The 121,896-nt window shown below is 36.5% G+C and overlaps 2 protein-coding genes across 11 annotated transcripts; both read right to left on the reverse strand.

The window, feature by feature from the left end:
- Positions 1-10,063: 10,063 nt before the first annotated feature.
- On the reverse strand, positions 10,064-84,478 carry ADAM23 (ADAM metallopeptidase domain 23; the record flags this gene model as incomplete). 4 transcript variants are annotated; one of them, XM_084289166.1, is made up of 27 exons in its annotated part: positions 10,064-13,246; positions 17,635-17,689; positions 20,754-20,844; positions 28,483-28,594; positions 30,371-30,539; positions 31,371-31,490; positions 32,986-33,091; positions 34,540-34,603; positions 35,069-35,119; positions 36,666-36,746; positions 37,236-37,322; positions 38,127-38,198; positions 40,968-41,067; positions 43,243-43,291; positions 44,870-44,960; positions 45,740-45,824; positions 47,460-47,626; positions 50,392-50,463; positions 54,264-54,329; positions 55,217-55,290; positions 55,803-55,875; positions 58,117-58,180; positions 58,885-58,967; positions 63,440-63,503; positions 75,403-75,479; positions 82,960-83,186; positions 84,313-84,478. In XM_084289166.1, the coding sequence occupies 27 exons, from the start codon at positions 84,476-84,478 to the stop codon at positions 13,118-13,120; spliced, it is 2,595 nt and encodes an 864-aa protein (XP_084145292.1). In that variant the 3' UTR covers positions 10,064-13,117. The 4 variants fall into 4 exon arrangements, with proteins under 4 accessions (XP_084145292.1, XP_084145289.1, XP_084145290.1 ...); XM_084289163.1 differs by lacking the exon at positions 17,635-17,689; XM_084289164.1 differs by lacking the exons at positions 17,635-17,689; positions 20,754-20,844.
- Positions 84,479-86,575: 2,097 nt separating this feature from the next.
- Positions 86,576-121,200, reverse strand: ZDBF2 (zinc finger DBF-type containing 2). 7 transcript variants are annotated; one of them, XR_014618545.1, is made up of 9 exons: positions 121,174-121,200; positions 118,743-118,854; positions 118,091-118,142; positions 117,545-117,596; positions 116,920-117,025; positions 115,970-116,097; positions 108,320-110,924; positions 107,952-108,049; positions 105,456-106,125 (listed from the first exon to the last, which is right to left on the reverse strand). XR_014618545.1 is itself a non-coding variant. In XM_084288752.1 (9 exons), the coding sequence occupies exons 3-9, from the start codon at positions 118,140-118,142 to the stop codon at positions 106,120-106,122; spliced, it is 3,180 nt and encodes a 1,059-aa protein (XP_084144878.1). In that variant the 5' UTR covers positions 118,743-118,854; positions 121,174-121,200; the 3' UTR covers positions 105,456-106,119. The 7 variants fall into 7 exon arrangements, 5 of the variants coding, with proteins under 5 accessions (XP_084144878.1, XP_084144879.1, XP_084144877.1 ...); XM_084288752.1 differs by having other exon boundaries at positions 108,187-110,924; XM_084288755.1 differs by lacking the exon at positions 105,456-106,125 and having other exon boundaries at positions 107,945-108,049; positions 108,320-108,389; positions 108,847-110,924.
- Between the last annotated feature and the right edge of the window lie 696 nt (positions 121,201-121,896).

The following is a 121,896-nucleotide window of genomic DNA, read 5'->3' on the forward strand; positions in this document are numbered from 1 at the left end:
TGTAGAGCAAAAGGCTGCAACTGGAAAGGAAAAGGCAAAATGTTTCTTGTGAGTTGATACATGTCTGCCAAGCTGGAACATTTCTGGATTCATTGTTAAGAAGTGAGTTTATTTAATTGAGTCCCCTTCTGGGGAGCACTTTATCTGGTTTTGGATCAAGAACAACATCAGTTTCATTCCACTCAGGATCCTTCGGGTAGACCCAAGGGTGCTGGACGAGGGGTTCTCAGAGAAATGAGAGTCACTGCTCAAGGGAAATACTGCTACAGATAAAATACTCAGCTCCACAAATACTTCCTGAGCCTCTGTTCCCTCTGAACCAGAGCACTCACATTCTATTTCTGGGAAAGACGCTTTTGTTAATTGGATTCATCACCTCAGCCTTCTAGAGGAGAAGAAACATAGAAGGGTGGGCCCTCTCATTCAATTCCACGAGCTCAGTAAAGCTCTCTGTGTCCTTTTTAGGCTATGAATAATCTTTACTTCACTGTACTGCATGATGTATTCCCCTGACATCTGATGTTCGTGTCTTCAGTGGGTCTCCGTATCTTATGAATGGATTTAATTCAGATGGGCTGTAGAACAGATCAATGGACATTTGCAAAAGCAGACTTTTATCAAGGAAAACTTATTCTTGAACTCATAGCTGCGAAAGATATTTCAAATAAAAAATAGTTGTGGGTTTTTTTGTTTGTTTGTTTTACCAGAAAAAAATACCGACAAAATATAAGCAAATGCTGAGATTGTCAGGCTATAGGAATAGGGAGTAAGAAGAGAGAAAAGTTGAATGGTATCTCGTGGGTATCTCTATTTTGAATAAAGGCATAAACATCTGTGCAGAGTTGCTTGCTTGTATTTGCTTCCTCAAACTCTCCAAAGTGGTTTACCTGGTTTACATTAACAGTTAATAGGCACTGGCTTATAGTTGCTCAGCAATGCAAGCGTTTTTACGGATAAAAATTAAGTTCAGCATTGAGACTGAGAGGCAGCAAGGTATGATGGTACTTGCTGCATATTGCTTGCCTGTAGATTCCATGGGCACATGAATGCAACATTAAACTTGCTAAAATTATCTGCATGATAAAGGAGCTAAAAAAAAAAAAAGCTTTTAAGGAATACTCTTAGCTGAAAGTTTGTTTTGCTGAATTGGGTTCTAAATTATCCCAGCTTTGTATGAAATCAAGCCAAGTGACAGCAAAAGCAAAACTTAGGATCCTTGAGGGGGAGGGTGGGAATCCCAAAGGTCGGTTAGTTTGTAAGTCTGCTTTACATGGGAGAGACTTGATTTATTTATTTTTAATTATTTTTTTTCTCCTTCAAAATCCACAAAGGTAAAATGAGGATCTAACTCCCACTTATACCTTTGCAAATTCTCTTTTAAGCAGGAGATTAAACTGCTTAAAATTGGCTCCCTGACAAATATACCTAAGAGCTTCTTGGAAATGAAATACTTACGCTCAATCCAAAGCCTGTTTGTGGATATTTTTTATTAATTTTTAAAATGGTAGTTAGAGGGCTTTGAGTCAGAACTCTGAATTTCACTACTGCCTAGTAAAGGACAGTGAAAGCCTCTGAATACAGAACGTGTATGAAGAGTACACTGACTATTTCAAAAAATTAATTTCAGCTAGCAAGTCATATGGGCTAGTGAGCAGTCTGTATCCCATCAGTAGGAACTTGATATTCTGTAAGTAGAAAGAGGGGCAAAAGTGTGGGGGGGAAAATCTTCACCAAATGCTTTGCTCGCACCTATACCTCCACCCAGGCTGGCGTGTGTAACTTGATAAATAGTCTGTGACAAAGTGCTAGTGTTGTAACAAAGCGTGGTTCTTACACTTTCAACGTCAAATGTATTTTGTTTTTTCCTCTCTCCTGTGTCTGCTTTCAAAATGTGGGCAAACATGCATGACATATGCAAACGTGGACAGCCTTTAGAGAGGACTGTGCTTGTCCTGCTTGGCTGATTACCTCTGTGTGCAGCAAGATCTCTTGTTTTTGGAGGATGCAGGTATCACAAAGATGCCTTGCCTTCCAGCCCTTTTAGCTGAGGGATGGAGTACATACTGCAGTGTCCTCCTGAGCAATGTAGGTGTTTGTCCCACTATACCTATGGCATTGGATGCAGCAAGAAACCCAAAGATGAGGTGTAATAAAGTTGCGAAGACCACGTGTCTGTACTTGCTAGCAGAGTAATGAGAGCTCTAACTCTATTTCCACAGAGCAAACCTCCAAGCAGCCTGTGTTTCTCCTTTGCTACAGGTCAGTCTCCTGCACAGAGCAGTGCTTTGTTTTCCTGCTCTCAGCTTCCACTTACTGCGTCCTGGTTTCTGAGCAGTTTTTCCTGAGCCCACAGCTGTAGCATGAGTGCTCTGCCTTCCTTGCTGAGGGGTTCTTGCAAGCTGCTCACAATAAATAGTTTATGTGGCTACTGAGGATAGATAGATAGATGTTCATATTGGCAAGTTGTGGAGGGCATTGTTGTGACTTTGTCTGGGAACCTGCCCTAGCTAAAGTCAGCAGCCAAATTCCCAGGATGGATTTTACCCCCTGTGCTGGGATTTTTATTGGAATGACTTGAAGCTGATGGCTGAATACTGGTGGGTGTACTGAAGCACTGGTTGGGTGGTTGTGTTTTGTTTGTTTTGTTTTGTTTGTTGTTGTTGTTTCCAGCTCAGTTTGCTTAGAGTTGCATCCCATCTTTGACTTCATAGTGCCATTCTTGCTGCTCAGGTGGGTCATCTGAAGGCAGCAACTCTTTCCTAGTATTGTACAGCTTTGGCAGATCACACCAGGGGCTTAGTGCCTACTCAGTGCCCTGTTTCACAAGATCATTATTTAAGCCCATTAGCGATGCTAGCCAGAGGAACACTGGAGGCACAGCCTTGAGGTTGTCCCTGTCAGCAGATGACATGGGCTAGGATCCCCCACATCTACTTAAGCTCTCCTGTTAATGTCACACTCCTAATCAACTTCTTAGTTTCTCCTGTGACACAAGCTGGTGGGTTGAATCTGCAAAAAGTATTTGACCCTGCACTGGTCTTCATGATCCTCTGGACTTTTTACTCTGATTAAATGGCCAGCAGGAAATGTGGTGGACAATAGTTTGTGGTGGGTGGAAACTTAACCAGTTCTAACTAGTGGAGATGTATTTGCTTAAATGGAGATGTCTTCAGTGTTATACGCTATTGGTGATGACCTGGAATGTCTTCGTAGAGCTAGCAGACACAATATGGGACCGGCAGGAAACCTGCGTACTTGTAGGCCAGGAACTGGAGCCCTCTGGGACTCTCTGGGATGGCCCTGGCCTTGCTTGAGAAGTGGACTCAAGCCCCTGATGGCTTATGCAAGGTTTGTGGTGCTCTGCTTCTGGTGTTTTCCTCTACCAGCACATGGTTCTGTGCTCTGCTGGATTTGATGAAGTCTGAGAACTGTTGGTGAAAGCAGTCCTCTGGAGGTCTGTAGTTCAGACTTTGACTTCAGGCACATCTATTACCAGCACTAGATCAAGTCAGCTGTGCCTTTTTCTAGCCAACTCTTGAAGGCCTCCAGGGATGATATTTCAACAGTCTCATTGGCTACCTGTTCCAGTGCCATACCATGCTGCTGGTGGAAATTTGTTTTCCTACTATCTAGATTGAGTTTTCCAATTTGTGACTGTTGTCCCTGTATAGCAAGAAGAATTTGGCTGTTATCTTTGCAGTTAAATGAACAGATGTTACAGACATCTATTAAATCATTCTTCAGTGTCCTCTTTGCTAGACCCAACCAGCTAAGCTACCTCAAACTGTCTTCACATGCTTTAGGCTCCTGTGTGAACATTTAATAGTGCAGTCAACAAAGGGCTTCAGTATCTCGCCTGACAGCTTGTCACCTTCTTTGGCTGCACCTTAGCCAGTTACAAGCTGCAACGCTCAGGTATTTCTTTCCTGGTGCACCCTGTATCTCTCCTTGCCTACAACTTTAGAAGGCAACATTTTCATTCCTGCTAAATCCTGTCTTTAAAACTGCCTAGAATATGAAATCTTGTAAAGGATGATTTGAATGCATGGACTTGTGGCTGTTCTGGAGTTTAGAACACAGGGGCTTGTGGTATTTGTCTGGAATACCTCTGTGTTTTGCCTGTTGCTACTAATTGGTACTTGCTTTTGAATATTCAGACAAACACGCATGCAGATCTGTGAGCCGGTGTGCAGGTAGTACTGCACGTAAGCAAATTGGGTCAAAGTCAATCTAATGTTTTATATTTCTTGATCTGCATCAATCTCATGGTAGGTGACTAGTGGAGTAGCATGCAAGCAATTCAGTCTGTTTTGTTTGTTTTCCCCATTTGTCATCAAATCGGTTTAACTCCTGTTCTGCTTTTTCCACTGTGGCAGATATATAGATCTTAGCCCTTAGAGGTTTAATTCTTATTGCTAGATCTTCTCGTCCTGTTCCAGGAGTGTGAAGGGACTCTGGGTATTAAGGTCTTTTGAATCACTGGTAAATTTTGGACTTACTGTAAATGGGTTGAGTGTGCATTCTTCTCCGTGGGCTTCTGCTTCCACTAGAAGGAGTGAGGAACTGCCGAGGAGCTGCAGGTCACTTTATTAAAAGTGATCTTTAATAAAGAGGTTGTCTTATCTCTTCTTGTCTACCAGCTGCTAAATGTGAGCAGCTCTGTCACCAGTAGCATGTTTGGGGCCTTTTCCCAAAATTAAATTAGTCATGTTTGAAGTGGCTTCATCAGTGACACTGATCTAAAATAATCTGTGAAAAAGGTAATATTTCTTGCATCAAATGTAGTTAACACAAATTTTGAAAATACATCCAGAAGAGGTATTTTTAAAGTGCAAACTCAGGTATGTTGATTAGAAAATTAGTGTATATTTTTTTGAAAATATAGTTTGGTGACATGACACTAAATGCAAATGACCTTTGTAAAGAATATGACTATAAATATCCCATATTTTATCTAGATATGCTAAAACATTCCAGGAAAATAAAAATAAACCCCTTTGGTTAAGGAACACGTTAAAAGCTCACTATTCTTGTCTTATGGGCAGGTTGTCTCCCTTTAACCATTCAGTGTAGTTTTTAGAGAAACATTCTTTAATTTTAATGACATTCAAAATAGTTATATTCATACAGCTATTAGCTTCTGAATGAAGAGATGTCCCTGTCATTGAGTGCTGCTCTGATACCTCCATGGTCAAGAATAAAGGCATTAGTTCTCCCTGATTTTCCTCTCTCCTTCCTCAAGTATTCTCAGGCACTAAAAAAACCCACAACTCCAGGAGTTGTAGTACAAGCTCTGTTAGTCAGAGTAGTTAGACCAGACAAAAAAAAAAAAAAAAAAAAAAAAAAAAATTTCAGTAAGGAGCAGTATGATAGAGGCAGATGAAGCGTTGTTTTTTATTTGTTATTACTTAGTAGCTCAGTTCACTCTGAGAAGGCCTTTGAAACCCCTCTTTCTTTCACAAACATCCTTTGAAATGTATTCTCAAAGAGATGTTACAAAGGTGATACTAGAGTGGAAATTCTATGTAGCGAGTTTATCTTTAAATCAGCTCTTGAGCATCTGGAGAGATTCTACTTTTATTTAACAAGGTCTTCTTCATTAAGCATGCCTAAAGAGCAGCATACTCTGTGAAAAGGTATTATTTTGAATGCCTCTGTGCAGGGTTGTGAAAACCGTATTAGGCAACTGGCTCTGCCTAAAATCAGAGCTCTCTGGTCTAGGTGCTAAAGATCACGTTTGAGTAATGTGGTTCGTGTCAAAGAGATCTTGTGGTTGAAGTGGGGAACACCCAGCCAAATCAGGAAGGAAAACTGAAGCAAAATAAAATGGGACCTGAATCTTTTGCCTACCTGTCAAGCCCTCTGATCCAACAGCTTGTAGTCAGGATCCTGCTATGTAAGGGAATTGTTCCCTACTTCCCGTGAATGAGGCAGTTTTGAGTCTTTGAGTTCAGGGCCCCCTCATTAAACAACGGCGAATTTAAAGTCTTTAATTTCCTGAAGCTTTTCAGTGAATGCTGTAGGGTACTATAATAGTTCCAGTTTCTTGGAACTGCTTTCTCGTTACACAGAAATCCTAGTCAAGCATGTATTGTCTGTAAACTATGCCATTGTTAACAGTAACTTCATAATGGAGCAAGTCTTGCAATAGCAATATAGGGTTCAGATGTACCTGAAAAGAAATAGGGGAGAAATGAATGATTTCCAAACAAACAGGCTTGCTTGTGCACTATGTCTGCATCCATCTGATTTCATTGTTGTGCCACCCTTACTTTTAGAGCGGGGCACATTGACAAGGGAATAGGTCTGGGGAGGAAACAGATGGTCAGAATATGTCAAATGCCTACATAAATGTCTAAGTGGAGTACTGAGGCTTAGACTGTTGTCCTTGTATTATGAAAGTAACTTGAGCTTTCTCTTTGAAAGTGCTGATCGATACTGCTTAACACTACTGCAGGCACTGCTGTAGCAAGTTCTCTAGAGTCATTCTCTATATAGTTGTTGGTGTGTTTGGGAGGAAACTAGACTGCTCTAAACAATGATTTGGGAAGAGATTCTTGTTAGGAAGACAAACACGTCTCTGTTTACATAAGCTGCAGAGATGGCTGGAAGCATACTTTGTGTGGCTGCGCTAAGGCTGCTGTTCAGGCCTTGCCAAACATAAGTGCTGCAGACAGATGGAACTCAGTGTCCCTAATGCTGCTGCCGTGCAGCTTGGCACAAGCACCGGTGGAAAGTAAGGTGGGTGTTGTGCCAGCACAGCCCGGGCTCTTCCTTCGGCTTGATAGCAAAAGGTGTCATTCAGCACAGGCCCCGTTTCCATTGTGCAAGGGTTCTTAGGACGCTGTCCAAGGTGGGTCAAAGCTGCAGTGTCAGAAAATCAGCTGCTGCTTCTAGTGCCATTTTCTTCTGCAACCCCCTGGGCACCCCTGCAGCACTTCTGCTGGAGCAGGCCTGTAGCTCAGGTAGCCCCGAGGCTGGGGAGGAGTGTGCTCATTGCCCCAGGGAGTGTCACGTCTCCTGTCTGAGCTCCTCTGTGTCAGCTGGGTGACAAGGAGGGTTCTGGCAGTGAGCAGGGGGTCCTGCCCTCCCTCCTGCCTGGGTGAGGCCCTGGCGCTTTGCCAGCAGCACAGGAAGGTGGTCTCGCACGGGGCTGTGCCCAGCAGCCTTCTGGTGCACAGGGCTTCTTCGTCTGGGCACTCGTTGCAGGTCTGTAGCAACTGGGAGTGCCTCCGGGAGCTCTGCCCCCTGTGAGCTCACACAGTTAGCTGGGGGTAAAAGTTCTCTCTCAGTGAAGAAAATGCCTGTGCTGTTACAAGTCCTGTCACTTAGCTGTGCTGCAGCTCCACGAGGCGTCCTGCTGCTGTTGTTTGCATTGGACACCGGTGGCTGATCTGTTCTGGAATACTGGATGTATGTCTCTGGGAATACTGGAGCTTTCATGTAGTAGTTAAGAACGTTTCAATGTTCCGGAGCATCCTAATGTGTATTGAAGAGTCTCTTCTAAAGAGTGGATACATGGTGGATATTTAAAACCTCAGCCTCGATGGTCCAGAGACCAAATCAATGGGAAACAATCTTGAATTATTAAGGTCAGTGCATATTCTGTTTCATGGAAATTCTCAAAATTATACCTCGGATCTAATGTGTGAGGGCAAAATGCTTGAGGGTATGTGGAAACAAGTTTAGCACAGCTGCCATGAAGTCCTTGTTTTTCAAATTCTCCTGTATTCTCTGAAACTTAAGCAATGCAAACAGCACTAGGTTTGAGTTAGCCAGGTGCTTTTAATTCCTGAGAAGGAAGTGGTCATCATTTAAGCTGGAAATGGGAAACCAGTCAAAAATGCTGTTCGCTTGTGTCATTACTTAGCTGGACGCTGTCCAGGTTAGACTGCGGAGACTCCTCCCTGCAGGAGAGGGGAAACTGATGTTAGGGACCCACAGCACACAACCAGCCTGCAAAGTGAGGTGTGTGCCATGTGCTCATTCCTTGGTCCTCAGTTAAAAGCATGGCTTTAATAAACTGCCTTTCTCTCTGGACTTTTCTGTGTTCAGGAAGTTCTGTGCAGGACTGCAAGCAATAGACAAAACCTGCAGATTAAAACTTAATACTTCTCGGTCCCAAAAGCAGATTCAAAGTTCATAAACTTTGGTCTGATGGCTGAGGAAATCAGTAAATGTATGATATGTGAACAGTTTGGGGAATTTTTTCAAGTGGTGCAGTGTTGTGCTTGTGAAGCCTGAGAACTGGACTTGGACCAGGAGAGTTGTTCTGGTTTCTGCCTCTCCCCAGTTAAGTGTCACGTAAAGGGGACCGATTTCCCTGGGTCAGTGCATCTGGCTAAACCTGGCCTCTGGGGTTGCAGGAGACTACTGGGGGATGGGGACACCTCCCCAGGCTGTGCGATGGGAGCTGGGTACGGCTGTGCTTGTGAAATGGAGGTAAAAACCACAGAGTTGTTTCATGCTTTGAGTTACCAGGCTGGACAAGGCACGTACTACAGCACAGCTTGACATGCTACTAGTGGTAAAGTTGGGGGGCATCCTGCAACTTATGAAAAAAAAACAAGCTATTTTAAAAGACAGTTGTAACAGGGATTTTAAGCAGACTGGTACGTGATTACTGTGTTTCTGCAATCAGAGTATTCGGAACGATGTTGCCTTCAGCAGTGCGCAGTTGCTCAGAAGTAACACATGAAGGGGATGCCTGCACTAGCCTGATAGAGTCCTTGTACTTACCCAGAAGCCATGTTATCTTCTTGCATTACATGCTTCCACTGAATAACTTTTTCCAAAAACCAAACATCTGCAGATGCGCTGCTTTGCTTGCTGAGATCTGAACATAACTGTAGTATGTGCAGCTTTAAGATAATCTCATTGTGTGACCTTTTGCTTTCAATAGTGTTGGTTTTAGCATTATTAGTTACTAAAATTTCTGGTTATTTCATTTTTTTTCTTGAAGCTTTCTGGAGGCACTTAAACAGTCTCTATTGTATTCCTGATGAATCATGTTTAATTATTTTTTCAGCTCTTGTGGGTAGGAATCTATAATAAATGAATCTGGAATAAAAGAGGGTTTTTCTGCTTTGTACAACATGACTTGCTGCTGCGTTTTGTTGGTTTGTTCTTAACAGTAAGATCACTCTTCAATATTTCTTGGTGTATTAGTGAAAGGTTTCTAAATTTTAAAGAACAATTCATGTTTCTTGCAAAATCAAAAGCATTTATCAATCTCTGTTATTGCTTTTGTGTTTGTATGCTGCAAAGGGCTTAACTCCTATCTTAGGACTGACTGTCTACTGTAATTATAGCAAGAATGTCTGCATGGTAATATTGTTCATAGACAAATCCTTCTATGTTCAAATGACAGGAAATAAAAGTGGATGATAGATCCATTAATGATAGTTTTCCCTTGCTCTGCACTTCTAAATGAGCGTGCTTCCGTATGTAACTGTGGCAGGACTAAGACAAGAGACTAATTTGTTTCCCTGTCTGGAGCTGGAGAAAGCAGAATTAGTCAGGGGAGGGGAGATGGATGGATGGACGGAGTTTCTTTCAATAATCCATTAAAATTATGACCATAGTATCTACTGAGGCCTTTAAAACATTTTTTTTTAAATTGCTTCATTTAGACTTCAATTATTCAGATTTTTTGAAATGTGAAAGGCTCTCCTCAACTAACTAATGCATACAGCTTTCCTTCAACTCACTGAAGGGGGGCCTGAAGCAGGCACAAAAACCCCCCTTCCCTGCCTGCTCAACACTGTGCTCTGAGGCTTGAGCCCCACCTGTGTCAGAAAGTGTGTGCACAACATCTTCTTGCAGAGGGACCCTTGCTGTGAGATGTGACAAAGTTTGAGAGATCTTCAAGTCAAAGTAAATTCCTGTCAGTTTCCACTGCTGTAACTGTAATGTTATAAAATTAAACAAAAACTGAGAGAATAAATAAGGAAAAAGTGATTGAAAATTAAAAACTCCTCCATTCCATGTTCATGATGTTTTTAATACTCATCTTGCTAAGATGCAGAACAAAGACTATTGAATTTCCATTCGTTAGCAGCCAACAAGATATGAATGAGTATTAACCGCAAACAAAAAATGATTTATAACATCAAGTTGTGCACTAAAAAAAATAATTACAAATCACTTTTAAAAAAAGAATAACCGTGGAAGCAATAATGAATATAAAACACGATTAAGTAGGCTTAAAACATAACTTCAAGTATTCTATGGCATTTCCTCAGACATTTGTCTTGAATTTGTTTGTGCAATACCCATCTTTGCATAGTAAAGAAAAATTAGTTAAATTCCAGCCTTAAGTAATCTGTTTCTTTTAACATGCACCTATACGTCTGTTAATTTGCCTAGCAGACTTCTCTTTTAGGAGGGTCAGATCAATTCAGTGAGATCATGCAGCAAACTGGAATGAGCTATAGTTACCAGTTTTTCTGTTCATCTGGACAAGAAATAATGAAGCAAATGTACAGTGGGCAAAATGCAAACATTGCTGACCATGTCTTCTTTTGATGGCACTGTGATGAACAAATTAAATGTGTATATACTTTCCAAAGCACAGCAAAGACATGATGTAGAAAATCAACACCTAGCTAAAACAGCTTTTATTGTCTAATACCGCAGAAAGCACTTCAACCTGGACCCACTCTGTGCCGTGTTATCACTTACATTCTGTACACACGGGGCAGAAAGCGAATGTGTTCTTCCACATACAGGCAACGGCTGGTGAGTGGAGCATAAACTAGGTCAAGAAATCATAATTCCTATGAAACTGCTGGTGTAAATTAAAAGTTACTCCAGCACTGAATATATGTACATAATATTTGGGGACCACTGTGGTCTGATTTAAAACATCACATCGCACATTTACAATGTTGTTTGTGAAATGCTCCTCAAAGGTTTATTACACAGGTAGCTTACATATATATTCAGTTGATTTATTTCATTTTTGGTAACAATTGATATTTCAATTGCGGTTACACCTACTCTGGGAGCAGAACTCTTAAAGTTGGGGATTATGTTCCCAACAAAACTAAGTTTAGAGGCCGTTAATATATTTGCAAGTATTTTTGGTTTGCCATAGAATTATTGTTACTAACTTAATTCTGCTTGAAGTCAGGCAGGAATTTTTCAGAATATGATTTATATTATATGTCAATATTGACTACCTGTGTGCAGCACCTTTAATCCATAATGTAGTAAGTGTTTAATGTGATTATGTTAAAGCTGTTTAGAAACATTTAATATTAACTGTCAACCAAAACAATACATTGTAGTTCTCTTGTGAGACTGTTGGATCCAACATCATAATAAGAAATATAACTGAAATGAGAAAGGTTTTCTTTATTTTTTTTAGTAAGTCACAAGAAATCTGCAGCATTATTTCTGACTGTTAAAGCTTACTCAAGAGAGATTTTCACTGAACAAAGATGGAATATGTTGTAAAAGTGGACTTCCATAGTTACTAATATTCAACGTTTAAATAAAAAAAATACAGAAGAATCTTTAATTCTGATTATCTGTTATAGCAATTAAATTTTCAGGCCACTTCACTTACATAATTTAAATCAAGATAAAAAGGGTGAGCCAGACCTTACAGATCTGTGCTTTAAGGGAGTCCTAAACTAGCTCTCTTCATACCTTTCTCATGTCAGATATACCCAGGGTAGCCTGGTTACTACAGGAGCAGTACTGCTGCTCTGCAAAAATCTGTTTGTACACAAGGTATACCAAAAAAAAAAAATAACAATAATTACAACACAACCTCCCCCTACAATTATATGGGGTTTTTACACATTTTGTTACTAAGTATCAGTAGCAAAGTGTCAAAATGCTAATTTTGCATTATACCTGGAAAAACGGAATGCATCAAGGAGATACAGGGAGTGAGTCAGAAGCGTCAGTCATCTTTGCAAGTTGGTTTTGGTGGGCAAAGGGGAAGAGAAGAATAACTTGTTCCAAGCTGTTCATATTTTTAGTGTTTTAAGGCTTATTTAAGTTTTTATTTCATAGAATCTAGACAAAAACACACAAAGCTATAGTTTAAGAAAAAAAAAAAAGCTTGGCACTTCTGTGATTAATTTGAGGGTGTCACTTTCTGACATGGTATTACGGAAGATCTGTCAAAAAACAGCCAAAATAAGAAGTAATCCAGACTTATAGTCAATACATAGATATGCATTTACACACTTTCATTGTTTTTGGTTTCAAGCATTCAAACATTAGACCATGTATGTTTGGTGTCACAACTCCCTGCATCTGCATGCTATTCTCTGCCTTTTTTGAGCAAGCCCAGAACACTTGCTGTACAACATGCTACAGAAAAAAGGGGGAGCAAAGAAAACAAAAACAAACCCAACATCAAAAATAGATTTACGTAAAGAATAGAACCTTTTTATACGGAAATCCTTTTTCTCTCTGTATATATATAATCTGTGAAAATGATACATCAAAATCTTATTTCCATATTTACACTTTTTCCTTCTTGGAAGAACTACATCCACCACTCAATAGCTTCTGTACCCAACAGGCTCCTGGCCCAGGAGACCAAACAAAGCAGACAGCGAGCTCATAGAGCAGGGAGCTCTGAAGTCCAGTGACAGAGCACACCGTATGGCTGTGAGGTTTGCCAGAGCCTGGTACCATCTTTCCAGTGTTTGGTATTTATCGGGCTGCAGATTCTGCTTGGGGTCAGCTTGTTATGTCAGTTGTTTGTAATGTGAGCCATGCAGGTTACCCTTTTGTAATTAGCTCCTCATGCCACTGGAGTTTGTTAAGAAAAAGGAAGTCATGCGAACTCAGGTGAAGTTAGAGTGCCAGCAGGCTGGGAAAAAAATCTTTCGCTATTTCATTATTTTGGAATAGTTCTCTTATTGTACTTGGTCTGTGTGTCTCCTCCTTTGTTTGAGAAAAGGAAAAAAAAAAACAAACTGATTGTGAAACTGCTTGTAATGCTTATCACTTAATGTTAACAAGAGAAAGGTGAATGGAGGAATTATTTTGAACTTATCTCCAAAAAGGACAGTTTTTATCTTCTCATTTCCTAACATCCCAACATTGTGGTTGTAGCTGTTGTTTTTTTTTTATGTTCTTCCATGTTGATTTAGTTCCTGCACAGCCACAGCAAAGATACCATACCCAAAATCCGGTAGTGCAAGAAGCAGCTTTTTGAATTACATTTCTTCAGATAGGGCCTTGTTGACTTGGATCGAACCTTCGTTTTTTGACATTTCTTCCAGGTTGCATCAAAAGGAGTAGAAAAGAGGGGTAGGAAAAAAAAAGCAAAACATTAGTTAGATATTACATGAACAAAGCCAACGCTAAGGTCATAGTAAAGTAAAAAGCTCACACTGTGTCAGCTTAACAAGTCACCTTTCCAAGAGGTAACAATTCAAGGAATTTGGTTGCAGGCTTCCTGTAGCACAGTATCAACTATTAATTTCCTTGTGAAGCTTGAAGATCACACTGGCATATGGAATTCAATTTTTTTTTCTGTAGCACTTCAATGCTCTAAATTTGTAGAAATGTTCAGACCATAGTAATGTTTGTCTACTAGGCCAAGAAAGCATGCATATACCTAAGTGGAATCAAGTCAATAGTAAATATGTAAGCACACAAAGACTTTAGTTCTCATAGCAGGTGCCCATCTTTGGTTATTCCAGAATTTAGTTTGCATGTTCTCATGCAAGGAAAACGTGAGAACCTCTGTGAGCATTTACCACACTATTGACCACAACTGCTGAGAATCTCAGTAAGGTGCAAAATATAGCAGACATTGCACTCGAAGGAGACTGGACAGCTTTACACATTGCACGGTCAGAATTTAATGTTAATAGTGGATAGCAGCCTGGTAGGTGATATCCAGTCTCCTACGATACTTGATATCCTATGTCAAACAGCAAGACACCACAAAGCAACAATAAAAGTTAGGTGCAACCTCCCCAGTATCTGGCTTTATGTGGGGCATCAAGCAAGGGGCTCATGCATTTAGTTCTCACATTGGGCATATGCACCACTACCGCCACCAAACTGACATGCAAAAAATATGAAACAGGAATTCATTAATTCCCTAAAAGCTACATATCATCCCCAGGATTTTCTAGTTTCTTCAGCCCGCTAGAAAGGCAATTTCAGCATCACTGCTGTCACATTAAATATACAATGCACAAAATTTTCCTAGTGGATTAAGACACTAATGCATGCTTGCAAAGGCAACTTCTTTTTGAGAAGACTGTCAAAGACTAGTAGGCATCCTTTGTTTTGTATTTTCTTTGGGTACCAGTGCCTGCATTTTTGTAAGGTGCATGCTTTGTAAGAATTGTTGGCTTTTGAGATATCACAATATTCATTTTTATTTTTTTCAATCATTTCCCCTCTAGGAGTACTGTACTAACACTTCATTTGATTGAAGTTGACTTTACTTCAATACCTCAATCCATCCTCCTCTGTACTACAGTTAAATCTAAGGTAAGTTTTTGTTTTTATTTTTTTCAGGCCATCTTCTAGAAGCTGCATGGTAAGTAGTATGAATACAGTAACTTGGTTAAACGTGACTTAAAATGTGTTTTGCATATGCTTATCCTGCCTGTTTCAATGTGAGAAGGGTATCTGCTTCTTTTTCCCCGTCCCCCCTTTAAACACTGTCTAGGATACCCAAATTCAAACACTAGTGATGACCAACTAATTAGTCAATCCCTTAAAGCAAATAATCAATGCATGTAAAAAATCTGGATGACATAATTTGTCCTCTTACTCTAGGGAAAGTGTCATGTTCCGGTTAGTTTTAAGTGCACAAGTCATTAAAACCTTGTACCAAATTACATTCTGTTATCTGAACTTATTTTAATTAAACCAAGTAAATTTTTTTTAAATTCTTAGAGCAAGCTACAGAGGCCAGATCTGTATTTCATCCATCTGAAATACACATTTCAAGGAATAAGATACTAATCAAATTATTGCCTTTCTTCACTTTGGATATTCTGCTATGAATGTTGTAAGAGGGGGAAGAAGAAAAACAACACCCGATGAACCAAAAGAACACTGAAGACATTAGCCTGAAACAGCCTCTGAAACACTGAGCATCACTTACAGTGCCTATATGGCAGCATAGTACATGTGCAAAGCATTAAGAACTTGCCACAGATCTCTGCTGCAGTCTTAGTACTTCACAGAAGTAAGCAGTCAGGTGCTTCCCTGACCTGCCTTAAAATGGCTGATGATTCAGGATGATTTTAATGCTACAATGAAGGCAGCAGTGTTTCTTAAATCAGCAAATAGAACCAGTTGCTATCTTCCCTAAGAAAATTAGAACGAGCAGAAATGGAACTAGGTGATTTTCAAATCCTGGATATTTGCAGCCCACACCATTTTATAGCTATGTATTATAGTAGCAAAAGTTCTCACACAGTATTAAGCTAAACTTCAAGTAAGCTTCAGCAAAATCCTTTTGACTCTGATTCAATCACATTATCTAACTAGACACATCTCCAGGGCCTGTTTCATACACGTTGTTTTCTTGGGCCCGTGTCCATGCCCAGTCAGACAACAGGCAACTGTAGAATTTGTAGAACAGAGACTGTGAGTACTTGGCCCAGGACACAAGTGGCGCTGCTCTGCACTAGTGCGTGCTGAAAGCTGTTTCAAACACAGTACTGATAGAGCCCAAGACACAAGTAAAAGGATGTCTCCCTTAAAAAAAATCAGTGGGGTATTTCAATGTATGACAGCAACTATCTGTGATACACGACTCCAACTGATTACTAAACTAAACTCCTTTTAAAATTCTTCCCTCTATCTGAAAATAAAACAAGTTTGCTGTCTTTAAACAGTGTATTCCGAGCAAACTGGGGCCATCTGTGGGGAAACCAAATAGCAGGGCAAGCAGAAGAGACCTGTAGGGAAGGCCACATAAGAGAATGATGCTGTTTCCTAGTTTGTTGTTTCATGTGGAAAATCTTTAAGCGTATTAACTACTTTTTGCATTTAACATTTTAATGCCTAGTTAAATAATGATAGTCAGACTTCCAGTCTGTAATCTGACCAGAAAAAAATCTCTAACAAAAACAAAATCATAGATGATTCTGAACCAAAAAAACATACTACACTGTAATATGATAAAGCATTACACTGCATAATATGGTTATTGTTACAAAGGAAAAAATATTTCAGAGAAGAAAAATGATTTTAAAAAAGGCTGGATATATGCAATAAATATCTTTCTGTAATCCTCTGCATTTCTTTTCCCCACTAATTAGGCATGTGGTTACACAGTCTATTACTTGCAAATCCTCTACTGAAGTATTTAAAGATTTGTCCAAAGCCAGTATTTTAATCATTTAAAATAGCCAATGCTTTCATAAGCATTCTTAAAGCATGGTTCAAATGCTGGTCAAGAAATTAAATAAATGACCCTTTTGCTATTAAAAAAAATAAAATTGAAATTAACAAAATGAGAGGCTAATATAAGTAGCTTAGAATAAAATGCTGACCTGCTGTTTATTGTACTAGTTTGGAAAAAAAAAGTGAGAAAATACATAATTTGATTCTGATGCTGATGTTTATGTAGGTAGTGGCTGTATCTAGGTCATGATACATGCTTTAAGGCAGTGCTGCATGAAACCTACTTCCTCACAAGGTCTCCAATAGCATTCTTAGCACTTTACCTTGCATAAGCTTTTGGGGTCTACATGCATCTGCATGGACCAGACAAAAATATGGCATCTCTAAGGGCTAAGCAAGTTTTTAATTCAACCGTTAATGCTCCATTTAAAAAACAGAAAAACTTGGAGCTGTTTAGCTACGAAACAATTGCTGGAACTACACAGAATTGTACTTACTATCAATTCTTCTCTATCAGCCACTTACGCCTTGTGATATAACAAGAATCAGTTTTTCCAAGCACATTTACATCACTTTTACTAGCATTGATTCTTAGCACCATTACTTTATTACTAAAAACCGTCTTATTGTTAAAGTTGATAACAAAAGCATTTAATTGGCTTATATTACTGCAGTAGCTTTGCAAATGTACATGAATATATGCAATAAGCATATGTTCCTGAAACTGACATTGCAGCCAATGCAGAAGGCCCACATAAAAAATACTCTCATCATAAAATTGCCCTGTGTCAGTCCTGTATAAGATGCCATATACTGAAATCTTGCACAGACTTGCTACATCAAAATCAATGTCATGTTTCATTAATGCCTTATTTCTGTATACTGCCTAGCAGAGTTCCGACAGAAATATATAGGACTTCCTTTAATGCAGTCTAAACCCCAGCAGCTTTAAAAGTACTATGCAAAGCTCAACTGAAATAAAATCTATTTCCTAACAAGGTTTCCACTCACAGCTCTGCTTGGAGTTGCCTTTAACTCCAAACAACCAGAAAGGTTCAGTAAGGCTCTATGCACCCAAAGATGGTCAGACTTTTTTTTCCTTCCCTATTGCATCCACATGTCGACTTCATTAGAAAAACTAATCTAGAATTCATTCTTATAAATTGACTGTCAATTTTTACCTAATTTCTCTAAACTTGAATCAAGCCTATTTTTATGCTTCCCTTGCAATCCTCCCCCCCGGCCCAGTTCATGAACAAAATTTGCTTAGTTGCAGCTTACGTTTGATTTGGACTTGACACCACAGTACCGTATGTTCATATGAAAATCTGATAACCTGTGAAACAGAAATCACATCTCCCAGTTTGTAAAGCATTAGCTACCTTCTCTCATATTTGCATATCACTTGCTTAAAAAGGAAAAGTTAAAGTCCTTTATTATCCTCATCTGTCCCTCCAGATATATTTAAAGCAAAGTATCAGAGGGTCTGCATATGCAAGACCTCTTTCATATACAAGTTGAAAAGCCTCCAACCCCCAGAAGAAACATGCACTTCAAGCTGTGAGCTAGGCCAGGCCAGTGTTTTTGAGGTTCTGCTACAGAATGAATGCTTGTATTTGGTCTTTTGAGTATAGCAACTTTGAGACTTTTCCAATACAGATCCTCTATAGGTATAATGAGCTTTATATTTGGGTAAAAGATTGACAGCAGAATGCAAAGAAGAACAGGTGCTACAGTGCTGATGAAAAAGAGCTTCAGTCCAGGCCAAAGGCTGGTAAGGCACAAGACGGATAAAAAAAAAAGTTTAGAGTTTACCTAAAATTCAGAATCACCTAAAGCTTTTATGTTTTAATAGCTTGTACTGTGTTTTAAACAAATAATACATTTGTAATGCAATAAGTAATTTAGGGATAAATACTCTGTCTAGAAACTATATGACTTCTTGTTAAGCAGACATATGTCTGACGGCATAATACTAACCCAAAAATACTTCTCAACAAACTATAGTTTGGTTAATTCCCATGGGAAGTTGCAATAGTGGTGATTCTGAGATTATCACGTTAGAAGTGCATACATTGTTGTTCTCAATTTAAAAAAAAATATATTTTTACACAAGCCTTGCAGAAAATTTGGCTGTATTTAGTTAAAAAGGTAACTGCAGTAAAATGTAAAAATAAAAAACAATCAGTTCTTCATCTAACCTGAAAACTTTCTGCACTGCTTATATGACTTATTTAGGTAAAAGGACAACTCTATCCTATAGTTCTGCATTTTATAGGTTATGGTTGAAAAAAAAAATATATCTGTTAATACTACAGAGTATACTTGATATGTACAAAAAGTTTGTAAAAAGCTTAAGGTACAGACTGGACCTTTAGACATGAAATCTTTCGATCCACCAAATGGGAAGAATCCAAATTCCTTAATTTGCTAACACCGAAAAAGAATCCAAATCTGTCACTGCATGTTCTAAAATACATACCTCATTTGCATCTCTCCTTTTGAACACAAATTTGATGTAGAAACACAATAAAAATGCATAAATACTAAAAACAATTATTTAACTATTTATAAATATGGAAAATATTTATCTGTCATAATATGAGACACAATGGTAAAGGTATGGGACTATATTAAAGCTACATTGTTCTGAGATGTCCTGTGGTAGCTTACAAATAGTGGAGACTGAACCAGGAGTATTTATTGTACACGAAAGTGGATTTAATTTATTTAACTGAGAAACTGTAAAAACAAAAAAAATAAAGCAGCTCAAGGTAAGTCTATCAGCAGGTATTAAAAAGGCTTATAAAGATCATATATATACACCCAGGGCTAAAAATTGACTGATGTTTTTATACATTTTTGTATTTAATCTTTTCTTACTGAAGTAAATGAGGAGCACCGAACACCAGCGCTCTGAGTCCTGCTAGGGACACACAGAGTTCTGCAGCTTGTGCCAGTGCCACGGGAAGCACAGGGAGCGCCGATTCCACCTGCTCCAGGCCAGCTCTGGGTGCGAGGCATGAAGCCCTGAGCAAGTGTTTAGAGAAATACTAGAATGAACGCAGCAGAGGCTGGGTCTTTCTGCAAACCCTGATACTGACAGGCAGTGCAACAGGAATGAATAATTGTCTTTTCCAGCAGTGTGTGCAAACTCTGTTTTCAACTGGGCTGAAAGGTATTTATTTTGCTTCTATATACAGGTGTAATTAAGGTCACCAGACTCCATGCAAATGTAACAGTCAAACAGAAATAAACATTTTCAGGTGACCTCTGAAAGTGAACGAAGAGAGAAAATAATGATCAGGTCATCTTTATGGTTTTTATATCTTTCTTCATCAACTAGAATTTTTTTTTCCTGAAGTCATACATGGAATATGAATATAGATAATATATAACATTATTTCAATTATTATAAAAAAAATGATTATTGAGGAATTATGGTTTATTGTCCTATCATGACTTATTCTTAATTCATGTTACTGAAAAGCAATAGCAACTTGAATAGCATGGAAATTTACTTTTTTTTTTTTTGTGTGTGCTTCCCTGAATTGTAAGGTTAAAGCACTAGTTCTAAACTTAGATCTTTTTACCAAATATGGACCATGAATGCATATAGACCTGAGACTATAAAAAAAATCAGTAATTCAGTATCTTTGCACATGACTCTCTTTAATGGTCACAAGTAGAATGACTATGTTACTCTTGATAGCTATACGACACACTGAACTAGAAACAGGTGAGAACAGTTCTTACCTTTCAGGAGAGACTTTGAGGTTTCAAAGTGTTCTCTCTAAAGCTAAGCTGAAATATTATTAAAATTGTGATTCAGTAATAAAAAGCAAGCAGCCAGAAACGAAAGTTAGCTCTGGTATTTCTGAGACAACTGTTTCAGTAATGCATTTTTGTTACTCTAAACTATTTATGTACTGCCACCACTTACCGTTTTTCACTTAAAATAATATGTTATATGTTATATGTAAAAAAAAAATAAATAAATAAAAATCAGTTTTAAAGTACTATTGCATTCAAAAATAAAAACTTCCCAAGAAATTTATCTTTTGGGAATTTTAACTACTGTATTCAATTGAAAGAGAACAACACTACTAACTGGAAATTTAAAAAAGAGCTTACTTGCTAATTGCTAGGATGAATTCATGAATGTTAAATTTTCTTTTATTGTTCTTCAACTTTGCACCCTGATGACATTGGCTGGTTTTGAATCCATTTCTTCCTCTTGTTCAGCACATGCCTAATTCTCTCTCTCTGTAAAACAGTTTGTTATTGTTTGTGGGAGGGAGTTACTTAAAAATCTTGTAGCAGGAACTCAAAATTTAGTGATATAAGCAAGAAATAGAAATGCCATAGCCACTGAAGAGAAGACATGCGGCATTGCTTACTTAAAGCCCCATCCTGTCCCCCCAAGGACAATAGCTGCTACCAGGATGGCACCAGCGATGGAGCCTATTATAAGATTGGTGGCACTAGGACCTGTGATAAAGGATTACGGTAAGAAAGACATAAGAACCAACCACTGTATTCACATTAAGTGAAGCAACTGAAGGGTAGTCAACAATTCAAGAAGTACAGACACCACACAAGGTGGTATCTGTAGACAATTTCAGCAGGCCCAACTTACTTTTAATAGCAAGAATGAACAAAGCTGTTGGTTTCTGCCCTGTGTGCTATGCTGACTTCTACCACAGATAGTATCTAGTATTAGACAGTAAATTCCATTGTGACTTATTCCATTATCTAGTAATAGAACTTTAACTGAGGACACTAAGAAATCTGTAAATTACCTTAACTGAAAGGTAACATTATAAATGCTATATGTTTTATGACTACAGCAAATGAAAAAAAAGTCACCACCCTCCCCCATATTTTTTTTTTTAAGTAGACCCTGAAAGGTGGTAGACATTTTAATTTGAGCTGAGAGCATCTAGCACTACTTGCTAATCAGAGTCCAGACTCCCTACCGTTAACGTCAATGCTAAATTTACAAACAATTGTTTGACAAAGGAAAGGATTATATAATAAGGAACAGAAGTTGACATAAAAGCTGTATTCCCATTAAGCTTTCCAAACATCAAAGCATCTCTTCATCATCCTCAAGAAGCTACTTAACAACAAAGTGGGGAAGGGTGGAGCAGGAAAAAAAGCAACAAAAAGCAGCAGCACAACATATATTTGTGCACTTTTCTGAAGAGGCAAGAGAACACCTAAATAAGAAATTCATAATTGACCTGTAAGTGCTCTATTTACACAGGGTGGAAGAAAACAGACAGTAGATTTGAATATTTTACCGTTCTAATTGCTGTGCACAAAAATTACCTATTGAGTACTCTTTGATGTAAAGCTAATTGCATCTGAGCTCAAGACAAAACCAACACAACAGTTCTTTTGCAGCATATTGCACACTGTGTTTAAAAATTTAAATATCCAGGAATAGCCTTCAAAAACAGTTCTTACCTCCTATCCCAGTCTCTCAAAATCAACACTTCAACACAGCAATAAAAAAATTACTATTTTAAATGTTCTGAAGCTGAGTTTTGAAAGCTATTAGACAGCTAAAAGAAAAAAAGAAAAAGTAGCAGCCAGAGATCAGCAAAGGAAAGAGAAAGGGCAACTGCAATAGCTCAAAGTTTTAAGCTGTTAGGTCAGTATCCCAAAACCTTTTGTCCAGTTCCAGACACTGCAATAGGAAAATACCCTAAGTTTTAAAATGTAGCGGGGTCACCTAACTTCGTATCAGTGCATTTGAATGTAAGATTAGCTAAAAGAAAACCATTTTTTTTTCCTCAGATTGTGTTTGTAACATTCAGTGGTATGTAAGAATTACTCTGCAAACATGACACGAACTGATTCATGTCACTATACAATTCAGGAATTGAAGAGTATACAAATACTGCTGAAAGTAAGTATGATATAGCACTCTGAATTAGTATACACAAAAATCAGGTATACAAAAAAAAAACCTTCCACTCAACTTTCATGGAAAACAAACAAACCAGATTTTGCCATGAACTTAAACTGAATAATTTCTTTTTTGAGCACTGTACATTTACTTCCAGAAGACTGTTTGCTACAATGAAGTGTAGCAAAATGGGGTTTAAACATTCTCCCAAATCTTTTCAAACATTTGCTTTAAAAATCATTTCCAGCAATTCATACACAGAGTATCCAGGAATATTAATAAAAGACTTACTTAGACTGAAAAGAAATAAGGTGAGCTTTACAGGTATGAGCAGTACACAGATTGGACAACAGTAATTAAAAAGGTAATTTTTCACAGTTTGGAAGAAAATATCTTATTTGGACTTACTTACCTTTAAAGTCACACCTGGCTCTAAATCAACAGGAATAAGCATGGTGGAGGGTAAATGAATGCCATGTGACAGGCATTATACTCCAACTAAGACTTGCTATGAACAGTTCACAACTTAACGAGCTACTGTATTTCACTTGGATGTGCATCTTGCTTTGGATTTTAATCAGATTGCACACAACAAAAAGACTGAAAACACAGTAAGTAATTTACCTGTAAGAAATTTCAGAAGCCTTGATGCACTCTAATGCTGATTTATTTCTAGCTATAAAATGCTATCTTCCCACAAAAGAGATGCAACAATTAACTGTAATGCATTCATAACTTAGATACAGAAGTACCAAAGGGCTACTTTATAACATCTCTCTTCCTCCTGTGTTCCCCGGTTGTTAAATGTTTGGAAAAAAAAAAAAAAAGTCTATTTTGTAGTGGACACTCATTCAACAACAAACAAACTTCTATTCTTTCAATACAGGAAGCCAATACTGGTTTTATTCACTTTAAATATGGAATAATTCAATGAAAATTCAAACATAAGACAACATATGAGACAATCAGGCTAAGTTAATGGAAAATTTACCAAATTGTGTTACATAATAAAGTGGGACCTAAACAGCTATTTTTCATAGAATGTTTTGGGTTGGATAGGACCTTTAAGGTCATCTTGTCCAACATCTCCCTGCCATGGGCAGAGACACCTCCCACTAGATCAGATTGCTCAAAGGAACGTCCAACCTGACTTTGAACACTTCCAATAATGAAACACCCGCAACTTCTCTGGGCAACCTGTTCCACCGTCTCACCACCCACTGTAAAATATTTCTTCCTTAAAGCTGATCTCAATCTTCTTTCAGTTTTAAAACCATTGCTCTATGCCACTTGACTACGGGTGCCTTCAGGTAACAGAATCTTAGCAACAGGATATTTGGAAGCTTTACTGTAAAACTAGCTATATACACTATTATCAGCTTTCATTTTTCTAGCTAGATTGTGTGAACTATTATTAGACTGAAAGCCCCAAAGAGTGTAATAAACAATTTGCTTTTTATCAAGTAGTCCAGGTTACCCTGATTCTATTTTGCAAAATAGTAGCAAACTCATTTTTTCCATTACTTTTGTAATTTGGCATAATGTGAACATTCAGACATTTAATTTTACTTTGACAATGCAAAAATTCACAAACTTTTTGTTTTATGCCCCACATTATCCCAGACGGGAGAAGGTTCAACACTGCATGAGCAAATCACACGACACAGACACAGTCAAATCACACGACAAATACGGTCACCACACGACAAAGCTAAAGGGATAATACACAGAGGGCTCAGGTGCATACGGTTACCTCACACACTAGGCACCAGACATAAAACTCAAACTAAGAAAAATGCTTACTCTATTCCCCACCCTGTGCCTCCAAAAATCACCCCCAAGGCCAGAATGGTCCCTGCAACTGCACCTATTAGCCTGTTAGTGGCCATGCTCACTGTGTGGAGGGAAAAGTGAAGATTTTTTAAGGAAATGATCACATCATATATGTCTGAAATGAAAACAAAATAATTCCTCAAAGGAATATTTTACTTTATAATCCATCATCTGATAAGCAATCCAAACCTCCAACTAAACTTTTATTTACCAAATACTGTAGCTTTAAAAATTCTGAAGTAAGCTTTATGTGATTTTATTTGAACTCCTGCAAACATTTCAGTGAAAAGATTCCCTGTAAACATAAGACTATTCCTTTTAGCTTGTGATTTTATTATTTACTTAAAAAAGGAACATCTTCAGCCTGCTGCTTAGGTAATTTTAGAACAGCCAAAATGTAAATAAATCACCAATAAGAAAACTTCCTGTTGATCACCAGATAGATACTGTACCCAGAGTATAACTAAGCAAATAAAAACTGTTTATTTGGAAACAGTTCAATTGCAGGGAAAAGAAAACAAAACAACTTTTAATTAAGCCCTTTACAAGTGTGTAATGTTTTCATTTTTTACTGCATTTATCAAACAGGACCCTATTTATCTATATCACCTAAAGACAGTAACACCTTTTAAAAGGAAAAACCTACCCTAGTAATGTACTTCAGGTAACGGCTCGGAACTTCAGTATGTTCAGAGACACTCTTAAATACACTGAGGCCTTATTTTTTATTTTTGAAAGAAGCTTTTTTTTTGAGGAAAGAAAAAAACAACTGCACTTCCTACATGTTATAGAAGATTAAAAGTTGGATAGATCCATTGTGTCGTAACAGACCATAAACAAGCATCTGAATTCTCTAATGGGAACTTTTTCAGGGCACAAAAACTTGATAATCTTCATCAAGAAGTCTCTTTTGAAACCTTCTCTTTTTTAAAAAAATTCATAAATATACACAAACACGCACACACACTTGAGACATAAGTTTTATATTAAAAACAAACACAATTCCGCTAGTCAAAACAGAGGCCCAATTCTGCAGTGAAATTGCAAAGAAATAATGTAACGTGCATATGGAGCCCCACAGCCTTCAAAACTATTAGCCAGCATTGTAAAATAATTCAGTTTCTGCAGTAACCAAAAACTAACAGCAAGAACTCCTTGTCTTCTCCAGTTACCATCATGAATTGCTCTCCTGTGGGTCTGCTAGTACAGGTTGCTGAGTTTAGACTAATTCAAGAGTTATGCATTAATATAAACATAATTAACATAATTAAGGATGACCAATTTTTAAATCCTGAAGTACACTATGGAGGCAAAGGCAATTGACAGATGATGCAAAGGTCTGAAAAGTACAGTAGGAGCAGTAATCAATTATCAATTATAACAATGTAAAAACAAATAGCAATACTTTTTTGCTATACTTAATCTAATTGTAGTAAGAAAAATCTTAAACCTATTATGTGAAATTTCACATCTCTGTATAAAAGATATATACTTGTGTAAGTATAGAAACTCTCCCTAAATAATTATCTGCTGTCATGCTATTTAAGTACTAGGTTTCAGCACTAAACACTACGGTAAGTAGTTGAAATAGGACGAAATTAGACCCTGAATCATGTAACATACAGGTGATACTGACTTAAGCAAATCTTTCTGTATCAAAGCTTCTCACAATACATGAACATGATTCTAGTTTATTTACAAAATATTTTCCTTTCCCCTTATATCAAAGTATAAGAATTCAGTTTAATGCAAAGAATTAACTCATCGTCAAGGGATTGTTCTTGTCAGAAAGAGCTGGTGTCCCTGTCTAAACATGACATAAGGTGTGAAGTAGATGGAAGTGATGGGGATTTATTTTAAATGACAGATTTGTAAATTAATTGTGTAAGCAATACAAAAACTTCCAACAGATTCTTGTAAAAATGTTACTACTACAATATAAAATCTTTTTTTTTTTTTTTTTTTTTTTTTTATCTTCAGTCTGAATCTGTCAAATATCTGATCTCTTGACACTCAAAACAAGAAGTGTATCTGCTAGTTTGGATCTACTCTTAATGATATATATGCTTATGTAAAGAAGAAAAATCCAGTGTTTTCTAATTTGTAAAAAAAATCAAAATAAAATACATTCTCAATGTGATACTGAAACATTTTCCAATTTTCTTTACATCTGGATATGGCCACATTTAAAGAACAAATAAAACAAAAATTGCTGTATTCCAATCATGTGAACATAACTAACCACTTAAAAACTTTCATGTATAAAGTGCAGTACTCATGATCAAAACTGTAAAAATCGAAGGTTTGATATCAGTACCATGGGTATGGCTACTCACTCTGTCTAGGCTTGATTTCATGGATTTTCTCTGCCCTGGTTTTGAGAGTCAGATTATATTCATTCTAGCTTGTTCCTTAGATTTCTGGTCATATCAGATGTCACTTTGTGATGCTGGATTTAGTTTAGATGCGATGTTCTCGCAGCTGAATCTGCTACACTTTTCTCAAAAACAAAACAACAACAACAAAAAAAAACGAATATTCTGTTTCTGAATGTTTACAGAAGTACAGAAGGTTACTTCTGTATTCTTTTGACATCTCCCAGAGGAATCCTCTATTAGCACACCAAAAGAGATTATAGTGGCTGTCAGTGTACAGGCTCCTAAATTCACTTCCAGGTGATTCAACATCAATAAATTACTGCAACAACATACACAAAAATAACTCATCTTTTGAGATTCTTTAAGCCACCTTGTAACAAAAACATACTCTTCCTTTTTTCAGTGGAATCCACTGAAAACTGGAGTGTAAGCTATACAACTGTACCTAGCAGAAATACATACAGATACTCTTCATTTAAGATTTTCTTCCCAGAATATTTCAGCACTGATACATGAATTTTCATAAAGGTATTTCCATTCTGAAGTCATTCAAGTTAGTTTGAATTACAAGAATCTAACTAAGATAAATACACTTTCTGCGCTGCCTTTCATATAGACGTTTTTACAGATGAGGGAATTAATTCTTACCTATAGGATTTGGAAGTAAGCAATTAAAAATTTGTAAGCAGTGTTCCGAAGTTTGGAAAGTTTTATGGGAAATGAAATGACAAGTATCTTACATAGACAGCTAAATAATTAACTATGGTGGGGGTTATAAATCCAGGAAGTACCTGCAAAGATTCCCTATAATATAAATCTGGGCTGTTCTAGAGAACTTCCTTCACAGCAGGAACCTGTTGCAAGATGATCTCTTTGACACTTCTTGGGAAACAACTACTGGAACCATTCTGCTAAGGGGCAAAGGAATATGGCACACGTGACAGAAGTGGAGCCATTCTGGAGGGACACACCAAAATCCTGTCTTCCTTTCACAGAATATCCTGGGCTAGAATGGACCCACAAGGATCATTGAGTCCAACTCCCTTGAAGCCCTGGTACTTTAAAGTGTAATGAGTTGCACTGTGACCTCTAAGGACTACATTTTAAAGCTTCTTTCCATCAGCTTTATAGAATGGACAGAATGCTCTAGAACTGGGATTTAGCTGAAGTCTTCTCCCTCCCCCCTCCCCACCCCCCACCCCCCCCAGTTTCTCATTCGTTTATTGGCAACTTTATCTGTAAATGCATACATGATTCTGGATAAATACAGTCTGATGTTGGATAATGTCCTGGTAACAGGGAAGACTTAAAAACCTTAGACAGCACAATCCAAAGATGTTGTTTGGAAGAGAAGTCAGTGAGAATCTCAAGTGCTTTTCTTCCTCTCTGAAAAATTTTGACAAATTTTTGACAGTAACTCATCTTCGTATTTTTACTTCATATACATATGAAGTAGGTTGAAATACCTACTATACAGGTAAGCAATAATGGTCATAAAAATAATGTAAATCCATATGAATCTTATTTTTCTTCCCATTAAAATCTGATGCTAAGGAACCAAAGCTATTTTCAACCACGGATATTTTAACTTTTCCCTTTTTTATGTGACAACTCTCTGAATTACCTGAGAATAGCTATGGGAACTGGAAATCTCTAGTAAAACATAAATGCTCAAATAAATAAAAAGTAAGAGTTACATTTAGTCAGCTTCCAATCATAACTATTGAAAAAACTGAGAGTAGATGACAATGGAAAAATCAGAAAATATGTACTATTACCTATTGAAATCTTCCCAAAATTTAAAATTAGAAAATTAAAAGTTTAATCAATTCTCAAAGCAGAAAAACCTACATCATCTACATGAAGCAGAATTTTACTGTCTGTCTCTAAATAGGACTGCACAGTATTTTTCTCTTACTATATGCTAATTCTACTAGCACATATCGACTGAAAAAATATCATAAATATTTGAAAGAACATTACAACTGAAATCACACAAACCCTTGGGTCCTTCATCCTTCTTGTTACCAGTATCCCTGACAGGATCGTCAATACTGCAGTCTGTCCCAGCCCAAGAGAAATTACAAATGCAAGTGGCTTCATTACTACATACCTGGAAAAGAAAATAAATAGAAACAGCTGCTTTAAACCTGTATTTTCTTAAATTTATTCAAAGTAAATAGGTAGGTAGTTCACACAGTAAAAATTCATCCACTTATAGCAACAGCACTGAATGTTCAGAAAGAGTACAAAATATCAGTAGCCTGGAAGTTTGCTGTAGCCCTCTAAATACACTCAGATGCTAGGAAAAGCAGAAAAGTTCCTAGTGGTTCCATCATCACTTGCACTACACAGCTGCATAGGATGTGAGAGAGAACAGAAATTCTCGTCCACCAAGAAACTATCCAGGCTCATTATCTCTTCACCAACAAACTGTGTAGACTTTTGGCCTGGATGTTCAGAAGGAATATAAACATTTCCATTTAAAAATGTAAGAGCCAGTCATGCTTTACAATCTTTCACTTACAGTTTGTTCTCATGGAGAAAAAACTGTAAGATTTTCAGTGCTTTTGTCCTCGTTTTTCTCTAAGCAGAAACGAGGGCTGTTTCTGTTCTAAGAATAGTTCTAAGTCTACATGTAGTTGAATGACCTCTAAAGAGGATGTACTCACTAAAATTGGCAGTATATTTGTCACAGATATAGGAAAATCTATCCAACCAGGAAAACCTACAATATCACATCAATAGCACAAGTTAGTATCTATAAACTTTTCACACAAAAAAGAATATGGAATGTCTTGCTAAAAGTTACTAAAGAAAAAGCTTGACATGAGAAAAAGACACAAAACAAAGAATGAAGTTTTGATTGTGAGATTTGAAGGGAAGTCAATCATTAGGCATCAGCTGATAACACGTTTTGGATGCTGGAACAAACCCAAAGACTAATTAACCTACACACTAATAATTGGAAGAAGCACGTGTTTTTCAATTTTTTATCTCACTCTGCTTCTGGAAGTATTCACTAAAGGAACTTATCTAGAAAGATGATGATAAATGCATCTTATGACAGGTTTGATCAGCTGAAGTATTCTTTTAGAATTACCAAAAGCAAAACAGAAAATGTAGCATAATTCCCTCACCATTCATGCCACTGTTCAAAACGTACCAAGATTATATCTCTAAATCTCTTCTAGACCCTCTATTATCTGTTTTAAAAAAAGTTCTTGTTAACTTTGAACCCAGCTAGCATTTCTTTGAAGGGTTCAAATTCACGTCTGATCTTCAGTTCCACATTAGCAAGAAAAAAAACACCTTAATATATAAAGTCCAGCCCCTTAGGAACATACATGCCCACTGAATCCTACAGCTTTTAACAATATTACCATTAAGACATAGAACAGTGAATATGTTCTTCAAAACATCAACATCTTAGACAAATGGACTTATGGGTATAATAACAGAATATAATGTACCTGAATATAAAATGATACAATTTGTGTGCGTTCAAGAAGAACATATCTTTGTTGAGGTCCAACATTTTACAATGTTAGTAACTTAAGTCATCAGGTGTAATTCCATGAACAGAGGGCCAACTTAATAAAGGTATAATGCATTACAGAAGTCTTCACAATAACTAGTGTCAAACTTTCTTGAAAGTAGCAAAAACAACACTTTGGATATAATTGCAGAAGTAATTCGACAACTTCACTTTCTAAAATTTTATCTTTGCTTCACAGAATGTTAGTGCTCCCTAGAATCTAACATTTGCTTTTTAGATCAGCAGGCCTCAGGAACACTTTCAAGTAGAGAACCGCACAGGGTACATTAAGATCAGATGTAACAGAGATAGCTAGAGAAGCATAGCTGCTAACTCCAAGCACAGGCTCACCCCATGACCGGAACAGACTTTTCCATTAGAACCAATGGGACAGCTGCTTATGTTCAAGGACTGAATTGGCAGGCACTTTTTGTCCAGACACATCATGTGAGGACCGCATGGAGCTCCATCCTCCACATAACCTAAATCTGTATCATCATCTAAAAGAACATGAGCACCACTAGGAGAAATAAGTTTAAAGATAATATTAGTATTATGACTGCAGTCTTTTGAAAATATTAAACATGTCAGTCTAGGTAATAAAAGTTTCATACCTTTCTCACGTCCATACATACACAAAGACAACAAAATTATCAAGTCTTTCTCTCCATCCACAGGATTGACAAAGTGTTTCAGTTGTCAGACTAAAAAGAGGTCTAGATAATGACCTAAATCTTTGTAAATGCTGCAGATTGCTATTACTAGAAAATATTTAATAACTTCCCAGGTGATGACATTTAAATAAAAACATCAGTGGAATAATAGAAGAGTTCAGAAACATTGTTCACTCAGGTTCTAACTATATAACAGAATATTCTTAGTGTGACAGTAATGTTTCCAATGTCTTTAAATACAAATCCAATACTGTGCACAGCAAAATAAAATCCGTTTACCTGACCCTTAACTGAACTGTAACTTAACATCCAGCCACAACTCTTCACAGATCTCTTCCTCTGAACTTTCACTTTCTCTATAAGCACTTATTTCTCTGAAGATATTATGTTTAACTCATGGGTCTTTGGTAATTACAGGTCTATTTTTTCCAGAAAAATATAATGCTGAGCTTTAAATTCTGACTGTGAAGTACTGCTAATAGAGTTGAGACAGAATAATGAGGAGGGCAACCCACATTTCACCCTCTTTAAATGTGGAATATTTTCTTTTAATCAGAAGAAACAATGCTGAGAACAGTAATTTTGCTGTAAGGTATCAATTACTTTTAAATCATGTATTTTTACATTTATTCTTATGTCCATTCATTTAGGTTTGACAGAGCAAAATTATCTTTTACCTGCAGTCCACTATTCGTCCTTGATGATAAAATGAATTTGGGATAATTTCTCCTTGAACTTGACCGACTCGTGGAACTTTAGTAAGATTAGTGCAGAGCAAAAAGCCACAGAAAACATCACTGTAATATGAAAGCAAAAATCATGAAGTTTACTGAAATAGTATGAAATGAAGTTACAAAACAGAAAGACCAGCAATGCTGCTGCTGATCACATTAAGTAACATAGGACAGTAAATCACGCAATAGACTTTCAGAGTATAAGTGTAGAAATAAAATGCTATTTGGTGTAAATGACAAGAGGCAGAAACCAGTAGTTATGCATTCTAATGTACCAGTGCACAGTATTTACATAATGTTCATATGAACAAATTTCATCTGTGCTCTAAATACAATACAATGAAAAGGAGGCGAATTGTACACGGCTTTGTCCTGTCAGACTACATTACATTTTCCTACATCTAACAGCTTGGACATCATACGTTAATGTGAAGTTTAAATTTTTCATTGCATTTTATTTCCCTCGCAGGACTGCAGACAATCAATAAGATGATGGTGTGCATGAATTTTAGGAAAGAATCTACTTTATTTGCTGTTATTTTACATGTGCATTCTTCAACGGAAGGGTCTCTGCTTAAAGCTTCATCACTTTCTGTAATTGCCCAGAGTCATACAAACAGCTGGATGAGTGCTAGAAACTGTATTTGTTAAAACTGCAAAGATTTTAAAAAGCTCTTCAGTTAGACCATCATCCTTCTACTGACAAAAAAAAAAAAAAAAAAGCTTTTACGCAAATTAGGGTTTTGGTATGCATATCAGAACACCACCATTCTTCATATATACAAAAATCCATTTAACCACTTCCTCCCTTACCTGAAATATTAATTTTCCGATCTGAAATTAATCACGTAACCCAAAAGAAAAAATAACACCATGTAACTAACATCAGTCAAATAAGGAACACTGTTTAGCCAGTACAATTTTTATGTGTATTCCAAAAAAAAAAAAAATCTAAAAAATTACAGAAGAGTTAGTAAATCAGGAGAAGGTTAAGCCTACCCATTAGAAATTATTGACTTGAAAAGGAAATTTAATCAAATATTCATCTAGCAATGTGCACATACAAATAAAATCAGCCATTTCCTATATAGCTTGTTCAAATGTCTAATGCTCCTCTCCGGTCAAAATAAAGGTTGGAACATACTTGAAAGAGCATAACCCAGTAACAGTCTTAGAGCCACTCAAGCAAGAACACACTGTTAATTTGCAGCCTAATTTATCCCCACCAATTCTAAGGCATTTGTATATTACACATAAACCTGTGACTTTTTGTTGCCTTGTACCCCATGCCATCTGAGAGCACAAAAATTACACACTATTATCCTTAAAACCTAGAATTCTTTAGAAATATATTGCTGAGTCACCTGTGGACTTTTCAGAAACAGACATGGAACTTTCTCAAGCTGCAAACCTTGTGAGGTGAATATTCAAAATAATGCTAAACAAACTGCTGATGCATTGATGAACAAGCAGAAATATTAAACCAATAGTTTTAAAAATTAAAAATTAAACCAATATATTATAAAATACCAATTGTCTCTACTTAAACCACACTTACTGTTTGCTACACTGAATCCATCGGTCTCCATCCTTTCCACAGTTTCCTTTTTTTGTGCCTTCTGTATTAAGCTTCTCATAACAAAATTTGTCAGATCCTGAGGACTCTGTTGATGAAGAAAGGAAAAGGATTGTACTTTTTAATAGTGACACAAGTGCTTTGAAAACTTGCATAATATTCTATTGCAGTTGGATCATTATTATTTTTAACACAAAATCTAACCATTTGTATATACAGAGATAGCACTTTCCACAGTGAGAACCTACACAGACAGAACTGCAATACCTACAGATGCTTTTTTCTAAATAACCCCCTATATTCAAAATCTGCTCTGAACTTTTATAAAAGTAACTGTGTTGTTTTCTCCATTTGAATTTAACTCTATTTGTTATTTGGTTCACCTCATAACATCTACACATAGCATTAATCTGTTTGTTCTCACTGCATTTATTCCTGATCTGTTTTTCAGGAGATCAAAAATTATATCTATGACATACAACAACACCTGATAATCAACTCTAAGTGTTGTTTTTTTTTCAGTTTGTTTTAGGAGTTCACACACAAATCAAGGTTGAACAGTCAGAGTGTGATTTCTACTGCTTCTTAGGAGTAAAAATCTGAACTAACAGATTTAAAACCACAATTATTTGCGAACACACTTTTTTTTTTCTTCTGAAAATCACTGAAAAAAAGCACCACAGTTATATAGAGGATGATAAAGTAAAAACAAATAAATGTTATACAATAAATCCCTCACCTCTCAGGCTCCCCCCCCCCCCCCCAAAAAAAAAAAAAAAAAAAAAGAAAGAAAGAAAAAACTCAAGTCTCAAGTAGGCATAAGCAGCAGTAGCAGTTAGACAAAACTCAAGAAAACATTAAGTGCTAGAGTACAGGACATCCTGATAGGTCTGCTCTGCTGAACTGTCTCAAAGTCTTTAAACTGAGTAGTTATCCCCTCTCAGCTGCAAGCAAACTCCATCACAAGTACAATTCTATTTTACTCAATCAGGTTTACATCTATGTTTAAATTTGTAATATGGATAATTAAATACATACTAATGTATGAATTTTCCTGAATATAGGATGATTCAACAAAGAGGGTAGGAGCAGCTTTAGCATGAACCAGTGCTGGGATAAGGGAATTGACAACTACCATTAAAAGCAAAGCAGCAACACCAACAACGAACAACCTAACAACCAAAACCATGTTTGAAACTATAGAACAAAATAAATCCTGAAACCCATTTTTTTCCCTGGTAATAGTAACTCAAATTTGCTAATCTCACCTAACTCCACCAGAGTCCAGCATTTGCTACCCTGTCTATGTCTGCAACCACATCAGGTCAGAACAATCTCACTGTCACCACTCCCAAACAAGCATGCAACCTGACATTCTGTTTGGCAATCAAGTCACAGTTTCACACTGTTGTCTACTGAGCAGAAACCTTTTAACTTACAGTGGGAAGAACAAAAAAGTAAAACACTAAAAATATAAAACAAAGGCAAGAATGAAGTAGAAATAAAATACATTTAAGGTAGTAGAAGTCAACCTACTAGATCCCCAGATATATTTGCACTGATTATCTCTTGTCTTGCATTCACCGTTGTAGCAACGGCCCTAAACAGAACACAATGTTAGTAATGAGAACTGACCACTGTTTCCTTTCATTCCCCTCCCCTGACAAAAGTCTCATTTTGATTCTTCATCCACATCTTGGAGTGTATAATAGTTTTCATGAATTTGGGTAGATGGACCACACATTTGGGCTTGGATTCTCAAAGTCAGTTGGTGTCTAATATGCATTGAAATTTCAGCAGCTGCTTTATATCTCTCATTTACATAGCTGTAAAGAACACGGATTATAATTTCATATCTACATGCAAAAATGTAAAGATACCAAGCAGATTTTACTCAAACTACAAATCATTACTATTCACAGAGTGCATTCAGCACAAATGACACTAATGTCCAAAAGACAATATCTATGCAGAAATACAGAAGACGGGATCTTTACAAAAATGAAAACTTGTATTGGGTCAAATTGTATTAATTGATGTGCAGAGATCTGAGAACATTACATACCTGATTAGAATCACAGGCATATCCATCCTGTTTATGAAGATTTGGTGGACACTGAAAAGGAGTACATTTTTTTTTAAATCGTGTTACTGCAATCCATCAAAGGATCACATATGGAATATTCCTGGTTTTAAGTGACAATTGCAAAACATACAAAGGAGGTAGATAACATAATTACTGGAGGAATCTTTATAGCTATTTATAAAAATGAAAAAATTAACATCTTCAGCCATAAAATACAAGCTTTGATTCTAACTTTCTGCATATTCCCAATGGAAATTAAGGAGGTGAAGCAAAATAAAAAGCAAAACAGGTGTGCTCAGTAACAGGATATTTCCTAACAAACACTGTGTCTGTGTTTGTTCTCATACGCAACACTGCCACTACATTCGCAGTCCCACTAAGAACGTGAGAGAACAGTTAGCTGTAGCCTACCACTCTGTTGATTACAGAGCCATATTGTATTATGATCATGTTAATTGTCATGTTCTCTTGGCATTGCAAAAATTCTTGATATGAACAATTCATTAGCCCCAGAAGTCTCAGATAATTAAAGCTAGGAGTACAGCAGCATCAGTGCTTTTCTTCAACAAAAAAGGGACTGGTGAAGATTTGGAAAGGGCATGGTGCTGCAATGTACATCATAGCCAATACTTTCTGGGCAGCCATTCCAGATAAAAAAAAAAAGCCTCTCTCCTCCACTGAGAAGTCTCCACCTACAGAATGAAAGATTTACAATAAAATCTCACCAATAGCTACTATCTGTAAGTGTAAATGTCTCGGATGACAATATTCAAAGAGGTTACTGTTAATTTATTGTAATCTACAATACAGCCAATGCCCAAAGAGAACTATGAGATCTTATTTCTTCAAAGTTAAGAACCTGATACAGTAGGCTGTAGCAGAGTTATAAAGTTCTTATATAATCTCGGCGATAAATACTCAGTATTGAAAAGGAACATGTATGACCTAACAAGTCAAAACTACTGTGAAAATGGAAGATGTGCTGAATGTTAACTATTTAAAAGAATTAAAATTAACCTTTTGTCTGCTCTTTATTCCTGTACTTTTGAGAATTATAGAAGTATTTTCAAGAGAAATGTGTACAATTTATAAAATAATCACATGTGCACTCTTAAAAACATAGCATTTTATTCCCAATTTGTTGTAATTGTCTGTATTTTCTATATCTGCATTTTAAACTTTTATTTCATGAAATCTTACTGTTATTAACTTTGAACCCATTCACATTTGCATTATATTCTTAGTAATTAAACTATAGACAAAACAGAGAGTACAGGAGGATTTCTGACACAAATATTATACAGATATAAAAAATAAAACGAATGAGTTTTAAAAACCAACCCCCAAAAGTGTCATATTCTGAGACCACTAGATTTTGTTTGCTTGCTTATATTAGTTTGTATTGTTATATCTAAGAAATTTTGTTAGAATAATAATAAACTCTTCCCTTCCCCGAGTACAGTTATTTGAGGGCATATGACAGAACTGATTGTCAGTCTGGGTTTTCCTCTTAAATTGGTGTGAAGCGAGTGCAAGCAAATAGCAATAGTTTGGGCAGAGAGAGCTGCCTACATACCTGGCCAGAATCTCCAGTGCAGAATTCTGCAATATCACATTCATTCACTGCATATCTACAGTCATAGCCTCGTGGAAAAAACTAGAAAATGAAGAATATAGTAAGATTATGTAACAGCAAAATTAAAGGTTCCTGTTTGGAATTACTCTTCATTTTAATGCTTTTTAAACACTAAACTCACATATATTTGTTCTTTTTTTTGCTTGTCTAACCACAAAACAACACAACCTCAACAGCTATTTCAAAGCATTGAAAAAATGTTCCAGTTTCTTAATCTTTTAAAGGCTAAAATGAAGTATGTAATACTTCCAAAATATATATATATATTTTGTAATCTATGATAGATAAATAAAAATAAATGTCATTTTTACATGAACACGAATCTAATGCAACTATTATTCCCTTTATATTTGGTGCAGTAACCACTGGAATATTGTCTGGAATAATAGTCTCAGCCTATATTTGAGCTGTTTCTCTTCATTGTCCATAAATTACACTTGCAACTTTAACAAGTGCATGACTTCCACAGACAACTGATAAGAACAATAGATACAATGCAAGAACACTCACAAGACATGATGTATTACAGCAGGGTCCATCACTACAATGAGCTCCATTAGAAAGAGAGCACTTCTTACAACAGTCTGAATAGCATTCCTGAAGAAAACAGTAAGTGATCTTTTTAATTTCCCATTTTAAATATTTTTCCCAATCTTTCCAACCAACTATAATGTACCAGCAGACAAAAGATTCACTTTAGCACTAATGACTTGAAATTATCAGCTGAAAATATCCTTTACAATGCTCAAATTGTAAAGTAAGAGGAAAATGGTGACATACGTGCTATAGTAATAAGTAGATTCACACTTTCCAAAGCCTCTACACAGGTGGGGAATAGCCTGTACCAATGCATACTGCGTAGTCAAATTGTGTTAAATGCAGAAAAACAATTAAGAAAACTAATTATATTTGTAACTATAGTTAATTACTAGAACTAGCTCTCAAGGCTACAGGACAGATTTTTGAAAAAAAAAAAAAAAAAAAAAAAAAAAAAGTTCCATAAATATTTCTACATTAGAGAATAAAACAAAAGCTTACTCGTTGTCTGAACAAAGATACATATTTCCAGAACACTGATGAGGAACCTAACACTCCAGACACACTACCCAGGCAAAGGAAAGGGGTAAACATTTCTACAGCGCAATGCAAAATATGCTAGAAAACAGTAACTCCTTTTCATTAAAATGACAGGAAGACTGTTCTGAGTATAGACTTTACTTTTGCACTCATTCTCACTGGAAAAAAATATTTTAACAGTCCTTTAATTAATTTGTTCCATAGCAAAAGGCAAAACAGATTAATTTCCATAACCCTTCCTCCTCTCTTACCGATCATATAAATTATCTTAATGTATTTTGTGAGGCAGACTTGCAGAATAGGATATAAGAACTCTTTACTTGCCATTCGGAAACCACAATCACATTCTTCTCCTGCTTCCACGTATCCATTTCCACACTCAGTAGTTTCAAAGAGCTGAAAGCAAAAGAGCACCCCCGAGCCCCCGGCCCCAAAAGTAAGAATAAAAATAGTATCAAATGACTTTTCTATCATACATAGCCCATCTCTGCAACGCTACAGACACACTCTCACACAGAGAATATATCCCTTACTACAGTGATAGGGCATGCTGCATGGCTTTCAAGTGCAGCTAGTCAGAATCATGCAGACATGAAATACATGAAATGTAATACAGCTAAACCACCTGTCTGCTAGCCCCCTTTAAGAGAATATTCACCCCCCCAAAAATAAATAAACTGAGACAGTAAAATAGATCACAAAGTGGTAACTTCATTCTAATTTCATGGACTTGCATAATCTGACAATTCCTTTAAGAAAACAGACAGTAATATGATCTCTAGGATCTACTCAGGCACCCATACTTGCTCCTGCAATTACCTTCCATCTATTCCAGTGTAATGTGTTCATGCGTGAAAATAATAACACTAAGAAATACTATTAAAACTACCTGGTCTACTGTGTGTATAACTAAGTTGGAATAACACAGATAAATATAAATCGTGCTAAGCAGATACTCCCAGGACCAGATATATACAATATAGATATATTCTATAGTTCAGGATGAAAATTAAATGAGAAAAACAATACATTCCCCAATTAATAACCAGGAAATAAACTCTTGAGTAATTCACAAATTACACCATGTTTTCTGATACTGGCAAAAAAAGAAAATCTACGAATAATTCTAAGTATAATATTTTTTAAAAGGTAAACCAAAACTATTGTCGACCTCTAAGCCTAGCATTGGACTAAAATCTCAAGTCTCTTTGTATTATTTTTGGTTCTGCTGTTCAAAGGGACAGTTAAGACATTGTACACTAAACCACCATGGGAGTCAGTATTTTTTATTTACATTTTCTTACATTACAATCTTTAACTAGTTTATTCTTATTGCATTTTTTTTGGTCATATGTCCATTTTACATCTTTCCACTCACTCCCTATTCTCTCTCTCTCAGAACACTCACTGCTAGTAACAACCTGATACTTTCTGCTGGTAAGGTCTGATTGGTAAATTCTATTATAATCAAGTCAGGCAGAGAAGAGCTTAATCGTATAAGATTGCTTTAAAACTCCTAAAAAAAAAAAAAAAGGAAAAAAAAGAAAGAAAATAAAAAGAGGAACAATATTACCTCATTAAAAAGAAAGAAAATATTTTCTTTTTCTTGCATAAACTGCATAGATAATCAACAGCACCTGTAATTTTGGGTGCTGGATGCAAAACTAAACTGAAACAATAACCACATGTACTTTTCTTTAGTAGCAATGTCAACATGATTGAGAAAACTATTTTTTTGTTCTCTCTATAAGCCATTGTTATTTCTATGCTTCTGTGGAAACTTCAACATCTGATATTCTGAACCTGAAATTTAGTTCTCTATCAAACAGACCTGGTTATTTGACCTGCAGCTGGTAAGATAATGCAAAGGGGTCAATCAGAGAATTTGTGGCATTACACAAACACCATCAAATGTTCCTATGTGTCACAGACTCAAATTAAGCTCAAATTAAAAATGACATCATGGTGACTGCTTAACACAACTACATTTTAATTATCTCAAAATTAAGTATGCTATTTTCCACCTCACTTACCTACCTCCAAATAATAAGACTCAAAATGATGTATGATTTTTTTCCCTAAAGACCTTTAATTTTGAAGTTGTGAAACACTAACACAGATAACATATAAAGATAATTCAACCATTCTCCTGGGATCACTTTCATTGAAGTAAACTGCATTTTTATTCTGTCTGCAATTTCACGATTACTTCCCATTACCTTATCATCATCCTATTTTAATCACAAAAATGAAATTTTTTCTTTCTCCCCACTTACTCTTTTCTGTAACAATTCTCCCACTCTTATTCTACAAGCAAAAACTGCTACCCTAGGAAAAGATTCAAAACACTCTAAGAAGCACATTTTTTTTTTGTTAATTGTACAAGGTAATGGTCCCCAAAGGATACAGCACAGCAAACAGAACAGTCTGGTAGTCCATGCAGTATTAAATTCTACAAGGACAGCAAGTTTGACATTGTCATTAAATAGAGTATTAATACTTCATATTGATCTTACATTGCAAAAAATGCCACATGGAGTATTTTTACACTACTTAGTTGCTTTAGAGGGATGTCATGTTCATATCGCCTTAGGAAGAAAGAAAAAAAAAAATGACCTTGATTTTTTTTGTAGAAAAAAAAGGAATGTGGATGGTACGAGGAAATTGTTATAAATTATGGACTTTGTTAGCTGTATACCTGAAATAAAATGAAATTAACTTCAACAATACTGCTACTCTCTATATGATGTAAAATCTGTTGATATGCCAATTACCAAATTAGGAATTAAATTCCTTTTAACAACGTCAAGCAAAGATCCCAAGAATAGAGTAGATGTGCTATACAAACTCAATTCTGGATTTATTTTGCACTACTTTCAGATTAATAGGTAGAACATTTATTCTAAAATGGGATGCATCTAGCTACGCAAATCAACTGCAAGATTTGTCATTATTTGAGCATGAAGAATTAATGGAAAACAAGTTGCATGATTCCTCAAGACTATTTTTAAATGTTATGGATGAACATTCAGCTAATTACAAGTAACCTCAGAAAATACCCACACAGATATTTTGACAAATCTGAAACCAGATGGGTGTTAGTGGAACAATTACATTCTCATTATAATGTGTTGGTAGTCACCACCCCTGCTAAACATTTATTACCTTTGTTGGCCTGTTGAAAAGACAAGCACCTCCCCCACGAAGTAAAAATTCTTTGTATTCTGCAATGCTGCACTTGGAGAATTTCCTGGAATGATAAACCCTAAAATAGCAAAGAATTAGCTGAGTAAATGCATCAACAGTTACTGGAAGAGGGCAGAGGGGTCATAACATTTTTTACACTGTAAATCCCTGTTTCTTACAGCCACTGTGTATTGTCAGTTCAGATTTATATTTCAAACAACAAAATCAGAATGAAAGAAAAAGATTTTTAGAATTGTTTGCATTTTTGTATCTTTGTTATATAGATCTATGGTCTATCTATGGATACCATGGTCTTCAAATCTTCTTAATAATATGAAACCACATTATCATAAAAAGCTGCTATGCACCCTCTTGATTGTATGCATAATCCAATTGCTTTATGGTTTCTTTTGCTGCAACTTCAGTTTAAATAATGGATTACATTCCTGATCCCTGTTTTCATGCCAGGGTTTTAAAACTGTTCAAGTCATCTGATCCTGTTAATAAGGTTGATTTTTTAAAGCAAAAAGAATTCATAGCCATTTGTAGCTGCACAGGGTTGGAATAAATAAAAACAACAAACATTTCCCAAATCTCATCTCAGACTTTGGCCCTGAGAAAATGCCCAGGAAAGCATCCAGAACAGCAGTGTACTACTATTGACAGAATATTTTTCCATCTTTCAACAATTTTCTGCGCAAGGACTTGCTTGGGAAGCCTTGTTTAATCTTATTTAAAAATCTTCATTGTATTTTCTCCCTCATTTACTATGCTGATTATGATGGCTTCTCTCCTATCTCCTGTTCTCCATCTCTTTCCCATCCTGATGAAAACAGATTTTATTAGTCATTTCTTATATAGAAAACATCAAATAATTTTAATAGCCATGTTTTGACATCTGGGAATCAGAACTATTCACATTGAAAGATGGGGGGTAACAGTGCTGTAAGGATGTTCTCCATTCCTTTCCCAAATGTTATTGGAAAAGGGTGCTTTGCTTGACTGCTATTGAGCTGACATTTCCCCAATGAAATATTGTGTTAAAATAAAAGGTATTCTGGTACTGATGGATTTAAGTTAAAGGCTTTACACTGCAGCTAATTATTTACCCATTTCACTTTTATTATTTAATATTTTAAGTGTAATATTATTTATTACGCTTATATTATTATTTTATTATTTAATATTTTAAGTGTAATATTTTACATTATGCTTCTTTTTCAGCTTCTGGGTGACTATTATCTGCTTCTAGCAATTTTTTACTGTTACTTTATCTGCAGAAGAGGTTTGTTCCACAACATCTTCTACTGACATTTCCATCTGAGACAGCTACTTTGCTGAGTTCACCATGAGAATGAAGCTAGTATCTATTCTGATCTATGCCTTACTTCGTATTACAGAAACAAACATTATGTAATTCTCTGCTGCATTCATAAGGTAGCTGGGAAACACAAGCTCACAGGAAAGCCGCACAGTAATTCTACTGCAGAATCAAATTCCAGATAACGTATATGAACAAACTAAGCTCCTTCTGTCTTATTTATAACTAATTTTCTCCAGGATTTTTGCAGCGGGAAAGAATTCTGCAGGAAGGGACCTCAGGACTCAAAAACCTGTTTCAGAAGTTCTCCTTTTCTGCCAAATTGCTTACAATACAAAGAAAGAATACAATATAAAGAAAAGAATCTTTGGCAGTGTGTAGAGTGCAATGAAACTTGGTCTTGTCCTATATAGATATGCTTCCCCCTCAGACTTTAACAACTGTATAGTTAAGGATTGAGAGCACTTGCTGAAAACATTCAGCTTTCTACTTTTATTCACTTGAACAGAAGAGAGATCTGCTCATTCAAAATTAGAATTTTGAAGGAAATGGAAAAAAATAAAATTATGAAGAAAATAGGAATATCACTTATCAAAACTGTATTGCGATACTTTTCAACTGTATGGAAAAAGTATGGGTTTATTTAATTGAAAATTCACATTCTTTACTCTTGAATCGTTTTAAGTGTAACAAACCATTTCAGAATAACTCTCCTATGAACTCCAGAATCTAAGATTTATGAGTATCTTCCTAAAATGGCAATAACAAAGAAAAATAGAAAAGACAAAACCAATTATCCTAATGATTGGGCTACTAGATTTTCATTTATTGGTAATAAAACACATGCACATAGTCCAGTACATAAATATTTATGTCATAATGTAAACTATGAACTTATTCCAGAGCCCTCAGTTACTGATAGTTAGGACTTACCCTGTTTCCTCCATGATGCAACCACCCCAGGATTCAGTGCAGTCACACTCTTCTCAGACAAGACCAACATACAACAGAAAAGGAAAACAGTTATAAATACGCTTACAATGAAGTACTCGCTATAATAATGGACCTTGACTAATTATACAAAGATTAGCTGATCGAATTGCTGTACAGCCCTAAAAAACAGCCCACTTGAAAAACTGTTAATATACTTACAAGGAATGTGGTCATTTCACATTCCTATATGTGCACATTCTTGACTCAACACTAAGTTTCAGGCAGTATAAAAAGCTAAAAATAGCTGGCAACATTCTTCCCTACGTGCTCTCAAAACAGGCAGCACAAGGCTCTGTGTAGTATACAATCCTGGTGATTAAAAATGTTGCCACTTCCTCCAACCCAAAATGCGTACAGAACACCATGAAGGAAAATTGTTACAGGACAGTCCATATATTTTTTTTTCCTCTTTGTCATATAGGTATTAATAGCAACTAACAATATGTGAATCAGCCAAACCAAAATTCATTATAAAAAGTAGTTAAGTGAAAGTGGATTTACAGTTTACTTACAGCTATAGCATGTAAGTCAACAGTGACAAAATTCATAAAATAAAACCAAAAGATCAATATATTATGGTTGGTAAACCAGAAGTTATAGACTACCCATAAAAATCATCTACCAAAGAAGGAACGTCTTAAAGATTAACGTTCTGCATTCTGGTTACTGCACTAAATCTAAACTTTTCCTCAACAGAAAATACAATTATTTCTATGGCTATTTCTCCTCTATCCAGGTCTCTCATTAATCTTCCTCTATAAAGCGTATCCAAATAAGGAAACTAAGCTAGCATTTTAAAAATGTTTATATCCTACAGACAAAAGAAATATTGATTTCCATGTTAGATAAACACTGCTTTATCTAACCAGAAAACAACAATGTAGAAAACAAAATATTTTAGCTATTTCCAAGTTTACGCAGTTTAAAAGTGATGCTTTACAAAACAATACTCCCTTCACATTGCTTCCTAATTCGCAGATCTCCGAAGTGATTCCAAAACAAAGTTGCTACTATCATTCACAGTTTTACAGAAAAAAAAAAAACAAAGAGATAATGTAGCCAAATTGCTTACAAGATACAAGTGAGAAGGGGGAAAAAAAAAAGTTTCTTTAGTCCCCAGACAGGCTTTACCAGCAGCTTTTGTATCAACGCTACAGGTGTGTTAAGGCCATGTCAATCTAATCCAGCTGTGAAGCAGCTAGATACCAAGTTGAGCAACTTCTTCATAAATAACGTGTTTTTCAAAAAAAAAAAAAAAAAAAGTAACAGTTCTGTAGGAATTATAGATTACATTATGAGAGGTAAGGAATTCTGAGTTAAACTAATGTTGTTTTTACATTACACCTTTGAATGTTGGTTATGAATCTAACCTAAATCAGGACATTGCTGAGGTCATTGCAAAATTAGTGGCTCTCACTTTGGTTAAACTGAAACGTTTTCAGTTATATTTCCAAAAATAGAATGTCTTGTTCTATGGTTAAAAGTTTGGTGTTCATTTCAAATATTACAAAGGACGAGTATTTATAGATTTAGCTAAGGAGGACAAAAGGTGACTCCATGTACATACTCGGTTTCCTGGCAGCTGGCTCCCACTGTATTCCAAGGTTCTGAGCAAGACTTTGCGCTAATTCCTGTGCCATGGCCAATGGAAGGCCATACTGTGTATGAAGAGGCAAGCAATTTAAAAAGAAAAAAAGAAAAAAAAAGCATAAGAGCATAAACTATTGTAATTAATATTATCCCAACTCATCCTGGTTTACCACATACCTACTACATCACAAAGTAATTATGTCCAGCCAATCACAATTCTGTGTGCATATAAAGAAAATAAACACAACTAAGTCTCTAATGGAAAAATCTTCCTCTTATTCTGAGGAAATCCCTGTCCAGTGGTCAACCTACAGAAAGGAGTCTGTTTCTTACTGTATAGGTAATACAGTTTTTGTGTAATATGATTAACCCACATCAAAATGAGATTTTCATATTAGATTTAACACTACTCTGAGGATAAAAATATTATTAAGAAAAAAAAAATCAATACTAGCTTTAATGATTTTAGCTTTTAAGCTAAAATAAATTAGTAATGGCTACATGCCATCAGCACCTCAGAAGATCAACCCTCTTATAGTGAGAAAATCCCAAAGGAGTTTCAGTGCTGTATTCAAATTCTTTAGTCTGAGATTTTTGGTCTATACTTGACAAATATGTAAAAAACAGTTTATGATACTCATGAGAGTATAATGCAGACAGAAGAAATTAATCTTAAAAAGAAAAGTATAGCAAGCAGTACTTTAGTGATGATACAAGATTGCCTGTGAGATGTCTTAACTTTTCAATAAATAAATTATCTTTAAAGCTCTGAATACTGTAACATATGAATTCTGTAGTTATAAAGTAGTTTCTATTTTACTTCATTTTAGTGGTGGTGAAAGTTTACCTCATTCACTCCTACTCCTCTGGTGACAGAGCAAACCCCTCCAAAGTAACTTAAGCTGCTCCTTTTGTAATGAAATGTCACATTCCTTATGAACAAATAAAAATAAAGTGAAAATAACTAAGATTGGGCACCAAGAACTTAATGAAAGATTAAACTTTCACACACATTACATGCACATTAATCCTCATCTAACATCAAAAGCTATTGTTTACAGAGTAAACTCATTAAAAGAGTTAATACAACCGAAGTATTGTTTATCCTGTAAAAGTCAGTATTAGTCCCAACCCATAAACAAGCCAACCAGAAATAAGCCAACCACATTCCTAAGAAAATTCAGTAACAACATTTTCTTTAAAAAGATAACAATGAATATATTCCAACTTATCATCTGTCAAGAAGGAATTCTGTACTAAAATGTGTAAGATAAACAAGAAAAGGAATAAATTTGACAATCTATCAGCATGTACTCATAAGGTAGAATCTTATCAGATACTCTGAGATATCTTTAGGAAAATCAGGTCCAGCCTTGGCCTATTATCCTTTCCAGACTTGATTTTATTTTGAACACTCTCCTCTTTCATTCCAAACAGCAACTATGATTTCATCTTCTTTGGAACCTCATCCTGCAGCACCACTAACTTTTATTTAACTTCTTCTAGTCATTTTTTTCAGAGATTATTTTATAAAATAACATAATAGCAATTTTAGAATTCAGTTACTCAAGTGAAGAAATTCAGGCAAGATTCCTGTAGCAGTCTTCACTCACTTATCATTGTTAGAAACAGAAATATACTTTATTTAAAAAAGAATCCTGCCTCACAGTCATGTTACACTTAGCGAGTTGGTACATCTATTCAACAAGGGAGACAACCCATGCAAAAAATAATTAAAGAGCACATCATCAGTGCTTTGCATATCATATAAGAAGCAAAACTGGCATTGTGTTGCAATGCCTGTATTAAGACAGTGCAGCTATGGCAGAGGCTCTAGGAAATTCTTCATCCCCTATCTGTATCTTCTGTTGCAGAAGTAGAATGATAGGATCTCATACAAAATATTTGTCATTCCATCCTCCATAGCATAGGTAGGAGAAGGCTCAAAATCTTTATGCTACACAGGAGAACTCACTTCTTCCTCCTCTTTGATTACAATGCTGTGAATTAAAGTATACTGTTACTCAAGGTTGATGATGTGTCTAATGATTCAAGTGGAATTTCCCTCAAAATGCTGTATCTCACATGACAGAAAAAAATCACTTTACCTGTAAAGGAGGAGACCTTCCATTAATAAATGTCACTGCAGCTACACATATGAACAAATACAGTAACTGGAATGCTCTTGTGGCAACACATAATACTGTCAGCTCTGCCCTCTCCTGCTCTTTACTGGAAAAGCAGTACATTATAGATGAGTAGCAAAACTAAGTGTCCTTAAGGGCGCATCAGGAGACACTACCAATATGTGACACTGCCTCCAGGTTGCAAAAACATTAACATTTTATTTTGCATATATATAATCAACAAAACCATAGTAGATTCTATACGTATTAAAAATAGACTAACACATTAAAAAACAGATTGAACCTGCTGAGGAAGACATGTATTGATGTAATGACTACCAAGCAAAAAAGTAAGCAATATGACACAGGTAGACAAAACCAGTATATACAGAAAAGTATATAAAACTGTAACAGTCTCAGTCATTGTATAATAGTACATACGAGAGGAGGTGCACAGCATCAGCATGTTGTTTGATGTAGTGTTGTCGATATTTGGAGAAATCGTGAAGCATCTGCAGTGGGTCAGGGTGAATATTAATACGATCTCTGTCTGTCCAAGTTTCCACAGCAACAAGGACCACCCTGGTGTTCAGCTGTTCCTTGTATATCTGAGGGCAGAGACAGGACAGGCACAGGAGTAGAACACTGGGTCAAACATGCACAGTCAACCAGTAAGAGTAAAGCGGAAGGACAAGAGGGATAAATCAGGAGGGAAACATGGGAAAACAGTTAGCTGGTAATGCCTTGGATTTCCTAAAAGTTAATAATCCAATCAACCTAAAACCTTTTTTTATATATAACAATAAAATAAAATAAAATAAAATAAAATAAAATAAAATAAAATAAAATAAAATAAAATAAAATAAAATAAAATAAAATAAAATAAAATAAAATAAACGAGCAAACAAAAAAACTTGCTGCTCCTTTTTTTTTTTTGTTTGAGTTATTCCATTTTCTTTATAACTCTCTTTATAACTCTCACGTCAAATGATTTCACTATTCATTTTTGCATAAAACCTATATAAAAATCAATAAAGTACAAATGGAAACGTGCACAAGATAATCTCAAAGAAAAAGAAAAGATTTCAAAAAACAAAGGAAAACCAAAGCCAACTCTTCAAGTCAAGATTAAGTAACTTCTCAGTTTTCTCCAATAGATGCAAAAATTAAGACACACAAAGCTTGATTTTCATTTATATTATGATCACTTTATGCCACTTAAGCAACGTGAGAATTAAGAATATTAGATTTTACATTGATTTTAATGTCACTGTAGCAGGAGGCAAGTAAATGACAACCAGGCCCTAACAATTACAATCAGGCCCTAACAATTACAAGACAGCTTTAAAATAACATTTTTAGCTTTGTACGTGGTATTTGCTACTGAAATAAAACTGCTGCTCACTTTAGGATCAGGACATAAGATGCCAAATTTTATTAATTAAGGTTACTGCAAATCTACGAGAGATAGATTCGTTACCTATAATAGACAGCCTACCAATCTGAAGTATTTCATGGGACATGAAGAACATTTACTGGCCAAATATGCTCAGTTATGATTTGAAAAGCTTTTCATAATTAATCCATTAGCTGCTTAATCTATAAAAATATTCAAAAGTTACTTGGTCATTTCCATAAGGCACCACATTTAAAATGTTTTAATTATATTTTTTTCCAAATCATACCTACACTACACAATGTGAATTGCAAATATCCTCCTGCAGTTATGATAGACATTTATACTGAATAAATTAACACTGGCTTGCATCCTACTGTTTTGTGTCAAGGCAGCTTTATCCTTATTAAAAAAAAAAAAGTCAGTGCATAATATTCAGCTTAGAAGAAAAGGCAATAAACAGTAAAATGGGAGAACAACCAGACAAGCTCAGTTTTGTCCAAGAACTTTTAAGGAAAAAGAATACGAATATGCTTCAGTGTGAGGGAGGCAGTCTAAGAACATACCCACAGAAGTGGTTAACTACTTGAAAGAAATCAATGAAATTAAAACTCAGAAATTATATATGGCTGGATCAATAAAGCCTTTACTTATGTTTGCTGAGATGAAAACTATACTTCCTGAAGTGAACAGGAAGGAAAGGATGGCATAGAGAGCAGGGAAACTGAAAGTCCCTGAAAGCCGGTATCCTTTCTCCCATAATATTCAGTAAGAAATACAGCTACCTCCTTATGAACATAAGGGAATAATAAGGCAGAAATCCCTGCTCCTTTTCATGCTCCATTTAAAGAAAAGGCCCCTAGGACATCATTTTGCAAAAATCTCTATGACTAGACTGAATTCTACACTGGAAAGAAGCTGAATATTTCTGTAAATATACACACGGCAAATAAAAATGGAAAAACAGAAGGAATAATCAGAGAAAGGAAAAATAGTTAAATAGTTGTTTAAATGCAGTAGAAATACAAAGAAATAATGATCAGATAAGAAGATGAACCTACCGCCTTTTGAAATGTGCAATATGAATTGTAGCAATATTCTTTCTATTATTTATATTTAGTATTTTCAGATGGTTACATAAAACTTGCCTAGTTCCCACTTCCAGTATTTTCTGTATTCACCTAAATTTTCAATACATGTAATACTTCTTATGTAAGACATTAAATACAAATACTTTATTGCTTCCTCCAAGCTAAACAAACTATTGACAATATTTTGCTTTGAATCTTATCACACAGTTCTATTGGTATTGATAACGTTACATGCAATGGGGACTTTGAGTCAGAATTTGGTTAGTCTGCATTCATCACTACCAGAGAATCCATCCTGCTTTCCCCTACTGACACAGCTCTGAAAAGAGACAAGGTCAAATTTTTCCAACAAATCTTACCTGTAGTTTGTGTGCTTCACAAATAGGAGTATGGTATCTGTATTGGTGGTACCCATTTATGATGCACTACAATGGAATTTTAGTTTTAAGCTATATAGATTTATAAAAGAGAATTTTTATTTACACCTTCTATTTTTCTCTCAATAGATATGTGTATCCTTTCTGAATTACACCTGCAGCTTCAACTACTTTAGGTTAGTTTTATTTCATGAATCTAAACTTGATTGCATCTCATTCTTATGCACTGGATAATGCTGAAAGCTCATTCAAGTTTGAAATCCACCCTGCCAAAGGTAGACTCTGGAAGGTGCAAGCTTTGAGAAAAATGCCAAGGAAAAAATGTTGGTTTCTTACACATTCACCCCAGGCTACTTTTTTGCAGAGAAGCTGGAAATGAGTTTTAAAATGCAATTTTTATAGCCGCTTATTTTCTTTTTATCTGGTATCTGCTAATGTTAATTTTTTAAATACAGAACTAAACTAATGAAATTAGTGATACCATTTTCCAAAGACAAATTGATACTTACAGCATCTACAAGGTTTACCACAGATTTTGCAAAATTGTTTGTGTATGCATTTGAAGAGCGATGCTTTTTGAACTAAAAGGAGAAGAAAAAGTAGAACACAGTGAGAACTTAAATATTTATTACTAATTCATTACTTTTATAGCAAAGAAGAAAAAATAATATTTTAGGAAAGACAAAGGGACAAACTCAAAAACTTTGCAGATCACAGCCTATAACTCATATACAAGAATCCCTGGAAAATTTTGGAAACCATGTCTGCTAGACAGCCTTTCACATCTGTTAAACAAACACGTAGCCACAAAAAATATCCTATCTAGAATCGAAGTTCAGGTGTTCAAGACAAAATTCAAGGTAAACTCATTGCCTGTAGAGCTCATAAATATGACCTTATGACAGAATGCTGGCCCACCAGACCCTTCCATTCAAAGTCAATTTTTTACCAAAGACATGCTATAGTAGCTGAGTGTGAATCCATGACTTGAGAAAAACTGTAAAGTTAAAAAGGGAATTTGCATTATACTATGATTTGCAAATAGGATAAGTAAGTCTTCAAAATTTCATTAAAAGGGAACAAAAAAGATGCACAGAACAAAGAATGTAACAAATCTTCTCAAAAAATATTCTTACTAATTTCAGCTACTGGTTAAAAACAGCACATGGCATTACCTAATGAGCAATATCATCAAGTTCCATGAAAATGCCAGCTATTCCCACTTTGAAACATGGTACCTCGGAGTCCTTGAAACAAGAGGGTCTATACTCTTCTCTGAACATCTCAGGAGTTACTCCCATCAAGAGAAGTTAGTTAGATGATCAACTACCTTCCTAAACTGGAATTACAGACAAAAACTCCCTGGTTTCCAGAATTACAATTGAAGTCAAGGTGAAATTAAACTTGAAAGACATCTATATTTTAAAAATTAAATAATCTGTATTTCTCAAATTGAAAGTCAAAAGAGTGTTACCAAGAAATTTGACGCCTCCACCACATTAGGTAACATTTTATCCACCCCTGTAAATTCCAGTTATTTTTGCACAAGCAATCTAGTTTTATACAGACAAAACGCCATAGAGACAACACAAAGTTCACCAAACTCTTTAATGATGGCTGAGATTCATTCACTTGACTACAGTATTTTCTACATTCACTGTCATTCACTGCTAAGTTCCACAATGCTGTCTTATCAGTATATGCACAGCTAATTTTAATACACAAAGCTCCCCTATTACTATTCTCAAACCTAAACACTTTTAGCTGCAGTGCTATGGGATTCTGTTTGCTCTATGGAGATCCAGGATACTTGAACAAAAATAAGGGGCGAAAAGGGTTGCTGTTTTGTTTTGAGGCAATCCTAAACTTTCACAGAGTGGAAAGGTAAAATTACAGACTTTGAACATGTTCTTGGTTTCAGAAGACTAAAGGTCAAAATCAATACCAGCATATGACATAACGTCTCTAAATGCAGCTTCTCTAACAAAAATAAAGCAGAGTTAAGTCTGTAAAAAATACAACCTAGTTAAATACATTTAGGTGCATCTTTAGTGCTACAGGAAATTAAAACTGTGTGGAAATAGGTAATATTAACCACTTAACAAGACAATGTCCAAAGAGGTTCGATACTTCTTCCAACATATAATCTTGCTGCAGGAGAAATCTGCCCTCTACCGGTAAGCAGAAAACCTTAAAAGGACACTTAAATTCCTGGACTTAAGAAGTGTGAACACTTCCTTATGTATATTCAATTTACTCATTAAAAAAAAAAAATCATTACCTGCTTCTGAGTCACTGACAACTCTGAAGCAAATAATCTTGAGTGTTTGTGTTCTGAAGCTCTAACAAATAAAACGTGCAAGGAGACACCAGTCAGTGTCTGTAACAAGCACAGGGAAAAGGATGGTTGTCAGTTAAGCATGTCTGTAACAAGAGAGGCCAGAGGAAACAGACATAGAAATGCTATCCGTTCATAAGAAACACCAACCACAGACCTCAAACAAGATGACAAAATATCCACAAGTTCAGTTACTGTACCCTATCACTATACAACTAGTATGTGAGCACTCTTAGAATAGTTTCCTACCAGTTGGCTTTGTAAATGAAAACAGTTGAAGAAAGTTCTGTCCTAGTCTTCCTACCCATTCAAATTCCCTCCACATTGCTGATTTGACACAGATTAAATATAGGTTATTTTTAGCCCAGAGTATTTGTATAATTTATGAAACAGAAGCAGGAAGGTTATATTATCTGTCTATTCAGCACTGGAACGAGTACAAAATACTTCATCCTGCTCTGATACCAGCTATTCTTGGCTCTTTAAAATTGTCCCTCAGCACTGACAAAAGGGCCCACTACAACAACATAAAACCACTGGGAAAATATGCAAGAGCGATAGATTTAATAAGCTCTTACAGAAATTTAAGTTTATTTTATTTGTACATAGAATAAGCTTGAACTGTTTGATCAACAGAATTTGATTTATAAAAAGGTCTTGCTCACACAGAAGCAAAATAATACTAAGACTAAGCCAACTGATGACCCTTAGACGCTTCTAAGTCAAATAATCATTGAGAAAGATAAGTGATATAGAGTAACTTGCTGTTGGTTGCAGCATATTCTTCATTACTAAAAAAAACTTTTAAACCTATACTGAATATTTTCATTGCAAATATGTTCTGATTAAAATATAGCTGTTGGACTCAATGAAGGAATTACTTCAGAAAAGTTCTGTAGACCATATTTTTAGACTACCAAAGCAGTTTAGTCTACCATAGTACAAAATGACAACTACTCATCAGAATAAAGTACAGCTCAAGGGTTACATGTTCTATGACTTTTACGTATAAACACTCTACAATCCCAGCTATTTCTTTTGAACCTATGTCTACATCCTCCAGTACAAGTAAGACTTCTGGGGTGTAGTTCAGAAAAAGGGATGACATTTCCTCTTTAAAAGGAAAGACCCTGAAGAACACAGCTGGTCACTTTTTCTCCTCATAATTCTTACGGAAAAAAGGTATTTTCATCAATTTATAGGGACATCTGCATTTTACCAGAAAAATTTCAGAGAAAATTTGAGGGAAGGAAGGTTGAAGGAGAAAATAATATGTAACTTAAAAAAAATAAGACTGGTATCAACAACAATCTGATTTGTATTCAGTAGTTTACTGGTTAAAATCTTTCACTACGAAGACGTAGGATTCCTGTGATGTGGAAACTGAACAAGAATCTCACCCTTACAAAACATATTACTCTCCAGTCAGCTCTCTTCTGATTTTTACAGGGGTATCATATTGACACTTTGATAGCCTTACTTGGCATATATAGCAAGAGCAATACATTTAAATAACAAATGTCATCTGATCTCATTTTTTCCAGTTATCCCACTGGACAAAAAGGAGGAAACAAGTCATATATTTAAAAAAAATACATACAGACAGTTCCTGAATGAAAGAAACCACTTATCTTCTACTTCACAAATTGTGTTTATAAGCATGGAATAGCCATGAAGAATCATGAGATAGTTTTGTCTACAGGCTTTCCTGCATTAAAATTTAAGTTAGTTAAACTAAAGTCAAAGTAACAAATTCTGACCTCTTACTTTACCTCTTTGAAAACAGGATATAATTATGGGCATACTAAATTTTCTGTGTAATACCATGGTGTTTTGGACATTATTTAAAAACAAAAGTGCCATAGAAAAACTCAAGTTACATTCAGCTTTGTTAGTTATTATGGCCTGGACTAGATCTTACACTATTATCATTAACAGATGCTCATAAATGAGATCTTTGACACAAAAGTATTTATAATGTACAGTGCTGTATACCACTTTACAAATAATAATCAAAAGAAATCACTGAATTGATATACTTACCATTTTATGGTCATTGACTATCATGAGCTCCAAATATTTCATTTCTTCAAAGATACCACGAGATGCCTGATGGATTAAAGAAATTCTCTGAGAAATCATAAAGATGCAGTGATTTTCAAAAATAAGTGCAGCTGCTGATATAACAGGGTTACTTATTATGTAGGGTGTGCAAGCCTGTAAGAACTGGGTCAGACCTTTAACTACAGTAATTCATCATAGCTCCACTAACTTAGTAAGTTTTGATAATTGACACTGGCTGAAAATCTGAGTCACACCATTAGGAATAAGTTTAGAATCTACTTTTTGGTTCAGTGCAGAAGCTGCCACTGCTTCTCTGCTCTCTGATTTTCACAAAGGAGAAAAATCTCAAACACTAGAAACTCTTAGTTTACTATTCATCACAGATTTAAGGAGAAAGTTAGTAAAAATAAATAGGCCCTTAAAAAATATACCAAGATTGTATAAGACAGTGGAAAAATACCAATTAATTTCCTTAAACTCAGTTATTTCCCAAGCTCTCACGCATATGCACACTCAGATCATTAGGACTATCAACTGGGTTCTCTCAATAACCCAGTCAAATGAGATGTCCTTATTTGGAGTTCTTCTTTGATCATACTACTTAACATGCCAAATGAAAATGAAGTCAGGTACCTTCAAATAGCAATACCTCATCCAAAATTAATCTTTATAAACAAGGAGACTCAAAACCTAAAACTCACCACTTTCTAAACTCATTTTCACTACTGAACTTCTGAGTTTTGCTTTTAGAAGAATTTTATTGTTTTATTGATAATTGTATTATATATCAATTTTAAGCTACCAAAATAATTAAATAATAAAAAATTAATTATAATAATGAAATAAAGCCCCTCTTCACTCAAGTCTGAAAATGAATGTTTCTGGCCATGTTTTTATAAATGGTCTTAACGCGGGGTCACATTTCTACTCACTGCTCTCTTTCTTCTCTTTCTCCTCAGCCACTGTAGTTCAGAGAGAAAGGGCCATTCAGAACTAGAATCAGTCTCTGTACAAATTAGAATTGAAGAATTTCATAGCATTATTTTAAACTACTGATATACAGTGTCTAAACCAAACGTGGATTAAGATCACCAAAATCAGACTAACCTTTGATATTGAAAAGTTCATTCTTTTAAAATACACATTAAATATTTCATATAAAAACACAAGCCATTCAGAAATCTAGAGTTCGAATTAAAGCATGCAAGGGGAGGTAGAAAGATTGCAAATTTGGCTTAGGACATATGTTTTCTTTCATTTTTTGTCCTCAATAGCATTAACATCACTGATTAAATTAATTGATTTGCAGAACTCTAAATACGTGTCTTTATGAATGAAAGCCTTTTAATCTGCTTTTGATTCCACTACAATAATTGTGAAACAATTTTAGTATTTATTTTTCAAGTTTTTCTAAATAATCGGCAACTTTAAATAGACTCTATTAGCCTAATATTCAAATCGTTCAAGTTATACGTACAATTATATCCAATATTGAAAAACTCATAAGCAAAAACATACCAAGGTCCCGCAACTGCTTGGAGGCTTGTGTTCCATAAGTTCTCTGGATCATATGTGGCCTACTTTTGCTTTCCTGGTAAGAAAAATATATGATATTTTATTCTAATTAATAATTAGCAAGTGAAAAGTGAGGTATTTCTTTCACTATTTATATTTTTTGTTATTTTTTGCATGCAAACATAGTACTGATTTGGCATAGCACTAATTTGAAAAAATGCTTGCAATCCTAAGTAAATCATGGAGCTTCTCTGCTTCAGCCCATTCACTGTCCTGCAAAACTCAGATATCACAGTTGGTTTTGAGATTACTTGAAAAAAAGCTCCTTTAAAATCCTTGTGTTAGAGAATATAAACCATTTACTTATATAAATCAAGTTAAAGAGCGTGTATATATATATATATATATATATATATATATATATATATATATATTTAGATGAAATTTTCCTCTCCCAGAAGAAACGCAAGGATATGCTTACTATTTATGACAAAAATCTATCTTCCTAATTGCAGCAAAATGCAAGAAACTAATCAATATGGTATCTTTAAGAGGCTTTTTTCACCCTAATTGTTGAGTACACCAATAAAAAGAACACTTTTAATGCATGCTTTCTTTAGAAGTCTGACATGCTCCAAATTATCACATTTTGGTATCTGCTCTAGAAGATACCTGTCTTTTCTTCTATAACACCTCTTCTGCAGAGGCTGCCAAAACAAGCAATTCTTTTCAAAGGGTAAGATGCTACTGTTCTGTAATTTCTGTGAAAAATACCCAATGAACAGAAGGAAAATACAGCATATTTTTGCCTTATTTTTCCCCCCATTGGAAAAAGATGTTTTGTATAACACCTGCCACAGTTAAGGTTAATCAAGCTGACTAACCTACATGCTGAAGCCTGTGGCCCAAGATATTTATCTCACATAGTACAATCAAAGTATGAGCTACTGAAAACTTGGCAGCTGTATTATTTTGATCTTCAAAAGTTTTGAGAAAAATACTTATCTGTCCTCTTATCATTTAGAATTCTACCACTTGAATCCTCAACAAAATTGGCAGATGGTGTCTCACTTCTTTAATTTCTCCTCTGACTACTACATTTATACCATTGTATAAATAACATTTCCATTAATTTACTGTATCTGTACCATCAGTTTTTAACCTTACAACCTATGAATACATGTTACATCAAAATGCATTACATGGCTTAACACACGGCATGTAATATGTTTTTTGAGGAGACTGAGAAATGTCAGTCTTTTTAGATGTAACATTTTTTAGCATCTGTATTGTTTCCTTTAAAATCCAAGAGTTGACCATCCAAATGATACTGATTCCTCTGAATGTTGATTCCATTTCCTTGAAAGCTTCAGGAGTCAAAGATTTTGTAGATCTTACTCTGGGCTACAATTTCATCTTTATAGTCACTAAAACAAATCAGTTCTGCAGCATTATGTTACTTATCATATACTGTAAGTACTAAAACAAGGCAAATTTGAGAGATGTGATACAGCATCTAGAATAGACCCTACAGACTACGAATGATATGAACCTTAACATTGCCTCAATGTTGCAGATTCATTCTTCTGAAAATCAGTCAAATCTTTGAACCACTCTAAAGATAGAAACCTACCTGTTTTTATTATCATCTGTGAAATGTAGTCAGTTCTATTAGCAGATAGTTCTAGGAACAGTTGTATTTAACGACTGAAGTGAATACTTGAAAAAATAATTATAGGTAATATATTTGCGTAAGTAAAATCCCAAATCACATATATGAATATGTGACTATGCTGGATCAGAATAATTTAAGCTATACAGTGACTTAACACGTGTAAAGTCTCAGACACCCAGATATAATTATCTACTTCATTAAACTCTTTCTGGAAACACGATAGATCAAACAGCAGTCTGATTCAGCTTCAAATTTGGATCCAACTGCTTTAAGATAGATGATTTCCAGAGATCCCTCCTATGAATTTATAAATCCTTTATTTCAAGTACTAGAGCAAATTAATAAACACTTTTTGACATTCCATAGCCATTTGCTATGGAATGTATCTTACTACTCTACTTCCAATATCTAAACGATTAACAATAAAAGAAAGAAAAGCAAAGAAAGATCTTAAGCAGCTCATGCTTGCACATTTCTTGCCTTAAGTAAATTCCAATCAGGTATTTTACAATACTTTTGTTTTCCTTATGAACGGATAAGTCAGGTCACATGTTTACTGATTTATTCTAATACTTCTATTTACTATTTCTTGAGCACTCTCTTTAGCAAATTAAGTATAAAATCAGATCAAAATAAACTTACTGTACTGTGGGTCAAATCCATTGGTTCTATCATGTACAGATAGTTTCTATCTTCAAACATGCCACTAGAACATAGGGAAACAGAAGTGATAGTTAGGATTACATGGGAATTAACCTGACTCCAACATAAGATTTTTGACTAAATAAAACCAAACTTGGGGCTGAAAATATCATCAATATTAAAATAAATTCCATATAAATACATTTCCATTCTATACAGCAAAAACTAGTATTTTTTTTCCCAGAAATCAGGCACATTTTCATGAAATAACACTGCATGTAGTGGTGATGTAATGATAAAATACCAGAGAGTAAATATTTGACCTTGGAAAAAGGGAGTCCTAAGACTCATATTAGCATGCAGAATGAGGTGAGTAACAAATCCTAGTAAGGACTAATATCTTACATTTTTTTCCCTGCATAATATAATAAAAAGATCAATTATTCAGTAGGCTAACAGAATCATGCATGAATACTGTGCATACTGCTGAAGTACAATTATTGTTTATCCTCCACCTTAATAAGGCATCTTGGTGAAATATTTATTGCTGCTTGCCATACTCAAAAGATTTCATGAGACAGTATCAAAAGACTTTAAATCCAATGATACTAAAAAATGTGTTAGCAGTTTGGCATAGCTGGTACTGGTAAATCAAACCCCCAAAAATCTTTGGGCCTAGAGAATTTCAGTCTATCACGCGTTAAGTGATAATATTCAAGAGCAGTAATTAGTTAATAGCCTTGTTTGAAAAATGAGAAATACACTTACTGAAGACCATTACAAGTTGAAAGAGCAACTTTGGAGTCCTTGACACCTCTGATATTTCCATGGTAGTAACAATGCTCTCCACCCTATTCATGTATTAAAAGAAAAAAAAAAAAAAAAAGAAAATGGTAAACTCATGGAAAATTACTCTGATTTCCTGTCTGTTGCTTAAAACCAAGGAGAAAAAAAGATCTAACATCTTGCATCAGATAAAATTTCAGAAAAAGCAGTGATTGCTAAACTAAATCCCAATGACAAGTTGCTAGTAAGAGAAAATTGCTAGTAAGAGAAAAACTGTGCACAGTAAAGACTAACTTAAATGTTCAAGCCATAATGTGAGTTATTCTCTTGTACTTACAATGCTCTCACAGCATCCTCCATCTTTTTTTTTTAAAACACATTTTTTTTTGCTGTAAATTGATTCTGAAAAAACGTTATATAATGCAGGTTATATGAGTAGTGAGTTATTTCTTGATACCTTCCCAGATCCGTTCAAATTACAAGTAACACAGTGTTCATCAATCAGCTGGCATGTGTTTGGCTTGGATTTAGACTCTACCAACTCAAGTTTGATTTTGATGTCTCTAAAAATTTGTTAATTAAAATGTTGTATCATTAAAATGTAGGTACCAGTATTACTGATGATGAATGAGCCAGAAGGTGAATACAGCTTATCAACACTAAAATGTACAGTTGCATTTTTACTCTGTAGATCAAAAGGGTAATAAAGGTCAACTCTTGAGTTTAACTACATAAAATTCAAAATTGATGCAAAATCCAATTATTCAAAAAAGGTAGGATTTTTGTGATTTTCTAAGCAAATTAACAGTCATATTTTAGACAAGATCCTGGCTTTGAAAAAGTAGTAACATTTAAATTACCTACAAGCATGTTGAAATGTTAGAGACTTAAACAACAACAAAAAAAAATATTACGCAAACTACAACTAAAACCTCAGTTTTGAAAGGCCTTAATTATTTGAAATAAGGGAGGAAGACCCTGATGAATGCTACAGTGCAGGATTTGAACAGTCAATAGCTGCAGGGATTAGGCAGAACAGAATTTGTTCAGAAGTCCTATCAAATGGGTGTTCAATGAAACTGAATATAGTCTGCCATTTCTCCCCAGAGAGATAAGAGAAGCTGCAATATGGAGGAACAAGACAAAACAAGAAGCAAAATACCACAGGAAACATTTGATGCATACTTAAAATCTTCAAGTTCTGATTCTCAAAAGCCTTGCTCAGATAACATATGAACTCTAGTGAATGCTACATGCTTTCCCCGAATTCAAAGTGCAACTTTGCTGGATTGAGAATTGCTACCCAATCCTCATCATAGAGTGCGCTACACTGACCACCCCTCTCCTAAAGCAATTGGCTCTTGACTAAGCTCTCCTTAAAGTGGGCAAAGAAGCAACCTAATCGTTGAAGGGGACTTCAGGCATGCTCAGAACACATCTATGAGAGTGACAAGGTTAAGTTCCTCACATAATAGAGTTGCAGTGGCTTATTAAGTATAGAGCATTACATGAAAATGCCCTTCTCAACATTTAACACAAGTTTTTCATTTCTTAACAATTTCCCAGGTCACCTTGAGGAGAGTTGACTCCCAGCTCCTCACTTTCCAGAAAGGTGCTCTAGCTCCAAAGCTACTGGCTATTTTGTGTCAGAGTACCCTGTGTGAATCACACTGAGGCAGTTTCCTTTTGTAGAAAACAGAGATTCATGAAATCAGAAAGAGGAAGCACAATTTTATTCCCCAGAGGCTAGGAAGCTTCTAGGAAACATCTTAACAGCAGACTACAACAAATAAATGATTTAGATGGGAGATTCAGAAATAATTGTTTTGTCAAACCATCATCTACTCACATGCAAGAATTACTAGTGTTAAAATAACTTCATGAAGATCTTTTTTAATCTGTTTTTTGGGGGACTTTCCACAGCTTTACAAGCTATTGTTTTTCTAAATGTTCTTTCTTCTATGTCCTAAATCTGTATGTTTAATTTTTCCATTTAATGCAGGTAGGGTTACACTGCACTATTAACAGTTTTGTATTATTTTGATCATAAATAGCTAAGTATGTATAAAAAAAAATGAACAACTCTGGCATATTTTAGGAATACTTACTATAGGCAGCCACAAATCACATTATTAAATCCTTTATCTCTATTCTCATGCAGAATTTAATTCTACCCTTATTGCTGGACAGCAGAATTACTAAACCCTAATATCACTGAGGAATAACGTGTTTAGGACTGTTAAAGGCTTACAGAACTACTTATTCTGACTAAGGATAGAATTAAACAAGTATATTTATTGTCTATCAACAAAAAGCATCAAGAACAACATTAACAGACTGTTTAGGCTTTTAGCATTTAAGAAGCAGCTACAACATTACTCTGATTTTCTAAAGCATATACGAAAGAAGAAGAATTTAGTGAATTTAGAAGCTTTTAAATAACAGAAATTCTGGTGCTACATGTCACTGAAGCTTAAATAAAGAAAACTGAATGACACTGATTTACTTCATTTTAATAGCTGGTCTTTAATGTCTATCAATGATAACACTAGCTAAACTAAAGATAAAAAACATTCTTAAAAAGTTTTATTAAAAACCTTTCAGTACAGTTGTCTTGCTCCCACACTGTTTGAAAATGTAGCATTCATAATCAAAATATTAATTCTGATATCATGTCATCCGAATTCCAACAAGCATATTGAATCCATTGCTTCTGCAATTACTATAACTTGAGGAATTAGTAAAACATGTAAATACTCTTTAACTATGCAAAGCATTATTTCGACTTTGCATCTTGTTTAATGAGTTATTCAGATACTGAATGAAATTCCCTAATAGACTCTATTGTGCACAATTTAATCAAAGTATTACACAAAAAGCAATCACTATGTATTTACTTTTCCATCAGTGAAAGAATACATATAACATGCTTTTTAACAACTAAATTGTGATCATCTTTCTTGCACAAGCAGCTTTTCAAACTTTTTAAGTTTGCTGTGCAATTGAGGAAATTACTGTTTGTTCTCTGTTGTTTTCACTCTTATAAACAAATCAACCCCTTCTAGAAAACACATTATTTTTCGCTGAGATCTCACTTCTTTGCATCCATATCAGGAAACAATCCTTTATTTATTCAAGTCTAAAAAGGATTACAAGATACTGCAGCAGCTTAGGATGCAGTCCTTATTTGACCTCCTAAACTAACTGCATGTATAGTTTCTGAGGTTATAAATAAGCCTTTATGACATTAATGTGACCTCAGGAGCAATACTGTTGTTTCTAAATAAATCAATTCAGAGAAGATCCCCTGGGAAGTTTGAATCAAGTTACTGCAGCACACAAAGGCAGTACTTTTGCTCAGTTTAAAGTTCCAGTATAATTTTCTAGTCAGATTCATGATTCAGCAACCGCAGTGCTCAATGCTAGTGCTGCAGCTAACAATTGCATGAGCTTGCCCAAATTCCAGAGGGAACTGTTTTTTTGCATCACTTAGCTTTTTTTTGCCCATTCTGCAGAGTACTGAGTCTCAATGAAATGAAACCACTTTCTTAGTATGTTACATGAAACAATTTCTTCATTTCAGTAGAATACCAAAAAGTATGTGACAATAATTACATTGCAATGTCCTTGTTTTATTTTGACCTTATCTATGACGTAGTTTTGGGATTCTCTAAAGCAAGGACAAAATAATCAATGAGACATCTAGTATTTGAACAAACAAGTCCCACTCTGCTGAAGGCATAAATGCAACTATTCAAGTTTCACTCTAAATTGAGATGTATTTCATATATAATAAACTCACAACAAATAATGCAGCATTTAGATTAGCTATGAAATAAGTCATTCCTTGAAAATGCATTTTATAATCTTCCTATGAACCTACAAGTCTTCATTTTGTTAATATAACAAAAAAATTATTCTGATTTCACTAATGCTAAACTATCTTACATAACTTTATCTTTTTGTCTTTGGATCAATAGTTTATTGGCATTGAATTCAATGTAGGAGACAGTTTGACAAATTAAATTAATTGGAAGTCAAGTAATATGCTGTTTTTGTAGTAACTCCAGAGGTTAAGGTTTCAGTTTGTTTTCCTTTTTTGTTTCCCAGCTGTATAATTCTTGCAAAGAAAAGTCACTGCAAGTTGTTTGTTTGTAAGTCTTAGATTTCCATTATCTCTTTCCCTTTCAATTTCTACTAAGGATACATAAATAATTCATGAAGACTACCCTACATTTTACAAGGCATAACTGTTCCGGAACTACCTGGATCATCTAAATTACTGCCACCTATCACTGCCCACTTCCCACCCCCACCACACAGGTCTCCTTCGTTGTACAATTCTTGTGTTACTGAGATATCTTTACAGGATCAGATGAGTTTCCTCATGTGTCTGTAAAAAGGCTTCTGGTGTTTTAAGAAGTCTTGCAAATCTTTTTTTTTCTCCTTTTTTTCTTTTTTTTTTTTTTCCCTTTCTTTTTTAATTGTCATAATTCCCTCAGAAAGACCATTCTGACACATTTTAAGAGCACAATACCTTAGAAAACTTTGGTTTTCCATCTTCATAGTGAATCTCCACATAATTGGAAGATAACAAATCACTGTCAAAAAAAAAAAAAAAAGAAAATAGCAAGATGAGAAAAATCCGAATAGTCTATACTGTTATGTAGATGTTTTAGTTAAAATCTTCAAACTATTTTTTCTTTCCTTGTAAATTAGTTTAAAAAATAAAACTCAAGCAGCTTGTGTCCAGCAAAGAGTCTGATTACGCACTGGGAGTCAGAGTTTGTTTCAGAAGGAGGAATTTCATTCTGCAATCCAATCCTATTTTAGATTTAGAATAATCTTATCAGCATTTAAAATATGTATTTAAAAAAAAATGAATCCAATGACTTTAGAACTTTTCTTGCTGCCAGTAATTATTACTGACAAAACATGCGCTTAGTTCATTATTGTTTTCAAAAACATTTTATATTTGACCTAAAAATCACATACAATATATGCAAGAGTGGACAGATAAATATGTGGTTGTCCTGAAGACCTCATTTGCACATCTGCAAAAACTTAAAAAAAAATAAATAAATAACAAAAACATGTACTACCCCCTTTCTTCGTTTTACTTTTTCTTAAAAAAAAAAAAAAAAAAAAAAAAAAAAATCGATACACTGTAAATAACTTACAATTTTTTGTTTTTATTTTTTGGAAGTAAGATTATCTAACCTGTGAAAATCCATAAATCATTTCAATGTCCCATTCACCTCTCACCCAGTTAAAATCAGGATTGCAATACAGTAGCCTCAGGACAGCAAAACAATTAAACATGTTAACTGTGGCATCATCTTATATGGAAGATAAATATGCTACTTAATGTGGTCCAGGTTTCCCAGCACTTTTCAGGCCTCTAAGAGCAGAGCCTGTACACTTACAAATTAAAAAAAAAATCATGAAAGGGTCTGCTAGTGACACAGATATGAAAAATATTGCTGCTATGAATAAAAAATATCATCATTATGGAAGCCTGGTCTGACGAAATAGTTCTAATGGGAATTCATGACTAACAACAACTTATAATAATAGGTATCTCAAACTGAGATTAGGCTATTAGCAGTCCTGATAAGACAGTAACTCAGGGACTACTGTCTCATAAAATCGTTTCTTCGTGCTGCATTTATCAGGCATTATACTTATCAGAAAAGCTCCTGCAGAGGTCAGTTACCAGTGGTTCTCTTAAAAGCCCTTTTTGATGGCACTGAGAGACCACAGTATGGGCACTCCGTGCCTGCAACTCCAACAGCAATAGCTATGAATAATAACTGAAGTCTCATCATTTGTCTTAACCTTCACTTTGATATCAGTATTTAACAGATATACGTTTAAAGTGCTGATATAAAAATAACTTTAGCTGCATAAAATCATTTCTTACTTTCTCTATATACATCATGGTAAGCTATACATTTTCTGTGAGAAAATGAAAACACTTTATAAATAGTGCAAGTCCATAACCTCAATACAAACATTCACGACATTTAATGTGGCAAGGTTTGAAGCTTCTAAAAAGTATTACATATACAAAGCATTAAAACCGAAGAGTGTTGATAATATCCTTTTCTTCTTTGTCTTTTTCATGATTATTTAACAAATATAAGGACTGCTTTCCTCAACTACTTAACAGGGTAATTTGGACAACGCTGGAAGTAACTGACGCAGGTAGGAAAATGGAAAATTCTGACAAGACGTAAATTTTATATATATATATATATATATATATATATATATATATATATTATGAGGATGTTTAAACCCTAGTACTATACTCAACTAGAAACAGCCTTGATCAACTGGATTCAGCTGGATTGGACATCCCCACTCCAACCTCAGTTGTTCTGTGTTTTTAATTGTTGTGCTTTGCTCAGTCTCATCACAGCCCACTGCAATCTAATACAGCAGATGAGGTTAACCTCATGAGGTGAGGTTGAACAGACACACAAGAATAAATCTGCTATTCTTTTAAGTCGCATTCACATAGCTATACATAAGCTTTCCTCAGCTGGAAGTTGAAGTCTTAAAGCTAATTTCTTAAACTTTGATAAGCTAGTACTGCTTGAGAAGGCCAGTTACAAACCTTAAGATTACTAGCACTTTGCTTACTTAGACTCAGATTTTTACAGTCACTTCTGCCTGAATCCACAGAGGCCATTTGGCTTCTTCAAACCAATGCCAGGATCCAGTTCTATCTACCAGTTTCCAAATCAAGCACACACTCTCTCCTCTCATTGTTTATCCTCTTCTAGCAACCTTACATGAGCGATCTCAGAACTGCTTTCAGTGCTCTCCAGTACTTTTGGCATCTTTAAGACTTCCAGTGAGTGAATTCCCACTGGGTCTACTGACTCACAACTAACTGTGGTTTAATTAGAGGATCCCTTTGATTTGTCCCACTTCACATAACCGTAAGAGCTGCTCAGAAGTTCTTTTATCCACCCTTTGCAGAATCTATCCAGACTTCAGCACTCTTTTCCCAGATTTTGGTTGGGCTACTGTTGTAATTTAATTGTTTCCTTCTCCATTCTTCAGCTTCTCACTACCTTCAACTGTAAAGGTAATAAACAAACAGAGTTCTACACGATAGGGTATCCAACATGACATGCTTATGGTGGAATATTCCTATCTATATCTTACATGCATAAAGCAAAGATGCAGCAGACAGTGGCTTTTCCAGCAAACACTTCACTTTTGCCACCACTGACTTTACAACTCCACTGTCTTGTGGACCTGCTAGATACAAAGTATTATCAACAAAATTCTCTGTGCTGAGCAAATTCCCTCCAAAGAATGTTGGGGCCTGCTACTCACAACATAATTCCCAAATGCCAAGGGGGGGATACTCTGAGAAGAGGGAAGGAAAAAAAAACAACAACAAAAACATCCAGAATAACTTTCAAACATTTTTCCCAACATGAAAGACAGACACACAAAAGAACACTGTAATAAAGGCCTGGAATGTATCATTTAAAAGCTCATGTGCCCTAGGAATAAGATACAGAACTCATGCATAAAGTAGAGGTCTCCACATAACAAAATAATTCTTCTTCTTTATCACTGACAGAATAACTAAATTTGCTTCTGAAAGGCAGCTCTGAATTTTAGAAAATATATATTGTGCCTAATCTACACTGGACTGTGTTTTGTCACCTTTCACATCCACACTGGACTGTGTTTTGTCACCTGTCAGTTGATCCATTTACATTTTGGTTCAGCAGAAATGCAACTGGTACAGCAAATTTGTTTTTTCAACATTATGAGTATTGGAAATCATGAACATTAACAAAAATAATTGTGTAAGTTGTGATCACATCAGACAAAGGCATATTTAGACTAGTACCATGTTAGTACATCTTAGTAATAAGCACTTATATCACATTACAATCCAAAATTAGACATGGTTCATGAATTCATTAAAAAAAAAAAAAAAAGAGTTGTGCCTACCATGTTGTTTTCTAGAGTTCCCTCCACCCCTCCTTGTTTACCCTAGATTAACTGTTTTTATTGAGCTGTCCTGCATCACTACCTCTTCTACCAGAGTCATGCTGAGAGATGGCTTTAGACATAAGCAAAATAAGCTGCAAACAGAAATGCTATTCTGGCAGTTGCCTTCTTGAAAGACACAGGCCAGCTGTTAAAGCAGCATAAGCTTGCTGAAGAGCTCATATCCACTTCCCTGGCACAACGTTTCACCGCTGCTGCTGCCAATAGCAGGACAACTGCAGTGTGAGAAATGCCTTACCTCAGCTGACATCTAACTATCCTAGCGGAAAAAAATAATAAATGACTGGGCTAGGTAAACACCATAAAGTTACTTTTTAAAAATTTCATACACAAATAACTAATGTTAGTTTCCAGGCAGCTAGTATGCAGCATGTGGAAAAATCTGAGTACAGAGGAATTATCATTCTCACATACTTCTTAAATTTCCTTTATACTAACCTACTACCAATCAATGATTTTCTGAAGTATTGTGACATGCTTCAAGCTCAGAAGCAGTATCTCAGCAATCCAGTTTAGAAACATCTTGTGAACTATGTAACAGAATACACATCAAATGTTTTTGACCATTTATTTGACAGATACAGGTTAGTAGCACGTACATATGTGAAAAGAAACTTGGAGCTTTCTACAGCATTTGGTTACATCATCAAGATGCTGTCATCAAATGAACTGGCCATCTACAGCCTTGTTTCAGTTATCAGTTTCAATTATATCTACAAGCTTTGTTGAAAAAAAACACAACACCTGTTCTTATGTGAATGTATTATTAACATAAGTTCCTAGTATCTATTTACAATAAACTTCATTGGCTGCTGCCTTTGAAACTCCTGTGACCGGACTATCTTCAAGGAATAATTATATTGGAAATATTATTTTTTTTTTAATGCAAAAAAGGATTCACTACTTTTTTTTACATCATCTTGAAGGAGGTGAAAAATCAAAATATGACACCATAGACTAAACATGTCTGCTTAAAAACAATTAGAAGTAACACCTGATGATTCAGGCATATAGGTCAATTTCTTCACAGTTATGGAATGAAAGGAAGTCTCCACTCTACTACTAACATCATAATGATTCTGTAACAGTAAATAGCACACGTTTAAAAATCACTTCATACACAGTCTGGCTCTATGTTCTGTGTGTGTTTTTGTTTGGCTTGTCTTTCAGATAAAAAATTAAAAACTGACAAATATGGTAAGCTGAAATTCCCTAGGTAATATTTTAGGTGTTCAGTTTTGCTGTTTTGTTTTTAAGTCCTCAAGTGGGGAAATATCTCCTGAACGTACTAACAGGAAAACAGCATGTTCTGAACTCTTATAGAAAAGTACAGAAAATGCTACATACTATTTTACTAGATCAATCTGCCTCCCCCAGTTAAAGAAACCCTGAATCTGTTCAAAGGAGTTCAGAAAACAATTTACGATCCTCTAGTTAGGAACTTCTAGTGAAACCTTCTGTCCTAAAACCTTCCAGCTCAGAATGGAGCATGCTGTATTTTAATGGCTACCTCAATAAGCATTTTTAAAGTAGGAGCTTGAAGAATTCTTCAGAATATTAAGACCAGTATCTTGCTCAGTTTCTACCAGGATCTCCCTTTACCACAGCACCAACGATCATACCACTTTAAAAAGTGCTACTTGAAAGGATCTGAATAAATGAAATGCTAGACAACATTACAGAAGGTATGAGGACTGTGTTACGGAAAATACTTCAATGTAATTCACTACGACAGTCTTCCTAGAAGAGCAATTGACAAAATAAAGATTTTATTTAAACAACTGTTCAAGTTCATTCAATACTGCATTTTAATTGATCCCTTTCTTCCATAGCCAGCTGGGAATCAGGTAATTTTGAATTATCAATATGAATTTTATTATCCTGTAACATAACGCTGAGGGATGCCATCTTTGCCAGAATGACCTCATTCAATGGTAATTGGATTTGTCAAAGCCTCCTTCAATTTAAAACAAGCTTTTTCTGCACACAATACAAACTTGGGTTTCTTTTCCTCTTACTGAATTCACTAAAGGATCTACATGCTCTATTCCTTTGTATCCACTGAAAACACTCCGATTTAAACCAACTCTTATTACAAAGGAAAAATCCAACTGGATGCCAAGCATGAATTTTAAATTTATTTTAGTTCTACTACTAAAACTAGCAAAGTAAGTTTATTTATAGAGGTTGACTTGACTGCCTTCAGATTAGATAAATGACTACAGCAGAATCAGAGATTCCTTCTAGTACTCCAGCAAACTAAAAGTTTATTTTGGTTCCCTTAATCCATGCTCCCATATTGAACTACTTTGTGTAACTTTAGCTTTGTCTTTGGATCAAGTCGGGTAAGAGCCTGCGGTACAGGCTCTTAGGAGCTAGTGTGACAAACCAGATGTAGAGCATAGGCAGGCTTTACACTAGCTCCAAAGGCAAAGATTTCAGCCTGATTATAGAAAAATTGGAGATCCCAGTAATTTACTTCAGCATAGAGAGCTAGCTGACAAGTCTGGACCATCCCACAAAACAGTGAAAAATTTGCAAGGCTAGAAAGATAATTCTTCAGCACTGCCACACTACAGTGGTTACAAGTAAGCAAAGAGTACAAGGACATAGCTTTTTCCCCCTAAAACACAACAAGATAGGCAAAGGCACAGTAAGTTGTTTGACAGCAAAAACACACGTGTAGCGATTTTGGGGTGTGTTTTCTCAGCATGTAGTGTCTGTGACACTAGGGTTTCCTAAACCAGAGTTAGTATAATTGTTTTTAATGGCTCTCACTAGACGTCTTCTCTGTCTTTGTAATTCTTTAAAACTCATGTAAACTGTTTAATATGTCACGTTAGTCTACAATATTTTAATTTTATGTTTTGTGAAAAGCACCTGCTTTATTTGATGTCTGTAGGTGTTACACTGGAAGAGGCAATAAACATCCTCCTCCTGCCAGGTAGAATTTTAACATTAAGTAACATTGTCTTATTTCCTCATACGTACACTTCCAATGCCCTGAGCTTCTTGACCCTAACAATCCACCAGTCCAATGGCTGTGGTCACATCTCAACTGACAGCTATTTGATACCCTGCTTAGAAGGGTGTGATATCCACACTTGATTAATTCCAGAATAAAGAACACACATAAAAAAGTCTTTTCACTCTTAAAATGTCAGACAAGAAGGATAACATTTACAACACCAATGTCTGCATTTTAATAAGACAAACAGCATGCATGTCCTCTCAGATTTTTGTTTCTTTAAACCAAATAAATTCTTTAAGGTATCTCTTCTCAGAAGCTTCCACTATGTTCCATGCATGAACATACTTCCCAGGAGCACTTAAAATAAAGTGGAACTTCTAACAGAAATGAGCCTATCCTGAGTTTCCTATAGTTCTGTTGAAACAAGCTATACTGTCTGTGAATTTATTGATAGACTTTCATTGCACAGCAAGCACAGGGACATTAATTACTCCAGGGAAATCTAAAACTTGAGTGCTTGTAAGTCAGGCACTCTAACATTAATTTATATGGCTGCAGTTATAAGTCCTTTTCTGTAAAACTCATACAGAAACAAATGCACACACACATTTTCATTTTATAGATATTGGCCAAAGAGAAAGGGATGAGATAAAGAAAAATGAGATAAGGAAAATATTTAAAAGACTGATCTGGAAAGTTCTAGAAGGAATGAAAGAAGAGCTGAAAATACTGCTGATAAACATTTGAGAAATTGAGCTAAGAGTGCAGCCTCTTGGTATGTGGCAGGATTGGTACTACCTCCCACTGAACTTCTGGAATAGTGACTAAGTAAAACACAAGACTGCGCACATTAGTGAACATATAAATGCTCATGCATGCATAATATTATAAATACACATTTTTATCATAGCCTTAATGACTGGATGGAACAGAATAGCTGAAGAGAATCATGCTAAACATACACAAAATTAGAGAAACAAAATATTAAGAGGAGAGAATAACAGAAATACTGCTTACAATTTATGTTTCTAGTCTGCAGCTGAATACAATAATTGAAAACTAAGTTTCTCCACATTATCAGGCATTTCTAACTCTTGCAAAGACAGCAGAAACTTTTTTTCACATTATTGTGTGTTGAAAAACATGGAGAGTTTCTAGCGTCAGCCTTCAACACTTTTTACATGCGGAATACCCACTGAAGCAAGTAACTGAATAGGTTGCCTCCTGTTCTGGGAGTTGGAAATGAGGCAGTAAAGCTGCTACCTGCAGCTCAGACTCAAGACCACAGATACTCACAGGAGCACACACACTTTGTTTTAAAATCCTAACACTGATTTATTTGCACCTCATCTGTAACAGAAATTTGTTAAAAGCAGGCTAAACTTGCCACAGTAATACTATCATATTTAATTTATGCAGCTCATGTATCTCATAGGATCCATTTAGCACCCTAAGCCTTTAAGAAAATGTTATAAATATTTGAAGTTTCCTTCTGGAAAAGTTATGAATAGTTTTCGAATTTCCAATTTAAAAAAAAAAAAAAAAAAAAAGAACAGAATAGATTCACAAAAAACGCAGTTACTGGCTTTCTTTTTGAAATTCTGCTAACAATGTTATCTGCTCTGTGACTATTCTCCAATGTCATTCAGCCTTTCAGAAATACATACAAAAGACAACATACCATTTACAAGCGTAAAACTGGTGGATAATATTGGCTGCAACATGTTGGCTGTAATGCTGCTTCTCACATAATAAGGAATGACTGCTCACACAAATCATCATATTTTAATGTCTCAAATATTTAAGTCATATTACAGTCAAATGTTTTTTTTCAGTTCATGCCAAAGATGCCAGTTTTTTTTTTTTCATATCATCTCTTCATTAGGAAAAAAAAAAATGGAAATTTAGATGGACTTCTACAGAAAAAAGAAAGCAAAGCTGAAAAATATGACCTACTCCCCCATCCCACCCCTAAATCTTGAAGGAAGTTAGTTTTCAATGGGAAAGGTGGGAAGTCTTTGTTTTTAACATTCTGTTTCTGTCAGCTCTGGTACTGAATTTCCCATTTCTTTTTTGTGCCACAGCCGTTAGAATGAATCCCTGTAGGTGAAGGCTCCCAGAGCAGGAGACTCCATTATTCAGAGGCTTGTGCTAGACCGTGAGACAAAAACCCGTGTTTCTGTGACAAAGACAATATAGCCAACTGCCCTCATCACTAAAAAACAGGAAGCAGACATTTTTAACTCAAAAAATGAGAAATTGTTCAGATATACCAGAAACATTGATTACACAAATGCATTGTTTAAACTAATTGACAGTACTGTGGATAAAAATGTTGTGTGCTTTTTTCAACTACTGAACATACTTTTAAAGTGTTTTGTTTTGTTGTTGTTGCTTTTTCCTTTAAGACAGCAGAAAAGTTCAATGCCAGCAGAAGCTGCAAATATACTTTCATAGAATAGTTTGGGTTAGAAGGGACCTTACAGATCATCTAATTCCATTCCCCTACAGAATCACAGAATCACAGAATTTCTAGGTTGGAAGAGACCTCAAGATCATCGAGTCCAACCTCTGACCTAACGCTAACAGCCCTCCACTAAACCATATCCCTAAGCTCTACATCTAAACGTCTTTTGAAGACTTCCAGGGATGGTGACTCCACCACTTCCCTGGGCAGCCTGTTCCAATGTCTAACAACCCTTTCAGTGAAGAAGTTCTTCCTAACATCTAACCTAAAACTCCCCTGGCTCAACTTAAGCCCATTCCCCCTCGTCCTGTCACCAGGCACGTGGGAGAACAGACCAACCCCCACCTCGCTACAGCCTCCCTTGAGGTACCTAAAAAGAGTGATAAGGTCACCCCTGAGCCTCCTCTTCTCCAGGCTGAACAAGCCCAGCTCCCTCAGCCGCTCCTCGTAGGACTTGTTCTCCAGGCCCCTCACCAGCTTCGTCGCCCTTCTCTGCACCCGCTCAAGCACCTCGGTGTCCTTCTTGTAGCGAGGGGCCCAAAACTGAACACAGTACTCGAGGTGCGGCCTCACCAGAGCCGAGTACAGGGGGACGATCACCTCCCTAGCCCTGCTGGCCACACTGTTCCTGATACAAGCCAGGATGCCGTTGGCCTTCTTGGCCAGCTGAGCACACTGCTGGCTCATATTCAGCCGACTATCCACCATCACTCCCAGGTCCTTCTCTGCCTGGCAGCTCTCCAACCATTCCTCTCCCAGCCTGTAGCTCTGCTTGGGGTTATTGCGCCCCAGGTGCAGGACCCGGCACTTGGCCTTGTTGAACTTCATGCAGTTGACCTCAGCCCATCGGTGCAGCCTATCCAGATCCTCCTGCAGAGCTTTCCTACCCTCAAGCAGATCGACACACGCACCTAACTTGGTGTCATCTGCAAACTTACTGAGGGTGCACTCGATGCCCTCGTCCAGATCATCAATGAAGATATTAAAGAGGACCGGCCCCAGCACTGAGCCCTACCATGGGCAGGGATACCTTGCCCTAGACCAGGCTGCCCAGTGCCCCATCCAACCTGGCCTTGAACACCTCCAGGGATGGGACATCCACAGCTTTCCTGGGCAACCCCTGTGCCTTGCCACACTCTTGAGTGAAGAATTTCTTCCTTGTATCTAATCTAAATGTACCCTCTTTCAGTTTAAAACTATTACCCATTGTCCTATCGCTACATGTCCTTGTAAAGAGTTCCTCTCCAGCAGGCCCCCTTTAGGTACTAGAAAGCTGCTTTAAGGTCTACCTGTAGCCTTTTCTTCTCCAGCTCCCTCAGCCTGCCTTCATGGGGAGGTGCTCCAGCCCTCTGATCATCCTTGTGGCCCTCCTCTGGACTTGTTCTAATTTGTCCATGCCCTTCTTGTGCTGGGGGTCTCAGAGCTGAACACAGTGCTCCAGTGGGGTCTCACAAGAGCAGGGGAGATGCATCTCCCTCGACCTAATGGCCATATTTCTATACAGCCCAAAATACAATTGACTTTTATGCAATACTATAGATAATTTTATCTGTCTGGCATTTAGTACTGATTTTATGTTTCTACTTTATTCGTAAACTTAATGGGTGCAAATTTTCAGTAGCACAAAAACTTTCTTACATTTTTTAGAGAAACATAGCTCTCCATCTTCAGCTGGGGATATAAACAGAGGCAATACAAACAACTAAACCAACAACGATCTGCATTACAAGTCAGATCTTCCAGACTGGAGAATTATCTGAGATTGGTGTTTACCTTACAAGTAAACAAACTCTAGGCTGTACCTTTCAGTACAGCCAAACCACTAAGATTCCCACATCATTAGGAACTTCATGATGATAGCATCAACAGTATGGTTTCCAAATCATTAAAGATGAGCCAGTCATATAAATACTTACAATATTCCTACATGCCTTGAACAACTAAAGTAATATTTACATTACAGTTCATTGATATATATTAAAAACAAAGCAAAAAATCCACACCTTTCAAACACTAATTCTACCAGAATCTCTCTATAAGTAGATTTATAAATAGTACATAAGTCACTCACATCTACACACATCTGGTCTTTGCCCTTTCAAGTAAACGCTTTGCTGTCCTAAATCAATCTGAGAAGACAAGCAAGTAAAACAGCAAAAATGATGGCAAACATCTCCAGTCACTGTCCAATATACTGAACTATGTTTTACCATGGTATAAATAGAAATGATGTAGACCAACTTGCATCACTTTCTGTAACATTATTCATGGTAATCTCTCTTCTACAACATTTCCATGCTTACTGCATTTACAATATGGGAACTAAATTACTGATAGCTATCATCATTTCTCTACTACATATGAAGCATGTTCACTGTATTTTACTGTGATTTATGATGTTACTACACACCGGTTCAGAAACAGTAGGTAGCAAAAGTCAATCATTCTGCAATTGTTTCTGTTGCCTCAAAGTATGAAGAAAAATACCATAGACAGAATACACAGAAAATGCTAGTCCTTTATTATTAATCATCGGGGTGTTTTTTTTATTACTGGAAATTAAATTTTAACAGCTGGCAATGTAATTATAGTTGAACTATACATTTTAAATTCATAGTTATAGCAATACATTTTAAATTCATAGTTATAACAATATATTAATACATACTTAGTAATCATAAAGATCATTTACAAATGTAAGAGTAAATATAAGTTTCAAATGCTTTGCATTTTCACTGTCAGGTTTAGGCTTCTGAAGCCCAAGACACTGCTTTATATATTTCATCTTTAGGTACCTTTATTCTTTCTGAGAGATAAAAGTTTAAAGGTACAGTACGGATATCAGTAAGAGTAACATCTACCTTGCTTAAAATACACTAATTGTTATTTTGTATTAATAAACTTAGACAACAGCATAATTTTCCATAGATCTTGGAATTTCATGTGCTACGACCTTGTATCATAAGCTGAAGACAATTAGAACAGGAAAGAAAGAAACCTGAAATTGTGCACTTACTTATTCAAAGTGAGGTCAAGGATGAATTTGGAGCCAAAGGCCTCAATCTGGAAACTTGCCTGGGACAGATGTACAGCCTGTAAACATGAACACATAACAGTATTAAAAATATATAAAATATATTTTTATTAAAAATATAAAGTTATTAAAAGAATCACTGCAACAAGTATTTTTAAGAAACAACTGCAAAAAGCAAAGTTATGGAAAAAAATGCTTATTTTCATGAATTGCATCACTAAAACTTTTGCCCTTGCACCAAATTCACATTCAAAAGGATTTGCCTTTTTAGACAGTACAGGAAAAAAGAGAAGTACCTGAAATAGTACCTGAAAAGAGTACTTTCAAGTATACACACCCATTCCTCACAAAAACAAACAAAAATGTAGCTTCATATAAATGTCTGTATTTTGCCATAGCCAGATGGCTATGTAACAAAATAATAAGTAACAGAGTACACTGTTCATTTAATTATGTTATTGCATTCATTCACTTTAAAAGGCCTGAAATAATTAAAGCATTTGTGATACAAAGCTGCAAGTAAGAAAATCAGAGCAAAGCTTGTATTACATGTTATGAAAGACTTCTTTCAAAGTAATCCCTTCACAATTAAAGGCTTTATATTTGGCATTGTAACCAAGCCAACATATAGAAGACTGATGCTGCTCAACATAAAAAAAAAAATAAAAATAAAGTTAGCTAGTCTCATATAGGCAGTTAACTTGAAGGACATTCATTTTCTCAAATATATTAATCACGTACTTTATTCTTTTCTATACTGTTGTAAATGAAAGCAAAGACATTTAAAACGTGTTCAGCTGTTTTCCAGAAAAAAAAGAAAAAAAAGAGATAGTCCAAGAGTTTATTTTTGTGAAGACAGTGTTTCATCAGGGTAGAAGAGGTCAGATTATCATTAACATGCTTTATGAAGTGCTTTAGAACTGATACTACCAGTGATCCCAAACACCCTACTTACAGAAGTTGAACAAAACAATAATATCAAAAGTGACTATATTCCTTTTCCAGAGTTAGCTTAGAAAAAAATATATACTCTTGTTCTTTTCAGTTTGATCCTGGTGCAGCGTTTCTTTCACCTCCCCTAACAGACTTAGTATGACTTGAAATACCTTTTTTATTTTTTTTCCCCAAACACTTTTTAGGACAGTAGCAGTATCAAGACTAAATAATTACCTGTAAGTAACAGATACCAAGTAATTTGTTTACCTAAGTATCTTTTCTGGTTTTGTCACTACTATTGTTCTGACAGCCAATTACAAACCAAGTAACTAAACGAAACTCTTGAATATATTTCCTTCCAGAAAGATTAACCAATGTTTCAACATACTTCACTGATTAAGGATGCTGAAGCATCAAGAATTGACATTATCACCTAAAAAAATAAAACACATTTCAAAAGTACTCATGGCATGTTGGTAATAATGTCTTCAGCTCCTGAAACATGAAAATCCTTAAACTTCAGCACAAGACATCACAGATACCAAAAATTGCATGTACATAAAAGAAACTACATAACCTAAAGATTGGGAACTCTTATCAAGAGCTACGAAATCCAAACAACGAGTTCTGGTTCCCAAAAGACCTTGGCCCAGCAACTGGAGGCTAGGAGACCAGTCTAGGAAGTAGCACTCCATGAATGTTACACCCATACATCCATCCCTGCCTAGGCATCTGCTACTGATTGTTCTTAGGGACAGCTAGGTGGATGTCCAGTCTGATCTGCTATAGCTTTTTTTTGGTCCAATCAAGCCCATTTGGTGACACGTGTATAATATCCTTTCTTGTCATTTCTAAACCATCAAATATTTTTTTTATGTTTCCAAAATTTAAAGTTACTTAAAGGAACTTGTATTCTCAGTTTATAGTAATACCAGAAAAAGATCATCCTGTAGTATGAGATGTAATAATAATGTTATTTCTGAAAACAATTGCTTCTGTATAAAAACACACCCTTGCTATCTATTACTGTATGTCACTTACAATAGATGTAGTTTCTTACATATAAGCAATTACTGAAAAGCAACTGACGGTAATTTGCTATTCTGCCGTAGGGCACGTCCTCCACCAAACTCAGCTCAAACCATTGGTTATAAAAAGAACACGAGATTTTAAATCCTTGCTGTTTAGCAAAAACACTGTTTTGAATTCAGGTGAACATGATACTCTACTGCTGCAGTGAAATAGAGACCTTGTTAATCCAGTTTAATAATGTATACCCACCCATGAAAGCCATGAGCCTAAAATCAGATAAAAATAATGAAACTAAAATGTTTCATCCTGAAACTGACATTTTTTCCTGTAACAAGTTAGCAGAAAGCCACCAGTGAGTTGTCACCAGGTGTTTTAGCTATTACTATTGCCATGTATCATCATGATGGCAAGAAATATTTCAAAAAATTATCCATGGAATTCTGCTACACATCCTGATCATTTCACAATATTCTCTTATCAGCTACCTTGTAATGCAATGACTAAAGTATAATCTGAAATATGGGCTTCTTCTGACTTACACAGAAACATAAATTCAAACAAGAATATAAAGTAGATTAGTATACACTTTGAAGAATATACAGACTAGATATTACACCATGTGTACTCATATGAAAGATACTACTCATCACCTTTCTGTACCACTTCCATACACGCAGCTGCGCACACCTGCATGAGCATTCTTTACTTATGTATGCAGGAGACCAAGTACCTTTGTACATGTTTATTATATAAAAACCTCTGCAGAGGTTCCTGCTTTGACAGCTGTGGGCTGCTCCAACTGCAAAGCAGCAAAATTACATGAAGTTTTTCTGCAGCAAAGACTTACTAATCAAGTATAGCAGAGCAAGTTAAGGAAGGGCGTGAATCTTTAAACATCTTCCTGCACTCAAATCCAAATTTAAAAAAAAAAAACAAACACTGTTCTTCACTGTTCCAGATGCTAGGATTACTAGTGTTGCCACTAGTAATATATAAAAACGTATTCGATATAGTATCAAAAGACAAAGCACACAAAATCATCAATTTGCAAGTACTGTAAATGGAAGCCGCACCATAGAAAATTCAGAAAAAAAAATGCAAATGTCAGCTGAAATACTACAAGGACTCTCCAACAGTCTATTAAACTCATAGACATAATCTACATGAAGTTCATTCACTAATTTGATCAGTTTTCATTACACGAGGATTAAAAGTGAAGACTTATCCTAAGATAGGAAAAGGGAATAAAATTAATGCATAGGACTTCTCTCTGTATTTCATTAAGACCTCACATGATCACTCAGAGGTTATTAACCACACATAATCTTTCATCTTTCACAAAACAGGCCTGCTTTTTCTTCAATACCACCTCTTTTACTATGTTCTTTTCATTTCATCTTAAGAATGCTTTCCCTCTCAATTTGAGCATGCTACATACTAAAGTTGCATAAGAAGCTCTGAGACCCACTAGTCTTCAAAACCTTTAAAACAAGGTAACATAGAATTAAGCCTGGCAGGAATATCATCGTAATTTGAGCGACGAACAGCTAAGCTGAACAGAACCACAAGTGGAGTGTTCACCCCAAGGAAAATAGCACAAAATGAACTTGGGGGGGAGGGAAGGTATAACTGTCCTGTCTTTGCAGTCAAAACTACTATAACACATTTATTTCAGTTGTTAGGGTCTTAAAAACCCTTTCCTTCTGAAAATTACACTAACAGCTTAGAATTATTAAGACAAAATACATTGCTTCCTTATGAATTATGAGAACTTACAATTTCCAGTAATTCAAGAAGTTAGAAGCTGCCCAGCAGATACAGCTTTCCTTCATAAGTGTATGATTCAAGCTATTTTCCACTCAAAATTTGGTATGATTGCCCTGAGTTGTTTTTCTCTACCAATTCCATTTTTGTGAGATCATATCCGATGTTGTGAGATTTCTCCCTCTGCTGGCCACCATAAGGGTTTGCTCCTGGCATTCTGTGACAAATCATGACCCATGTAGTCTTCCCATTAGGTCCTAGCAATCTGGTATATGCAGACTATGAAAACGTATGAAAGCAGTCCTCTGGTTCAATTAAGAGCTTATCAAAAGGCTACATCCATCTGCAAAAGTTGACAAAGAAGCAGAATGCAGATAACTCAAAGCTCTTCAGCAAGTTTCAGGATTCTCGCAAGCTTCTTTAGCGGATTATTATAAGCAGGTGCTCATTTATTTTATTTTATTTTTAGCATTTCACACTAAAAATAACTTCAGAAGAAATCAAAGAAAACAGCTAACTTTAACTATGAGGAAAGTGAGGTGCATAGATTTTAGTGTCTTCAAGTACCAAGTATCCAAAATATATTTTAGAGCATAAAGAGAAAAGAGTTTATACACTAGAACTCTGTCTGCCTTGGAGAGACACCATTTCACATAGTCAAAACTATGCTGAATGTTCATTCTTGTTAACAGCAGGAAAAATCTTGGAAGACCAAGAAGGAATGAGAGAGGTTCTACCCACGGTTTAGATCACATATGCCCTCTTATAATGGTATTTCACCAAATTCAAAAGTAGAAAGTGGATAAAGAAGATCAGCATTAAAAAAAAAATAAAATAAAAATTAAATTTTGGATTCTCCAGTGTACTGTTTTATTCTCCAGCCCTTCAATTCTCCATATGTAAAGAAGGTTGCAGATCCTTACTTTTAGGAAGAGGCTTTTAAAGAAAAACAAATTTTATTTCAATCATTCTCATATTTTTATAGCTTCCCTTCTTTCTTCACGTGCATACATAACTTCCTGTACCACTCTGCTCTCCATAGTGATTCAGCATTTCTGAGGCATTCAAGCCTAATCCCACAAACTATCCACATGGTTTATATTCTTCTGGCCACAATAATGAGGTGCCACTGAAAGGGGGTCCACTGAATAATATACATAGTTAGGGAGTATATCCACATCATGTGCCTATAAATGAGACCATTAAGGTTGATAAGAAAATTCATCTTAAAGGATGTATGGTTCCAAAAATATTAGTATTTTAATTCCACTTCTGCCCAATGTATATAAGGTCATCAAATTTGTCTTTACGTTTTCCCCCCACGTGCAAACAATGAATCCTAAATATAGATTTATTTCTTTACCCAGCTACAAAGGTATTTCTGCTATTTCCTTTCATTAGCAGTGTGGGAGGCAGCAAAATCTCACATCAGGATTTACTACAATATAGCATTTATTTCAATCCTGGGAAAGGATAAAAGCAAGTACTAAGAAGTCCATCCCCTATTCACCTCTGTCCTCTTCCCCCAAATCATCAATTCCCCCGCCATGCACATTTTTCACAAGCCAATTGCTTCGTATTTTCTTTGAGGGTTGTCTTCCTTTGTAATCAGGGAAATAAAAATCTGCCTAGGATGTAAGAGGTGATTAGAGTGAATGTTCAACAGAACAAAATAAACAAAATATTGATTAGCATCTTATTATTGGTGAAACAGATGGAAGAGCAAAGACTTCATTGCAAAGAAAGACATGAGCTGGGGGCAGAGAGGTGAAGGGGAAGCCCCTTGTGGTGCTCTGAGAGCAGAAGATAAAACAAAAAAAAAAATCCAGGCAAGGAATATAAACAACCCTCTCCTTCAATTAAATGGATCAAAGCAATGTAAGTTTCATGCCAGAAGAATGAAGTCAACATAACGTCAGTTTCCATGAAGACCCAACTTTAAGAACCCTTCTCTGGGAAGAACTGCAGTGTTAGCAATGCCTAGGCTTAAAATGGACACTGAGTGGAAAGATCCACTTTACACAAGGCTCAGCACCATGCATACTCAGGGAAATCAATACCAATTCTGTCAGCGCTGATTTCTGCAGAGCTTTACCCCAACAGGTAGAGAGATATGGTAGGACGCAGGAAGGATAGGCAACGGCAGCAATGTTCTTGTGGAAATGCTGGGCAAGTTAAGAGACTGGCAGGCATTCCCCTCTGTGGATTTCCAAGAAAATCCTCACATATAAACATGGAAAAAGCACTGTTCCCAAAACCAGGTCTCCAACCATTAGTAAATCGCTTTCTTCCCATATCGCTCTCCAAAGAAGTGACAAAGAAAATCCCCAGTGTACAAGTTTATTGAAAAGAATGGTCTTGCTTCACAGGCAACTCCCCAGGGGTCAGGGGATAAGCCTATACTTTCCTCCAAAGAAAGGAAATACTAACACCATTATAGTGAACAGCTTTAGGAGAGAAGATACAATTTCAAAGAACTTACGCTTTTCCCATTTTTCTAATGTTTGTATAAACAGCACATTCTCTCAGCATGAGCAATGAGAGGGTAAGGAAGGAAAGAAGGTTGTTTTGTTTTATGTATCACTGATGTTGCTTATTCCTTCCTAAATAACATCTGAGACCTTTTCAACTGCTCTGCAAGCCAAAAGCATGCATGCTTCAAAAAGGTTAGGGTGCTATTTCTGAAGGTAGTACTCTTTTAAGTAACTTCATTTTCCAACAATGGGACAGCTTTTCTGTTCCATCCATAGCAGACTGGTATATTTAGATGTACCCAAAGGCACATCTGAATAAGTTAGAAAGCAATCTTTCTTCTCATTAAAATATTGAAACTATACAACAACAGCTTATTTCAAAGACTATACAGTAACTCCATGTTAATTTCACATAATCAATATCAACAAAAGCATACATGATGCATAATAAATCCTCTTCTGAGGATTTCAAAAGAAATGTAATTTTCTTGGTAAGAGTTTCCCTATAGTTAAGTCTTTCTGTAATATCTTACACATTTATCTGCTTTGCTGTCTCTCTTTTCTACCATGGCAGCCTCTTCCCTATACAAATCTTCTTTACCTTCACTTTGCTTTTTTTTTTTTTTTTAAACCTGCTGTAAGAAATTATTTTTTAAAACATAAATTTATAAAAATATAATGGAATAATTTTAGGGGGCACCTCTTAAGTAACATAGGTTAGAAAAGGTTTACCTCTTCAACAAGTTATCACACAAAACCAAAATCATTTAGTCCATACAATTTCAGAAAATATGTTTTGCTATTTATTATCTGTATCTGTACAAAATAAAACACTAGCTCTCCCCCCTCAAAAACAAACAAACAAACAGCAATGGGTATTCAGATTTTGACACAAACTGTTAACACTTTACAGTGGTCTTCACCGGCCATGCACTCAATGTCAAGTAATTCATGCTTTAAGATCAGGATTCTAAAAATCCCTATACAAACATTTCTCCAGAATGGAGTTATTTTGGAAGAAGTATTTTGCTGATGATAGTATAACGTAAGTCAAGCTACTGGAATATACACTGGTAAGACAAGCCAGCCTTGCATAAATCCCATTCATTTTTATCTACAGCTCAGGTTCTGAACCATTCTGAAATCTAAAATAACTTTTTAATTAAAACAAGGGAAATGGCATTCTTGTTTAATTACATATCCTATTTTAATGCCTAAAAATGGTGGTGAGGACCAACATTAAGTCTTGAAAATCTGCAAAATTCAAACACAGTTGCACATCACTTATTTTTTTTTTCCCTGAATTCTGCAGATAAGGCTCTTTTTATCCTACCTTATTGTGTTTCTGCTGGTGCCTTGCCCTAGTATCCAGGATGTGGTAAGGGGTTTCAGAGTCCTTGTTGATGTAATAGATTAGTCTTGAAGGCAGTGTAATTTCTTTCTGGATTGCACTGCTGTAGCTGTTATTTTTACTGCTGCTGCTTTTATTGTGTTGAAATGTACTCTCTTCATCTGCCAGGACTCCCTCTATACTGCCTGCTGTTTCATTCCAATGCAGGTCTGAGAAAGAAAGATATGCCAGCCATAAATTATATGGCAGAATATGTTTATTTCCATAAAAAAGCAACATACTTAGCTTGCAGTATTCTAATATTTCATTAATCACTCAAGCAAACAAAAAGACAGCTTATTCACGGAGAGAGATCTGATTCATTTTTCACACACAAAATGGTTTCAGAAATAACATTACTTATTTAAGCGCATGTATATTTTCACATACAATCATGGATTATAAATATTTTAATGCCTTTCAATCACCAAGAGGAAAAAACCTTAATGGATATGTAGTTAGCTGGCAAAGAAAGATGTAGGGGATAAGTTCTCTTCCCTCTCAGAAGACGTATACACACAGAAAAAAATACATATACATACACACACGCCTGTAGAAACGCTAAGGATACTTCCTATATTCCCAAGACAAACTGAATTGCAAGTTCATGCACTCTGAATGCTAATCCATTCTCTTTACATAATGGGAAGTTTCCTACTCTTAACTTTGACAAGAGCCCTTTTCTTCAGTGGCACCTTGTCAGATGAAATCCTGCATCCTTCCTCGTTAAAATGTCAAAAACGCACCCAACCAACATGCAATGTAAAATTGACAGCAACGATTCGCAAAACGACAATATCCAGCATTCCACGTTATCATTATCGCTCAAAAGCGAATAAGCGAAACGCACACACAAAATCCGGCCCCAAACAAGTTAGCTTCCCAGCCAGACGCGCACCCCGCGGCACACCAAGCCCACCTATGCTCGCCTGCTTTTTGTCGCATACCTCACCGGCCTGTTTCTCCTCACGCCACCCTCCACCTAAACCACTGCAGCACCAGCCCCAGAAGAGCGGAGGCAGGGAAATCTGACATTTTTCTCCTTTTTTTTTTTTTTTTTTTTTTTTTTTTTTTTTTTTAATAAGCAAGCGAAGGAAACCTTATCCGAGCCCCGGGCTTCCAGACGCCGGAGCGGGCACGTACACAAAGCTGGAAGGGGCGGAGGAAGAAAGGGCTCGGCGGCAGCGCGCTTCACAGGGGCTCAGTGGCCGGGGGAGAGGCAGAGGGGTCGGTAGGGGCGCGGGGGGGCCGCAGACGGACACACGGACGGACGGACGGACGCCCCGCCATACCCACCGGCGGCGGCCGGGGGGCACGAGGAGCCGCGGAGCAGCAGCAGGAGCAGCAGCAGCCGGACGAGGCGGCCGAGGAGCGGCAGGAGCGCGGGGCGGCAGGCGGCGGCGGGGAGGCGGCGGCCGCAGCAGCGGGGCTGCCGCGGGGCGATGCTGCCGGGCGGCTTCATGGCTCATAGCGCCCCGGGGGGCGGCCGGCCGGGGCGGGGCGGGGGGCAGCGCGGAGCTCCGGCCCCCGGCGGGCAGCGCTATGGGGCTGAGGGGAGGGGGGGGGGGGGCAGAGGCGGCTCCCGCCCGTCTGGCTCCTCGCGCCGCCGTTACGGGCAGCCGTTACCCGTTACCTCAGCGCGAGGGCGGGCGGCGCGCGCGCACCTTCGCCGCTTCTCCCCCCCTCTCCCATACCCGCCCTTTCCCCCACGCGCGCGCGCCGCCAACCGCCAAGCCCAGGGCGGGCGCACGCGCGCCGCGCGGTCGCTGTCCGTTGTGCTGCTGCCCCCCCCGGCCCGGGAGCCACCGCCATGAGGCAGAAATAACGGCGCCGACACGCCCAGGGCGCTGCTGTGTGCGCGCCCCGCGGCTTCAGGAGGCTGGAGGAAAGCTAAGCTGCGTGTTCAGCCTCGCTGTTGATTTCTCCTCAAAGCAGTTTAGAGACCGAGCTCTTAGCACGCGTTTTGCCCACAGACTTCTCCAACGGCCCAGAATAGATGCGTTTTATTTTGGTGCAGGTCTCCCTGCTGAGGAAACAAAGATGTTTCTCTTTTTTTTGCCTGGCTGTTCCTTTTTATTTCTGTCATTCCTTCAAAGCAGAGCCATCTGAGTACCACACCACTTTACAAAAAGACAAGCTTTCTCTGCTTCACCTAATTTTTCTTTAGAGCCCAGCCAGCACTAACCGTGGCTTTGTATCACTAAATTAATTATCATTATTGCTAGTTTAGAAAGAATAAGCAGTTTGACAAATCATTGATTGCTATGCAGATGAGTTTATAGCAGTAGTTTGTTTGTTTGTTTTAGAAAATCGTTCTGCATCTGCACATGCTGCTTACCTCACGCTGGTCAGCCAGGTGCTACTTGCGGAAGCTCAGAATCCAGGCACGTAATGGCGGAGAGCAGCGAGCCACGGGATGACCTGGGGTGAGAAATGACAGGAAACTCCTTAGGGTTTCTGCTGGCTGGGCCTAGGGAGAAACCTATACCCATTTTCTGTATAAAATTGGCATTCCTCAACGCCCATTTTCCCCAGACACTTTTCATGCAGTCCATCTAGCCCAGATATTCATCGTTAAATATCACTGGAACCTTTCAACCAACAGCAGCTCCTCATTTATCCCCATAAACATGTAAACATATCAAAGGACCAGTTATGTCAGTGTACCTAGATCCAAAATAAGTACAGTCGAAACATATCTTAGAATCGAAGAGTAGGCCATACAGTTAAAAATTTAAATCCAGAAACTAACCGCAAGACAACAAAAAAACATAAGTCTAACAACAGCGAATGCTATTCTTCAAACTATCATTTCTTATTTTTACTATCCAAATTCAGTGGTGAAAATGGGGTGAAAAAGCAACGATTACCTCTTCCTACAAAGGTCCGTTACCACAAATACTTTCTAGAGCCCTTTTGACTCAAGCAGAAGTCTGCAGCAGAAGCAATCACGTAGCACCATTTCAAGCAGGCATGCTCAGTCTCCCAGGTGCTGATCATGATGTAGCTCAAGCTGCATTTTATAAAACTTAAAAAGCTTCAGGTGGGCATGTGCAGTTCAGGAGCATAATCAGCTCCAGATGAAATACTCCACTAAGTGCCTCCACAGGTGCCTTTTTTATTTAACCTGCTTTCATCTTTGAAAGACCTTATGAAGTAATCTCAAATAGATTGCACTGCAAATGTCCAAAAGCAAAATATCAAAAGCATGGATTATCGTGGTAACATCTGTTTCCAATGAAATAAATTGGAACCTCTGAGTCAGCGACATGCAGAAAAATGCTGATAGCCAGTGCTTCTGAGAAAAATGTGTATTACGCAAGGTACACACATACTTGCAATCTGGGTGATAAATAAATCTTACATCACAGCTGCAGACTGTTGTCCAGAGCTTTTATATTCATTGCTTGTTTATCAGGATGGGGGTCAGGGAACGTGTGGAATGAAACTGTGTAATGTTGCAATTCAAATCATAAGGCTTCAGATGCAAAACTGCTGATAGTAGTCTTGGCTATTTGTACTTGTCAGCTAGTCAGGAAATATCAGTCTAGGCTCTGTTACCTCAGTGGTAAAAGACACAGCTTTTCAACGCAATCTAATCTCTTTTTCCAGCATCTCCTGAAATAAAAGAAAAAAAAAAAGTAAAGTGTCACTGTATCGCTTGACTTGGAAAAGTCTCTATATAGAATATGTTTTTAATGAACTTGCTCCTTACCCAAGGCATAAATAATATTGGTCTTCCTGACTGAGTATTCCAGGAGTGTGTCTTACTGGGATATGAAGAAAATTTCTGGATTTCAACATCAGTGAAACAACCTACTTTCAAATATCTAACACTTATTTCAAGAATCCTGTTAGGTCCTGTAACAAAGGGGTCTGTGGAGTATTCCTGGATATTGCTCACAGACACAAACTATTTCCTGGTTTAATAGAAAGAGAAATATTTCTCTTGTAGATGGAATATGAAGGAGAGAAGTTCAGGAGATACAAACATATATGACTGATTTATCAAGCAGTAAGCCTTAGCCAGTGTTCTCACACCATTCTTGCAATCAAGTTAATGATAGCGATGATCATTACAGAAGAGGAAACTGGAATCTCAAATATTCAGCTCAATGGGGAGCTTCCAAGCAAAGAAGAACTTCAGAAGTTACTTCTGTAATAGCAATGATACCAACCAGCAGTTTAAGACTGTCCTTGGGTGACTGAAGGGTATAGCACCACAGGATGCAGGCAGTACAAGCAGCAGAATAGAAGCAGCCATTGCTGAACTGTGCCATCAGGCGAGTGCAGTTCTCAGGTGTGGTTATGTCTTACTTGTACGTGCCTGCAGCACTACCAGGCGCAGCCATAGGCTGCACAAAAACTGGACAACGTGATAGATCTGTGAAAGAGATTTCCTTTTGATTGGCAGGAGCACATAAATCAGCCAGTGCTGTAAACGATACAACAAATATAAGAGTCCTGAGCAGGAGGGGTACCAAGCACACTGCAGGCCTAAAAAGCAATATTTACACATGGGCACTGAGTAACAGTAGAACCTCATGGCTGACAAATAACTAATCCACACAAAACTCTAATGTGCACGCAAAAGAAGGCAGTAGCCAGTCTCTGTTTCCCAGCATGGGACTAACAGCTAAGATAAAGCTGTGCTGAAACTTCATGCAGCTCATGTTTCATTACTTTCATAAAATACACTACAGCACATATAAAAATATCGTGTGCAGTGTAAGTATGAATAATTTATATTTAGAAGAAACCTGGTAATTACAATGAACAATGCAATGCATTAGTATAACCTTTTTTAAAATCGTACATTTGAATACTCACTGATTCTCAGTGTTCAGCTATTCTCAAATAGCTCCTCAGTCATTAGTGTGAAAGAATATTTCTGTAATAATGGCTGTTATTTTTTTTCCTTTTACATATAATGTAACCATCTCTTGCTACACACCCCACCACCTAACTGCTCTGCAGCAACCCAGTATTTGGTCAGAAAAAAAATACATTTCACTTTTACTGTTCCACTTAGTTTCATTAAATAAATTCAGCAACCCTGCAAAACAGCATAAGAGGTTCAGGAAATGGAGTACTTGCTCTAGATTCTTCTGAAGCAAGCATCGGTTTCCAAGTTGTAGATCTAGCAGAACACGGTTTCTGCTGTTCTTCACTTTGCCATCTTCTTTATTTCAACCACAGACTCTTCAGAGGAAGAGCTTTCTCCTGTTGGTCAGTAGTTCAACAGAGCCCTAAATCCAGCTTTACCCTGTGTGCTATTGGGCACAATACTATCTTAGATTAATATTATAAAATATAGTACAGTTGAAATGCCACTTTTTCATTCCCAGTGTCACTCATTTACCAAGCTATGCATGCTTAGCATTACTGCTAGCTATTCCTCTCACCAGTGCTACTACACAAATGAAATCTTTTATGAGTACCATATATGTTCCAGCACTACAGGTTAGAATATACATGGTAGTTAGGATATACTTTCCATCCCCTTCCCTTCAATATTGTGAAATATTAATGGTAAGGTCAAATGAAGTAAAATGATAAACAGAATATAACTTAGCAATATGTGGCAAGGAAGAGGGAAGAACACAACTGTGCCACTAATAACAAGTGAGTCAGATGTTTTATTAAGTACAGTTCAATTTGTATTCAGGTGAAATGTAGCATCAGTAAGCTACTTTTGATTGCAGTAAAGATTTATTTTGAATAAACCACACCAGACTAATTTCAGACTGCACTCACTGTGTACTCTTGTGTAATTACCTGTGCATTCATAACCAAAGGATTTTACAAGCTGTTCAGTAGGATTCCTCAGCAATTTTGAAACTACTGCATGTAAGTCACTGAATGCAAGATACTGCAATGAGGTATTTTTGCCACCAGTGGAAACATTCAAATTCTAAAGGCTCCAATTATTCACCACATTGACCAATTTGTTAATAAGAAACAGAGCAGCAGCAGAAACACATTGGTCAATGAGGCTATCTAGAACACACTTGTCATCTATTCCAACACAGATAAACTTAGCAAGTAAAACATATGCTGCCAGCAGAAAAAGTGCTGCTCTTTTAATAAGCAAGCAGTTCAGCAGTTCTAACTGTGGCTGTGACATCAGGCCCGCTCCCTGCTAGTTCCTTTCACTCTTGCGCATTAACATGAAAAACAGTGTCAGGGAAAAAGGACAGGGTGTTAGGCGAAATCTTACTTAAATGTGTACTTTTATTTATACTTTCTTAAAACTAAATAAATACAGTTCACACCCCAAGGACTTGCTACAGCTGATCAAATACTTCCAAACAGTAGGTTGTGAAAAAGCCAGACTGCAGCTGCTCCAGTGTGACTTTGCAAAGGAGACGGAAGGTATCATTGCTTTCCTTGACCCACATATGCATGCACATGGGAGAAAAGGACTGCAAGGGACCTCCTAAGGCATCCTGTCCAGCCCCCAGCTACCACTAACAATTCCTCTCATACATTGCATTTAAAAGTAATTGGGGGTTTTGCCCTTTCCAATACCACTGGAAAGCTGCTCCAGAAGCTCACTGTTTGAATCACTACGTAAATCCTCCTACTTCCCAGCCTAAATTTATTCATGCTTAACAGAAATCTGTTTGTTCTTGTGCCAGGGCTACCAGTAACAGCTCATTCCCCCTGCTGGTAGAAATGACCAGGCTGTCGATGCTTACAGCATCTAAACCCTAGAAGAGATGGGTGAAAATATGAAACTGTAGATGAAAACATTAAGGATGTTATCTCCAGCAGAGAGATGCCCAGAATAGCAAGGACTGCATTAGCTTGAGAAGCAGAAGGAATATGGCCACACCAATATAATGCATGCTTGAACTACTAAAGCTCACTGAAAACAGGCACTAGTTACTGGGAAGCTGTCTCTCTGGATATGGACATGCAGCATTTAGAAAGGTACAATAACTGATTTTCTCATGTTCCCGCCCAAAAATCTAAAAAACACTTTCTCCAGTATTTGCAGGTGCTGTGGCTGCTGCTCAGGTAACACACTTTTACAGACTGGATTTCTGTGTGCATTCAGCAGTGACCAGTTCTGATGCTGCAGCCATCAGTGCTGTAATCCTGTGTTATGAGAGGTAGGTAAAAATGCTGAGGAACAGCTGTGTTAGTCAGGAGAGGAAAATCCTGGAATTTCCATAAAATGCAGCTCTACAAAAATAGGAAAAAAATAGAAACTGCTCCACCCAATTAGGCATCCTGCCTTTTCTCCATAGATAAACTTGGACTGGTTTCCGTGCTCCTTTCCTAATTAGGCATAGGGATGAATCATCAGACACGAAACATGCTACCCTGAAAGATTCCTATTTGAGGACACATCTAGGATTTAGGACTGACTCCTCTAGAGACCCTAAAACAATATCTAACCATCACTTCTCGAGAGAGGAAAGTCTGAAATTTTAAGAAAAATCTGTGCAAAGTGATATCAAAGTATTGCATGAGAGGCCTAGGGTGTCCCCTATATTCGAGTTACTAGAAGATAGGGTTTGTCATGAAAACAAGTTTCAGCATCAGATATGGATCCCAGATTGGCATTATCATCCTTCCTGCCCTGTCTCCCTGCCCTGGCCTTCTAAGCTCATTTCCTTACAATCTTGAGATGCAAATAAAGAACATAGTCTCTCAGCTTTCCCCCACCAATCAGTCTGGACCTACGGGTCCCCAAATTTTGATGATTTGGTGATTCTCAGCACCTATCTGCCAAAGACAGTATCTTTTAATGTCAACATAGTTTTGCAACATCACAATAAAATAATTCAGAGATCCCAGTGAATGCTTTTTATGACTTCTGCTGTTAATTCCTTGAGCAGATTCTTGATTCCTAAGGAAGCTGCAGTAAGCTTTTCTATTTCCCAAAGATCAGAAATAATCTGAACTCAATAATATTTATTAGTTTACTAGACTCAAGCTGTCAGCACAATAATACAGTGGATACTTTTAGGGGATTATGTCTTCCATTTTGTCACTTTGGCACATAGGTAAATGAAGCCCAACAGTCTTTCCCAATGCAGTACACAACCCTCAAGCGTCTTGCTAATTTTCTTGACAAAAATCTCAGCCACAAACCTTTAGAACACACATATTAAAAAAAAAAAAAAAAGCAAACAGCATAAAAACCCACCTAGCCCTCACAACTATGGAAGGAGATACTCCCTTCTCTCCCCCACAAGAGCCACACACAATCTGACCACGTGGATTGTCACATCAAGAACCCACACTTGGGGATTTGAAATTACGCCCTTCACCCTGCTCCTTCCATTCTTCCTTTCGCCCACATGAACTTACACTCAGTCACCTTTCAAAGGTCTTATTATTTCTCTACATGCGTATGTTCCCCATGATTGTTTGGGGTTGCTTATCCTACTGGTTAACCATAAGTTTAAACACGCATTATTATGGGTTGTTATTATGGAAACATAGCGGGTTTTGAAGACTTTGTGGAAATTAAGACAGCATTATTGTATTCTACATGGAGTTTCTTTGCAGCGTACATAAAGGAAAAAGTGACAGTTTTCCTATGACACGTCCCCCCAAAGTCCCAGCTGGGGGGTGGGAGAGGGACATATATGATTCAAAACCTATACTTCAAAATACATTTTTCAATGATTATTTGCGAAACTACTTCTTACAGGGAATTCATGAATTTGCTTTTCTCTCAAATTCCATCCACATCTTATGGATGAGATCCAAACTTTAACCATCTTTCAACTTCTCTTGCATTATCTTGCTGAAGAAATTAAAAATCAAAAGGAATTGCACCTGACTAAATTGGATTTCAGAGCAAGCCCTCTCTCCATAACAAAGGCACGCCCCAAACTTACTTCCTAGGGCTACAAAAATCAAGACCTTAGTCACAGAAACTTGAATTACTCTTAGCTTTTATAACTGTTCCTATATGCTGATGCTGCACACAGGCTTGAAGCGCAGAAGAATTTCTTAAATAAATCTTCTAACACTTCAACTGGTAGAGCTTGGTGGATTGAAGCATAAAACAGCAGGGGAACATGACCAAAGATACAAAGCAGATTAATTGCACAGTCTAAAGTACTATCTGACCTCTGCAGACCAAAGGTAGTTCAAGGCTCTTCCCACTGGACAGTGCTTTCCTACTTTTATATTGTCTTGGCCCTATCCCAAAATTGTTGCTCTCAAACACAGTTGCATAATAAATGAAACTTCCATTTACCAAAGAGATCTTGCTGAGCACAAAATGTCTTTTTCTTCATTCTGCCTATTGATAAATTGAGTTTATTTTTTTCCCTTTTCTTTACAGAAAACAGCAACAACCATGTATTGATTGGACCACTGTTCAAACAATACAATAGTCTTTCACAACATTATACCACCTACATTTTTTATAGGGGAAATACAGATAGATGAATTAATATAGACATGAAGTATCACTGTAATAATAATAATAATAAAAAAAAAAAAAAAGAAATCATGCTTAGAATGAAAACAATGTAGCCAGAGCTATATAATCTCTTTTGCATTATTTTGCAAGTAACAACCACAAGAAACCTGTGTAATTCTACTTCTACTTCAGGATTCTCTGTGGCCCTATCCTCAGCTGCACGGCAATCCTAGATTTGCCTTCACTGCTATTTTAAGGTTTCCATTTAAAGAGGGAAAATGCTGGACAGAACTCCCATGGTACTTCCTCTTTGCTGCTGTGCTGCTGGGGAAGCTGTGCTTAGCAATTGCTAGTGGCCTTATAGATGTGGCCAGATGGTAACAGTCCTCAGTGTAGGCTTAGATTAGAATACAAACAGGCTTAAGGTAACGTTTAAATGCTAGTTTCTAGAACCCTTTCCTTCCCAGACATATGTGCAAAGGTAACGAGTTGCAGAGCCAAAACTAGAACCTGTCCTGGAATCACTAATGTGCTTATCCAGTCAGCGTATAAAATGTAACTTGGTCTATATGAGCTGTCATGCAGCTGAACTGCAGAGCTCAAATTTAAAATATTCATGATCATCCTCACAGTATTTTTTTTCTTCCCCTCCAAGAGAGCAATGAAGAAACAGTCTTACATTTTCAGATGTAACTATTTGTTTTACAGACGGAACATCTTTTGTTGGGCTGCCAAGCCTGAGTCATCCCTACAGACTCATTTCTAGAAGAAGCATGCACATAGGACTGACAGCTGATCACAAGCTATTTCTTAACATCCATAAGATGTTATAGGTTTTAAAGCAACCTAGTAAAATTAAGACACTGTAACCTTTATACTAGCAAACATTAATAAAATTCTTGGCTGCTGTAGTCATGAAGAAAATTTTTTTAATTCACAAAACTACGTCACTGAGGAAGCAATGTGCTCAAACAGCAGGGGAGCATTCTGAATGTACAGTTAGAATATCTCCAGCTGGCTACCGCAGCTGGAACTGCCCTGCTTGCCTCTCAGCTTCTCTCACCATGATTGCAGTGACAAACGTCACAGGGCCCTGACCAGCAGCAACATGACCCAGCAGTGATGAGCTCTAAGAGCTTCTCCACTGGTGTCACCAGGAGTAGAAATGTAACCTACTGGTGTCAAGAGAGAACATAAGCAGCAAAGGTCTTGCAGCGTGGTCAGATACACTACAGTATTAAGATCTAAAATACCAGGTGGTAACAACTTGAACTTCTAAAAAGACCAAATATTGGGAAAAAAATGATCTTCACTTCAGAATTTTTCTTTCACTGGAGATAAAAACATGGTGTTTAGTGTAGATTTTTCAAGGTAACTACCAATTTGAACAGTTGAACACATTTCATTCTGAGAAAAGCCTTCGGTCTTTGATCATCTGCTGAATGTTTAATTAAGCAAGCAGGGTAAACACATCACTTAATCTGTATCCAATGGGGAATGTGTTCTCTTCCATTCCCTTTGAGATAAAATTACACTACTTGAAACCAGGTTCACACTAAGTCTTATAAGACTAATTTTCCTTCCTGCTATTCCCGTCAATTGCAGTATAATGAATCAGATAAAGCAGCCAGACCATCCTGACTTTTGTCAGATTTTCCAGTCACTTAGGGGAAAAAAAAAAAAAAAAAAAAAAAAAAAAAAAAGCCTGTGATGTTTACATCACTATTTTCAGATGTGAAGGTTGATATTCATAGTGGCCTTTAAACATGGAACCATCTCCTTTGGATTCTGGCTTGGAGATAAAAATATAATTGATTTACAATTCAGGATGTGATAGAGCAAAATTTGAATATAGAAGCACCATTAATTATATCTAATCTTTTGGTCTACAACAACATTGAAGGATATCCAAAACTTGATCACACCTGAAAGCTCAGTGACCACAGCAATTGTGCAAGGGCACTCAGGTCTCTTGCAGGTGCCAGGACAAGCACAGGGTACTTTTGTCTTCACCATCCCTCAGCTTACTGTCCTCATCTCTCTGTTGGAACTGAGGCACCTGTGAATGAGGACTTTGGAACAGTATTAGAATTGCCACTCCTCTGAACAGCTCTGGAAGAATGGGAATTCTCTGGGTTCATGGAGGAGTGTCTCAGGTTTCAAACAATTTTCCTTTGTTAGCTTTTTTCCTGGCCTCCTTCTGGCACTTCTGCTGTGATATTACATAGTCACTCCAATATAAAAATAATGAGACAAGAAGTGCCAAATGCCCATCCAGCGAGCCTCATACCGTGTCTTTCACAGGTCTCAGATGACTGTATCAGGAGACACAGAGATTCTTTGCTGCGTTCCCTGAAAATCAACACTGTTTTGATGGAAGATGCTGTAATCTCTTCCCACTTATCCTGCCAAACTCAACTTCCACACAGTACAAATCCCTGGTGGGATTTGAATTGGGCTGACAGCAAGCCTTGTTACTTTTCCAATTAACTCTTGGAGATATCAGATTTATTTTCTTCCTCCCTCTCATTTTTACAGTATAGTTTTCTTCAGCTACACACAGGGATCTTTCCATCATCTTCCTCATCAGGTATTTCTATCCAAATATAAAAGGTGGCTGAAATATCCAGAAGATTCTCTGCTCAGGGCACATAGTAATTAGCATACCTTATGCCAGGAGAAAAAGGATTAAGCCTTCCTTGCCCAGCCATCTGCTGAATATGCTCTGCCAATGCAAGAAGAGCATTTTACTATACAAACTGCAAGAATAATACATCTACCTTCCATGCTGAAATTCTGTAGATTTCCATTGAAAATAAAATACGGGCCTAGTACAAAAAGTGGAAATGCACCACAGCACAACAAGACCAGAGAATGACGTTATTGAATCATAAATTTTAAATTTGGGCATCCTGACACTAGGAGAAAAAATGGCCATGCAATGCAAGTTTTCAGCGATTTCACAAATCACCTTCAAGACATCCGTATTTGCTCAGCAAACACTCCTGATAACTAGCTGAATAGGAAAATTGGAACTTTGGAACTGGCTTGTTAGATGGAGGAAAAAAGAAGAGACTGAAATTGATTTGGAGAAAATAATGCTCTATGCCTTAAGAGGAAGAGACATCCACGTTCCCTCAACTCCCATTTGTCACACTGTCCTTCACCAAAGTATTTTCAGTTAAGACATCAGGTAAGTTCTACTCTACAGAAAGGTAATTCAATTTGCTGCTGTATTTTGATAATATTCTTACATTATGTTTCTTTGCAGTCTGGAGCAAGACAGGCCTGTTTTGTTTCCAGTTTCCTACCAAGGAGAATGGAGCTTCGGCTCTAGCTGAGCCTATGTCTCTCCTTTACATAAGAGCTGCTCAGAAGCTGGCAGACATCATTATTTGGATTTATCCATGACTGATGCTGCTTAGCTTACCCAGAATTTGGAATTGCTAGAGACCAGGTACACTGGTGTATCCCCCAGGCAAGTCATGGAGAGCTTGGGAGGTAGGCCCTGCTGCAACCCGCCAGCTCTGCTGCCCCTATGCAGGAGCTCTGCAGGTGGGACTTCCTCCTGTCAGGCCTCCAGCCAAAACAGGACCTCAATGTTTGTCTACCTGCAGCTCCTAAAGCAAATAACAAAATAATCTGGATAAGAGAGAGATGAAGATATATAACCTACTGCCAACCCCATGTCTTAAGTCAGGACAGAAAATGCTTCCCAGTAAATTAAGCCTCATATACCATTTTTCCCCTTCCTTCAGTATTTATAGTCTACTAGCTGGATCCTGAAATATGATTAAAAAGAAAGCAACAAAAACCCCCTTCCAAGAGCTGCTGAGCAGACTCAGCATCAAAGGATTTCAGAAGCAGAACATTAAAATACACTGTAGGAATCAAGCTTGGACAGAGCTTTATGCCTAAAACAAGTTTTCCCTATCTCTGATTTCTGTAATTCCTTTAAAATCCATACAACAGCAGCTCTGTTGCACTTCATGAGCCTTGTCACAAGTACAAGCCTTCAAGTTGACACATTTTAAAAATAACCCATGAGTAAGATCTTGTTCTCATTTCTGTATAAACTCCCCTACTGATGATAAAAACTGGTTAATAATTTAACAAAGTAATCTGATTGTTCTAAAAATGGCACAGAGCCATTTATATTTAAAGAAAGTGCTTAGTTATAGGAGATTAATCTGTGAGAGAGGACTATTATTTAGTAAAGTAAACGCTTTCAAACCATCTGCATAGATTCCTAATATTACCTGCCTATAGTTGCCTATGGGTAACTATAGACCATTCATTCCTTAACCAGATTGCTCTCATGTTAGAGAATGAATGGTTCCATTGAGAAAAGAGTGGCTACTTACAAGATGAAATATTAATCTACAAGAGGTTAATGCACTTTGATCCATGCAATTAAGATCTCAACTCCAACATCCTACCAAGGCCCCAACAAAATCATGAGAAACGTTGGCTCCCTACAATCCAGTTTATTGATCTGAAAATAATAATCTGAAGAACTGGAGGGTTTGTGTTTCTTCAGCAGATTCTGAAAGGTTGATAATCCCCAAATTTTCAAGGACTTCCAGTTATTTTGGAATGCCAATTTTTATATATACATTTCACATCACCGAGGACCCAATCCTCATAAACACCTAGCAAAGTCTGGGAATGACAACCAGACTCTAAAAGTCAGTGTGTATGTTGATTTGAAAGTGAAGAAGGTCAAAGGTAATGAGCATTTTCACATTTAAAAGCATGTTGCTTTTAAACAAGTTACCTCACTTTTCCCACCTTTAAAACATGAATGTCACCAGTTTATCATGAAGAAATAATGTCAAGAATAACTAACTGGAAATGGAAAATGGAAAAACATCAATATGTGTTTTCACTGTCTGGTTAGTACATCCCAACACCCTTTACATTCACCTTGCAGGTAAAAGCATAAATATATTTTAAAATGTTTTGTGACTGATATCTGTGTTCCAAAATGTTAATAATTGAACAGTTTTATTACTATTCAGACAAGTTAAATTTTATAACCAAATTTATGAATGTAGCGTACTGAGCTTCTGGATAGCTGAAAGTGAAGCCTGAAAGAAAAAAACATGGTTCCAAGGCATTTTCTGATTTGGTTTATAATTAGATGGTTTTGACATACCACACACAAAAATAAAGCTATAGTTAGCTTGCCTGAGGCAGCTGTGCAGCTGGGAGAAGCACGTACACTGGCAGCCTATCTGTGCAGTCGCCTGTGTTGTGATACATGCTATCAAAACACCCGTTAAGAATACAGCAAGAATTAGCATTTTGGTTCAAGGCACAGCGACAGGAAGTGGTCTTTGATTTTGTTATCCAACATGTAAACCTTTGAACAAAAGCAAACAAGACAGATTCCTAATTGGAAGCAGCAGATAAGAAACTCTAAGGCAATTAACTTTCTTGGCTGGTTTGGTGCAAAACAGGTAAAAATAATGCTTGGTTTTGTTATTATCATTATTTTTTAGTTTTAAAGCACTTTCACTGTGATAAATATATAAATTACTTTGCTAGACAGTTGCATCAAATGAACAAGCAGAAACATTACTGGAATTACAAACAGTGCTATGAACACCCCCCATAGAACAGGGAATCCTATTTAGGGACAGATAGGCTCATTTCTGCCACTGGAGGTTTCTGCACTGACAGTTGATTTCAGACCAACCATGTGGACGAATATTGTGCCACAACTGGAGCATTCTGGCTCTAAAACAGTAAAAAGCCTTAAAGAGTTCAGTTGAAGCTTAGAATCAGGTCCCCCAGAACTGACAGAAAGCTGCTGGTAATCTCTAATTAGGTTTGGACTCTTATTTGCTGTATTCATGTCATATTAACCTCTGCTGAACAGGGCATTCACAGCAATTCCAAAGCAATTTAATACATATAAAAAAATATATATATATATTCAAACTGCAAAATTAGGATCCACGTCCAAACTTTCCCAAAACTCTGTTACTTCAGTGTGATTTGTTTCAGATCCATCTTTCAATGAAACACATTCTAGCTGACAAATAAGCCCAGTGTATGCTCAAATACAAATGGATGAAGGCTTGATAACAGCAAAAACCATGAAGGGCTTCTATGCTATATCCAAAAATTTCTAATCAAGAACCATGTTTCCTGCCCCTTTACTTAATGCCTCTTCAAGCATTAATTTTCAGAATAATAGACATATATTTTGCAATCACAAGAGGAAAAAATTCCATGTGTGCCAAGTGATAGAATGCTAAACAGCTGAAAAAGAGCAGGTACACTCCCACACACTGCTTACAAAATCATCTCCTGAAGTCTGAGATGCTATGTGACCTTCACTTACATCAATTGCATAAAGTTTCACAGAATCACAGAATAGTTGAGGTTGGAAAAGAACCTCTAAAGATCATTTAGTCTAAAACCCCTGCCAAGCAGGATCACTTAGAGCATGTTGTGCAGGATGGCATCCAGGCAGGTTTTGAGTATCTCCAGAGAAGGAGACTCCACAACCTCTCTGGGCAGTGCTCTGTCACCCTCAAACATTTATATGTTTACTTAAAAATTAAAAAAAAAAAAAAAAAAAATACCTTTTCCCCAGAAAAGCATCCACACTTAGTATATAAATACACCAGAATTCATCATTTAGAAACAAAACTGTGAGCTTTCCTTGAAAGTACAAACATGAGAATGTGATATAAGTGATAGTCCTCTTCACTTCAAAGTGTTAGAAACATGAAAAAGTTAACCATGTCTAAACTTGTGCTGAATTTCAGCACTCAGTCCTTTCAAATCCATTTATAACCTGAGCATTTTGACTGTCGAGACATCGATAATTGCACAATGTAGCTCTTTAAAAGTGTTGAAGGAAAATAAAAAAAAAAAAACAATAATAAATAATAAAACACAGAAACAATCAAAACCCAACCAGCCAAAAAAAAAAAAAACACACAACTTAAATACTTTGCAAAAAATTTCCACGTCACTCATACTCCTCTGGTAGCTGATGTCTTTTCACCTTCTCCAGATGTTATTCAAGAATTTAGTAAGAGTCATACAGCCTGATGACAATGGAGCTCAGATCCACAAGCCAGCTTTTGGCAAATGTTAATTCTTTCCCCTTGTAAACTTGAGAGAAATTAATACAAAGAAAAAATAAAGCACTACCACACTACTGAAAACAGACTAGGAGGTTGAACTGATGATACAGACATGCCATGGTACACAAACAAGAAAATGAAAACAAAATCCCATGTTAAAGTAAACTTAAATAAGAAAAGACAAACGATGTGAACACATGCTAGAAATATTTGCAATTTCAGCTCTCCAATAGAAATTTATCAAGGTTTTACTAATAGCAAATTTAGTAGAATGCAATAGAAAAATGCACTAATCTGTCTGGTATTACTGGCCTAGCTGTTCTATATTTTATTTATTTTACACACATCCCTATGCTTTACAGGCTAGACATCGCTGAAGTTTAACAAATGAGATAAAGTGATAAAGTATAAAAATCCCCCTTACAGCAGCCTGCCTTTTTGCACAACTCCACTGATCTGCTTTGGAGAAAGCAATGGCAGCACAAGTCAGCAAAGGAACCCCATTTTAAATCCTGTTCCGCAACCCATTCTCATAAGAAGCTATTTCATTTAATTATCAGCAATAGGAAGCCAAAATACAATCTCCTTACAAACACAGGCAAGTGAGACCATACAAAAGAAATATGCAAGCAAATACAATAATAATAATAAGCTCAAACCCCAAACAAGCCCCAAAGAAATAAGCCACAGCATATTACTCTGAATATTACATTTGCAAAATACTCATTAAATCTAATTAACACTAAGCTAGTTAGAACAAATTACTGAACACATGGCAAAGCTAACCAATACAGAAATCTCACGCAACAACAAATGGCTCTGTGAACTTAGAGGAGATGATGGGAACACATGGCTTGCCAGAATACAACTGAGAGATATTTATGATGAAATCTCTGTTAAATAAAATGCTTCATAGGCCACAATATTTCTGTCCCCCCACCTTCCCTGAATGAAAATCTATAAAGAAAAAATTGTGGATGAATTACAGAAAAAAACTGTAAATTACAGTTTTGCACACTCCACAGTTAAATGAAATAAAGGAAAACAGAGGACTTGACCCACTAGCTGCACCAAGGAGATGAAAAGGATATGGTAGCCAACAGAATGCTTTAACCAGAGACATATGTGGATACTTGGCTCCCTTTAAAAATTTTCTTGAAAATTCAGATGTATGAAGGCATGAGCAATAGCTACATAATTACTATATTCATGTTAGAGCCAAATGACACTCATCACACCCTAATCTCAGAGAAAGTAAAGATGGAGAACTCTGCATTGCAGATGGAATTCTTATTTTAAAAGGGAGGAGCATGAGGGAGAAAAATATTTTATATGCAGAAAAAATGAACACTAATTTTCATTGTAAAAGTCTCTATAAACTTGGAAGTAAAAAAAAAACCGCCATGTAATATACAATTCTGTTACTGTGCTATCTTCTAAGCCCTTAAAAAAAGAAGTACATATGCTTACCAATGCATTTCACAAAAAACAAACACTGACATCTAAAGTAAGATTACTGAAGATAATTCTGGGTAATATTGAACACTGAAGAGTTCTTTACATCCACAGAAAGTGCTGTATGAACATTAACTAATTGTTGTAGGTGAAAATATGTTGACTTTGACTCCAACATTATCCTGACCCCAAATTCCATCATATATATGATATGTTGGCAATAACTCAGAAAATGATGATTTGCTAGAATAGCGTGGAAAACAAAAGCATTAGATATTTAAAAATCCAAGGCCATGAAATATCTGTTGCCAAAAACTCAGCATGCTTACTTTTTGTTGTATGCGGACTGAGTCTAATGCTATTGAAAAGAAGAAAAGAAAAGCCCAAGCATTTCCATCATTTTTTGGACAACTGACTGATTAGTCATCATTAGGGCAGAATTACAACAGATGCTTCCAGTGTTTGGAGAAACCCACTGGTAGCCACATACAGCCTTTGAACTTCTAGCTTTTATTTATTAAACTGTTTCTTCTAAAAGAAATAGGTGCACAACTTTTGCTATAATCTTTTTTCCCCTCTAAAAGTTGCTGAAAGGAAAAAGAAGAGCACTACCAAAGAGCTATTATTTATGTATTAAGCAAATAAATGTAAAATACCAGAAGAATGATAGAATCTGAACTAAATCACCACAGAAAGTAAATGGATTTTTATAACTGTTTGCAAAGGTTCAGACAAAACAGGGATTAACGTATAAGGATGACAAAGACAGAAAACTGAGTATTCAATGGTTTTGTTTCATTTTATCCCTGCTACAACTGTAAGTCTTACTCCTCATTTCTACACGTCTTCTTAGCACTTTAGTGTATTAAAAGGCAAGTCATGCATGTGCATTGTATCCACACTCATTCTGAGTGTATCAACACTCATTCTGAGGATTAAGCCTATCCCCTTCACTGTTAATTCTCTCAGCATAATCTTCAGACCAGCAGACAGCTCTCAGCATGAGCTAGAAAGGACATATTTTCATTGTTTTGATTCTACAACTTGTTTCTGCAATATTAATAACTAAGTAGACTATAATCAACATTTTCAGTTGCACTAGTGCCAATGTCAATGCAATATGACACAGCAAATAGGAAAAGCTGACCAGCTTTAACACACTAAAATACATTTTTGAGGACGCAAGAGATCAAAAAAGCTATTTACAAATGCTAGTATTTGTGAAAAACTGTTTCAGTATTCCTTAAAGAAGGAACACTGACAGAGAAAGCCTGACAAATAATATGAGCTATAATAATGTATAATAATGACTTGTGTTCGTGTCTCATCAAAAACAGTTCTGAACTTCAAGGAAATCATTACGACTTCCAGTGACACAGAAATACAATAATTTCATGCATTAAACCACTAATGACTCCAATGAATCCAAAACCAACTAAAACCAGAAGTTTCATCATAACTCTCAAATATTCCAGTTTAAACTAGACCTCTACTATACTTGACACTCTATAAGCAAGTTATGAATTGCTCACATCTCCCAGGAAAGATGCAATCACCCGATTTAAAATTTGGTTCCAGTATGATATTTGTAATTCCAGGTTTAGAAGGTAGAACTATATCTTATGCATTTAATGAGGCACTTTTTGACAGCACAACAGTGCTTAAGTAGATAATTACACTCAGATAATATAATACATAATAATCATTAAGGATGGATTGAAAATTGCAAAGCATATCCTGAAATTTTATGATGTATTAAAGCCTCAAGAAATAATGTCTATGCTTTTCAACCATTTGTCCATTCAAGCTGACACATTTGCATGCATCTCTCCTGCAAAAGATTACGCTGTTTCAAACAGGCACTGTTACAGACAGAAAATGTCTACTAAATTTAAAGAACAAGGTGTTCTATGCAAGGTAGTCTATTGTTCGATAAAATTGTATAGAGTACAATTCTGGTATTCTATTTACCATAAAACATTTAAACTATTTTTACACAGTTTTAAAGGCTGTTCTTCTGCATGCATTGCAAGATCATCATAATCAGGATTTATTTAGTCTACAATTATGCAGAATCGATTGGCTTCTCTGTAAAGTAGAAAACTATTTAATATTATGATACTTTCAGCAACTGCCCTCTTTAATAAACATGCCCTCAAAAACAAAACAACAAAAAAACAACACTGTTCATGAAGTTCTGCGGGCACCTTGCCAGCTGGTTGGTTTTCTTGGTTTCCTGCTGCCAAAATGCAATTGAAGACATCTAAAATATCTCCAGTGCTTTTTCAGCGCTATCCTTGGATGTCATTGCTTCATTTACCACAGGATGGGATGAATCCTGGCTTCGTTGCAGTCAACAGAAGACACCACTGGATCAACATATTGTAGTTGTGAACAGCTGTTTAAATTACGATGAGCTTTCTTCAGAAACATAGCTTACTGAATGACACTTTGTGGTGTTCTATCCCCAACAAGTTATATATAACAACTATTTTCAAGTTAATTAATACATCCAGAATTTAAAAAAAAAAAAAAAAAGACTACAAAAACATGAATTCGGTCTTTATTTTATTAAAACAAGATTGACTCTGCTGAAGGAATGAATAAATTCATAACTGTATAACAATATAAGCCAACAAGGAACAAAACCTTTGCTTCTGGGCATGCTCAGACTTATGTGAGTACAGAGTTTTCAGAAAGTTATCATCTGGAATACTGTGAATCACAGCAAGTAAGTCACTGACAACAAAAATTGCTGAACTTCAATTGCATTAAGCAAGTGAGGTATGTTTTACTTTTCTTATCCCCAAAACATCAAGAGTTGACACACTGTTCTGTATGAATTCAGATTGATCCATTGTGAGGCAGATTTACCCTAGGTGAAAGAGAAGGGAAAACAGCTAAATAAATTAAGATTTGTCATCCTACATCCTTTTAGCACTAGTCAGTGAAGTAAGACTCTGAAGCACTGAAACACAAATATGAACCCCTCCTCTACACTTCAAATCAGGACACCATCGACTTCTGTTACCTGTCACTAATTTATTTCCAGGTACTATATCATGTCCTGTAGCTCTTCATAACATTAAGAAAAAAAATCCAAGTGCATGTCTGAGAGCTGAGGATACAAAGAAAGAACATCCAGCAATATCACTTGAAAAGTCTGTGACATCACTACGTTAGTACAAACACATACTATGTCAAATGACCACAGACAGTAGAGATAAAGAAGCAGATTAAAAAAAAGTTACAAAAAAAACCTACATCAGGCAAAAATGTTTCAAAATACATTCCCAATTGTAAGAATGTGAAAACCACGAAGATGTGTTCTCATTCAGACACAAATTTAGCATGAATCTTTGGATTAAATCATAATCACATTATAAAGACAACTAAATATCTCATTGTATGCGAGTCCCAGAGAGGAGCACTTCAATACTACAAGCACAAAAAGAACTAGAAAATGAAAAATCCAATCAGAAAAAAACAAGAACTGCTAAGAAGCAAACATCAGACATCTAAATCCGGGGGGACTTACTATTCTGTTTGCTTAGCACCTAGCACAGTAAGAGTTTAGATCACACTCAAGGATCAGAATACTAAAAATAAAGATCAAGCTGCTTAGAATAAGGTTTAAAAAATTGAATGAGTGCTTTATGGAGAGGGACTTATTTAAAATTATTAAATGTACTAAAATTACAAGTATGAAATTATGGAAGGTCAAAAATGACATGCACAGAAGAAATAGTAACATTTTTCTATTCTATTCTATTTTCTATTCTATGCAAGCTATTCTGCATCTAACTGCTGCGAGTTAGATTCTAAAAGCATGACTTTGTTCCTCTTTAGTCAAGACGTCTTTTCTTGCTTTTGCACATTAAGACATGAAACTATACTGGTAAGTACGTTTGTCCAATGATGAAAACAAAAAAACATCCTTTCAATTTCCATGAGAAAGCATTTCAGCATTCAATTTTTCCATTGCTGTAGCCTCTACAACCATGTTCTGAAGTTTCGGCCATGATGTCAATGAACAGTGTGCTACTCAATAACAGCAGCAGAATATATAACATTAATGAGGAATTAGTAAAACAATTCCTCAAGATCCCCCAAAAACTCATTTGTCCTTCATGCACATGGTATTTTGAGTACATCTGCCTTTTTTTTTTTTTTTTTTTTAAACACATATTTTCATTAACTCCTCTTCCAAGGCAGATTCTGCATTTGCTTCTCTCATACCACAATCTCCCCTCTTTCCTAGTAGTCACTGAGCATGCACAGAAGAGGTGTTAAAACAGTCATAAGAGATGCATAGAATAAAATCTGAGCATACATTAAATCTCACTTTTACATTGTCAACCACAGAATTGTTTCCAGACTTGGACCTCAAGTCTGCTATAATAAATGTTGTTAGAGTTCATCTTTATTTATTTTTTTTTTAAAGGTAAATATATAGCTACTTACACTTTTAATTAAATAACATTTTTCTGTTAAAAAAAAGTAAACAGCTCAACACCTAGATAAAGGGGTCTATTATGCACCCCGCCGCCCAAAAAAAAGATGCTAAAAAAGTTAGTCATTGTATAGTCCACAATATACTTTATTACTCTCAATGTTTCAAGGAAATTTCTGTGCTGGACAAGTTTGCAATAAATGAGTATGGAAAACAGTATTTTTGAGTGTAAACAAATACACACTAGCAATCAAAGTAGAATGTGCATTAAACCTTACTCAAACAGAACAATCTATACTTTTCATATGTACAATATTGTGAAAAATTAGATTGAAGAAATTAGATAGGCAAACATTCTTGTATCATAAAAATATGTTAGAATGGGACTTAAGAGTTAATTTAAAGCTTTGCTTTAAAACAAACTTTATCTTAAAAATCTTTTTTTTTTTTTTTTTTTTGCTTTAAACCTTTAATCTAAAAATTAGGCTTTCTATAAAAACCATTCCATTAAAATTTTGCTTTAAAAAATCAGTTTTATATTAGACAAAATATTAAATTATACAGGCACAATTAGTTTAGAGCTATAAGAACGCATAACCCCTTTTTTTTTTTTTTCCAGTGACTTGTAATCCAGTCATAAGATTCTTGTCAACTGACAACCATAGGAAAACTCATCCATAGAAACAGACTTTATTTCAAAACTAAAAGAAAAAAAAAAAAAAAAAAAGAAGTGTCAGATGATATTTGACTTCCAATTTAGTTTCCAGCTGGTTTAAGTACATGCACATCGTTGACTTGTCCTGGGAAATATGCACATTTATATAGTTGGATTTTTTTTTCTTTTTTTTAAGTTTATTTATTTATTTTTTTTTTTAACAATGAGTGGCTTATGATGACAGCTTTTACATTTCATTCAGACGCTGTATTTCAAAATACAACATTTCATAGCACAGCTTTATCTCAATACAAACTAGTGACCCTTGGCACTTCAGAAAGCGAATCAAGAACGTGTTTTGAATTTATTTTTGGAGGGGGAGAAAGCACACACATAGTGTGTAATGGCAGAGAGAGCAGGGTCTTGGTCTTTTATATATGCTTTCTTTTAGCATATAAGATGTATTGTAAAGTTATTTGTCAATTTGTATACTTGTACAACAGATTATATAATATACCAAATTGCAGATTTGCAAACCAGAGCCCTGACTGTGACAAAGTTTAACTCTCTGCTTAATTTAATACAAGTGAACAATTAATTTTGATTTTAAAGTATAGAAACATCTTCAAAACTAGGGTTTGTCTCCTAAACACACGTTAATTAAATAAGCTGTCATCATAACAACTAAAACAAAAGCAAAACAAACAAAAACCAAAAACAAACAAAAAAAAACATACCCAAAGAAACCAAAACAAAAGCCAGAAACAAATATAACCCGAAGCCACAGAACACTACTTTTTTTTTTTTTTGCCATAGACAAAATCATAGATCAATGGCCTAACAAAAATCACTAATTGAATACAATTTATTTATTTGTTAAATTCAGCTTATTTAAATATCTGTTATAAAACAGATATTTTAATTTTAATATATTTAGATGGATGTCGCTTTAGGTTTGTTTTATTTAAATGTTTTACTGAATATTTAAAAGTAGTTTCAACTACAGCACACAAAAACTAAACCAACGGTATGCCCAATTAAAATAAAAAAAAAAACAACCACTGGATGTCAAATGTAAGGTTAGAACAACTCACTGCTACTTGTCTCTAACTTTTCCATCCCCTCACTAAGGAATGTAAATTTAACCTATGAACTTTAGTAATAAGCTATTAAAAAAAAAAAAAAAAAAGCAGAATAAAGTAACCCTAAAACTGTATTCTCTTTTTGAATTTGAGGTTTCAGTATAGCCACCACCATTGGAACAGTACCCAAGGGAGACATATTTCCTTACCAGCATGGTCCATTATTGCTTGATAACAGCCCACAGTGACTTGTTGCCCAAAATAACTGATTTGGACATGGTTTCAAGAAAAAGTTGGTATAAAAACACGTAGAATTGTATTTTGTTTCAAGAAAACACTGAATTGATCTGAATTGTATCATACTGTATTAATTTCAATACCACTCCATAGGCAAGTATATACCATACGTGTTGAACAAGATGTGCATATATACAAACACAAAATACATACACAGAATTCACCCCAGATTAAGATACCTTAAATTAATTTTTAGCATGAGTTATGTTTTGCACTTTAAAATTATGTGGAAAAAAATGAGAATAGGCACAATAGCACAGCTTCTAATTTACCCTATTGTAGTGCACTATGACGCACTGATAATACCATAAAAACAATATGATACTATTCAAGCTCATTTGTTTTGATGCACAAGTGAAGTTTAGCAAATAGGGTTAAGTGCTTTTAACTCAAATGCACAACTTCTGCAGCTTTACACAGTAGAACAGTGCAATATATGCCCCATATATAATGTCCCATATATCAGGAACAAGAACTCAGTTTAAAGTTGTACCTGTTTCACATTAGACTGGCTTTGCACTTTCTGCAGCTCTAACACTTCAACTGCTTTGTCTATGACCTCCTTTTGTTCCCTTCTTTTCCAGGTGCTGGCTATAAAGGAAAAAAAAAAAAAGATGTTTTGGTGGCTAGCTCTCACCTGGTAGAATGAGACAGTTTCGAAGTAACGGTACAGCAGTTCTTCTTGAGGGTTGGTTCACAGTGCTAGGGTGACCCCAATCTCCACTTACTTCCCAGCTTCTGACTTTGGAAGAAGCTCTCTGGCTTTTTAGGAAAAGATCCTGGCGAGACTTTCTGCCCCTTTTCAGGAATCCCTGTGACGACTGTTGAGTTCAGAAAAGTCCTTTTTGGTTTCCTCCTCACCTTTATTTTTTTAGCATCAGGCTTTTCTTTCTTAAGGTGCTTTCCCACTGTAGTTTTCCCTGTCTGGCGCCTGTGTATGGAAAAAGCAGAAGATTTCTGGGCACAAGGAGAAAGTTTCCTTCTCATTCCCTCTTTTTGCTGTTTTATAGTTCTGGAAGTTTGTTTGCCTGTGCTTACTCTGCTTCCCCTCCTCCCAACAGTGCATCTGACAGACATAGCTCCTGCAGCTTTTTTGGAAAAAAGTGGTTCTATACTAGTGCCTTCTTTTCTCTTCCACATTGCTTTTGGATTCTCCCTCTCTAATCGCTCACTCCTGATGGAGGTCAGAGGAGTTTTGGTAACTCTGCTGTTCAAAGGAGCTAATCTACAGTCTCCTTCTACCACAGACGGGTGAGAGTTCAAAGGTGAAATGGACAGGTGTTTCATAGAGTTCTCAGAGTGACCAGATACAAGACAATCTGTTCTTTCTACAGAAATCACGGGAGATCCATCTGCTTTTTGACTTGATACTGTATCGTTCCCTTTACCTGGGTCTGCCAGAAGAGTTGCCGAGGATGAGCTATAGAGGTCTGACCAATTGCAGGACTTCGATGGTGTGCCTTCTCTCTGTGCATCAGCTAGTTTCCTCATGTTTGCATCAAAGCTGAGACTTCTGAAAAGCTGTCTAACATGGGAGGGCTTTTTGACCTTTTCTCCAACAGAACTCTTGGGAGGCATTTTCAGAACTCTATTTGTCAGTGGGTCATAATACTTCAAAGAACACTGTTTGTATTTATACCTTATAGAGTCCTTGCTATCTGTGGAGTTACGATTTTTCCTCGTTTTAGGAATGTCTACAGGTTTACCTTTACACTGTTTAATCTCTGGACATGAAAGTACATACACCGTTGTCTTGGGTTGCACAGGGCTCATAATCTTGCTATAGGACTCGGGAAGTTTAAGGGCACATAGTCTAGTTTTCATGTTCGGAGTCTTTTCACCTTCTGACCACATGGTGCTTTCTTTCTGATCAGCTTGATCAGACTCCCTTCTAGCCATTTTTCTTTTTGTTACAGGGTAATCCAATAGACTTGTTTGTGTGCCATGGCTAACTTTAACCACCTGGCATCTTGAAGCTAGGCGCCATGTCCTTTTCCTAGGCATTTTAAGAATTTGTTGGTTGCATAGCATATCTGAAGCTACAGATTGGTTATCAAAATCAGAGCCACCACTTAAAGCATCATTAAATTCTGGCAGTGCTTTAACTGATGTACTTTCTACTCTGTTACCCTCAGCAGCATCATCCTTTTTCTCGTCTTTCTGCTTTTTTTTCTTCATTCTCCTCCCAGTAAAGTTGGCTGTGGATTCGCTGTCAAAGTAGCAGCGAAAACGACCTTCCCTGAAATCACGCACAAGTTCTTCAATTTTGATATCATCTTCATACATTATTTGAGACCAAGTCTTTCCCACAAAAGAAGGAGGCACATGAGGCAGAGCTGGAAGAACTGGTTCTTCAGTATGAGCTACTACATCCCGCTTCACTGTTTCTATTTGCTGCAATGATTCACCTTTTAAAACAGAAGAGAGCTGTGTTCCATAATCTTTATCTTGCAAACTTATTTGGACCTCTTTTAGCAACTCTATGTCTTTTACAGCCGCCTTGGGTAAGTCTGTTCCTGATTGAATAGGTGCATCACAGTCAAAACTCATTTCAGAGCCCTCTAAATGAGTACGATCCAGAAGCGACGAAACAGTTAAACAGAGATTGTTCTCCTCTTTGAAATGAAGTTCTTCATATGTGGTTCCATGGCAGTACTTCAGAATAACATTTTCAATAGTTTCATCCACTGAACTTTCATCACCCATGTTTGTCTTCACATTTTTGCATCCTGCTAGTTGTGGGGAAGTCCCAAGATCTAGGGAGCTGTTAATACCCACAGTATCCCTGAGATGGAAATCAGACACCGAAGTTTCATCCTGAGTTTGTAAACCATCTTGTTTTAAAAGAGATTGACCTGAGGTAATAAGTAAAGAATCCCTGTGCCTATATACAGGATTCTGTTGTGAAACTGAAGGGTATTTGGGGTGAGCCAGCGCCAGAACAGGATTCAAGCATGGTTTCAATAACACATCCCTACCGCCTATCTCTGTTCCTGTTTCATCACATCCACTATGTGGAATCTTATTTGATGACGACAAATTCTCAGCACTTTTTTCTATTTTAGGATTAACAGAAGAACTAGGTATTAAAGGAGTGACAGACAAATGCTGAGGTATGGGGCTCACAGCTGTAAACTGGTCTTCATGGCTACGATTTGCAGTTTGAGCATCTTTCAGGACATCCCGTTTCTCATTGCTACAAATGCCAGTAGACTGCTGGGATATTCCTACAACACATTCCTTCTCAGTTTTTAATTTCTGAGTAAGTGTTTGTGTTACAGAAGTTTCCTTTGGGCCCTCATGAGAGGGACGTGGAGCAGAAGAGCACGTTTCATCACTGGACTCCTGGTCTTTGCTGGAAATCTCCTGTGTGCCTCTATTCTTTTTCTCCGTCTCTTCTGAAGACAGGCAAGCAATCCTAGCAGATGCTGGAGTGATTTGGAGTGGCATGTCATCATAAGTTGGCCTAAAAGAAATAAATAAAAAAATCAACTATATAAACACTGTAAATATGTTTAAGATTTTTTTTTTTTTAACAATAGCTTTTAAAAAGTAATTACCTAGAGTGCATCACACCTAATGAACAAACACAGGATTCCAGCTCTACTATTTTAACAGAGAAATTCCATTAGAAAGTGAAACAAGAAATGTTCCACAAAGCAAAAGACAACCCGGGCATTGGTTGGTTACCTTCTCCATGCAACTATCCATTAAGAATTGCCAAACTTACGTTATAATAATTTTATAAAATAGAATAAAGCAAGAAAACTGAAGAGGTTTCATTTGTTCAAAGCTGTGAGCTTAGAAGGATGTTCTTTCCTTGGTAAAACTATAATTAATTAAATAATGAGCTTTTGTAAAGAAACAGAACTTTATAATAAGGCACAGCATTAAAAATACTATTGACTATGAACGCCTCTTTCCCTGAAAAACATGTTTGCCTGATAGGAACTCTGTACACATTCCCACCAAGGAGTTCCATGCTTATTGCTTCTCACAGACATACCACAGCTCTAACTCACTTCTATAAGAAGCCAAGTTATGATTGTTCAGGCTCACTGTGAAAACAGCGCACCTTTATATATCCTAGGACTGGCCACTCTGTTTTTAGGACTGACTAGAATAAAATGCCTATTTCTTGCAGAATTAACAGAACAGACAGACATGGACCATTTCTTATATACCACAGGAACCCACAAGGTTACAAATATTGGAACAACTGAAAATAAAATAAGAAAAAAATTTTAAAATGTAGCAAATATAGCTAAAGGGAGAATACGATGCTTCCCCTGAAAGTTTTGACCAGGCCTTTTAAGAGCCAAAAGAGATGTGTGCTTTAATGCATGCCATGCATCTTTTGTGGTGCATTCATCTGCTAAGGACGTACTGTGAATAAATTCTATTGCATAGTAATTTCCTTGGTTATAAGCATTCAGTAGTCAACATGTTGAACTCCTTGAAGGATTCAGACATTAATGTGTCTGATTTTACTAAAGTTATTAATTAAGCCTGCTGATACCAAGTAAGCCTATAGCAAGTATTTCCAACTGGCTACTTCATACTGAAAAACAATCACAGAATTTTTCTGAATATAGCTATGTCTCAGTCTTTGATTGTGAAAAATAGAAGAGAAAGAATTCTCACATTAGAATTACTGTTTTATGGTTGAAAATTAAAAAAAAAAAAAAAAAAAAAAAGAGGTTTGGCTACTTTAAAAAAAAAAATTAAAGTTGACTTGGCCTCTATAGAGATGACAAGACTTAGTGCAATAAAAAACATACTTCATAGGATTATCACCAAAACAGAAACAAAAAGCAAAGCAAAACAAACTGAAAAAAACGCACCAGTAAATCATACTCAAAACCACATACTTCAAGGCTCAGGATAGGACTCATTCATGATCCAACATGAGATTTGTTGGATCTTTCATGGTCTCTCTCCCACTCTACCCCCAAGCCAGAAATAAATACTTTTTTCCAGCCAGTTACTCATTTAATCACTGTTTAATCTCCAATCACATTTTCCTTAGCTTGCTTATAAGTCTCATACAAGAACATGCCAAAATCTGGGGTTTTGATAGATGGCATGATAGATGCAACAGGACAGATGGTGCCGAAATGGATGATTCTCTTCTATTCACAAGGTCTGTTACCCTGTTAAAGATGACCTGATGTGATTTTCCTTGACTAAATCAGCAGTAACCATTACTCATCAATTCACTGTCTTCTGGATTTTTATGAAGAGCTCATTTTTTCAACTGCCAGGGAAATACCATAATTTAAGCAAAGAAGTCTACAAGTAGGTCCTCTCTGCCCTTACTTAAAATTGACAACCTTTACGTTTTTTTTCCCCAGTCCTTCTGAAACATCCCACACAGTCTCTGTGGCCTCTCAAAAATAATTACTAACAGCTCTGAGACTCCTTCACAGAGTGCTGAAATCTCTATTAATTAAGTCATGTGAGGAGAACTACAGAGTCACTAACAGCCATAAACAAAACAACATTCTAATGCAAAATAGTATTGAAATTGAAGTTATTAGAAGACCAAGACCTATGGTATTTCACAGTGCAGGGACTGAAGCAACATTCATCAAACATAAAAAGCCTTCCAAGGAAACAACAGCATTCACATGAACATCTTATTGATCAAAGTTCCCTCCTATCAATTCAACTCATTAAAAAAAAAAAAAAAAACAACACACACTGGCTATATAAAAAAGTGATGAAGCACTGTATGCCATTTATAACAAGGTAATTTGAAGAGTATTTTACTTTGGCAATTGGTATATTATTCTTCACTCAGTTGAGTGATGTACGTATCAAGTATTGGCTGTCAATATATGCATTAACACACCCAAAGAAAAGAAGTTTGTTATTGCAGACTCACTACCTATGGCTCCATGGATAAAGTTCATTTAAGATTTTTCTTAAGTGCAAACACTAGATGCATTAGGCAGTAATAAAGGAGTGAGTAAAGAAGAAAAGATGGACTATTTAGATATGCAAGAGTCTTTCATTAAGGTCCTTTGGAGTCTATTAAAAAACTAAAAAATTATTGGTGGAGGAAAAAAAGCAATCAAAAAACAAATTGATTGCTAGTATCAAATAGATTAAACAATCTTCACCATGACAAAAAGATCAGAAGCAGAATACCCTCCGGTTCAGGCTAAGTTTTATGACTCACTTGCCCTTTCAAAATTTTTGTAAAGTATTAAAATCTGCGGATGACAAAAAAATGCTGTAAGGATCCTGTGAACAAATAAAGTAATGCAATGGAGAGGTTGAGTTCAATTTTGATAAAAAACAAAGGATACAACTTACAACACACTTTGCATGAGCCTAACAAGCCACAACAATTTACGAACAGCAGTACACAACTCCTCCCTGCTCAAGACGCAGTAAAAGGAATGAATACAGGTTATGACACAATCTGTAATATTCCTTCTGTAACTCCAAAAACGTGATTATACACCACTGGCTGAGGAAGTGTGATATAGAATACAGTGGAATTCTTTTTTAAAAAGAAAAAGGCGGGGGGGGGGTGTGTGATAAATTCGTAAGAGTACAGATAAGAGTTATTAGGACTGACTAAGCACAAGAAGAAACCTTTTAGAAATTAAAAAAGGATTATCATCATTTGAATGCAAGGTAATGAAATGCATCAGATGATCAAATTATGCCTGTCAGCTGAACTGCTGTGCCCTACTGGTGCACACACCTAAGCACTGAGGTAAAGAATCTTTGTCAACTTCAAAATCTTATAGATCAGAATTAAATCTATTTGTACTGGTTTTGTCTTTTTCTTTAATCTTTTAACTTTCTCAGAGTTCTTCCATCTTTGTCTGAAACACTCAGCATCTGGATGCTACTAGAAAACTGTATATAGCACTAAATAGATTTTGATGTGGATAAGCTAGCAAATTCCCAGGCTCCTTGCTCACTTACCAGAACATGTGATTTTCAGAAATTATTTACAAACAAATGTTTCTGGGGGGTGAAATAAAACCTCAGTTCTGAAGTTAGGTACTTTTGGCAGTTTTATGACAAAATACACCAAAAATCAAAGAGATTTACTCTCTTAAATGCTCAATATTTCAATATTAGTTCTTTATCGAAAAAACAATCATATCAAGAGTTTGGAGGAAGGGATAGTTTTTCCTCCCCCCCTCATCCCCTTTTTTTTCCTTTTTTTTTTTTGGACCATGAGGAAAGGCAGAACACCAATATCCTCTGAAATTCAGCAAAAGGCAAAGCTCAGATTAATTTTTTTCCTTCTGCCACATCACTACTAGTGATACTGGTTGGTTCTGCAAAATAAATCAAGGCTCACAAATATTTGTATAATCCTTTTAAATTACAGTCTTAAGATCCCTTGTGTGAATTCAGCTTCTGCATGGTTTGTATAAGCATTTACTTTGTGAAACTATGCATCAATGCAAGAGATTTTATGTAAGAAAGAAGAGAATCCTATCCTTACCCCAGATGCTACTTAAATCACTTTCTGACTCAGTCTTTTTCAGAGCAGAATCACAACAAAAGTCTATTCACGCTCTCTTCCATCTTTGGTTTTCTTCCTCCAAACTTTGTATAGATTTGGAATTATTCCTCCCCCACTTGCCATCCTATTTTATCCAGGCCTTGTACATTATTTTGCTTATTCTATTCATTCTACCAGCAATTTAGAGGAAAACGGATAGCTTGTTTTTTTTACTAATTAGCAGATTTTATTCACCAAATGAAATAACCTTGTATTAGCAACACCTCAAGAGATATCTACCTTTTTAATTTGGGTGTTGCCTTAAAGTATATCCTGCATTTTCCAATAATAAGAGATATAGAAAAAGTAGCAAAAAAAAAAAATAGTTATTTATCAAAATACAATATACTGGGTTCAGATTGGGATTTTTGACTGCCTTTCAGAACATAACAAGGAATGAGACTTAACAGATCTTTCAGCTGGCCTTTCTACAGGCCCTCTTATCACTCTTAAATGTGCACATGATAAAGAGAACACTTCAAATCTGAGCAATGATGAACTGGCCAATTAACTTAATTCATGCACGTAGTAACTCTAAGAATAAAAAACTCCAATAATAATGGATAAATAACCATAAGTATTCACCTGACAAGCACCACATTCAGCAAGCCAAAATTATGAACTCGATACATACCATAAAATATACTGTGAAATATATAAATTAAGCCCACAGTGTATATATTCTAGCTGACCAGTATACTCCTTCTTTTCATCAGGTCTTCATATTTAATTGGTATCAATGGTGTTATATCAAATCCTTAAGCAGTGTAATGAAGTTTGGAAGTGCAGAGAGAACACAATTGGAATACACTGGACAACAATTACATAAATACACTCTTGTTCATATTGAAAGCAATTTGGAAATTTCACCTCAAATGGGCAAAACTTACTGTTCAGAAATGGAACAGAAATAAGAATTCACAATACATGCATTCCACTAGGATACATTTAAAAACAAATGAACTGCATTATACCTGCTGTCATGGTATCGGTGGGGATGATGCTGCAAAACATCTTGCAGGAAACGCTCCATCAAGCTACTGGTACCCATACGATTCCTGCAGTAAGTGGTAAAATGTCTGTGCTGGGAGCTGAAAATATGCTGATGGAAAGACAAAACATATTGCTAGTTTAATATCATTGTTGACACACTGACCTATTCAGAAAAGTTACTTCCTATGTTCAGAAAAGTTACTTCCCAGGTTAAACATTTCTCCTTACAATGAAAATGTTTAAGTAGAAAAGAAAATCTTCAGTCTTTTCTACTAAAATTCTCATTGCATTAAGGCCATAAGACTGCTTAGGGAGTCACAAATAATATACTAAAATGTGCTTAAACCCCTTCTGAAATGGAATCTAAATTAGCAGATCTGAGAGATGCTCACAAATCTCTTGTGATTGGTACAAATACTCTAAACATATCTATAAACAATGACTAAAAATATTTTTGGACTTCATATGAACAAACATCCCATAATTCACTCAAACTGTGGAGACTTTTCATAGCATAGAAGATTAAATAGGCTCCTACTCTCTAGTTAGAAAAGTCTAAAACATAAGAGACCAACAGAGTTAAACACAGAGAAGTAGTTGATCAAACGTCTTCAGCTTTTATATCCAATATATTAGCCCTAATACTTGACACAGTCTATACAAATCTTAAAATTAAAGCCACTGAAATAAACCTAATAAGTGTAATGCACATCAGGGTGACACTTCAGAAAAACAAACTGCAGCAAGCATGCCGTTCCACCAGCTTCTTTTTAACAGGTAAAAGTGATTCCTCTTCTCTGTGCACACTCAGTACAATTTACAAATTGCTAATTTTCCATTGTTCAGTGTTGGTTGTTCAGTGTAGAGAATGACATTTTGTAAGCTGATAAAGCCTATTTGTACTTCTTGCTATCTGCTGCAGGCTTCTTACCTGTTCCAGATTACTGTAGTGTACATGGCAGCAGTTGCAGTATCCTTGCCTATTCTGCATGGTGGATACTCCAGGCCGAGGATGTTCTTGCCCTCTTGTATGCAAACTGAAAGAACCAGGTAATATTACCAAGACATTTCAGTACAAAAAACAACATTCGTTTGTTAATTCAAGTTCTTAACACAGAAATCCTGAATCCTATCTATCCTATCTATCTTACTACAGAGCTGCAACAAACTTGCAAGATAAACATTTCTGTTTCAGAATTATAATACCAAATAAGAATACGCATTTTAGGCTATTCCCAAGCAAATCTAACTAAAGAAAACTTTTTCTTAAATGCAGAACAAAGGATAACAGGTTGAGGGCACAGCTAACACAAATTCTAATTTGAGTTGACTGTAGTCTGAAGAGAATCATCTCTCCAGAAAAAGTCACAGTGCCCCTTACCCTAGTTTTAAGAAGTATGGATACAAGACAAAAGACCTCCATGATATATTTGATCTCTACCACATCACTGTCATCCATTACACAAGATGACAGTTAAGATTGAAAAATGGGTAATTCCTGTTTTACTTTGTGCTAGCAGTAAACTGGATGCCAGTTAGATTATCACCTAACTCACCTGCTGTTGCTGTCCTGTTGTAGCGAACCTTCAACACCCTGTCTTTCCATTCCTGTAGTAAAAAACACAGGAAAACAAAGAGGAGGAAGTCAGTTAACTCCTTTAATTTTCACTTGTCAAAACTATCATTTTAAAGGAAGTTAAGAAGTTTAGAAATTCAAAAAAAACATTTAGAGAGACCCTTTCATCCTCATGGATGCTCTGTGAGGTACATAAAATAAACTTTATGCCTTCATGGCTGAGGTGAGTGGGTATATTTTTGATATGTCTGGGATCAAGATTAGGCAACGTGTACTGACAGACTCATATATCCACGAGCACTGAAACAAAATGCACAGTGTCTTAAACAGCTTACTAAAAGACACAAAAATTATGTCTGCATGGAAACCTGTGGATAATTTAGAAGTCACTTTTTCCATCTAAACTCCATATTGAAATTTTGAAAACTGATTTACACTACTGAATTTCAGGTAAACTAATTAACATAATACTATTATTATGTTAATAAATAACTGCAACAAAAAATATGTACTTTAATCTCCTCACCTTGTGCTGAAGAAGCAGAAGCTTCATCAGATCGTTTGATTCTGTCAAACATCTGTAAATCAAAAATGAAACTGAGAACAAAAAACAAAAAACCCACACCCATCCTCAAGCTCATCCTTTAGTCCAAGCTCCAAGCTATTCAGATGCACTATATTGTTTCAACTATAGACCTTGACTTAGTTTAATCTACACTGTAAAAAACAATTTCTGCTTTACTAGGTTACCCAAACACTATATTTAAGTATTCATGCTAGCTTTGACAGGAGAATGGGACAATTTATGATCTAATTAATTAAATCAAATACTATATTTATGAATACAGCTTAGACTGTGTTAGGTTATTAAGCAGTAATATTATTAAATTCATTTAATTGCTTAATTTCTTGTCTTTACATTAAAGATGGAAGAGGTATGCTAATAAAAACCATACAAGATCTAGACCAAACAAAATAATCATCAAGGCTGGAAAAGTAATCCTCACTGTTCAAAATACCTGCAAACCAACAACGAGCCCCACAATTTTTAATTAAAACCTGACTGTAGCAACATACTTTAGGGTTCCCAAACACAAAAAGCTTCCAAGATTCACACAGCCCTTTTATGTTACAGAATAAATAAAAAAATAAAAAAAAGTCAGCCTTCTTGTACAAACCTTAGTGTCATCAACCTTCTTCCTCCACCAAAGATGATTCTGGGCTAGCACCCAGTAAATGCCAAACGGGAGGCCATTTGCAGTGCAGGACACTTATCTCTTCTCATCCCATCTGTCAACAATAAAGTTAAAGAGACTTTTAAAATAGAGCTAGTAATGTATGTTTTCCATGCCCTTGGGCATGTAAATTTTTCTGTACCACTTTGCAAACAGCAAAATTAATGAACATCTTTCTGAAGTCTGCAGTATATCTTTCTTTTTTTATTATGGGAGTAGTTCTGACAGCATTTCCTCCCTAAACGATAACTGTTCCTTCTGGAATAACTTTGTTCCTTCTTTTCTCCTCATAGACCCTACATATTAAATTTTGTTGATGCTATTGTTCATGAAATTAAGTATGTTTCCACAGTAACAGAAAATAAATTCATCAATATTAACCAAATTGAAACGAACATATTTTGAGCATCATTTATGAACCTACTCAGAAAAAAGTTTTCTTTCATTTAGGTTATGTAAATATCACTGTCAGACAGCAAGAACATGTAGTGCCCACAGCTCCAAGAACAATATGAAAATCACGAGACAGGAAAACACTTGGAAGCAAGCAATATCCAAGAGTTCAGGAGAATATAAAAAATCCCCTATGGCCCTGAAAACCTGACCCATGAAAAACTACTTACTGATAATCAATCTGATCCTGCGAGTGGGCAAAACAAGCTCATCTGTCAAGCAAGAAAGGCTTTCTTGACATATCAACAGGTCTAAGTCACCCTGTTCAGTGCCCTATGCACAGCTGGGACCCAGAAAGATGTGAAGAAAAAGCCCACAACACTATCTTTTGTGAATAATGCACTATGGAAAATAACTTGTTCTTTCTGTTTGTAAATAAGTCAATTGACTGCAAATCTAAGGTTTTACTATACACATATTCTTAAGATATAGCTGCAACTATGTAATGTAGCAAGAGTGCAGTGGCCACAGAGGAGGCTATCCCACTCACTCCAACTGATGAGAAACAGGGAAGTGCTCGCTCGTTTCAGTCAGCAGAGGGCACCGCAAACATTTATCCACTGCCCCAAAACTGGATTACAACACCTCAACATAAAAACACTTGACTTCATCTCAGAAGATGCCAGAAAGCAGCAACTACAGTATGTTGGAGAATAACTACTACAGTGGTTCGTTACTTTCTTATTTCAAGGAATAATTTACGTGGTGGTGGTGCTCTACTGAGAGATTATTCATCTGCAAGCAACAACCCCTAAGTCGAGTCATGCAAACTCACATTTGAAGTGCAGTAACTCCAGACTGTGCAGGACTACTAAAATAGCTGAGTTATTCCAGTCTGCATCTCCTTGGCAACTTTCTGCAGTTCAAGGAGATTGGATGGACCAGATTTTATCACTGTGGAGGGGGTCATGCTAGGGGAAACTTGTAAAAGCCTGTGCTACCACTAAGTAAAGGAGAGGTGAACATCTGAGGAAAGTCTGTCAGAGATATTTCTCTGCAAAGCTGACAGGAGACAAAAAAACAATTCTCCTTATCTCTGTGTTTTGTGAGAACCCTGATGAGCAGAACAAGCTGAAAATCTGAAGGGACACAGATCCTACCTGGCATCTGAGGGCAAGCTCAAATCATGGCCTAGTAACGTACAGGAAGCATCCTATGTAGATGCCTTATTTATACTGATAAAATCTGGCAAGCCTGACTGCAATCCTTACTTTATCACAGCACACACTACATCTATAAATGCACAAAGGATTTTTCAGATTTGCAGGCTTTGCTAAGAGTATTCCGACTGTAAATATCTTAAACTGATGGATTAAAAAATAATTTGTATAATCTTTCATTTAAACGCTTTAACACTGGTAAAAAATGTAAACTGTGAATGTAAGAACAACTGGCTCCACACAGCAGCATTTGATTTCATAGATCCTTCTAGCCATAAGTTTAGTTTATGCCCCTTGTATCTGAACACCAACAAAAGGCACGAAACGCACACAAAGAAGAGCCGGCAGCGCATCTGGACAGCGCATCGGAGGCCTCAGAGCAAGCCTCGTGCCGACAACAAGTTACGAAGGAGCAGCGGGGCCGGCCCGAGCCGCTCCTCCCCACCGCCTCCGCTACCCGAGCTCGCTGAGGCAGCGCGGGGGAAGCGCCCCGGGAGCGCCCGCTCCCCGCGGGGCCGCCTCAGGCTCCGCGCCCCGTCCCCCCCCGGCCGGCGGGCAGCGCCGGGCAGCGCCGGGGCCGGCAGCGAGCCGAGGCGGGCCGGGCCCCGCCGCCTTCGCAGCGCTCCGCCCGCCCCGCGCGGCGGGCTGAGGGGGCGCCGCAACCGCCGCCCGTTAACGCCCGTTAACGCCCGCCCGGGCTGGCCCCAACGGCCCCTCCCCTGCCCGCCCGCCGCCCGGCTCGCTCCCCGGCACCGCCTCACCTCCGTCCCTTCCCCGCAAGCTCTTCCGTGCCGCGCCGGGGTCAGGGGCCGCCATCCCCCGCTTCCTGCTCCGGGGCGGCGGGCGGTGCCTTCCCCTCAGCGCCGTCCCCTCAGCGCCTCGCTCCGCCCGCTCGCATCCCCGCCTGCCCCTCAGCCCCGGCGGGCTTCATGGCGGGGAGCCGCGGTCGCACGGTAGCTGGCTCCTACCATAGGGCAAAAAGTCTTGGTTTGGCTTTTGGATTTACCTAGTGCCAGATCGCTTTCCGTACAAAAGGAAAAGGTTTTGTTCCCCTCAGGAATGGGAATCCAAATGCGACCACAGCTCACGTTATCTTTTGTTTTCAGTTGTAGGTATTCAGTGTTTATCTAATCTCCTGTGGGAAAGCAGCTATTGCACATTTCTCTCGTATTATGCTGAAGAAGCAGGATTTTTTTTTTTAAGCAATCTGGGCAGATGCAAAGATTATCGCCACTTATGTGTGAAGACAGGTGCAGATGCAGGCTTGGATTGTGCAATGGGGAGAAAAAAGAAGTTGACTTCAGCATAATAAGGAAGATTTAAACAGAGGTTGCTGTAAAAAGGGGCTGCTGTTGTGTGATTATGAAACCATAGCTTAGAAGTGTCCACCCACGCTGAACGAGTAATTGAACACAAAAAGTCACAAATGGGAGAACAGCAGGAGAAGGCTTTTCTTTAGGAGGGAAACTGCCTTAACTGCCGTT

This window comes from Netta rufina (assembly GCF_964035555.1).
Source record: "Netta rufina genome assembly, chromosome: 6".
Taxonomy (NCBI): Eukaryota; Metazoa; Chordata; class Aves; order Anseriformes; family Anatidae; genus Netta; species Netta rufina.

Coding starts and splice junctions, on each gene's coding strand:
- ZDBF2 (XM_084288751.1), bottom strand. CDS start 118,142: ATGTTTGACAGAATCAAACGATCTGATGAAGCTTCTGCTTCTTCAGCA. Junction 116,098..116,919: donor ACTACAGTAATCTGGAACAG/GTAAGAAGCCTG, acceptor TCTTTCCATCAG/CATATTTTCAGCTCCCAGCA. Junction 110,925..115,969: donor CACCGATACCATGACAGCAG/GTATAATGCAGT, acceptor TATTTCTTTTAG/GCCAACTTATGATGACATGC.